The sequence below is a fragment of the Amphiprion ocellaris genome, chromosome 7 (assembly GCF_022539595.1).
Source record: "Amphiprion ocellaris isolate individual 3 ecotype Okinawa chromosome 7, ASM2253959v1, whole genome shotgun sequence".
NCBI lineage: Eukaryota > Metazoa > Chordata > Actinopteri > Pomacentridae > Amphiprion > Amphiprion ocellaris.
Window position 1 is genome coordinate 19,732,266 of NC_072772.1, and position 144,179 is coordinate 19,876,444.

General features: G+C 41.9%; 1 protein-coding gene across 2 annotated transcripts; it reads right to left on the minus strand.

The window, feature by feature from the left end:
- Positions 1-47,694: 47,694 nt before the first annotated feature.
- epha4l (eph receptor A4, like) lies at positions 47,695-110,097 on the minus strand. Of its 2 annotated transcripts, none has more exons than XM_023282936.3 (18): positions 109,744-110,097; positions 107,928-107,995; positions 104,830-105,493; positions 83,411-83,566; positions 76,057-76,392; positions 69,764-69,888; positions 69,484-69,643; positions 67,146-67,257; positions 64,565-64,620; positions 63,963-64,076; positions 63,183-63,368; positions 59,623-59,684; positions 58,221-58,430; positions 57,931-58,080; positions 57,328-57,524; positions 54,429-54,587; positions 51,602-52,824; positions 47,695-49,322 (listed from the first exon to the last, which is right to left on the minus strand). In XM_023282936.3, the coding sequence occupies exons 1-17, from the start codon at positions 109,838-109,840 to the stop codon at positions 52,710-52,712; spliced, it is 2,967 nt and encodes a 988-aa protein (XP_023138704.2). In that variant the 5' UTR covers positions 109,841-110,097; the 3' UTR covers positions 47,695-49,322; positions 51,602-52,709. The 2 variants fall into 2 exon arrangements, with proteins under 2 accessions (XP_023138704.2, XP_023138703.2); XM_023282935.3 differs by having other exon boundaries at positions 64,565-64,623; positions 109,744-110,093.
- Positions 110,098-144,179: the final 34,082 nt, after the last annotated feature.

A 144,179-nucleotide genomic window follows, 5' to 3' on the forward strand; every position in this document is an offset into this window, starting at 1 on the left:
ACATCAAAGAATGTCTAGTGTCAATGTGCCCCGATGGCCTACATGCACCGCTCATTTCCTCTAATCTTTCAACATACATTGCAGCAGGAGTACACTGTGGGTTTTAGTGGGTTTTTTTGGTGGACTTCACTTGCAGTTGGAGGTCAAAAGAATAGAGCAGATAACAGACTATATCAGCTGCAACTCTCCTAGCAGGTTCTACAGAGCTGGCTCAGAGACAGAGACTCACTACTGGGCTCCACAGTGGCTTGGTGGTTAACACTTTGATCTTGCAGCTAGAAGATTCCCGGTTCGTGTCCCCGTCTTCTGGGGATCTTTCTGCATGCAGTTTGCATGTTCTCCCTGTGCATGCATGGGTTTTCTCCAGGTTCTCCGGCTTCCTCCCTCAGTCCAAAAACATGCCCAAGTAACTCTAAATTGTCCGTAGATGTGAATACGAGTGTGATTGTCTCTATATGTAGGCCTATGGTAGACTGGTGACCTGTCCAGGGTGTCCCCTGTCTTCACCCTAAGTCAACTGGGATAAATTACAGGCCCCTGTGACCCTAATGAGGATTAAGTGGTGTATCGATAATGGAAGGATGGATGAAGACTCACTACTTTCAAGAAATCTATGGAAGAATTTTGTAAGGTCAAAGATGGTGGTTAGATGACACATATCCCACCTTGCTCCCCAAAAACAGACTGCTTTGTAACAGCAGAACAGGGAAACATGCAACCAGCTGTGCTGTAGCACTGACTCAAGCACAGTGTTGTAAAACTGTGTGCATATTAGAAGGGTAATCTGTCGAGGAAAATGCTTTATGAAATTTTTGGGGGGCAAAGTCACTAAATATTTCCATAGTTTTTTTTAGCAGATTTGAGTACAGCTGATGTACACCCGACATCAAGTCCGTCAGATCTCATAAGACCTCATGTCAGTCAGGAGACCAGCACCTAAGTTGAGACCACAAAGCCCATCTCACATGGACCACTGCTGGTCCCCCCCAGCCTCAGCCCCCACCGGGGAGGTCTGTAGATGGGGATGGGGTTGAGGATAGACCCAAGCAGCTGTGGACGGCTGCATAGCAGCCACAAGAAGAGCAACACAAGATCTACGGGTTTATTGTCAAAGTATGACAGCCTGTTTATGAGCCCCACAGGGAGTATGTGATCAAACTTTGTGTTTTTGTTACATGTATTCATGACTGTAGCTAATGTACGTAAGCAAAACTATTGAGCATTCAATAGAATAGAATGTGTCATAGTGCTGTTTATCAAGTGTCTATCACTATCACTTGGTATATATTGCGGTCGTTTTATTACTCTGGCCTAGAATTGACTGGTGATTTTGTATAGATGCAGTTTAAATGTAACTCTAACCACTGAAATTGCAGTTATGGTTCCATCCCATTCAGTCAGAGAGGAGCCTGGTCCTGCTCAGGGTATCACTGAGATGGCTGCAAAGTGGTGATACTTGCCTAAAATGACTTTGGCTGGGTCTGTTTTGGACAGGCTGATGCAACATATTGATCATTTCTTTAAGCTAAAATAAATGTAGCAATGTGGCATTTGGTCACTACTGCAGTGGACCAAATGCCACGCTACGGTGGAAACATGGTTCCATGACTTTGAACATTAGCTTGAGCATTGTTACATTTGGTAATGCTACTCTCCTGTACTGCTGCTTCCCAGCCATTTCTTTTATGAATGTAATGTCATCATAACTGAGAGATGATGGCAAAAATGATCCAACTTATCATTCATCATCATTATTATCCTGGCACAATGTAGAGTGAAACATCAAAATGTTTTATTATTCTCTGAAAGTGTTCACACACCTTGCACTCACACGTGCAAACATCCCTCTGGGGAACATCAGACAGTAAAAGTTAAGAGTGCAAGACGTGAGCCATCACTGAACAACACTGACTCCCAAATATTATGTTCCTGTACAGTTAAACTGTATTCTAATTTACATTTTGAAAGAAACATATTTTGTACATTAAAGATAAGGCTGTGATGTCACAGGAAAGGCTTCCAATATGAAGGAACTATAAAGTTTATATGAGGAGGAAGGGGAAGGAAGAGAGGATGGAGGAAGAAGTTAACAACAGGACCTTCTCCAAGGACACTAAAATTCACCCTGGCTGAAAAGAAGCAACAGTAAAATGATAAAATAAATAGCAAATATCTTGATTTGAAACATATTTGTGATACGCCACAAACAATCTCTGGTAGAGAATTAGTTTCCTTCAAAATAAATATACACCACTTTATCCTCTGTAGGGTCATGGGGAGTCTATCCCAGCTGACTTAGGGTGAAGGCAGGGGACACCCTGGACAGATCACCAGTCTATCACAGGGATACACATAGAAACACACAACCAATCCCACTCACATTCACAACTACAAACAATTTAGAATCACCAATTAACCTCAGTATGTCTTTGGACTGTGGGAGGAAGCCGGAGTACCCAGAGAAAGACCACATATGCACAGGGAGAACATGCAAACTCCATGCAGAAAGATCCCAGACCCAGGCCGGGATACGAACAGCGTTGATCTTCTAGCTGTGAAGCAACGGTGCTAACCGCTGATCCACTGTGCAGTCCTTCCCTCAAAATGTCATTCAGAATTTAGTTAGTTATATCAGAACATAATTTTTTGGAGACAGCACTGCACTGAACTACGGTCACCTCCACCTCCAGTAACCCCCACTGCTTCCAGCTATCAGGCCCACGGGGAAGCACAAAACATTGGCCATGCTCGCTCAGGAAACTCCCAGCCTTCGCCTGTGGGCCTCCAACCTTACTTTTCACTCTGATCTCCATGCCAGGATGCAGTTGGATGGTTGTCAAGGTGGAGGAGGGCCAGCCTCCAACTCCCTGCTCCTCTCTCCTGTCCCAGGAACTTTCTGGATGGATATCATCACCCAAACAACTCCCTCCTTCCCATCCTCCTTTTCACTGCCTCCCTCAATGCACACTCATATTTTACTTCTCACATGTGGGAAACCCCTCCACCTCTCACTCGGAACCCACATCTGCATTGGACCTGCTCTCCCCCGTTAGAGATGTGGTGTTTGTGGTTTGCTTTGTCGAAATCAATATGTGCAAACTGGAGACTAGATTGGATCATTTTGACATTTGGATCTGTGTGTATTTATGTGTTTTTGTTTTTTCTCCTTTCGGATGGCCCCTCCAGAAGGTCACAGGGAGATGTGGTTTCATGTTTAGTTTGGATGCAGTCTGACTGTGATTTGCACGGCTTCTGCTGCATCTCACATTGTTGTAACGTAATGAGATGTGAGCCGCAAGGTCAGTTTGCAAGCGCACGAATGTTTGTCTATTTTACATTGTGCACGGGGCTCTTTCTGTGTATTTTTCTTTGGTCTGCCTGTATTTTTATGTTTATGAGCATGTTTGCATTGCTTTCTCACTTTGTCTCCCTGTGCCCGTGCGTTTGTTTGTGAGTTTGTGCACTAGTGTTTGTGTGTGGTTGGTTGAGGTTGATGAGAAACCCAGTGTTTGGCAGGAGAGTCATTGTGGCTACTTCTCTGTTTATACGAGTTTCAAGCTTGGTCTTTGTGCAAAGCACACTGTCCTCCGCTGGCCTTACAAACAGCTGCACACACACACACACACACACACACACACACACACACACACACGCTTCTGCAGCTTTCATTTTCACATCATTCACTATTGTAAGAATCTGCTGTAAAACCTGACTTAAAAGCCAGTCAGATCAGGGTGAAGGAATTAGAATTAATCAATCTTGTAAAACCGCTTATGCTTCACTTGGCAGTGGGCCTTAGTCAGCAAATGACTCACTGCATTGTTTTTTTGATTCCACATAAGCTGTACTGAAAGACTGGAAACTATTTAACACTGGCTACATAATAAATTGCAGTTAACGTCTATAACTAATTAAGTAATGGTCAAGTCTGAGTTCAAGTTGTCTTGAATCAGAGTGACTCACAAGTCAAGATTTTATAGGCCTTGTTAGACTTATAGACAGTGATTTGGTTTAAGATGGATGATAGACCCATGAGTTGGGGTTTCAAAAAGAGAAAAAGAAAGAGTGAAAGAGAAGCTTATAAATAATGCTCTTTCTTTTAAGATACTTGGAACCGGAGCACAGGACTCAGAAACCAGATGGAGAATAAAAGCTGAAACAGTTTATTGTACAGGGGAATAGTTACTGGTTTTTTTCCAGGTAGTTGCTCAGGTGAAGAGGAGTGCAGAGGGCAACCAGGCAGTCAGCTGGCTGGCATGAGGTTGGACCACGTGGAGGAGGCTGGCTTGATTGGAAATCCCAGGGAGAAGCTGGTCCAAAATGATTGGGTCTTGTTGAGCATAAACTGGTGCTGGGCGACTTGTGAAGGCAGAGTCTAAAAAGACAGGAAGTGAACCTGAAGCACAGAGAATTACTTAAGAGTTGATGAAACAGAATGAAAGCAAGCTTTAGAGAGGGAGGAGTTTGGTTTTTTTAATTATTTTATTTATTTGGATGGGAAAGTGCATATTAATGACCATACAATCTCATAATAGGTTCCACAAGGTTGCAGTAAATACGCCGGGTTTAGCACAAGGTTAATTTCCATCCGCTGACAGTGGCGTTAGTACCACTAGGTCTGACAAAAAGTGCAGCGCTGGGGCAGATGCACTGACTGGTGGATGATTCTCATGTGTGCAGGTGGTTCAGTCCTGCACTACACCAAGACAAACACACACACAGTCAAACAAAATGCTTTCAAAGTGTCCCTAAATCTCAGTCAACTAGTCATAAATTAGATGGGGTGGGATTCATCTGACCAGTGACCGAGAACAATGGAGGAGAAGCTTGAACCCTGTTGTCAAAGGTTCGTATTTTAACCAAACCAATGGTATTTTCTGAAACCTAGCCAAGTAGTTTTGGTGCCCAAATCTAACTAAACAGCAAGTGAAAACAAAACTGTAGTATAACACCTGTTTATCATCCCAGTGTAGACTTTTTGGCTTTTTGAAATGGGAGAAGTTTCCTACAACATCATACTATTACCTTACTGGGAGAAAATATGTTTCTTTTTCAAAACACAACTGAGAATGCTCTTTAGTTGTGTAGAAATCTAACTTTTGAGAGACAGCGTTGCTTTGAAGCCGTTAAATTCAGTCTAACCACTGATACATCGTGATGAGGCCAGTAGCTTGTATTCTTTATTTGATACCTTCATATCTATTCAATCAATCATATGGCAGGAGTTTCAGTTAATGTTTATATCAAATATCAGAATGAAGAAAAATCATCTGTGACTTGGATAATTGCAGGATTGTTGGTGACAGACAGGCTGGTTTTGAGAATGTATGAAATCGCCTGAGATTTTTGTCATAACGTTGTCTAAAGTTCAATCAGAAAGGTGTAAAAACCAATGTTGAAAGGTGAGTTAAAACAGCAAATGAACATATGTACATCTCACATCTTACCCGTGTATTCTTGCTTCCTTTTATGACCACACTTTACTATCTGCCAATGTCAACTTCCGTCAGGATAATGAACCATGTCACAAAGCTTCGCTAACCCTAACCCAGCATAAATGTGCAGCTGACCGATCTGCAGAAATAACATGATGAAAGCATGTCGACATGGAGCAGAATCTCAAAGAAATACTTCCAACATCTCTTTGGATCCATGCCACCACTGCTGTTTTGTGAGGAAAGGGAGCCCCGACTCTCTATAGCAGGATGCTCCTAATGAAGCGCTTGGTTAGTGCCTAAATGACTGTACCACTGTGCTCCACCCTACTCTTCAAAAAAATGCTTCTTAGTATTCTATAAAGACCATAAACATGTAGTTTTTGGGTACTATCTTTACCGCTGCTCACACCTGATGGTGGAATCGACACTGTCTTCACACCAAAGTTCTTTTGGAGAATCCACTTGCCGCCTGGCAGCCATCGTGGTAAGACCTCTGGATCAAGATGAAGCTTGTTTTGCCTGAAAATTTGAAGCTATACTTCTGCCATTAATTTGCACAGTTTCGCAATACTCCAAATGCTTCAGTAGAACAGGATTGGCTTGATGGTTCCTGGTCTTATTGGGGAAGGGGTGATACATGCGTCAGACAACTGGGTTGTCTTATCCTCCTACAGATTTTTATTTAGGATTATTTAAGTAGTGAGTTACTACCTTTTAATGTCTCTCATCAGACTCACTGTCAGCAGCAGAAGTCTACAACTACTTGATCAGCTTCCATTTTGATCCTTTAGACTTTAAAATGTCTTTGTGTTTATTCTGACCAGTATTAATGCAAATCAAGAACTCTATCTGGTGTTATTTTTGCCAACTAACGGTAAATTAAACATATTTTTTTTCTTATGCATTTGGCTGCATTTTTAAAGGTTTAATCATCACATTTAATCAGCATTATACCTTTTTATACTTATTCATGGATGAACAAACATCATTAGTAGGATGTGTATAAATTTAATCATTTGTAGATGGAACAGGCCTACAGAGGCATTCAACTTTAGGGTACCATGAGCCCCCTCTAAATTTTTATTCTCCCTGTGGGTGTTAAATTAGATTTAATAGAACAATTTAAAAACCTGAGTCCCATTTCTGTACCTTTTAATTGATAGCTCAGTCTGACAGGGACACACAGACGCTCTTTTCTGTTGAGGCTGTCCAGTTCTTTCCAGAGTTTCATGATAACACTGTGGGCAGCAAAAGTGGAAGTTGTGTAGATCTTTGCTAACTGTGATGCTAACTGCAGTGTTAAGATGAACAATCTCAACTTTTTCCAATCTCAGCTCATGCTATTAAAACATTATGGCTTTAAAATATATATATATATATATATATATATATATATATATATATATATATATATATATATATATAAATTACTAAAAGCTTTAAAGTTTAAGGAGACATTAGTGTCTAAGCCCCAAGTAATTAACATCAGTGTTTGCTTGTTGTCTTTGTGTTGTGAATAATGACTTTTTTGCCCAAAAAAACACACCAGTGCTGAAACAAATTCTACAAAACAGGAGATGGACATGGAGAGATTTTTGTGAAGACTTAAGAATTAGATTAGATGCTGAGAATGTGAAAATTCTTTACTTGCTTCAAACACAACAGTGTTGCCTGCCCTGGAGGAGCAAGGCTTTAACCTAACATTTTCTTGCTCAGTATTGCTATAAAATACAGTAGTGAACAGAAAATAAACGTTCATAAAATCTCATCTTATGCATATCTTGAAGTTTTATATCCAGATCAACAGTAAATGGAATAAATTGGAAAACAAATAAACAGAGTCATCTGTAGATCTCATCTGTGTCACAGCTAAACTTGCAAGATGAATGTAAACTTTGGATGAGACACTATGGGATTCTGAAACTGTGCTCAATGAAGAGAAAAATAATAATGTATGATGTGATGTTTTTGCATTGGGACTAAAGGAGAAAACACAGTATGTTTTTTTCCACATCTTTGCTGCCAGAGTTCTAACTAACACCAGGAAACTGGATCATATTATACTGGTCCTCATGTCACTACACTGGTTTCCTGTTAGTCATAAGATAGAGTTCAAAATCTTACTCCTGATCTACAAAGCACTGAATGGTCTTGGACCAAAATATATCCGGGACTTATTAGCTCCATATGAAGCATCCAGAATCCTCAGGTCACCAGGGACAGATTTACTGTGTGTTCTAAAAAACAGAATCAAAATAGTAAAGCAGTATTCAACTATTATGATCCTCACCTGTGGAATAAACTTCCTAAACACCTGAGGTCTGTTCAAACTGTCGGCTCTTTTAAATTGGGCCTGGACACCATATTATTTACTGCAGCTTTCACTTAGATGCTCAATCTGTTTTCTTGACTTTTAATGCACTTTTCCACTTTAAAATCATCTTCATAATCTTGATTTTTAATGCACTTTTATGTTTTATTTCTCAGATTTTTATGTTTGATTTTAATGTGTACCTTTAAATCGTGTTTATAATTAAGTTTCTGAATGTATTTCTTTTCCACTATAAAGCACCTAGAATTGCCTTTTGTATGAATTGTGCTATACAAATAAATTTGTCTTGCCTTGCCTTGATTGCTCATAAATTCCAGCAGCTTTAAAGAGCCTATTACAATAACATATCTAACTTGTAGAGGAGGTTGACCTTTTTGAGACCTAGTTAGTGTTTGCAAATGTTCCTTCCAGGCTGCTCTTGGCTGGAAAAGTTCCACCAATCATACAGGCGGAGAGGTGAAGCTCAGCGGTTGCTTGTAGACCCTCTGCATTGTGGTTGGTCTGTATCACGGCCATGAAACTATAATAGATTGTCCCCATAAGTCTGTGTTGACTGAACTTTTGCTCTTGAGGTTCCTTCCTGAGAAATCTGGCATGAACGCGGCTCTTATGCTGTGTCTGGAGAGTGTCTGGTAATGCCGAATTACATTTTCACTTGACGTTCAAATCTGCCTCCAACATAGTCAAACAGATTTTTTCTTTCCCTCAGTGAAGCAGATTTCTGTCTGTCTCGTTCCTACTCTTAATATTTACAAGCTGTGAAAGTGCCAGTAAACACCTTGTCTTGATTGCTACTTTATCCCAACAATCCATTACTGACTGCGATGTTTTACTTACTAAGCTGCCTGTCACCTGCTTGGATTCACACGACCAAACTGATTTCCTTTTACATGACATCAAATGCATCAATGGCCACTTAAGCGCTTGACTTTGTTTAGGCTATGTTGATGCATCCTGAGTGTATTTACATCTGGATTTCATGTCATGTTTGTCTTTCAGTCTGCATGCAGTCCAAAACCAAAATAAACTGTTTTTCCGTCCCTGAGCAGTAACTGTCTCGTTCCAGGCTGAAAGTGCTGAAAGGAACATGTTGTACATCTTCTTTTTTGGCAGCTTTCTGCCACTATTTGGCCATCTCAACTAATTTTGCAGATTACACAAATATATGCTAGTTTGGACTGCTGGCAGTGGACATTTGAAAGCACTGTTTGTGTAAAAAAAGAAATAAATAATAAATCTCTGTTGTTTTTGGGCCAAATATTTAGATGTGGCCCTCGCTCTTATTTTGTTAAAGTGTCAAATAACCACTATGTCATGCTTTCTTGATATTTTGTGGCTGCTAAATGAACCCTGCTGTTACTACCTGTTTTATCCATTATTTATGTCAAAATATCCCCATAGAAGAACTACTGAGAGCCCTTATAATTTACCCTGAAGGCTAAGAGAAGCCTGCTGATTAAAGCTGAGCCCTCTACAGTTTAGTGCTGATTGTTTTGTGCTACTTCACTTTAAAAGCACGCAGCTGTAGTACCTATTTCAAATTATCAGTGACACAAACTGCCAAAGGCACACATTGTGTCCCAAATGAATGCAGAACAAATGAACTGATATTGCAGGTTCATAAATATTCCAGCACCAGTGTTGGACAGAAACATTATATGTCCATCAGCAGAGGGAGGGATGTTCGCTGACAGTTAGCTGTCGACTACATTTTATACTGATGCAGTGGAAATAAACTGTTTTTTTTAGTTCTAGTTTTATTACCATTGATGTGTCTAAAAATTTTAAAGCACTGATGTAAATGCACACCAAGAGTAATCTCACTGCTGAAATGAATACCCTCCTAAGACCTGAGCTTTAGTCGTATCTAATGTCTGATTATTATATTTATGCTATATTTCTATTGTTGTCATTGTTGCTGTTATTATTATTATTATTATTATTATTATTATTATTATTATTATTATTATTATTATTATTATTATTATTATTATTATTATTGTTATTATTATTGTTATTATTATTATTAACTACGCTTTTTGGGGGAAGAAAATGACATCCATATACAGTATAAATCAAAAGTTTAGGGTCACTTAGAAATGTCCATATTTCTTAAAGAAAGGCATTTTTTTCAATGAAGATAGCATTAAATTAATCAACAAGTCTAGACTTTGCTAATGTGGTAAATGACTATTCTAGCTGGAAATGGCAGATTTGTATTTTTTTAAGTTAATTTTTTGTCCTTTTCCCAGCTTTATTGACAGTCAACAGTGAGAGAGAGACCGGGAAGTAGGGAAAAGAATCAGGGGAGGATCTGCAGCACAGGGCCATGAGCTGGATTCAAACCCATGACCACTGCGTCGGGCTGCAACTATAGCCACAGTTTATGGGTCACACGCAGAATGTGTTGAGCTGCAGAGACATCCCAGAAATGGTTGATTTTGTTCTAATGGTAAATTGTTTTAGCTAATGGTGTTGAAAGGCTAATTGATGATTAGAAAACCCTTGTGAAATTATTTTAGCACATGAATTTAAGTGTGAGTTTTCATGGAAAACATTAAATAGTTTGGGTGACCATAAAACTTTTGAACGGTAGTGTATGTGGACGCTAGGTCTTAGGAGGATACTGGAGTCTATCAACAGTTTTAACTATTTCAAAATGCAAGAAAGTAAGGGTCATTCATCACAGCTCTTATCATCGGTTGTCATTCTTGTTCTCAGGGTGTGAAATACTGCCGTTTTATCAAAACCACTGGTGTCTCAGAGATACTTCTGGTTACATCATGACAACCTACATCAGTGTACAACACCAATGTACAAGTGTTTTTACAGCTTTAAGGCTACTCATAAGTATGTTAGAGTGGTATGGTAGAGATGATTAAAGTCATGGGACTTTGATGATGTCCTGTGCTGGACCGACTGTTTTTCTTCAGTTAGCTTCATTTGATTTTGTGACATAACTTTAATTTTCCCTCATTGGTTGGCAGAGGTGCAATGAATAATGAAAGCAGTCAACAAACACTGATGACCAAATTAGTTGCCAAAGGATTTCATTGTCAGTCAGTTGGTGATGTCTGTACACGGGTTTGTCGTGCTGACTCAGAATGCATTACTGCATTGCATTAAGGCCTTACTGGAGTTAAGTGTGTCACTACCTGATGTGAGCCGCTGCCAGACATAAGGATGAAGTTCACTGCTGACCTCAGCACAGGAGGCAAACTGGATGAATCAAAAATATATTCGTGGCTGCCACCAGCTTACTGTTTACTTGCAGCCTGCTGGGCCTAAGCCAACACAAAAAGTTCATTAAACTGATGTTACAGTATGGTTGAAAACAGATATAGTGATTGGAAGGCTCACCAGCAACATCCAACATCTGCTGCTCGACCGAGTCAACATGAGCCCAGCTTCAGGTCAGCAGAGTGCAGCCTGAGAGAGAGTTGGGGAGCAGAGCGGCTGAAAGCCCTGCTCCCCATGGTGCTGAGGCAGGAGAGCACTGAGGTGGATGGAGGAAGAGGCTCTGAGAGAGCGGGTGGAGGAGGCGATGAGAGGGAGATCAGATAGATAGGGAGGGGCAACTTTGTGAATTCTGGATTTGAGAGGGAGCCAGTGGAGCTGCTGCAGGACGGGGGTGATGTGATAAAATGAGGGGGTTTTGGAGATGATTCGAGCAGCTGAGTTTTGGACCAGTTGAAGCTTATGGAGGGATTTGTGAGGGAGACCAAACAGAAGAGAAGTACAGTAGTCAATGCGGGAAGTTACGAGGCTGTAAAGCTAACATTAAATGAATCAGAAATCCAGTCTAGACATTGTTAATGTGGTAAATGACTATTCTAGCTGGAAATAGCTGATTTTTAATGGAATATCTACATAGGGGTACAGAGGAACATTTCCAGCAACCATCACTCCTGTGTTCTAATGCTACATTGTGTTAACTAATGGTGTTGAAAGGCTAATTGATGATCAGAAAACCCTTGTGCAGTTATGTTAGCATATGAATAAAAGTGTGAGTTTTCATGGAAAACATGAAATTGCCTGGGTGACCCCAAACTTTTGAATAGTAGTGTATATGTAGCCCTGTCATAGACTGGTGATGTGTCCAGGTGTCTCCTGCCTTCACCCTAAGTCAGCTGGGATAGACTCCAGCCCCCAGTGACCCTAATGAGGATTGAGTGGTATATAGATAATGGATGGATAATCCAAATAGTCAGTTCTTCAATTTAATGATTAATAGATTACTCAATTATGAGTGAGGTTGTTGCAGTCATACTGTCTGGTTCAGCTTAAGCACCAAAACTACTTGGTGAAGTTTTGAAGAAGATCCCAGTTTGGTTTAAAATCCACCTTTTATCAACATTAAGCACATGTTAGAAGCCAAACTTCTCATTTCTTGTAAAGGGTCGATGGTGACGGCACCAGTAGAAAGAATGTGGCCATGGTCTCATCTGTTTCTGACCTCCACAGATGTTTATAGTTCTTTCAGACAAACCTACACATTAAGTATGTTTAAATGTGACGTCAGTGGGAGCTGAAAAAGTGGAAGTATTCGACTAGATGGGAGTGAGGCTGGACTCAACATACATCTATGTAATACCATTAACTGCTGCACTGCGCTGCATTAGTCCTGGATGGAGTCGTTATTTATATTATTAGTTCAACCTGTGATTTTTCTGCTGTGATAAATGCCTGCTGCATTAATCTCATTTCAGACATACAGCCAGGACGCCAGTCTGACGAGGACTGTCACTTTGAATTTGACACAAGCCTGAATTGTATGCTGTCAGATTAATGGAAGACTGCAGCAGCAGGATGCAGCCTTCAGAGCTGCTGTAATAATTCTACTATATCTGAGTCTTCATCTCTTATACACAAAGAAAATAAACTCTGATTTATTAACTATGAAGCACAGTAATACTCTGACTCACAGTTGTACCCTATATTTTCTCTGTTCATTCATGCCAGCTGCACGAATTAATGAACAAATCCAGAAAAACACTTTACAGTCAGCATCAGAGGGAACAGGAGTTGGACCAGAGTCTCAGTTTAACAGTCAGTCAATCAGTCAGGGCTTCTGCACTGCTGGACTTTATAATGTAGTAAAGTTGAACAATAAAACAGATGCAATAGTATCAGACTCTCTGTGAGAAACAGGAACGAACATCCCTGGAGCTCACAATGGTCATTAATTAAAGAGGAACACATTGGGACATTACAAACCTAATTCAATTGGCTCATGAACACATTAAGACCTGTGACAACTAGTGAGTTGATGGATTGATTGGAAATAATAGCAACTATTTCAATGATAAAAGTAATCGTTTAAGTAGTTTGTTACATAAAAGTGGCAAAAATGCAGTTTGGTATTGTTTGAATATAACATTTTCCTGTTTTGTTTTGTTTTTCTTTTACATCATAATAAAAGGAATATTTTTGGCAAGGTTTGGACTGTTTGTTGACTCTGACTAGGATGGACATTCTCTGACTCAAAATGGAAGCAGTTGACCTTGAAAAATAATAAACAGATTTATTGACATTCACTTAAGATAAATGTTATCTACAGACCTAAACACAAAACTCAAATTTTTACCAAACAGCACTAAACAAGTCAGCATACGATATCAGTGTAGTAATGTCACAAATTCCAAAGCTGTCAGTTCATTCACTGTGTTTAAAGATGGGGAACCTGGTGCCACCCATCCACCAGACAGGAAACATGTTTATTTTGGCTGTAAGTTGGACATTTTAACATGGGGGTCTGTGTGGATGAACTCAATTTTGAAGCCAGCTTCAAGTGGACATTCATGGAACTGCAGCTTTCAGCCCCAGAGGTTTCCACTTGTGTCCCTTTGTTCACATCTGAACAGGTAAAGTCCAGTTAAATGAATAACTTTTCCATCTACCATGCCATCTTCAATGCAATAATACCATAATTTTTTCATGATCATGAAGCTGAATATACTATCTTGCAGGCTGCACAGTGGCTTGGTGGTTATCAAGATCCTCGCATGGAGTTTGAAATGAATTAATGAATATTTCAGACATGTGAAGTTTTGTATAGTTTTGTTATTTTAAGTCACTTTTTCTTTATGCTACAAATCGATTTGGTCAAGCTTAGAAATCACCATGGTTTGTGTTAAAATGCACCCATACAAATGCTAACCCAATGAAGATGCAGTTGGTTTAGGTTGCTTGGTGACAACTTCTACCATAAGAATAATCCCAGAAAGATGCAGGAATCTCATAATTTTCTAGCATTTTTTTAAAATAATACTTGGTAGATTTTGCATAACACTACAGTCCTGTTGTCTTTCAATATGTGGAGTGAAGTTATGGAACGGTTTGGAGGTGGGGCTCAAGCAATGTTCAAGCACGACTCAGTTTAAAAAGCAGTACAAAGATATGGTTTTCACGAGGTACAGGGAAGCGCTTTGAATATTTGTTTCTTGATATCATTCATTTTCTATTTTTTCGTAAATATATATATAAATAACTATGGGAGTGGGGTACTGAGTGACTGATGGTGGAGATGGAGAAGGAGTAGAAGGAAATAAGCTTATGCCTCATCCAACTCCTTTTCGGATATCTTGGGTTATTATTTTTTACTTTGTTTTATTTGTTCATTTAGTTGTGTTTTATTTTATGTTGCTGTTGTTTTGGATATTTTGGCTTTTTTTCTCACGTCTAAAATATTCATTCATTCATTTATTCAAAATAGCATTTAAAAGTCTGTCAACTCATTCATGCCTGAGTAGCTGCCACTAAATAGCATCATCAATTAAACAGCATTTTCTATAGATTCTGAATTAGCAATGTATTTTCACTTGTTTGCTATTGTGCAAAGCTGGTTCAATAACGTTGGGTTATTTTTTTTTTTTAAAACAGAGGAAATGGGATAATTGGCAGTTGCACAATGCCTCAAAAGACATTCAGTGCAGGCTCTGAGTATTTACGCATAATGAAGCAATTGGACAGGTAAAGGTAATGTCAATAAAAAACGCTTGTTATTACTTAGACAGACACATCCTGTGATTAGTATTTATGCCAGCAGCTGCCAGCCAGTCAATCTGGGAGGCAGCTCAGTGCAGTTGGTCCACCGGCTGTTGTTACGGCTGGATATTGACAGAATGTTGTCTCTGAATAAAAGCTTCAGTGGCAAAATAAAACTTTAAAATCCATCCATGATGTTGCCTGTGATGGGAATTTCTCCCGTGCGATCATCACCTTTTAAACTCACCACTCTTTCTGTGCGTCTGCTGAATACTTCCTTACAGAACATGAATGTGGAACTCTCAGTCTGATTCCTAATTCACGATGTTAACCCTTTCATCACAATTTACTCATCGTGGCCTCATTTTTCACTGGAATATAGAGTCCTGCATCTCTATGGAAACAGCACAACCATGGCTGGAAGTAGAGGGAACTCAAAAAGGCCTTCTGTGGAGTATAATAGAGTGATAATGCCATAAATCATATTTAAAAAATTTTTTTTTTAAATATATAAGTTGAAATTCTTTGAATATCTATATAACAGAAATGAAACAAAATTGAATTATTATGTGCAACATTTTTTTCCCCAAAGTGCCCACAGGTGTTACAAACGCTGGAAAAAAAACAGGGCCTCCATATGCTATAACTTTTAATTTTACAGCCTCTATAAAGTAAGAGCTCTTTACAATACTTGGCACATCAGAATCAGCTTTATTGCCAAGTATGTGTACACATACAAGGAATCTGACTCTAGAAAGATATTTCATCACGCTAAATATATCTTCCAACAGCATGCTGAAAGCCTACTCCTCTGTATACCTTTTTTGCTGGATTTATTCAACTGATCATGTATGTTTTATTTTCCTCGTAATCTCTCTGGTCATCTCGTCTCTGATCTATGTAAACACAGTCTGCAGTTCACAAAATTTTTTAGAATTTTTGTAACGTAAATGTCACAGCCGAGTCCATTGTGGCTTCTCAGTTGCTTTGAGGAGCACAAAAGTTCTGTTGCAAACTGTTTTTCTTTTTGTTGTTAAATTAACTGTTGAATGATGCAGTAATTTTGATGAAATAACAAAATCTTAAGGTTAGATTTAGATAGTGTCTCTGACAGAACCATACCTCACACCTGATGTTTGAGCATTGTCAGAAAACTATAAAAAAAAAATCTGATGTTTCTCTCTGTTTTTCAAAATCAGAACGACAATCTGAAATACTTTACTGATCCCCGACAGGAGGATCTGGTTCTGATGAATGGTGTAGTAGTATCTGACATGAGATATATGTTATTTATACAGTAGTTTTGGAATGCCTGTGTAAGTTCTGGAAATGTTTAGGTAGGAGAGGTCCCTGCGCTTGGAACGTAATGGAATTATTGCACCTTGTATGGAGAAGTGGGGACCGGTCACTGATAAAAATATGATAAGAGAAGATTCCAGACACAAACTTATATAAGTGAGTTTTGAACTGAGATTCAGACAGAGACTTATTTAGCTCAGAGTCAGATCATGGTGCCTGATCCATGCTGGTCTTCTTTGCAATGAACATATTTTTATGCAAACAAACCGGTGTCAACCTAAGTTTTTTCATCATCTGCACATCATCAATGTCTGAAAAACAACAGTGTCATTTTAGGGATTTTTTTTTTTTTTTTTTTTTTTTCAGAAAACATCTCTGAAACCTGCCGGCAGGTTTTGGGGTTCAGAGGGTTAACATGCGGGAACACCAGTGGCTTGACGATCCTCAACCACCTCAAATCCCCTCCTGAGTCCTTATTAAAACGAGCCGCTTCGCTTCATGAAGCACTCGTGCGCTCAGTCATGTTCTGATCCCTCTGCTTCAGAAGCTGCTTCCTGCTCTTTCTAAAAGTCACCTTCCTCCTGCTGCACACACACCTGTTTGTAATTGGCTCTGATCAGACGACTAATGTGTTGCACCTGTGACGCTGGGCCACGCTCAGCCCTCCGGCCAATCAGGAGCCGGAGCTGTAAACGTCAGCCTGTGAGAGACGCGGCTTGTAAAAGTCGATTAGACATGAAAGAGGAGCTGGGCCCGATGCCGGCCCTTCAGGGGAGGATTTTGGAGAAAGGCTCTCAGTGCAGAACAGCTTGGATTTATTCCAGCAGTGAAAAAGATACCTAAGATGGGACAGATAAGAGTTCTGTTAGATGGATGTAGCTGAAAACACGATGCTCAGCTGATATAATATTTCATATCAGAGAGGTCATGTTTGTCTCTCTCTCTCTCTGAAGGGAACTTACAGATCCTATACATTATTTCTCTGTCCTCTCCTTCTTTGTGTGTGTCACAGGGGATTAACAGGTCTGAAGGAATGACAGCGTTGTGACAAGACTCGTCTTAGTCACTCTGTGATCAGTGCAGCGAGAAATAGACATAATACAGATAGTTTATCATCACACTTCAACAGAGCTTCACCCACACAGACAGATTTCTAAAAAAAAGGGAATGCCCCCCTGGATGAAACCAAATGATCATGTAGATTTCTGGCTCATTCCTCCTCCTCCCCTCTTCTTTTCTCTTCATCACATTCCTCCTCCCTCATTCCCTAACTCCCCCTCAGGACAGGTTCAGGGTGAGGGCAGCGTACAGAGGGAGAGGATGAAGAGATGGAAGATGTGAAGTATGGAAGGAGGTGCTGCAGCAGCAGCAGCAGCAGCTGTCCACTAATGAGGTGCCTTGCTCCTGCTATAAACCACTACCGACAGATATAGCCAGAGGACGGCCGCGCTGTGTACCAGTGTGTGTGTTTGTTTGCATCTGTGTGTATGTGGGAGGGTGTGTGTACGCGTGAGTGTGTGTGAATGCATCAACCGACAATAAGAAAGGAAAGCAGAAAGTGTTTGCCAAAATTCTGATCCTCTGTTGCAGTTCAAAGTTTATTTTGACCTTGGAAACAGAACTCTGCGTCCACTAACTTTTCCAGAGCTTTTTACCAGGTTTCACATCTTTAACTGTGATTTTTTTTTTCACTGATTATACTGAATTACAAGAGCAGATTTAGACCAGAGTTTAAGGTTAGACTCATCTTTTATGTATTTTTCAACAGCCGGCTTTGAGGGCACATTCAGACAGTTAATAAAAGTTATCTATGCTGAGTTGAAATTATGAGGAATCCGTAAATATCATAGTTATGCAGACTGATTTACTCAGCAGATTGATTGTGATGCTATTTCATGATCTTTCATCACTTATTTTTGGAGTCAAAGATGAATAAATGAAATGTAACGCAATATTTGTTGAGGACTCTCTCCAGGTGTTTTAGACTTAGACTTTGACTGACTTTATTAATCCCCAAAGGAAAGTTAAGTTGTTACAGCAGCATGAATATTCAGTAAAGGGATAAACAATAAAAGAACACAGAAAATCAGGGTATAAAGTGAAGATAAAATTAAATATACACTACCGTTCAAAAGTTTGGGATCACCCAGACTATTTCATGTTTTCCATGAAAACTCACACTTTCATTCATGTGCTAACATAATTGTACAAGGGTTTTCTAATCATCACTTAGCCTTTCAACACCATTAGCTAACACAATGTAGCATTAGAACACAGGAGTGATGGTTGCTGGAAATGTTCCTCTGTACCTCTATGTAGATATTCCATTAAAAATCAGCTGTTTCCAGCTAGAATAGTCATTTACCACATTAACAATGTCTACACTGGATTTATGATTCATTTAATGTTATCTTCATTGAAAAACACTACTTTTCTTTCAAAAATATGGACATTTCTAAGTGATCCCAAACTTTTGAATGGTAGTTAATATATAAATAATAAAGAGCAAATCAACAGAATATACAAGAGTGACAGAATGTGCAAATGACATGAGAAGGAACAGATAGTGTTCAGTATGTAAAGTAGTTTACCTTTTTAACATGTCCATTTGGTGTTTTTATAAGCTAAAAGACACATCGTGAATGAAATAAGCGGTCATTGCCATGTCTGAGCATTTCCATCTTAAATCTGCAGTGTACACAGAATCAGACATCCAGGGTTTCATACATTATAAGCCTGAGGAATCAGGAGATGAAGGTGGGGATCTCTGCATCATTATTCTTCATCAGAATCAGTTTGCAGTTCCAACATGTTTGGTTAAATCTCTCTAGGATTCTCTCTCTCAATTCTAGGCTGGTGGCAAAGACAGTTCTACTCCCAGCACTAACTGGAGGTTAGACAACCGTCCAGCTTCAATTGACGGGTGCCATCTGCTTTTATAGAGACGTTCAGAGACCAGTCACTCAGCTCCACCTGCAGCTCGTCTGCTGATTACGATGCACCACACCTGCTGCCAGCTTCACCATGAACACACCTAGGAGAGAGAGAGAGCAGGAAGCACTACCACAGTCCACAGCCTTAACCTGTGGCTGTGACAGTTTGACAGCATGTTTGAGCAGAGTCATAGGTGAGCTGGTGTGCTCGAGCTGCAGCAAGCATCAGATGGTGAGGAATAATGCAGAGACTAAATAGAGCTCCAACAGTGTAGAGTTACATCTATGTAATTTTAATTTTGATGAAAAAAGATTTTAGGCAGTTTTAGGGAGAGGGAGTTGAAAGGCCAAAAACCAAGTCGTTAATCTGTGGTATATATGATAGATTGAGGCTCAGATTTTTACATTCACACCAAGACAGTTTAAAAAATTGGTCTATTTTTAGCTTCAGAATGTTACTAACGTATCAGTAGTTGTCTTAATTATGCTTACGGTTCTTCCTGTTTTCTCTGTAAAGCACTTTAGATTGCCTTTGTATGTGAAAGGTTCATTATAAATGAATCTGCCTGTGCTAATACTATCTCTCTAAAAAGTCAATTAGACAGCTGGAGTGGATTCAGAGTGCTGCTGCCAAAATCCTCATTACGACCACCGGAGTGGTTCAGTTCCCTCCAGCTCTCACCTTTGCTCTGGTATCGTGTCTGTGAAAGGTTTTGTTTTAAAAATGTTGCTGTTGGTTGATAAAACACAAGATTACATTATGTTTTACTTCTGACGTGTATCATGGTATTAGTTATGAACCTCTCAGACTGCTCGGGACAGACATTCTTACCGTCCCCAGACTCAAAACTAAACACCAAAAAGCAGGAATCAGCTTTTATTCATCACATATGTAGAATGGGGTCCAGTCCCACTCTGTTGTAAAACTTTATTCAAGCAGTATTCAGTTATACTGTCTTCAAAACCGTTAGTCTTTTAATGTAATCTTTTATGCTTCATCTTAATGACATAATATGGTTGGTTTGCCTTTCAAAGGGAATTTGGTCATTCTAAAATGTATTTAAATTTGTTTGGCAAACTAACTTCTGGCCTGATTACTACCTTTTTTCTGGTGCTTTCAACCTCACCTCATAGTCTCCACCAGACAATGGAGATTTATTTGTTGAAAAATGAATTTTAGACATATTTTATAGTCATTAAAGACAACCATTGTGGTTTTAGGGTGATTAGTGAATGCAGCAAAATATCAAAATCTATTTTCACATTACATTAGGAAAATGTGGTGAAATAATTGAGAAAAACAACAATTACATGACGTATGGCACAAAATAAAAGCAAACAAGATAAAGTCTAACTTAACAACCATAATGAGTAATTTATATGAAAGTTGTGTTTGAGTCTGACTTGTTATTCTGGTTGTGTGCAGGTCTGTATAAATGGCAAAACAATCATGCCAGTGCTAACTAATTGATACTTTTATGGGAACATGTTGTTTGAAGTGTATTTGCATAAAACATAGCAGAAAATCTTAAAACGTCCTGGATGGTTGGATTGCAGTAACGTTGGCTAAGAATCTGAGTGTAAATGGGGGAGGGGTATTGCTATCATTATCTGACTAACAGTGAGCAGATGCAGAGACAGAGCATCCAGGGCAGAGAGCAGAGGCACTGTTCTGAGTATTTGTAGTTCCATTTCTTATCATTTTCTGGCAAAACTGCAGGCTAATAGAACACAGCTTGGAACAAAACATTTGGACCACTTGAAGTGCTTTTGATGTGACTTGCCAGAAGCCTGAATGGCTTTCAGAGCAGACCCGTGATTTCAAGGATACGATAAGGTTTGTTCTCCTTGTGCGTTCAACATTTAAACAGCTTCATTTTCCCAGGAATGCTCCTGATCAGAGGAGCAGAAACAAAGAGGTCTCACTGGGGACATCAATACAGAAACACCAAATTTAATTTCAAGTCTTTGCCCAACTGATGCTTATGAAACAAGAAAGGGTCAGATTTTCCTGACTTCACCGCTATGAAGAAATCCTCATTTTGCTCCAAAGAGTAGAAATAATAACTAATAAGAAGCTCATCTGTGCCTGTGTAAATAAAGTGAAACACAGGAGCTGATTCTGCATATTTCTCCCTCAAAAAGTGGAGAAAAAGCCCCAGACGGGAGGTGATGGAAGGCAGGACGGGAGAGCGAGGCAGACGGAGTAGAGGGGTGTATCTCACAGCACTAGGTGCATTGGAAATTTACAGCGTGTGGTCCCTCGCTCTAAACGCAGATATTAAAATCATTACCGCTGTGTGTTAGCATAAGCTTTCCTCTGCTCGAGCCAAAGGGCTGTGTTTTATAGCTCTTTTATTTAGTAATCCACAGCGGTTTCTATGAGGCACAGTTTTCCCTCCCTGTCTCCTGCTCTGACTGTGTTCCCTTTATCAAAGAAGCCCATTGTGTGCTTAATATTGAGCCTATAATCCAGTTATCAATCCTGGCACCAGGGGAAAACCACGTACAGTTAAATTCTGAAGGTCGGCTCACAGACAAATAGATTTAGTGACAATAAAGATAAAGGTTGGAAGAAATAATTCCCGAGAAGGAACCAAAGTCGCAGGCATTTACTGTATGTACAGTGCAAAAACACACCCATATGTACACACGCATACCCAGACACCTTGTCCTCAGTTTAACAGCCTTGTAAAAAGTATAAATAAAATGTGATGAATTTAAAGCCCTTATTGATGTGTGAGACGGTGGTCATCTGATATAAGCAGCAGTGCAGACTCGGGGAGAGAGCGGCTCTGTGTATCTGGCATTCCACTGCAGGGTAAACACTAAGTCACAGCTATGTTTTATGTCAAGCCAGATAAATTCATTACGTCTTATCACACGCTGAGGTTTCGAGGTCAGTAGCGGCGCATAAACCCACACGTACTCAGTGTTTATTATTGTGCACTTACATATTATTACACTCCTACGTTTTCATAACGCGCATACGGGGCAAAGGCCCAGGCTGAAATTCAGTGTTTATTAAATGGGCAGCTAGGAAGGAGTACGCATGGAAAACTCATTGCTGACATTCCCGGCACATAAACAGAAGTGAAGAGGCATGGCAGAGAGAGAGACAGGAGAAAGCAAAGCAGGAGAAAAGTGGTAAAAACATTAGGATCTTTTAAACCAAATTACGGGGAAAAAATGAAAGCAAATTATGTCTTTCAATAAGTGGTATCTAGCCATGTGGATCTGCTTTTTGTCAGACTTTTAGATGTCTCCAAAAAGTCTGTCTGCACTCCACACCATAATACAATAAAGAAATAGCCACTATAAAAGATGTTGATTATACAGAGTAGCAGGGCCTGGCATTGTGCACTGGCCAAACACCCGGACCAACCCTGTCGTTTGAGTGGCCTCACTGAACTTGAGTGGCACTTAACAATTCTTCCAGTTTAAACAAAAACATTCAAAGACATCATTTGTCTTTCCTATAATAAAAAATAAAGGTTTGGTTTAATAGGGAAATATCATTTGAGCTATGATAACTACTTGGTTACGGTTGTGGAACAATTGTCGTAATGGTAAAAAAAAAAAAAAGTTTTTTTTTTTTAAATCACCTGCACTCTTCTGTCTTATTCCATCCATCCATCATCTATACACTGCTTAATTCTCATCAGAGTGGCCTGATCCCAGTTTTATATAATCTGTGAGCAGTTGTGTCTTGACTTTTTATCATCCCAGCTCCTGGAATGTTCAAGAACATGGATCAAGGTTCTGGTTTGTGCTGGACTTTTCCAGGTAACAGTATCCATGTCCGTTGTCTAAAAACCTGATCATAATCAGGATACTCATGCACACATAAAAACGCTCACTGACATGACATTTTGACCTTAGTGGGTCTTCGTCAAACCTGAGACCTGAAGAAGACCATTCTCTACTGCATCACTGAAAAGAAACAGGAAGTGACCAACAGTCTCCCATTGCAAGTCTGACATTTTGTTGACCAAAGCAAGTCCAACCACCTGTGTCTGCTGATTTTTTGGCTTTCTATCAATGTGCCACCGTTTCCTCTTTTGGTCGTCATCGACATGAGTCTTTTTCTGTTATTCATTGAAAGCAAACATATGCTGGATTGTGGCATTTGTTGAAATAGCTTTTTCTTTCATAAATTCTTCTGGTTTTGATGCATTTGAGAAAGAAACCCAACAGCAAAGACTAAATTGTTGAGTTTAATCATCTTACCTTGCCAGGCCAATGTGACTGCAAATCAATCTGCAACACTTGACAAATATGAATACAGAAAGAGGAAATATCTTAAGACGTGACATTTGAAAATAACTGCACCCAAATCCAGCTGGAATTCAAAGTTTTATACATCAAAAACAGAATGAACCTGAGCTAAAACTCAACAGTTATTTAAGACCTCTTGGGGTCATATCTTTGAAAACATGTTGCTGTGAAATTTTTCAAAATGAAATTCCAAAGAAATTTTAATCATCACTTATAAAATTCTATTTCTTGATTCCAACTGCCACACCAGAACTACACTGATCAGCCACAACTTTAAAACCACCTACTGGTACAGGACATTGATCATCTCACTACAAGACTATACGTCTTACACTATACGTACATCAAAGATGGTAATAACTTCACATCACACATTGGTTCATGAACTGCTGTTCTAAAGCCTGGAGTTTAAAATTTGGCTGTTAAAAGTCTTGGTTTCTTGAAACCAGACAAAACAAGCACAGGATGGATCTTACTGAGAACTGAAGGACACTATGCATGCTAAAACAGTAGTGATATGTCAGTCACACAGTAACCACAAACTAAAACATACCATGCTTTCTTTTATCCGTTTTACTCTAAATAAGCCTATAATTTAGAAATTGAACACCATGCTATATGCAAAAAAAACCTTAAAACCGCCGATTGTGACCATAAACTCCTTGAAAAAATCTTTACTGAGGTAACAAATCAATTGAGAAGCAGATTTATTTTCCATACAGTTGGATTTTATACTGTAACCAGAGGCTTCGCCGCTAGTTGGAAGGGATGCAGGTTTAAGGCACTTCCAGACACAGAGGTTATGTCCATCTTTTAGATACAGTATGTTGTTACGGTGCAACATTCCACTGTGAAACCTTAGATCCTGAAATTAATGTGAATGTTACTTTAACATGTATCACCCACCCAAACAATGGCAATGACACTCCTTTACAGCAGAAGCAGAAGGAACAGCTCATGGAGCACGACAACGAGCCCAAGACACCGACCCAACCTCTTAACTCTTTACAATCCAGTTCAGTTAAGCATCCACAAGTTGTGCCAGAACAAGACCAGTTGGTTTTAATGTTGTGACTAATCTGCATATCTTCACACATGGATTTCTAATAAAGATAAAATATATGATTTCTGGGCTGCACAGTGGTGTGGTGGTTGGCACTTTTGTCTTGCAGCTAGAAGATCCCTGGTTTGCGTCCCAGCCTTCCCAGGATCTTTCTGTATGGAGTTTCCATGTTCTCCCTGTTCATTCATGAGTTTTCTCCGGCTTTCTCTCACAGTCCAAAAACATGCTGAGGTTAATTGATGATTCGAAATGGTTCGTAGGTGTGAATGTGAGTGATTGTTTGTCTCTATATGTAGCCCTGTGTTAGACTGGTGACCTGTCCAGGCTGTCCACTGCTTTCACCCTAAGTCAGCTGGGATAGACTCCAGCCTCCCATGACCCTAATGAGGATTAAGTGTATAGATAATGGACAGATGGATGGATAAATAATTTCCAGAAAGTAGATTTTCTTTCCATCGTCCACAACGTATCTGTCTGCCACCTTTCACTTTGCTTCTGTTTTTTGCTACCCACAAATGTATGCTTCTGGTAAAGAGCAGTATCCAAGGCCATGGAAAAACCTTTCCTCTCTTACCATAACCATTAGCTTTATATAATTTACTTTACTGATCAAAGGAGTCTCCGTGCTTCCTTGACCCTTTGGCTTAATACAACCTTGTCTTTTCTGAGCTGAAACACTTTTGAGATTTGCTACATTGACGTAATGGATTCAGTCCTTGTAGTTTTAAGGCTGAAGAGAGGCATTGTGTATTCTGATGTACGGCATTATTTGTTTTGACTGGCTGTTGCATGTCATAATTACCCCTCAAATCCCACATTAAGACCTTCCCACAGTTGTTCAAACACGCACTTTATTGATTTAAACTCCTGTATAATTCCTCATTACCTTAAGTCTTGCTGCAGTTTTCCTTGTCTCGATTTCCCTTGCACACACCAACAACTTTCTTGGCCTAAAAATGCTCTTCTGTGGATAGAGGCTCCCTTGTGTACAGGATGGCTTTTCATCCGACTGTAGCAGATACCCTTGGCCCAGTTCATCTGCAGCTCATCACATGCTCGTCAATATGGCAGCCATGTAGGCCGTTTCACGTGTTGTTGAACATTAGTGGCTGCATCATTCACACAGCTGGTTGAAACAAGCCCCAAGCATCAGACTGTGAAGTCACGCTGTGGTAGCAGACTGAGAAATGCTTCTAACTCGTAAGCGTAGTCCACTGAAGGTGACGTCTTTGATGTATTCGTTTACTGCTAATTAGACATTATGTGTTTTGCTCTGCAGTGCATCAGTTACTGGAAGAGCTGAGTGTTATGGGGAGTAAAGCTGGCAGAGCTCTGAAGCTGGAATGGAAGAAAGAATAAAAAAAGGATTATTTGTGCTAGCGTGCATGATGGCATGATGTGTGTACGAGCTCCTCGATGCGTGTAGCTGTGTGTTTGGCGTGCTGCATTCTGCGGTTTGCAGCTCCGGTGACTGATGTCCCGTCCTTCCTGTCTGCCTGTGTGGATTGATGTGCCCGACTGCACTGCTCTCAAGGCCAGCTCTGCTCTCTCCTGCCTGACGCCTCCCTTAGCCCGGCTCAGCTCGCATTATCTCAATCTGACCCTCCCCAACCTTTGCGGACCCTCACCAGCCACCTCATTCAAACCTCGACCTCCTTGAGCCCAGCTGGGCCCGATTGTATTGCAGCTAGACTCAGCCCGGCAGCTCTACCGGTGGGGGAAGGAAGAGGGAGGCTGAACCTTGAGACCAGCAGATATACGAGCCCTAACCGCTTTTTCATTAAGCTGACTGTCATTATGAAAAAGCCCTTTCTTTTACCTTGTTTTCCTTCTCCGGCTTCTCTCTCCTCCTCCTCCTCCTCCTCCTCCTCCTCCTCCTCCTCCTCCGCCTCGTCTGTCTCCTCAATACTTTAACGTTCAAGGACATACCAGTAGTTTGAAGCTTTACTGTGGAGAGGCTGAAATGAAGGTTTGTTCTACTTTGTGTGTGTTTGTAGGGGGAAAAAAGGTGTACTCCAGGGGGTGGGGAGGTGGGGCAGGAGGGTCACGGAGCTCGAAGAGATAGATGATGAGAGAGGGATGGCTGTTGTGAGGTGATGACCTCAGTAGTGTGGAGATTTAGTGTATAAAAGCGACACGCTCTTCTGAGGAATGGAGTGGTGTGTATTTCAAGTGATTAGCACTCTTTCCACCACTGTGAAGGTAAACAGAATGTGTATTGTGTTGAAAAGCAGAGAACTCACTTCATACTTTGCTCTTTTCCCAATCTGCAAAAGCAGCCTTGATTCAGTTTTACTAAGTCTGTCATCCATGTTTCCATCTCCACGTTGATTTTTAGCTCCGAGTTCCGATTCAAAATCATGCACGTGTTGCATTCGCTTGATTTACTCAGCGATTTAATTGGACGTAATGACGGTTTGATGAAAACCACGCACAACACCAGCAGCAAGCACACACACATGCACGAACACCTCATTCCCTGGTCAGCTCCCTCTAAATTCACAACACATGTGAAGCAGACAATCCTCCTTGACATCTTTGACATAGCGCGGCTGTATAGCATTTTTATTTTTCTTCTGTCCCAAACAAAGCCCATAACTCAGCCACCTTTTTCCATCGTAAAGGCGGGGTGAAAGGAATGAAAGGCGAGTGGCTGTTTTACGGCGCAGAGTGGGATGTAAATCCTCCAGGCCGTCAAAGCAGGGGCGGCCGGGCTGCAGAACGCCCCCACGACTCTGGGGTACAACTCCAAACAAAAGATGGCTGCCTGCTTCAAGAACCATCAAGGACCCCCCGCAGGTACACCTTTTGTGAAAGGGCAGGTCACTCTTGCATGCGGTGCACCAGCATCTGCACTGCATGTGAATCTGTAGCAGCGAGTGGGAACAGAGCACAGAGAACATTATATCATCCTAATTCCTGCTTCAAGTACATCCTCTCTTCCTCTTCATTCCTGCATCTCCGCACTTCCCCTGCTAACTAGCCATGCTGGGTGACCATAAGTGCTGAGAGTGTGCTATGCTGACGAGCAGAGTGACTGTATTTATGGCTCTTTCATAGGTCCCGCATGAATTATACATGAGGTCTCATTGTGGCGCGCAGAGCAGCGCTGGATGTAAATCGATAGGTGTTCCACAAATGATATCTCCCCTAAGCAGCTCCCTCATCTCTCCCTCTTTCTTTCTGTGTCTCACTGTCATTTTACACCTCGTCCTGGGATAATAATGTTTACCAATCCAACATCACTCGTGCTTATAAAAACACATGTGAGCAAAACACAGGATTAGGGTGGCTTTGATGAATGTATTCATGTGTCGCTGGAACGGATAAACAGATGAATAAGTAAATTCTATTCATCGTCTTAAAGGAGAAGAAGGGAGCAAGCTGCTCTTTTTCTTTTCTTCTTCTATGAAAGCGTCTCTGAAAGGAGAGCAACTGATGTAATGGCTTGTAATAACAGCATGATCTCTGGATTACAACCAAGGCTAAAAGGTTTAATTTAGACACTAATTACTGTTATCACTCACATGATATCATTTCTAGAATTTTTTTTTTGTCTTTTTCTTGACAGGCCCCAACAGCTCCTGGCAGCTCCTGACATATTCCTTCTGATCCACAATCTTTGTTCACCTCACACACTTCTACACTTGCTTGCATCTTGTGTAACACTTGAAGCCATTTGTCCATTTCAAGGTAGCATCTGTCAAACTGTTCTGTTCGTCTTTGCTCACAGAAAAATTATGTATTCTCAGTGAAAAATTTGTGCAGCTGATGTGAAGGAGAGGACCACTGCTGTGGATTGTGGTCTGCCACTGCCTTTATACATTCTACCAAAATCATATTGTACATACTGTACATACTGTTTTAGAAATGCATTGAAAGGCACCCTGGTAGCTCAACAGGTTGAGCGGCGACCCGTAAACAGGGGCTATAATCCCCAACGCAGCAGTCATAGGTTTAAATCCAGCTCATGGCTCTTTGCTGCAGGTCCTTCCCCCATTCTTCTCCCCACTTTCCTGTCTCTCTCACTGCTGTCCTGTCAAGAAAAGGCCCAAAAAGTGTCTTTAAAAAGAGTAATGCATTGAAAATGTTACATTTTGTTGAAGATGAAGAGAAAATGTGGAATTATGCTACCAGTCCTGTTTTGATGCTATTCTTGGTTCCAGCCATGTCTCCCAGAAACTACATCCCTGTACTAATAAGATGTGTTTTTCAAATACATTTTCAAAGAAACATATTTTCTACCAGCAAAGTAACAGTACGACATAGTAGGAGAGGTTTCCGATTTCAAATAGCCACATAAGAGAAGTTTAACAGGTGGTGCTCAATAAGTCCAGCACAGGACTTTCACCCAAGAGACTGATCATCATTTCTTATGTGGGACCTTTATTTCGAGATTAAAGTATTGGTTTTTACCCGGTTTGGGAAAACATTATGATTTGGTAAAAACATTATTGTTTTCACAACATGTTTGATTTTCTGGGTTACCAGGATGGTACGTTCTGCCCCATCTAATATATAACTGGTTTGCTGAAAAGAGGAAACAGTTGGAAAGCAACCACAAACTAAGAACACAGAACACATGTATAGTATTTAATAATGCTATAATTGATCTAAGACTGCTTATAATCTGATATAAAGAGTGAATAAATCTGTTTCTGTAAATTCCTATGCAGATTGAATCCTGCATCCTGTAATATATTACAAATAAGCATATTCTGGAAGAAAATTTGTTTCTTTTAAAACTTAGTTGAGAATGCAAGGTAATTGTATAGGAGCATATTTTTTGGAGACAGGCCTGCTTGGTCATATGCTGTCATTGTTTTTAATGTATTCCTTATATTTTACATGCCACTTAGTAGTTTTTGTTTTGATTAAAATCTCCATTTCAGAAGAATGTACGCTACCGTTCAAAGGTTTGGGGTCACCCAGACAATTTCATGTTTTCCATGAAAACTCACCCTTTTATTCATGTGCTAACATAACTGCACAAGGGTTTTCTAATCATCAATTAGCCTTTCAACACCATTAGCTAACACAATGTAGCATTAGAACACAGGAGTGATGGTTGCTGGAAATGTTCCTCTGTACCCCTATGTAGATATTCCATTAAAAATCAGCTGTTTCCAGCTAGAATAGTCATTTACCACATTAACAATGTCTAGACTGGATTTCTGATTCATTTAATGTTATCTTCATTTTTTTTTTTAAATAGATTTTTTTTCAAAAATAAGCACATTTCTAAGTGACCTCAAACTTTTGAACGGTGGTGTAACTCTTGTAGATCGTGTAAATCTTCTTTGTATGGCATTCATGAAATAGTTCATACTACAATTTAAAAGTTATTTTCTGTCTTTCTTTCCTCCAGAATCTCTGATCTGTCGATCAATAAATCCTGAACTTTCACACAAAAATAAGCTTCAGCGACATGTGAATCCACTGTACTGGCTATGCTGGCCTTTGATGGACCAGAGAGCTGCAAATTCCAAAATAAAGGTCATTATGTTCATTTTAACAGTTTACATACTGCATGTGTGGAGAGGTTTATGGAGCGTGGCTTAGTTGCAGCAAACCACATAAATAAATCTTGTAAAATTAATGTTTCACCTGTTCACAGGCAGGTTGTGAAACTGGTGAGTGTACTGTAGTGTTATCAAGCGTATCAACCATGTCCACAGGAGGCATACAGGAAATTCACAGGAGGAGATATGTTGCTTGGATGCTTGACATTTTACTGTTTACACAGTTAGCAAGTTTGTCATTACACAAATGTACTTGTTCACATTCTGAAAAATAATAAGAGGATGTACAATGATTGAATTTTAAATGGATATTGTTGGATTCCCTAACTACATTGGCATTAAAGAAGTGTTTTGAATTTAGAAATTGAAATTACAAAACAGCTAGAAACTTAAACAACACTGTAGGCAACATTGACTCTGTGAATCTGTAAATGTCGAGGCTGAGTAAAATTATCAGTACATTTGAATTTGAAAGTAATCTTTCCTACTATGCTTTCTGCCTCACATGCTTTCTGGTCAATCATTCTATGAGCTCTGTAAATGGAAACTTCTTTCCCCCTTCACCCCCATTAGCCTCCTGTGCTTGTTTTTGAAATTGCAGCAGTGTTTATGAGTATTTGTTGCCAGCACACAAAGAGGCTCAGTAAGGGATCGCTGACACATCTGTTTCAGAGGTCAGAAAGGTCCTGACCTGCAAGCGAAGGGGCAGAGGAAGTGTGTATCCGTCAGTTTAGTGCCTCAAACCAAACCTCTGCCCACACAACCGCTGTTTACTCTTCCTGGGTTCGTTTTCCTCAGTAGGATCGAGTCAGACTTTATTTTTTACATGTTTTATTTTCCGTGTAGTGCCCGTGGTTTGCCTTCTTTATTTTGCTTTCTTTTGTTTAAGGCGGCTTTTTTATGCCTCTGCCTCTGTCGTGTATTTCTGGTCACACACACACACACACACACACACACACACACACACACACACACACACACACACACACACACACACACACACACACACACACACACTCCTTTTGAACCCCACTTTCAGCGTTCTCACAGAGGCGAGTTGTCTTAATCCACCTGGCTTTGGCTCTCAACTTCCCAAATGCCGACATGAGAGCTGGTCATAACTCATCACACACACACACTTCGTCGAGCACACAAACACACAGAGTCACACAGCAGCCAGTACTCCAGAGCCTTTCTTTGGTGAGCCATCGGCGCCGTATTACATTAAAGGTCAGTTACTGAGTTTCCATTTTAGCTTCGCCTTCTGCCGGTAGCTCGCTGTGAGCTAAATAAATTGGAGGATTGTCTGTCAGGCCGCCTATTTGATTTTCTTGGATGGCTGGGAAGGTTTGGCTCAGAGGTGACCACCTCTCCCATCCTGATTGCATTTTAATGCTTGGCAGCGGTGGAATGTAACTGAGTACATTTTCTGAAGTTAGCATTGCTCTTAGATAAATGTACTTTACTTTATGCTTCCACTTCACCACATTCCAGAAAGAAAAATAATGTACTTTTTAATGGACCACTTTAATTTGATAACTTTAGTTATGACTTACTTTACTAATGAAAGAATTTTGCAAACCAAGTGTAAAAAATACTTATAAAATATAATTACTCAGCTGTATACACAAGCAGAGCTGAAATGATTAATTAATACATTGATTAGCTGACTGATAAAAAAAATGTACTATTTTAGAATCATGTTTCTCTTTTTTTATACAAAATATTCTATATTTCATGAGCCTATGTATTCCAACATGAGAATTTGCTGCCTTTTCTTGTACTTTTCACTCCACAAAGGAACACGGCGGAGTCATGTGACGATCAGCGTGCGTTTGTCTGTTAATCTGTCTGTCTGTCTGTGTGCAACATTACTCAAAAACTGACTAACAGATTTGGATGAAGTTTTCAGGGAAGGTCAGAAATGATACAAGGACCAAGTGATTAGATTTTGGCAGTGATGCAGCTTATAGTCTGGATCCACGGATTTGTTAAAGATTTCTGTATCATTGCGAGATTGCAGCACGTCGTCACTGTAACTATGGCAACAAGTGAACGATACATCAGCTGCCTGCTGACGATTGCATGATTGTGATTCTACCACAAATCCACTGTTGCAGACTCACCGGGTCTTATCCATTGGAAATCAGACAGGGAACAATTGATTAAATTGTGAGGGTGTTTCCGCGTCCCATCAATTCCTGCCGCCCGCGACATATTTAGGTCACGTGATTCGGTATCTGTACATAATGTACACATGCATAACACACCTCTTTTGTTTGAGGGTACATTTATATTAAATGGCCACATTCTATGTTGCCGTGATTTCTACCACAGATTTTTTCAAGATTTCAGCCGTCGGAAATGATACAATGACTGAGCAGCCTTGGTGTATTACTGCGCTCTCTGACTGCTTTTCTTGTTTGAATAGTGTTCATTTACTGAGGCGAATTTTAAAGTTTTCACTGTTGCTTTAATAAAAACAAGCTTCAGAATGTTGTGGGTTTAGGTTTTAAGTAACTGTTGATGACATTTCACATCAAATAATTCCCAGATTGAGCCTTTTTTTTTTTTTTTTAAAAACTCATTAGCTGGGGCCCAATGCAAAATAGTTAAAATCTTCTGAACCTCAACCAACTACAACAGTACAATGCTTTTTACTGGCATTTACATTAATGCGTTAGCAATTCAGTTTAAGAAAATCTAGCAGAACAACAGTCCCAGTCATAATTTTCCTGCCTTGAATCATTTGAAAACTTTAGTTATATTTTCGTCATCATGCTAACATACTTGGGAAGCATTTTCAGTGAAGGGCTGGTATTTGTCATCCAGTATTTTAAGAATCTAAGTACGTCCTCTAACACTGTTGCCTGAAATGTGGAAAGTGTCATTTTGGACAGCAGCCCAGCTTTTAAAATGCAATCGTGTTGATATAAAACATGGATGTGAGGAATTGTGTGGGTCATTGATTGTATGTAAAGACAGATGAACCCTTCCTGTCACCCAAGGTTTCCTAAAGAGCAGTTTTAAAGCTGAGTGTGATGATTCTGGCTTCCGTTGGCTTGGCAGTGCATGACTCTTCCTAATACCTGGCTAATACAAAAAATAGTAAATAGGCAGGGCATTAGTGGAAATAAGGCAGGTCGAAAAACCCTCTCTTGGCCATGAACTGTCTAGTTAAAGCACCCAACTGTCAATGAAAGTAGCCATACCATTAATTATGCTATTTAAGCAATGATACAATTTTAAAAGGTGAGTTATATTAAAATTCAAACCTTGTAAATTTGTCATGAATGGGAAAATAAGCCATGAAGCTCAAAACAGTGGTTTGTACCAGGCTGTAAAAATTTTTATTCCTGTAGTAAAATTGGTGCATTTTAACATGGCGGTTGATGGAGATTGACTTCTTTTTGGAACCAGCCTCAAGAGGGCATTTGAAGAACTGCATTTTCTGTTTTTTCAGCACTGCAGGTTGCCACTGGATGTGGGTTTATGTTTGTGTTCTGGATTAGTCCCATATTTCAAAGCTAACTCCTGGTTACACATGAGCCGGTCTAAACAGCAACAGAATATTCTTTGCATAATGTTACCACAAACACTGACAGCTTCATTGTTGAGGTACAGTATTAGTTCTTAAACCATCTGGCTGTTGTGCCCCTCAAGCAAAACTGCAGAGAAAGAAGTCAGAGGTCTATTTTTATGTGAACTGAATTCCACACAGTGAGCACACCATCTTCTTCTCTTTCTCCCTCTACTCACTGTTGTCCCCAATGGATACGTTAATCTCCTCTGTTTCAGGGACTGAGTTACCCCTGCAGACACTTTATTTAGACTAGTGAGAGAGAAAGAGAGAATAAGCAGAGGCGGTGGTGAGAGAAGAGGGGATTGCTGGGGAGGAAAGAGCACAAGGCACTGGAAAAAAGCAAAAGATTCATCATACAGATGAATGTATGTAGTTTCCGGCTTAAAAAATGTTCAAATGTCAACTTTTTAACAGCTAAAGAAAAACATGTCTGATTTAGTTGAGTGTATCCGACGTGGATACAAAGCTGGAGGGTCATAGACTGTTGTTGACCCACAGAGGAGCTGCATAATCCTTCAAATAAAATGAAAACTGAAAATCAACAGAGCCTCGGTTACAAGGTTTTTGCAGGACAACAGAACCATGAACACATCTGATCAGGCATCAACAGGTTCACTCAGCTGTAGATCCATTCATTTATGCAGCTATTCATAAAAGCGAGCAGCAGGCTGCTGCACCTGCTGAACATAACTCTGATCATGAGTTTGAAAGTCATTATTGTAGCCATGTTTATACTAAACTCACCACTTAGTCCAGTCCTACAATTACTCTAGACCTGTGCATGAATACACTGCCCTTTGTGATAAAATGGAATAGAAAAAGATTAACTAGTGACAGAAATAAAGATTACTCACAGCAGACTGTTGGCAAATCCCTTAGGAACAGTTGTTCTTTAACTTACACAAACATGGACAATAATAGTTTTAATGCAACGTTCTGCTGGGAAACCGTGAGTCTTGACATTCATGTGAATGTTTGACATGCACAACCCACCTAAACATTGCAGGTCAAGCAACCACCCCATGGCAACAGCAGTCCTTGATGCCAGTTTCCACCCTCAGCAGGACAATGCACCCCGACATGCTGCAAAAACTGCTCAAGAGTGGCCCGGGGAACACGACAGAGCTAAAGTGTGCACCTGGGTCCCACACTCCCCAGATCCAAATCTTATTGAGCATCTGTGGGATGTTCCAGGATCAGCCTGATCTAGGTAGGTCCCACCCTGCAACCCACAGGACCCACAGACTTCACTGCCACCATCCTGGTGCTACAGGACATCCCCAGAGGTCCTGTGTCCATGCCCCACTGGGTCAGAGGAGTTTTAGCAGCATAAAGGAGACCAACACAATATTAGGCAGGTGCTCATAATGTTCTACCTGATCGGTGTATGTTAAGCAGCAAATGAACAGTTGGTTCTTGAAGTTGATGTGTTGGAAGCAGCAAAACAAGCAAATGTAAGAATCTGAGTGACTCTGATGAGGGCAAATTGTGATGATTAGACAACTGGATCAGAGCATCTCCAAAACAGGTCTTGTTGGTTGCAGTGGTTAGCACCTCCTAAAAGTGGTTTCAGGAAGGAGCTGGAGATAAGGACAAGGTTGACTGATGCCCAAGTCTACCCACAGAAGGCCTACTCTAGCAGAAATGACTGAAAACATAAGGCTGACTACAAACAGTGCATTGCATCATGTTGAGTCAGCCAGCTGAGCCGTCTACTGCCAAAAATGCCTCCAATGAGATTGTGAGCATCAGAACTAACCATGAAGCAATGGAAGAAGGTGGCCTGACTGGATGAATCCCGTTGTCTTGTACATTATGCGGACAGCTGGGCGTGTTGTTTACCTGGTGAAGAAATAGCATGAGGATGCAATATGGGAAGAAGGCAAGCTGGCCGAGGCAGTGTGATACTCTGGGAAATATTCCGCTGGGAAACCTTGGGTCCTGCCATGGCTGTGGATGTTACTTTGACACATATCACCTACAACATTAATGCACATCCCTTCATGGGAATGATATTCCCTGATGGCAAGTGACCCTTTTCAGCAAGATACTGCTCTCTTCCACATTGCAAACAATATTCAAGAATAATTTGAGAACCATGACACAGTTCAAAGTCTTGACTTGACCTCCAGATTTCCGTGCAATTGAGTATCTATGGAATGTGCTGGAATATCAAGTCCAGTCTACAGACGAGCCACCTCATTTGTTCCAGGAGTTAAAGGATCTGCTGCCAGTGTTTTACTGCCTGATAGCACAGGATGTGGTCAGAGCTGTTTTGGCGGCACGAGGAGCACCAACACAATATCAGACAGGTGGTATTAAGTTGTGACAGATCAGTACATCTCATAAACTTAAAAAAACAGATATGTGTGCACTCACCTTAAAGTGTGACTGGCTGTATCACACCTAAGTATGGAAATAAATAGTACAAAAATGTGAAGAGAAGTCTGGGGAAAATTTCCATCTTGGCAAAAACCTTCTGCTGAAGTTAACAGTTCAAAGTTTCTGTTACAAGAAACCAAGTGGTGCCAGCAGAAAATCCCATCTCAAGTGAACGCGGCATAAATCCTGGTGTAAATAGGGAAAGTTTTCCCTGGCTCTGCTATGATTAGTCCCGCTCATATTTCACTATTCTGCCCTGACAACGGTACCAAAAGGAATCACTTACAACTGCTCAGGAAGGTGTAAATTTTAAGGGATATCCTACCTCTGTGTTGTGACCAACTTGTGCAGTGCGGCCCGGTTTTTGCTAACAAAGCTGCATTTGAACTTACAAATAGCTGACGCAACAGTCTGCAGTCTGCTGTTAAGTGTATGTGTTTTTGTACGTCTGGTGGAGGTTAGACAGCAGCTGAGTGTAAGTCAGTGTAAAGGTCCTTCAGTCTGGAGAGATGAAGTATCTGACTTCAATTAATTAGCCTCTACTTAACCGTATGAATATATCTATACTTTTTCTTCTTTCCTTCCCCCCTGGTACTCCTCAGGTCTTTCTCCACTCTTTGAAATCTAAACCTTGCCACCACATTTCGCTGCAGAGCTGCAGTTGACTCCTCTGTTCTCTTAGTAATATCACCAATCCTCCTGAGACAGAGCGCGCCTGTTGGACGAGAACGAAATTTAAGTTATTGGACCTGTGCTATTTGTTAAGAAAGGTTTCTTGACCCAGTTTAATTGCCAATTAATGAGAGGAAAACTTTGGTTTCCATGGTAATAGTCTAGCCATAAGGTCCCTAGATAGGTCCATTGACCTGCAGTAATGATGGTAAAGATACAGCAATTAGAGTTATTAATAGGTAGAGGATACAGAGCTGAGCTGAAAATAAAGGTTACCGTCCTGGTAACCAAAATTTAACTGTCCAGGGAATCGTAGATTACTGTCACTTGGAATGCTTTGTGTTCTTATATTTCCAGGTTGACTTGTCTTGTTGTCCAACCCCTGCCATCTTTGCTGTTAGCCCTTTATAGCTTCTTAATGGACTGTAAGAGTAGTGTCATGGGTTCAAAAAGCACTAGCAGGCCAACCGGTGAGCCTAAGCACGAACCACTTCATTCAATTAGCCCAGCTGTAATCTTATTATGACGAGGCCCTGTCTCCATCAGTACATGCTGTGCGGTCTCAGTGAATTGAAGTCAAATTTATAAGTAAAAAAATCCACACACTAAAGAGCTCATGTAATGTGCAGTCACTGTTGGGATTCAAGGGCAAACATGAAACTGAAAAGGTAACACTGTGCTAAGCCTTACACAAGCACTCCCTCGCTGGAAATACACAGACACTCCCCCAATGCACACACCTTAACTACTCAAAAGGCTTGCTATTTTAAACTTTTATACCCACAAGCACATTTTCTCACAAACATACACAAACACACTGTGCTTCATTCCTGCACATATATTTTTACAGAGTCTCCTGGGCTGATTATACATGCACACACACACACACACACACACACACACACAGAGAGAGAGAGAGAGAGAGAGAGACGCACACACGCTGCAGCCGACTGGCCAGTCAGCCTTAGTTGTTTTTGGACTCAGGAGTCTAGTTAGCAAAGGCTAGTATCAATCATTTAGCCGGTGGAGAGCAGCTCAGTCGATGGGGTCGTGTATGGGTGAAGAACTCAGACCGGCCCCAGAATCCCTCACTCCGAGGGGGGGCGGTGCAGGAGCCAGGACAGTGGGGGCTGGAGCTCAAAGATTGAATGATGTCTTAAATAGGATGTGAGGAGGCAAGCTGAGCGAGGCTGGATGAGAGAACTGTAAATAAATATGCAGGCAAATACCAGCGCACCAGCAGCCCGCCTTATTATACAGCCTTACTGAGTACTCCATTTTCACTGTCCAAAGAACACATGCTGAGCTTTGTTATTTCTGAAAAACATACTCCTGCTTCACATCACATTATATCACTCTGTGTGATCTCTATCTACTTCAGCTGTTTCTGTTGATTTCTAATCAGCAAGAAAAAAGAAAATACCATAGCAGCTCAGTCGGTCATTAATCCTCTCATTTCTTAGGATTATTTGAGATGACTGAGGGACTGCAGCCAATCTCAGCATGCATCAGGCAGCTTTGATAGGTCATACTGTACCTTCAGGCTATTTAGAGCCTGAAGTTAATCTAACTTGCTTGTTCTGGGACTGGGAAAACCCAGGGAGAATCCAAATGCCAGTAACATGAAGAGGTACCCACACTGGTGAGTGCTCCATTAAAAGATTTGTTGGTAATGATTCAACAAAGACAACTTCCTCCCTCAGGTAAAACTTTTTGCTTGAGGCGCTGTAGCTGAACCTGAGCATCAGTTCACATGAGATCAATCGAACTGATTTAACATGCACCCTAATTAATATGTGGAAAGACTAATCTAGTTTAAGCTTAATTAGTACATAGCACATGCTGTACACAAAGGAGGTTCATAATGGCTGAGAGAACCTGCCTTTAGCCCTTTTCAGACATGGGATATGTGACACTGTTGCTTCATCAGTCTGTTAAAGTCATGTCATTCTGTCATTTAGACATAGGCTACTTTCACATTCATCTTCCTCATGGCTTCATCCAGACAGCAGTGACTCAGCTCAGGCCTCACCCTGAGAACAACCACTATGTAACGTACAATTTAACTGCAGCTTATAAACTGTGTGTCTAAGTGGGACAACTAACCTGTTTGAAATGAAAAAAATATAGTCACACTGTGAATTGCCGTTAGGTCCTGATCAATCCTATTATTAAATAATGAACTTACTAGGACTGCTGTTCTATTGCTCCATGTGCCTGAATGCAGATGTATGGATTCTACTGCTGCAGGTATCTAACAAACTCAGAATAAATACTCAAATAAACAGCTGGAAGCAACAAACTAAACTTCAGCTCCTGTTAACACTCTGTCAAAAAGAAAGAAAGGCCAGGACTGCACTCATTATTGATGCGTATCTGAGATGTTAATCTGTTTTTATTGCACTAAAGTTTTATTTTTGTATGGACATTTCAGTTTGTAATAGATGTGAAATTGCAGAATGAAGTGAATGAGAAGAATGTTCTGTTATTTTGGCAGCAAACGGTGTCTTTTAAGCTCTCTGTGATGTTCTTGGCCCAATATTAGTGTTGAATGTTGAAAAAGCCCTCCCTAAATCACTTCTCACAACTCTAAGTACATGGTGTGTGCATGTCTATCTGTTTATGCGACAGCAAATATTTTAGACTTGTGCTGTGTTGAAAGTTACACAAAAATGTCACCAGGTCTGACCTTTAAGATTACCATTGCAGCTATTACAGAATAGTTACAAGTGACAATGTTTAGATGCCATCAAATAATGAACAACAGTATCAATTGTATCATTTCATTACATAACATTATGTACTGATAAAGAATCGTGTGACCTAAATATGTAGCAGGCGGCAGGAATTGATGGGACTCAGAAACACCCCCACAATTTAATCAATTGTTCCTTGTATCATTCCCGATGGATGGAAGTCACGACAAGTCCGCAACGGTCAATTTGTAGTAGGATCACAATCATGTGATCGTCAGCAGGCAGCTGGTAGTGTTCACTTGTTGTCATAGTTACAGTGACGCCGTGCCGCTATCTCACAATGATACAGAAATCTTTAACAAATCCGTGGATCCAGACTATAAGCTGCATCACTACCAAAATCTAATCAGTTGGTCCTTGTGTCATTTCTGACCTTCCCTGAAAATTTAATCCAAATCTGTTAGTCCATTCTTGAGGAATGTTGCTAACAGACAGACAAATGTACCCGATCCTAACTGTATAACTCCGCCGTTCCTTGGCGGAGTAATAAGAGTTCATGTCTGGAAGGACTTTTTCAGTCCTCTGTATCGATTACACTCCAAAAGAGATCCTACATGATCCATTTTGCAGCTTCCCAGGCAGGCCATGAGGAGGCTGTAAAGGATAAGAAGGTCCATGTAACGATGGAGAACCAGTCATGTCCTGTTGCTCCTACTGAAACAGTAATAAACTACATATTACCAGTTGCATTTTTTATCATTTGTATTAAAAGTCCATACGGTGTAGGGATGGAGGGTCCTTTGGTAGTGAGGATTCTTATTGTAGGCCAGATTGTTCATTACATTGTCCATTGCTAATTACATTCATTCATTTCACCTATATTATGCACTCATCTGTTGATACTATTGCCACTATTGTCGGCTATTTTCTGACGGTATTTCATACCAAATTACTCTCTAATATATACACAAGTGTCTGTATACTATACTATTCAAAGTGCTACATATATTCAATGTATTTTAGTGGTCAAGGACAATCCTGCAAATTACTATTCAGTATTTTCTCCTGATTTGCACCACAAATGTGTCGTAGATTACTGGGCAACTGTTCACTGTGCAGTCAATTTATATCCAGCTTTTTTTCATTTATTTGATTTTCATTTTGGCTGCACTGTGGCTTGGTGGTTAGCGCTTTCACCTTGCAGCTAGAAGATCCTCAGTACGTGTTCCGGCCTTCTTGGGATCTTTCTGCATGGAGTTTGCATGTTCTCTCTGTGCATGCGTGGGTTTTCTCCAGGTTCTCCAGCTTCCTCCCACAGTCCAAAAACATGCTGAGGTTAATTATTAACTCTAAATTGTCCATAGCTGTGAATATGAGTGTGATTGTTTGTCTGTCTATGTAGTCCTGTGATAGACTGGTCACCCTAAGTCAGCTGGGATAGACTCCAGCCCCCCATGACTCTAATGACGATTATGCGGTGTATAGATGATGGATGGATTTTCATTTTCACTTGGCCATGTTTCATGCTCTATGTTAAAATACTAACAAGTGTGCGTTGTTTTATGACTCAATAAAACCATAGCAAACCATACTCGTGTTGTTTTAGTACTACTGAAGAAGTTGTATTGTCATTTTAATGTGAAATCCCAAATTATATTACCTTAAATCACACCAACACACGTATGCCACCAACAAAAACCAGCCAGACATGAAAGAAATCTCACATACAGATGAGCTGAGCTGTTACATACTGTATTTCTCTACTTATCTTATCACATATTGTTGTACCATAATCCCTCTGGTATGGTTACTATTTTAATTCCATTCTTCAGCCTGATGAAAACCAAGGATTAAAGAATCTGCTGTGTGTACATGTAAATGTCCACATGTTTTTGTGCTTATGTGTGTGTACTTGCTTGATGTGCTGTCGCCCACATGTGAGCAGTGATAGGAATCTTATTGCTGTCAACGGTCCAAAGGCCAAAGCTGAGCTGAACAGAGAAAATCCCAGAGCCCGACTCTGAGCAGCATTACTGAGCTCTCTGCCTCTTTCAATCTAGACTCCTTTTTCTCAGCATGGGGATCAAACCAGCAGATGATGGATGACTGTTGTGTCACAAGGTGCCTTTTCTTTCTTTCTTCCACTCTATCATTCTCCTTTTTTACTTTTTTTCCAACTTTTAAAATAAAATAAGGTTAAAAAACAGGTTTGGAGGCAAATTGCAGAGTTGGAATTGAATCACCTGGCCGTCTCCCAATTTCTCCTTTCATCAACAAGTTTCTTTTCGCTTCTCTTTTCCAATTTTCTCCCTGTGTCTTTCTATATATACATACCTGTCTGTCCATCTCAGTCTATCAGGGACAGTTATCAAGGGGATTTTGAACATTGCTTTCACTGTGATAACCAGGTTTCTGCTTGAGCTGATAGCCTGCTGGAGCTTCATCAGCCTGTCACCCAGATCCAGGGGGGAGGAGAGAGAGGAGGGCAGGGGCTGATTTGATTAACCTTCATTTTACTGGCAGCAATGGAAGCCAAATCCTCACCACCCACTGGCTTTCCTCCTTAACCTTCCAGTTTGCATGCTGAGAAGTTCAAGACAAGAAACCTGGTGGCGAGAGAAAGTGTTTTGCTTTTGAGATTAGCATGTTTGCGTGTGCAGATTTGGTTGAGTTGTGCATGTGTGTGTTCAGTAAGGTCAAAGGTCGGCCTATCAGGTGGGGCCAGCAGTGTGGCCAGTGGATGTGGATAAGAAGCGATTGAGTGGTCAAGTCAATGACCTCCCTTTGCCTTAATTTGGGAACAGGCCACCCTCCAAGACTCTTTGGCCTGAAGGTGAGATTAGTCTGGTGAGGCTGATAAAGCTCCACGTTCTCCCAACAGACCAACAATCAGTCAGGATTATGCTCATGGAGAGAGATGGTTTCCACACAAAGCAGGTGGGGAGAGATGCTTTGTTGAGCAAAAACATACCAATTTACGTTTGCTGTCACAGTCAAACAATAGATTTTCTCTGCCCAGAAAAGCAGGTGCAGTTGTCAATGAGTGGTCGCATTTTCAACCAGGACATAGTTTGGCTTTGCTGCAAATGTGTCTTCCAGTTTTGCCCTTCTAACCTTCAGACAGATGTTCAGAATGACATATTTGAAATCAGCCATGCGTTATGAGGTGCTGAATAGTGAGTTCATAAACAGGGGAAACCTCTCCGCCTCTTCATCCAGATCTCCCCTGAACTCCTTTTATCATCCCTCCATGTCCCACAGCACTAAAGTCCCACAATCAGTCACCGCCATTACAGAAAAATGAGGCCTACTTCCGTACTAACATTTTTGCTATTTAACCCTCCTTTATAGGCACCAAAAAATATTGTTTCCTTGTCTGAAAAAAAATCCCAAAATTCAGGAAAAACAATTCCCCAAATTTTTGAAAATTTGCAAAACCTTCACGAAGAAAATTACAATAATTCCTTAAAAGTTTCCTTTAAAAATTTTATATTTAAAAAAAAAATTTGGCAAGAAAATTCTTGTAAATATTTTCAAAAAAATGAGTAAAATTTTCTAAAAAAAATTCTAAAAATATCTAAAGTGATTATGTATATATCAGTAAAACTTCTAATGTTGTCTTTAAGAACATTCACCAAAAAATCTTTGGTGAATGTTCTTAAGAAACATTTTTTTAACATTTCTTTTTTTGCACCAAAAAATGTTCAAAAATTTCTCAAAAATGTTGAAAATGTGGACGGAAGTTTCACTGTAAAATATTTTTTTCCCACATTTTCAAACTTTAAAACGGGTCAATTTGACCCGCAGGACAACACGAAGGTTAAAACACAATTTTAAGGACAAACATTCTTCGTCCCATCAACAATTTTACCTCAGTTTCAGAAATAATTGGTTGGTGTGAAGGTGAAGCAGGAGGTTGGTTGCTAAGTTGTAGAAAATACTATGGAGGAAGAACAGCAATGGTGAAAAGCTACACTAGAGATTTTCTAGAGACAACAAAGGCAGGAGCGTCTGTAGCTGAATTCATCATCTACATTGCATTAACCGCTGGTAGTTAAGGCTGATGTCTGTTTTCTTCACAAGACAGAAACATGATGAATCGGGGAACAAATGTAGTGACAATAACACCCAATCAGTGATCGAACACTCATGTCATAGCTTCTAAAAGTCTTACTTTTTTGCCTGTTGTGACTAAAATGAAATCCAAACTAAGACAAGGCCAGCAGGAATTCCAAAAGTCTCCATTTTAGATGTCCTTAAACTCCAAAATAGTGTGGATGGAAGGTGTAAATGCAGCAGAAGTTATGCTTTTTAAAATAAAACATATTAGTGTCCATGTAGCCTAAGAGTCTATAGCCATTTTAGGGTGTCTCTGAGGCTCAGCCAAGACTCAGTGGTGTTTTGAGCTATTTGATCATGAACCAAAATACTGTGTAAATTCAAATTTGGACCCAAAGATGACAGTAGATGAAAGGTCGTGAGCTGCACAAAGTTTCTTTAAATTCAGCTTAAGGTGCTGTAGATTTTTCTATCACTTTTTACTGCAGTCAGTCTAATAGTTGAAGATATTTCAATATCACGTCAGTGTTTAGTGGCACCAGACGGATAAGTGTGTGGATCACCAAGCCAGCAGAATTCTTCTTGTGGAAGACATGAATGTCTGGACCAGACTGCATGGAAATCCATCCTATTGTTGTCAGAAAAAGCAAGAGGTGAACCAAAGTCATTAGATTTCATCGTCTTGGTACCATGAATGTCTGCACAAAATTCCACAGTAATCCATATAAGAATTGTTGAGATATTTTGGTCTGGATCAAAGTGGTGGACTGAATGATCATCCATCAGACTGGGGTTGCTCTCAGAGGAGCTGTGTTACTGGTGTGGCTAAAAATGTAGAAAAATTGTGAAAATTCAGGACATATAGGCACCAAAACATTCTCGGGTTGAATTGTTTGTTTCTATTTTTTCTATCTTCAAGTTTCTATTCTAAAAGAAAGCAGAATTCTCCTTTGCTTTCTGCATTTAATATTATTATATAGACATCTGGTAGATATATATTTATATTGTTTTCAAGCATGCTTGAATAAATGCTCTCAGATCTGTTGTGAATTACTTTTGAAGTTCTTTGTCCTGTAGCTGTCACCTATCAGTCTTCACTCACTTTTACCTTCTCCTTTATCTCCCTTTGCTCCCTCTCTTTGTTCCACCAACTCCGAGCTCTGTTTTCCTGTGTTTGTTTTGCTCTCTGATTCTCATTCGCCTCCTGCTCATTTCCATTACTCACAGGAGAAAAAAAAAAAGCTGCCTTTAGGCAGGGTTGCAACCAAGGGTGCTTCTCCTGTAAGTGCTTTTTCATGTCGTCGGGTGCTTGTCTGCCATAGTTTCTGTCTGCTGAACCAAAGCTGCGTTTGACGGCTACACAGACAGCATTTGACTGTGAACTGAGAGATTTCAAATGCAGCTAAATTAAGACACACTCTGTCACGCTGCCAGAATTTGCCCATTTTCTTCCAACATTGGCATTTTTTTGGCCCTGCTGCTCCGTATGTGTTGTCCATCAAAAGCCCTAACAAGTAATACCTCGCAGACCAGACACAAGGTCAACTCTGTGCTGGTAGCCTCTCGATCAATATGCTCAGACGTCTGAGAGGCTCTGCCAGCTATTTTCCCACTGAAGCTTTCAGCTCTTGTTTTCTTGCCCCAGCTTTTCGCTGTTTTTTTCCCCCCGTCAGACATTTCCTCGTACGTCATAACACCACTCAGTTTTCCTCCTAAATTGTCCTTGACCTAAACAAAAAATGCCAACCGATCACTTGGAAAGTTAGCAGACGAAAAGTCTGAATTGGCTGAAGCAGCTGGGGATTAATGCTGAAGTGTTTGGATTATGGATTATAATATTGTTTGGATTTAGGGATGCACTTGAGAATGACAACACAAAGGACGAAGTAATAATGCCGGTGTGAAGGGTTGCGCCCCATTGTGAGTGGCTTAGAGAACAGGCCAGGAGGGGTTTTATCTTTCGAATCAGGAAATTGAATTATGAAACAAAGTGACCCAATGAAAGGGGCTGCAGTGACAGTATGGAGCTGCGGGGGTTAAGCCTGTTTGAAGGGCTGGCACTTCACCTAAAGGTTTCTTAATTAGATTGGTTGACAAAAGCATTGGGCTTGTGTGTGTGTGTGTGTGTGTGTGTGTGTGCGTGTGTGTGTGTGTGTGTGTGTGTGTGTGTGTGTGTGTGTGTGTGTGTGTGTGTGTGTGTGTCTGTGTGTGTGAGTGAAAGAGGGTCTGAAGTGGTTGTGACTCGGTCATCATTTTACCTCCTTTGTGATACTGCATATGCAAGAAGATTCACTGGAGTGAGGCTTGATTGAGACATAACAGCTGAGACAAGGTTCAAGATGGTCCTCTTCATTTTTATGAATAATGTGTATAAATAACTCATATTGCAGGCAAAAATGTCCACATTGCATCACTCTGGGTTATACTGAATGTCAGTGTTTCAGATTTATGCATTCTACAGTATCTGCACAGAGCAGTTAAGGTTAGAAAAAGATTGTGGTTGGATGCTTTACGTCTTGTTACACAAAGGGCAACACTGCTTTCGCCACTGACCATGAATTTTGGCACTGGAAGTAAAACTTGAGCCTCACAGTTGTCCAATATAGATGCAGGTCATAGAACACCAGGCTTATATAAGCCACATTACCACTATTTATTTGGAATTTCAATTTCAAAGATCCAAACATTGGATGGTGTTTTTTTTTTCTCCACCATCTGTGTTGTATTTCTACCCATAAAAGGGATCACAGGCTGGAGTACCTGGAAGAAAAGTTTTCTTGGGCTGTCTCCCTGAGAAACACAAGCAAAAAGAAAAGCTTTACTGACAGAGGTGTTGGATTGTGCTGATTTTGTTAAGTGGACGGCAGCATTCCAGTCAAATCATGGCCACTACCTGAACTTTCAACATGACTTAGCTTACTTTGGTTGGCCAAGTCTAGTAGACGGCCAGTTTTTCCTGCACTCCCAAACTCTCCCTGTCTGGGTTTCTCCATCTCACTTTGTCCTCTTCTGTCCTACTTTTAATTTTCAGTTAAAACTGCATCTGTCATATTTCTTTTGCCGATGTGTTTTGTTTTTCAGCATCACACCTTCTTGATTTTCACTCTGCTGTTCCACCACTTTGCTCCAGACCGAAATATCTCATCAAGACTGAGTGGATTGCTGTAAAATTTAGTGAAGGCATTCGTGGTCCCCAGAAGATGAATCCTAATGATTCTGGTGATCCCGAGTTCTGTTTTAGCATCACCACGAAGTTTACAGTTGTGTTTCAGAGTTAAATATCTTGAAGTGTTGCTTTTAAATTTGCTGCAGATTTTCAAGCTCTCTTCGGGATAAATTAAAATGATTAACTAAAAGATCTTGACATCCCCATGGATGGATTGGCATAAAAATATATATGTATAAAGGTTTTATATTTCCCAGACAAGCGCATTTGTCAAGCTAGTGTCCAAAGTCAAGAATGATGACCCCACATACTTTATACAAGCACTTTTTGTCTTTTTTAAAGTTGTTTTTTGAATTCAAATACTATGGCAAGTCATCAAAAATAACTAAAAAACAAATGTTCTCAGCTTGGGGGGAATTTATCAATCTCAGCTCCACTAATCTTCTGTGTTCCCCTTAAAGCTTGCCAACAATCTGTAAAGGAGGCATACTTTCCCTTTGAGGCCGATAACCATCTCCCAGTGCAAACTGCAGAGCTTTAATGCATGCATGCCTCGTGCTGGTGATGTCTCAGGAAATGTGTACAACACCATTTGGCTCAACGTTTACACGAGCTCCGTTTCTAAAACTGTCCTTTCTTTCCCCTCCCACCCCTCGCCTCCAGCTCCCCGGGCCTTATCAAAGACTCAGGACAATCAGCGGTTTATCGCTGCTGGAAATGAGTGCAGGAAGCAGATGTTGTTCTGATTAAACACACACATTCACACACCGCGCCAAGTGAGTGGCGCTCGCCGCTGCCTCAAGGCCTGAGAGGAGCTGACGGCCAAGAGTTTCAGTCCAGAGTCATGATATCTGCTAAACATGTGCTCGCAGAGGGGACAAACTGCCAAAAGTCAGGCCTTTTTTTATCATTTTGTGGGTGTGTGTGTAAGTTATTTGAGCGACAGTGAAAAATAGAAAGCGCAGATGAGGCCAAGAAAGTGCTTCATGTGCTAGATTGGCCAGTTCCTTCTGTTACATAACCCGTCCATTAGATACCATCATATAATGTGGTAATCAATGTGTGATAGTTAGGTAATCGGCCCTCCTCTACAGACGTAATGACAGCAGTAACAGATGAAAATGCTGATTGCCTTTATAGCAGTGTGTGTGTGTGTGCGTGTGTGTGAGTGTGCGTGTGTGCGTGTGTGCGTGTGTGCGTGTGTGTGTGTGTGTGTGTGTGTGTGTGTGTGTGTGTGTGTGTGTGTGTGTGTGTGTGTGTGAAAGAGAGGCACAGACATCATCATATAGTTCCTACTTTAATAAGAATGCACTTTGGCACCCCTTTATTTTCTTCACTTTAGGCTATTATTTTACAAACTAGATATAAAAGGACATAAATAAATGACATAAGTTACATGTACCTAGAGCTCCTCGACCAAAAAAAACCAATGCAAAATAAAAAAAGAATCATGATCATGTCCAACAAAAAAAAAAAAATACAAAAAAAGATTGAGAGAATGTTAGATCTACATGGCTAGATCATATGGCATCGGAAGGCATACAATGACAAACATTAACTCTTGCGTTTTGTTAATATTTTTTCATTTTTGTCTTTTCAAATCATCCGACATTTAAGTAAAGGAAAAAAGTATTTTACAGTACATTCTGGTTTCCTTCTCCTTCCCATCATGTCTTGCATATTTCCAAACAGGTCCTTTTCGATAGATAAACCCCAAAAAACCATTGCCAAAAAAGGAAAGAGCAGTAGAGCTGTATTAAGGACGGAGGTGGTTTTGTATTATATGAAGCGTCGCTTACGAGTTCAAAAACATTCACATAAGTATAGTTTTAAAAGATAAAGGAACAAAAGGAATATAGTCCATTGGGTAAAACCTGTAGCTGTATGATGTGCTCTGGAAAAAAAATAATAAAATAACCCAGTTTTCCCTTCTTAAACACCTTTTTTCCTCACTTTTCTGTGTACAAGGATGTCATTTCAAACTGCGTCCACCTCCGAATAGAGAAAGATGGTTCCGATATTTCCTCCTTGACTTGTCATGAGCTCGGAGAGTCCAAACTCCAGTCTGCTTGATGTGTTCGTATGCACAGGAGGCTTTTAGTCACACTTAGCTGCGTCTCTGTGTGTCCATTCGCAAGCCGCTGTTACTGCCAAAGCAGAGATGGGTTGCATTCCAGAAAGCTGTTTAATAAATGCTGTTGCTGAGTAGAGTTTGCACAACGTGACCAACACACCTTACACTGTTTTTTTTAGACGACACAAAAAGCCCAAAACTGAAAAAAAAAAAGGAAAATAAAGTCCAGGGTTTTTCTTTTTTTATATCAAAAACTATACAACTCTGTTATCTCCTCCTCCTCCACAGTGGCATGAAAACAGACACAATGACTGATAGTACTTCAAAGACATTGTCACTCATAGAGCTACACACTTGCACACACACACACACACACACACACACACACACACACACACACACACACACACACACACACATCATTGCATTCGCACGCTCAAATCAAATCCTTGTTATTTTACATGCAAACAGAACAATAAAAAAAAAAACTCACAAAATAAAATGAAACTTTCCAAAAAAAAAAAAAGTACATTATCCGCTGGAGCAGGGCTTCTCGATTATATTACATTCTTCTTATTGTCTCTTTTTTATGCTGTTGAATCATTCATAGTAATTCCAGCACATCGCTGGACGGCCACAAGCAACGGGTGGCTAGTCTGTCAAGTCGACGTGTCGTGACGATGGACGTCCCGGACGCTTGGCGGGACGGATTTGTCATCTCGGTGACCCCAAAAGGAGAGGAGGGGTGAGCAGGAGGAGGAAGACAAAGAGGAAGAGCGGGAAGAATTCTGGTCATGGCGAGCGTGGCCGGGATCCTGTTTATGATGGACGGCGGCAGCTGCGGAGAAAGAAAAGGGGGGAGAGGCTGCATCAGTCATGGTGGTTATGAATATAAACAATTTCTGCTTGGCATCCACTTCTGACCAACAATGCGCCTCTCCCAACTCCAGCTCCATGGAACATTCGACTCATCTGCTAAACACAATCCAGCGCCAAATCCAGAGTATCCAGACACTGTGAACGGCCGGCCTACAGGGGGAAAATATGGATTTCGTGGCGGCAGTGTATTAACTTTTGTGTGCCACATGCTGTTGTGTGTACATATTATATGAAACATGCCCTTGACTTATTGGCGCACATCAAAAGCACACCAATAGATATTTAATGAGCATGTGTATTAGATGAATGCTCCGTGTAAGGCCACGAGTGTTACACCAGGATTTATCTGCCAACGGAAATAAATCCTTTGTTAAGTCGTCAGCATTCCTCAGGCAGGAATAATGATAAATTACAGCCCAGTAACTATCAATATTTATCATAGGTTCTGTTTCATGTACTTTTTTTTTCTTTTAAATGAGATAAATGATTTAAATCTAACAATTAGGGCTATAGTATCCAGATCAACTGGCTGGCTGGTTGATGTGCTCTCATCAGACCAAAGTCTCATCAATCAGACTGTTGCCAGTGTTATTTTTATGATGTAAGTCATCTGTAATTACTCCGTTATTTTTGGCAGTAGCAGGAAAAGAGTACCTGTAAGCACCCTCCGTGTTTCCACAACTTTAAACTTGTCCAGCCTACTGGAGACTGCTTGGTCTAAATTCATCATTCCTCAGTGTGGCTACATTTTGTTCAAACAGATGGCCAAAAGGTCATGTGTAAACTCTACAAACAGCAGTTTGTATAACACAGTTCAACAACCAACATGGCATATCAACAAAAAACAGGAGATTCATTTCTCTGCATTATATTCCTCAGTAGTTAATATACTGAGATTACAAGGTGATACACTTCTACTATCAGAAATCATATGAATATGGGCTGGTACACGCTGATCTGTTGTTATAATTTTAGTATAAAACAACCAGGTAAGAATGATTTATTATGCTGAAAATACTCATTTCAGGTGGAACGCACTCAATGCACTGTGGCCCATTTAGATCATCTATGGATAACATGCAGATCTTTTCCTTCCCACAAGAAGTAGACCACAGTTATTAACATTTAGCCTATGCACACTGATATAAAGAGTATGGTCAAATTATTAGACACATCATTCAGTATAATGACATACAAATTACCCATAGTGCTAAAATGATTAGTTGATTAATCAGCAAGAAAGTCGAACAATGAACTTCTTGTCATAAATTACAAAAAAAATGCTATATTTTGAGGGAGCAGTGTTAACACCTATCACCTTAGGCTCTGGGATGTTATTACAGGATTTTTTCACAGTTTTATATACAAGAATTTTGGAAATAAAAGGCAGATGAATCGTGATGGGAATATTCATCAGCTGCAGACCTATAAACAACGCTAAGTAGAGTCTCCAAAATGACCATAAATTTGAATCAACTCCTCTAAGGCAGTTTTGACTAAATGGTTCAATCCTCACAGAGGTACAGTTTTCTATCAGACTGTGTTAGTTTTAGCTAATTTTGCACTACACAATTAACTGGCAAATGAGTGTGTCAAATAAATCAATACTGTTGCATTAATTAGACTACTTATGTAAGTAGAGATCAGTCTTGGACTTGCTGAATGAGCTAAATCTGTATTTTACTGTCTTGTTGGCAAGTGTTAATTTACATGCATAGATTATGGTCGTCAACCAACAGAATAAGGCCAAGGGTTAACCAAAAAGAGACCCTCAGTGTAGAAGCCAATAAACCAAATAAATAAAGACCCTCGGTTAAGTCCATGCTGGCTCTGAAGTTACACCTAAGAGCACCTTCTCTTCGTTCCTCCCTGAGCTCTGCCGGGCTGTTCGGCTGAGTGGGAGTCAGCCGCTGATTAATTCCTCTCATTAATATGCCAGAGGCATCAGGCCCGCAGACTGATCACAGACCAGTGACTATTGATCTGCTCTGGCTGCCTTAGGTGGCGCCAACCTGCTTGTTAATTAACACAGTTTCTAGAGCCGGTGGGGCCTGTGATGGGGTGTCGGGGGGGTCTAATGACTCTTATAGGCGCTCTGTGGCTAGACATACTTGATATTAGAAGCACACTGTGATAATGAAGGGAGGTTTAATCCAATTTCTTTACTTGCTTTGTTTAATAGAGCTGTTTCTGTGCTGAGACTTGAAAACGGAATGAAAAAAGACTATTGATCCTCACCTTGATGACGGGTTGAGTAATCCTCCATGTATTTTCTGGTTTATTTTCCTGGCGAAGATGATGCTGATGATTGTGATTCCCTCTGCATCCATATTGCCTTTTTGTCCGGGTAAATCTCGCCAATAAATTCCTTCATCTTCGTCCCGTCTGTGAAGCCAAATGAACTGGTCCAAACAGGTGTCCATCAAAAGAGGTGAGGAAGAGCTGGTTGGTCCTGCAGTAGTGTGAGGGGTGGGAGCTTTGATTCAGATGGGGAGATGAATGGAAGAATCCAAATTGTGTGTTTATCAAAGGTGTAGGAGGGCATTTTTTTGGGGGGGGGAAGACAGGGGAGTGGGAAAGCTCCTCTGGAAGATCAAAGACATTCTCAGCAATGTCCTGAGGACAAGAAAATACAGTGTTCTGGGAGAAAAACAAGGCCAGAACAGAGCACACAACACAAAAAGCTCCTTAAAATAAGCCCTCCCTGCACCGCCATCTCCCCAACCCTCAACCTCTCAGAGATTCACTGTTTATATCTGACGGTTAGGATCCTCCATTTTGCCTGGGAGATATCAAACAGATCCAGCTGAGAGAGAGAACAATGGTGGCCGGGGCAGCCTGTGAGTCCCACAGAAATAATTCATGTACAATAAACACAGTCACAGGAAATCAAAAAAATCTGCTCCTCAGATTATTCCAGAAAGAAAGTTCCAGAAACAACACTCTGCCCAAAAGGAGGAAGAAAGGTACGATTCCCCTCTCGCTCACTTTTCCTTCCAGACCATTAAAGGCACTCCAGATTGGCCTCTCGGAAGCACTTTTCCAGCCGTCCCTCCATCTATCCATAAATGCTGCAGACAGAAGCGTCCCATTCTCCAAAACAACAAAAAGGGCAAGGTAAAGGTCTGATTTTTGAAAAAAGTGCCATTTTCGCCACTTTTTTTCTTCTTCATCAACGTCTTCTTTTCTTTTTAGATCCAATTTAAAGTGCATGGATGAGGTAAACTATTTCTTCATAGTTTGTTTGTCTCTTTTTTTAATATTTATCTTTTTTGTTATTTATTTATTTTTTCATGAGAAACAAAAGTCGCTTTGTTTCCTTTTCCTTTTTCTTTGTTTTAATCTCTCAAACGGGAACCATTCTGCCTTGCATCTGTTGCATTTGGGACAGCATTCCCTGGACGCTGGTCAGGATCTTGTTCTGGTGTGCTGCCGAGGAGATGCCTATGCTTGCCATGTCCCTGAAAAGGATGGAGAAAAAGAGGCCTTTTAGGACCGAAGACAACAATAACAAACACATGAAGGCCTGATCCACATGATGAATTTTACAGCCTTTCAGTGGAAACTGGCCTGACAGTTTAACTGCCGTTTAAGGAATTCCACTTGCCAATGCAGCAATTCTGATCCTGTAATTTTAACTGGACTAAATGAAAATATTACAGAAAAGTGACAAGGACTGGGACACGTTTTTTTGTTTTTTGTTTGTTTTTTTTTGTTTTTTTTTTTGCAGATGTTACAAATTAGTTTCATTATGAAGACAGCAGATGTCCAGTTTGTATTTGTCCTATTTTACATTTCTGTTTGTGTATGAAAAAAGAACATTTGTTGTCGTTTTTCTGTGACATGCCATGAGTTGTTACCTTTGGGAATTGTTACCTTTGCACAGAGCAGTTTAGTTATTTTCCCATGAACAGTTCTTTTTGTTGCTAAGCGGAGCTAACTGGCTGCTGGATGAAGCTTTATATTTATTGTATACAAAAGTAATATCAATCTTCCTATTCAGCTCTCGTTAATCAATTAAATTAAGCTTTTTGGTTTTGTTTCAAGAAAAGATTGTATTTTTTTCACATTAGTATTGAGAAATGTAATTCAATTCAATTTTATCTTTATGTATGGTTTTTATCTTTTTGTATGTTTTTTTTAATCTATTTTGTTGTATTTGTTTTTCCTGTAAAGCAACCTTGGGTCTCAAGAAAGGTGCTTACAAATAGACTGTATTATTATTATTATTATTATTATTATTATTATTATTATTATTATTATTATTATTATTATTATTATTAATAATAATAATAATAATAATAATAATAATAATAATAATAATAATAATAATAATTCATTTTTTGTGACATTTTCTTAGAAAGTTGTAATAATAAATTCCATAATCAAATTCCACCAAAAAAATACATATGGAGATAATATTTGTAACACAAGTATTATCTCTGGGCATATTCATATTGTGTTTGAACTTAAAAAGTCAAAATTAACGAGATAATTAGCATATTTATGTGTAATGCTGGCATTTCTATAGCTGTTAAGTGACACCAGTGCTAGGAAGGTTAGCCTAGTTGAAACGTGTCGTGAGCTGAGCTAACTAGTTACACTACAACCAAAGAAAAGTAGCAAATATAACCTACACCAACACAGCAAAAGTAGTTAACTACATGGGAAGCTGTTTTATGTGTTTTTTACTCTTCATTTTCTGCCTTTTGGACAGTGAAAAACACATAGCTTGCAAGTACATAGCTGTTGACAAGTTGCTACCTAATGTTAGCAAACTGCAGAATTCCGCTATAAATGTACGTCCATGAACAGGAGTGGTGTGTAGTCTTTAGTTTTATTTCATACCCAAAATGTTTTGGGGAAATGTATCTTGTGTGGAAGCCCCCTACAACACTACTTTATCAATAAATGAGGTCTGCTGCTGAAAATATTCAGAAAAGAGTGAGAAATGTGGGTAAAATGGTAACTCATATACTCTTCAACAGTGACTGACAAAGTTTTTTCACTTGTTTTTTGCTGTCACATTATTTATTCTCGTCTCCCTTTATATTCTCCCACTCACTCTTGCGTCATGTGGACCACAGCCTCTGGAGTGGTGTAGCCGGCAGCAGTGAAGTTGTCGCTGTATCTCTCCATGCCGATGGCCTGCAGCCAGTCCTCCACCGTGCCTACAGCCGAGGACGCCTCGGGGCTCCCAGGCTCCAGCAGGGTGGTGTTGGGTCTGTAGTAGGCGGAGGGGAGAAAATAGAGAATTAATTTCATGAATTGAAACTTTTTGTGTCCTACATATGGGTCATTCCAGAATAGGAGGACATTTTACATCCCACCCATCAAATTTCAAATAATCCATGTACAAAATACTGAAACTAAAAAGACCAAATTTTTAAAAATTAAAAAAAAAAAACTAGGAGAAAAGAATGTTTGAAATATTTTTTAAAATACCTAATAAATCTGGAGTTCCTCCTAAAATGACATTTTCTCTTGCCCCACCCAGATGATGACCAAATTCAATCTCAAAACAGTTAAAATGAAATTTAAACCTCCTTTTATTCGGTGTTATTTTTTCATTTATGTAACTGTGGGAAAAGAAAATTCAATCAACATATTTTCACTAATTATGATGCATGTAATGTGTGTCCCACAACATCCCTGTTAGCATAACCTTTTCATCTGGTAGAAGAAGAAGGAAACAGTGAATCACATGAAATGCTGGAATTAACATCATCAAACAGTTTTCCTAAAGGATGGGCAGAACAAAGCTATGTCCTCTCTTCTATTTTTCATATTTTCATAACATTTTTAGCCTTGATTGAATGTCTCACTCTACCTCATGCAACCCTGTTATGCATATTATCAGGATAAGACAAATTCTTCTTACTAATTTCTTGACTTTTTCCATCAGTCAGTTTGTCCTCTTGGTCAGCAGTAACAGTTAGCTAAATATCTAGATTCTACTCCTGAGAAAAAGCTAACATTACAACTATATGTTGTCTCAGCTGTCAGTTTAGTTGTGTATTTACAGTCGGAGTCTGAAGCTGCTGCACCAACAATATAACATGTGCAACAGTCTGCACATCGATGAACATCACATTCTGTTTAAGCACTTTTGACTTTAAATGTAATGATCTGGAATGCCACTGATTCATGAAAACCGCAGCAGCGGCAGCATTACGGGAATTAGTTTCCTTCTTCCTGACTATCAGAAAGGCGTGACAATGACACTTTGTGCGATGACAGAGAGCTGTCCACAAGCCTTAAAAAGCGTCATGCTACATTTTTCTCAAGCTTTTCCCCCTTGATCAAATCAGCACATCTGCTTCCTTGATTGAACCAGCACATTGGTCAGATTCACCTCTGTTTTGCAGCTCCTACTATAAAGTGAGCCAAGGCAAACACAGTTCCTCTTTGCTGTGACCGACACAGCTAGTTAATCCTTATTTTACAGAAAACACACAACCCGACCACACTTGGGTGAGTTTTACAGCGCGGTGGAGTCACATTCAGATATTCATCAGCAGATTTACCTCCCTCTTTTTTCACTGCTTTTTTTTTTTCCTCCTTTCTGTTGCAGCAGTGCCGTCGGCCATGAAACATTTACAGGGGGGCCGGTGAGTCTGAGTCGGTGGCGGTTGTCGTCCCGCTCTGGTGACTCTCTCTCACAATCTCTCTTTATCGCACTCTCCTTTTTAAAAAGGATGTTGAGTAGAGCTGCGAGAGCGGGATGTCAGAGCCTTTATTAAGCCATCGCTACTTAGTACATGGAAAAGATTATGCACAGGAATCCCTTTTTGCACACACTCTACATTCTCCTTCACTTCTGTAACTGTAAAAGCTGCATTTATAGGATTCAGCTCTGCTAATTACTCCACAAGGACTCCCCCCTCAGTCTTGCTGTGTCCCATTAGGTGAGCATGTGTGTGTGTGTGTGTGTGTGTGTGTGTGTGTGTGTGTGTGTGTGATTGTGGAACCCGCTCGTGTGTGCTCACACACTTGTTAAACTCAAACAGACTCCCGCCGGCCCACGTCGAGTCTGTAAACACACATAGGTCATTCTTAAGACGTTCAGCCGCTCGAGAGTAATGGTGTCGGAGATGTAGGGTCATGTTTGTTTTTAACTCGGCGTTACATCGTAATTCTCCCCTCGCCTGTTAGAGCAGCTACATTCCTGCGTGTACAGCACCATTAAAGCTAGTTTGCAGAGAAATCCATTACGGAGGGTATTTGTGCTGAAAAAGCCACACGTTGCCGGTAGATAGTGTTTAATGGTGAATGTAAACACCGGAGAGAGAATAAGAGACGCGTGCATGTGTTTGTGTTTGTGTGACCGGTTGGATAGTACCAACAGATTGCATTCTGCTGTTCTTTGTGTGAAGCATTCAATGTAAGGTAATGTGCTTGCAGCTTCTCTATGTGAACTTAATGAGAAAATTTTAGCTTCAACTAAATTGGGGACCATACTAGTAATTTCTGAATTGTTATTTTTAGCTTAGTATGCAATGAAGTCAAGCTAAAATGCAAAGATTAAGTGGTATCAACTTGCATAATAATCAGTTATTTTCAAAAAATCCTTAGATTTCTTGACTTTATCTGGAATGGTATTTTCCAGCTATGCTTATCTACTAGCATTATCTTCCTACAATCCCTTGTTCCCAGTTGCTAAAAAGATCTGTTTCTTTATTTTATCCAATGTTTAGAGGCATAATGTGGTAAAGTGATGATTATTATTATATTATTATTATTATGGAATTAGAGATTTTACACAATTCTGAGAAGCCAGTAATATGTTTTTCTAGTTTCTTCGCTGTTTTGCTCTGGTATAGTGGAGGTTCCACATTGCCACTATTAAATGTGGGCTCACTACTCCTCATTTCTTCTCTTTTCCTCTTGAATTCCACATCTGAACTAAAAATCACTGTAACATCACATCTATTTATCATCTGCCTGCGGTCCTGCCCTCTCACCTGACAGTGGTTTCTCCCCCGGTCCTCTTCAGGGTGTTGGGGTTGCGGATCAGCTTGTCCAGCATGTTGACAATCTGTCCAAACTTTGGCCGGTCGGCCCTCTCTCTCTGCCAGCAGTCCAGCATGAGCTGATGAAGCGCCACGGGGCAGTCCATGGGCGGCGGCAGCCGATAGCCCTCATCAATAGCCTTGATCACCTATAAAGTAGATTAGTGCTGCTATAAGCCACTTTGTTCCTGAGTTTGAGCTGAACTGTAATAAAACTGTAGGCGGTTTGATAGTGTTTTTTCCTCTAATTTTAAACACATAACTTAATTTTTAATTACCTTACTTAAGGCACTCATGCAAGACATTTGGTTAAGAATAAATTAAATTCTTATCATTAGTAGTGGAATTGAAAATGTGAATTCAGTGTGTAATGAGGAAAGGGAATATACTGCTGGTGTTTTACCACCTCTGCAGGATTTGATTATGTAACCACGTTAAAATGATCGAGCATTTTTTTTAAACTCTTTGACAGAACCCTGCTCTAATATCGCACACTAATTACAGCTGTGTATTATTAATGACTGTCTGTGTATAATTACATTTCTTTAGACTTACGTCTTGATTGCTCATGTCCCAGTATGGTCGCTCGCCGTATGACATCACCTCCCACATGACGATGCCGTAGCTCCACACGTCGCTGGCCGAGGTGAACTTCCTATAAGCGATGGCCTCTGGGGCCGTCCAGCGGATGGGGATCTTCCCTCCCTGTAATTGAAAGTTAGGCTGATTTATGAAAGCTGACAAGTAAGGTGACAGGCAAACAGACCACTTACTCAGTCGACCACACGTTCACCAGCATACACACACACACACACACACACACACACACACACACACACACTCACCCTGGTGGTGTACGCAGCCTCAGGGTCGTCCTCCAACACTCGGGACATGCCGAAGTCGGACACCTTGCACACCAGGTTGCTGTTGACCAGGATGTTGCGAGCCGCCAGGTCACGGTGAACGTAGCTCATGTCTGACAGATACTTCATGCCTGATGCGATGCCGCGCAAGATGCCGACCAGCTGGATGACTGTAAAACGACCATCATTCTTCTGCAGAAAAGAAAGTAAAGGCTTAAATATTCTTTATCCAAGTGTTACTGTCATCTGAAACATTTAGAAATGTGTTTAACATGTAACTATTTTGACTTGGTCACAGTATTTATATAATGACTTTTCTGTTAAACCTCCCAGTTCTGTTTTGTTAGACATGTATCAGTAAACACTGTCTCACATTCAGTAAATACACTACCATTCAAAAGTTTGGGGTCACTTAGAAATGTCCTTATTTTTGAAAGAAAAGCAGTTTTTCAATGAAGATGACATTAAATGAATCAGAAATCCAGTCTAGACATTTTAATGTGGTAAATTACTATTGATTTTTAATGGAATATCTACATAGGGGTACAGAGGAATATTTCCAGCAACCATCACTCCTGTGTTCTAATGCTACATTGTGTTAGCTAATGGTGTTGAAAGGCTAATTGATGATTAGAAAACCCTTGTGCAGTTATGTTAGCACATGAATAAAAGTGTGAGTTTTCATGGAAAACATGGAATTGTCTGAGTGACCCCAAACTTTTGAACGGTAGTGTAGTTAGGAGCTTACTGTGAGACATTTGACTCCGCACCACCATCTGTTATAGATGCTGTGCTACATGTGCTGCACAAAGTGCTAAGAGTATTAACTGTTACCTTGTTAACTGTCTATATACCTTTGCAAAGCCTTCACGGCCATGTTTACAACTGATGATCAAAACTTATACATTACACACAGCATACATAGTCTATCATTATAGGATTGAAACTTTGTTCCAGCATGTTGATGTAGCATTAATGGAGGAATGATACTTTGCAGAGTCTTGCGTTGTGCAACAGGTTGTTTTTGTGTACCAACAATGATGCTAAGATAGCACAACTAGTCAAATACTGTGCATTCCTTTTTAATTTTCGCATTTTCCCTCGAACGCTGCACATATTTACTGGATTAGGTTGCTAAGCATCATTAAAACCTCAAGTGTAGTGAACCTGAGAAACACAAAGGTGAAACCTGCACCAACCTCCTTGTCAGAAAAAACAGCGAGTCGATCAAGGAGAGGATAAAGATTAGGGCGAGTGTTTGTGAACCAACGCTTGTAATTTGGGCGGATGACATTACAGAGATAAGATGGGATCAGCATGCTGCAGCCGTGTCGCACACAAACACACTTGCACACATTTGCGCAGACAGAAACGCATGACTGACCCTCAGAAATGCATCCAGCGATCCGTTTTCCATGTACTCTGTGATAATCATCACTGGCTTACCTAGAGAGAGAAAGAGAGAAGGGGGGGGGATGAAAGGCAGATGATTATGGAGGTAAACGATGCACATCACAGCTCGACACAGCGGGGGCTTCTCCAGGGAATCTGCGTATGACAGTGTGTATGTGTGTGAGTATGGTAGGCCATCCATCTCTGTCCCGTAGTGATTTAATTAGCTCAGTGTTACGGTTGCCCTGACGTCCCCCTTCTTTCCTTGCACATTCAGAGGCGTCTCCACTGAAACAAAACACCACTACACACACACACCATCTTGTGTTTATGCAAATATGAACCGACGTTGGACGCATTATCCAAAGTCTTGTCACAGTCACCCACCCAGAATCCCTCTGACTCGCTATTTATGTCGCTCACTGTCCCTTTGCCCTCTTTCTCCTTTGCCAACTTTCGACGCATCTGTCACTCTCCTGCTCGCTCCTCTCTTTCTTTCTTTTCCCCTCCCTCCCTCATACTATCTCTCGCTCTCTTTTCCCTCCGATCCCTGCCACTCCTCCGTGGCCTTTCTCACCCCGTCCCTCTCCGTCTCTCTTGGGGGAGCGTCTGTGTCTTTATCTGAGCCAGGGCAGGCGGAGGGGAGGGTGGACATTCCCTGGTGGGTCTCTGTCTGTCTTTGTCTCTGAGGATGAGAGGGGATCGGAGGCATGAGGAGAGGACTAGAAAAAAGAGAGGGGTAAAAAAAAAAAAATGAAGGAAGGGAAAGGCGGCAGGCTTGTTTTTGTCCCAAAACGGCAGCAAGCTGGTGCCTAACCAGCCATGGCAACAACACATGCCGAAAAGTGCTGTCACAAATTCCTCCTAGGACAGCGTTGTTCTTTGTGTTCCATTTCAAGTGGCACAGTTAAGGTGGACTTAAAAGCTTATTGCTTTGAAGAGAAGTGCTGACTTAAAGCTGCTGCCTTGAGGGGAGGTTGTGTGAAATCTCTCGTGCGCTCCAGCAGAATGCCTAAAGCTGCCGAGAGCCAGCCGAGCGGTTGGCAGCTGAGGTCCTGAAGGTGAAGTTCCTCCACTCCACAGCAGGCCTTTCGCCATGCCAAGAGGCCGTCAGTCACCGCCTTACCCGCCGCGTGATTGGCACTCCATTAATTACAGGGCGCTCCAGCGATGCCCCAAAAAGAGGAAGTGGAGCTAAAGTTGGGGGAGCGCGGGGGCCTTCTTTGTCAGCCATCTTTGTTCCCTTTGTTGCGTGCCTCTGCCCCAGGGCCACAGCTGATTGACAGCTCAGCAATCAAGTGTGAGGAGCGTCTGACCTGCGACCTAAAACTCTCGCCTTCCCAGCCCCGCCCTCTTCCTTCTAGCCCATTTGCATGCTAATTCCTTGTTTACTGAATACGCCCTGCCGCCTTTGGCAATGAACTCTGGGCAAGGGCCCCACCAGTGGGCCGATTATCACCTGCCAACAAAACAGGGGAGATGGGGACAAACGCAACAGGGGCACAATATTGGGGGAACGTTGGGCAAATGTTCTCTGGAGGCCCCGGCGTTTGCAGCAAACAAAGATCTGGCGTTTAAAAGCGGATCTTTTTTAAATTAGCGTGCTCTCACTTTATGTAAATCAGCCATTAAACATATCACGTCTGATTTCAAGCTCTAATGGAGGCTAGATTTTAATTACACACTAGCATGATAGAAACATTAAGTTCATACAGGCTTGTGGATGGCGGACTACAGCCAGCACTCTTCAGTGTGAGATTTTTTCACATTTATGTATTTTAGTGGCTATTTGGAGTTCCTCCATAATTAATAAGCCTTAATTGGCTCTGTTGGACATGCCAGCAAACTGAGGCCAGATTGAGAATTCCTTCTAACTTGATTGTAATGGAGAGTGGAGTGCAATTCAAATAATGGATTTTTAATAGATTCCACTGACACACTCAAGTGTGAAGGACTAATTTGCCCAAACCTTGTGTCAAGCTCTCAGAGTAAGAGTGGAAGGAGGTGGAGTGGGAGTTATCGGATGTCCTTCTTGCTTTGGCTCACCATCCTTTCATGTCGGCTCCTATCACTGCTGCGTAGCTCGTCTGCGTCTCCTTCATCTCTCTCTCCTCTCCCTGTCTCGCTCCGTCTCTTTCTTCTCCAGCCTCCGGTTCAGTAGTTTCACTACCCTCAGCTTTCTGTCTGTGTTCTTCTGTCTTTCCTCTAATCCATCAGCTCCTAACCGCCTTCCTGTCTCTTCCTCTCCGTGTCTCCATTTGCACCTTCCCTGGCTGCCGCTTGCCTCTGGTTTCCCTTCCTTCCTCCTGTCCATCTGTCCACCTCTCCTCTGTCTTTCCCACTCCGTCTCCGCGAGGTCTGAGAGGTCATTCCCCATGGTGAGAGGTGTGATAGGTGATAAGCAATTCTGCCTGTGCTGCTGTTCACTTTCAGCTCCGGCTGGGCTAAGAGTGTGTGTGTGTGTGTGTGTGTGTGTGTGTGTGTGTGTGTGTGTGTGTGTGTGTGTGTGTGTGTGTGTGTGTGTGTGTGTGTGTGTGCATGTGCGTGTGCGTGTGTGAAGGCAGCGTGTGCAACAGTAAGAGAGACGGTGTTATCTAGTGCAGATAGGGCCAGGCTGTTGTGTCACGACACATTAAAGCACTTCATCCATCTAACCTGAGTGGAGGCCGGCCATCAGCTATGGTAACACTCCCGCACACATGCATGCAATCAAAGGTATGTCTGCATGTGCTGACAAGACATTCGCACGTGCGCACGCACACACACACACACAGACACACACACACACATCTAACCTAACAAATAACATCGGGGGTAGGTGTAAAAGTGGGAGAGAAACACAAAGACAGCAGAGAGAGTGCCAAGGGCAGAGGGAGGGAGATCTGGCCGGTGTTTTGTGGCCACGCAGCAGCAGATAGAGGAGGGATAGGGTATCACTCCCTAACCCCAAACACATTTACAGCTGACACTATGATTAATGAGTCTGGTGGCGTGCTACAGGGCCTGTTCCTGGACCCATTAGACCCCCTCCCCAACTGCCCAGCTACCTCTAGCGCCACTTCCCCCGCCCCATCGATGCTGGACCCCTTCCATCTGGACTAAACCCAGCTGGGGATACCCCGGATGGGACGTCCGGTCAACACATGGGCACAAATACAAGCACGATCTATATGTGCAAAATCAATTATCCAAGAACCTACGCAACAAAAGTGAGCATTAAAACACACACCAGCACACAAATGCACACCTTGGGGTAGCAAAGATTGGTTTGTCCCGACGCTCACCTTTCTCCAAAGTCACCCATAACCGCAGATGTAGTTTGTAGTGATTTATTGTTAGGTTTTTTTTAAGGGAGGCAGCAGAAATGAATGCCCTTTCTGTGCTATTATAATGTGATAGTAATTGTGTGTGTAAATGGGTTTGTGTGTGTATGTGAGCTGAGCATTAGTGCAACATTCTGTAGCAATTTCACTCCCCAGAACAGTTTATTCCACTTATGTGAGACAACTTTCTGCACAGAAAAAATATAACAAAATGTCCTACTTGACGTACATTTGGTGACCACTCCCTCCAGGTGAATGATGTTGGGGTGGTCGAACTGGCCCATGATGCTGGCCTCGGACAGGAAATCCCTCCTCTGCTTGTCGGTGTAGCCGGCCTTCAGCGTCTTGATGGCCACGCAGATCTCCCTCTTGCCCGGCATCTTCAGGCGGCCGCTGCAGACCTCGCCGAACTCCCCTGGAAACACACCGTTGCAATGAAAACGCACTATAAATCAAATCAAACAGTGTGTGTGCCAGTGTGTGTGTGTGTGTGTGTGTGTGTGTGTGTGTGTGTGTGTGCGTGTGTGTGTGGTTTATACAGGTTCCACTTTAAACATTGATCAGGGTCTCTAATCCCTTACTCCCTCCTCCCCTTCGCCCACTGGAGCAGAGAGAAAGAGGGAAATGGATATTGATTCTTTCTCTTTATTATTTTGTCATTGGATGACTTTTCTCTGGCCACAGGAATAGCAGGGACAACATATTTATCCTTGCCTGATTTTTTTTTTAACTTGTCGACCTCTCTAGAGGCATACCAAATGTTATTGTCCGGGAAAACAATAGGTTTTATTCTCAAGCAGTGCACATGAGAGGATATATAGGCACATGCAAGCATGAATCAAAGAGAAAACTATGCTAGAAGCAGAGCATTTGCATGAAAATAAATATCTATTATTCCATTAGGTAGATGCTTTTATCCTAAGTACGTTACCATATACAAGTCACATTTATCAAAGTTATTTAAAATGGCTGGATTTTGGATAAAAAACAAAACTATTTATCTCCTCACCAATGCCAATAACTTTCTCAATCTTGATACAGGAGGCGTCGATCTCTTTGGCGAACTCACGGACGGCTTGGTTGGGATCCTCGTAGGTAAAGGGGTCGACGTAGATCCTCACTCCTGAGGAAAGATGTTTGTAATGAAAGGAAGGAAGGAACCAAAAAAAAGAGAAAGAAGGGAGTGAAGAAAATGAAGGTTAATTCATTCCGGCAACTACTCTCCATCTGTTCTTTATTTCAGCGGTGCTGCAGGCTACACCGCCTTCCTCTGTGGATCCTCTCCTCCTCCTCCTCCTCCTCCTTTCTTCTCTCCATAGCTCACTTCACTGTCTGACTCCGTCGCTTTTCATGTCACTGTGGCTGACTCCGATGAAGACGGAGCTCATTAACTTGAAATTTTTGGGGCACGCAAATAACAGCGCTGATGACTTGATAATGAGGTGTTTGGAGCATGTTAGGATGCAAGTACATTAACTTCAGAATAGTTTGTTTTTACCCCCATTTTTTGGGCTTCATTTGCGGTTTAGAGCGCATGCACATGAACACACCTGACAGCACTAATGTTTTTCAATTACAGAGTGTGTAGGTGGAGTGTTAATTATGAGTTACCTTGATGTAAGTGCTTCTCCTCATCCGAGTCCTGCTTGGCCTTGCTGTATTTACTCCTTCTGGAGGCAAAAAAAACAGGACGGTCAGTCACTGTAGATCAAATGTCAGGCAGCCAGGGGTCAGACAACGAAGCAAATCATCTTAAATAGAAACAAGAATATGTGATGATGATAATATTCACAAATTCCTAATTAAGACTAAAACTAAAGGACAAACTACACTGTGGAGGAAAGATGCATATCAAAACAGCTGTCCCTATTATTTTATTTACACAACGCCAATGTGTCGCCCTGTGTAACTTCAAACTACTATCCTTTTGCCAGCCTCCCCGACCCTGACAAAAAGCATTTTCCACTCATTCCATATTTGTACATCCCACCTCCCGTAGTAGTGCTACTTTTCTGCTGTGTTGTGTCTCGTTTGTCAAACGGGAGAATTACAGAGAGCTCAAGATAAAGACATTGTATTTTATTGCATTGTATTTTATTACATTTTGTGGCATCTTTTTCTTGATATTTGCTCCTAGTTATGAAGAAGCTATTAAAAGCCCTGAAACAATAGTTAAATCTTGTGGGAACTTCACATATTTGTTTTGTTGACTGCAAGTTACAAGAGAAGAAGGACCTCACACTAATGTCTGCAGTAGACGTCAGGCTAAAGTCAGCTCAGTTTAGCACAAAGACTAGAAATGGGGTTCACAACAAGCATAGCTCTGTTCAGAGGTTAGGAAAATCTCCTACCAGAAATTCAAAAGCTTTCTATTTAGCATGTAAATGCAAAATAGAAATTAAAAAATGTGTCTTTCAGTGGTTTCCCCAAATTTCCAAACAACTGCTTTAGGCTAAAATACAGAGTAACACTGAACTGTGCCTGTGTCACCATGGAAGTTCCCTACTTTGTGCAACCAGATGCTAAAAAGCACAAGAAAAATTCAAAGATTTTATTTGTACAAGATACCAATTTACTCAGATTTCATATAACAGACAGTTTACTACATTTCAGAGAAAAAAAATAGCACCAACTACAGTTTCTTAACGGTGACAGTAGCTTGTGACGTAGATTAAGATTTTCCACACAAAGTATAGGATTTTTTCTATAAAATATGTTATTTATGGATTAAACTTTACATATACATATCAGTTTCACCTTTAGCTTTACCATCAGTGCATCAGGAACAACAACCAAGCTCCAAAGTTATAATATATTACCTCACAAGTACTTTTACTGATGCTTTGCAGATATTAGTTTTAATAGGTACATTTTATTCCAAAGTCAAGTAAGATTTTCTTTCAGCGCTGAAGGTTCCTGAAGGGCACCGAGCCTATAACAACAACACGGAGTCGACAAGCCAGGCGGGTATAAAAGCTATAAATCAATCCAAGAGAAAGTGCTCTTAAATCCCTCCGAGTCCCTGAGGCGGCCTGACACCTGTGCTCATATTGATGTGTTAGGTCAGTGGTGGAAATGACCAGATGTGGGAGACATTGTCCTCCTCTATGGTTGTATAATGATGGTAAACGGCTACATGATTACAGTCCCTCCCCACAATCACAGGATGGCTGCAGCAGCACAATGACAGTGGCCGTCACATGCATATAAAAAAGGCTGAGACAACCACCTGCTTGGCTGGAGAGAGAGAGAGAGAGAGAGAGAGGCAATCACATGGCAAAGAGAGGACACACACACACAGACACAGACACACACACACATACACACACAAACACACACAAACACAATCAACAGCCCCCTTCACTCCCCATCATCCTCAACACACACATGGAAACAGTGACTTGGTTTCCATATAAACAGGCACATATACACACACAAGGCATTAACACTCCCCTTCCTCCCACTGCCACCACACATACTAAACTTCTTTTTCTCGTGACTTGTGCACAATTGCACCGACAACACACAAACACACACACGCACACACACACAGGGGGAGTGTGGTTAACACCCTGAGGTGAGGCAGCCCCATCTGCATGTAATCCCATCTGTGTGACGGTGCTTTGTCCTGCTCGCTGGTTAACACCCTGAGATTGGGTCACTGCAAATCCACCTGATGCCTCTCTGTCTCACTCCCTCTGTATTCTATCTCCTACTTTTCATTGCTCGCTTATCTCATTGTCCACCCTCCTGTCGCTCTCCCTCACTCGCTCTCGTTTTTTCACCATCTCTCTCTCTCATTTTCTTCACGGCGGTCAGCAAGCCACAGCGGGGAAAATATCTAGCGGCCGGGATTACAGCCACTAGCTGGGAGATGGAGGGAGACGGATGAGGGGAGGATGGATGCAGAGGACAGGGGAGCGAAGGGTCGCTGATTGCATCTCTTCAGCTGTCGGAGCTGTCAATCACGTCTCCGGTGTGGCGAGGCATCACTCATTCGACGTGAGCAAGTTGCACTGGCTGTCTGACTCAGTGTGTGAGTGTGTGTGTGTTTGTGTGTGTTTTTGGAGAGACTTCCATCCCCTGACAGCTACTTTGCCGGCACTAAGCAAGACATCCCTCATCTGGGAGGCAAGAGGGAGAGACAGAAAGCAGAAGGGACAGAGAGGAAGAGGGACGGGATGGATCTCACCTTCGGCTGATGACGAAAGCGCTGATGAGGATGATGAGAAGGACCACGCTGCCCACCACTGACACCAGCAACACCGTGGAGTTGGCCCCATCGCCGATAATGGGTGCAGGGACTGTGAAATAAAAGGAAAGGGGAAAAAAAAGAAGAAGACAAAGAGCAAAGTCAATATCATTATGCTCGATGGAGTCGCCGCACATGAAAGAGCCGGTGTACATTGTGTGTGTGTGAAAGCAACTGATCTCCCTCCCACTTCCTCCACATGTGTCTGTCCACGCACCGTGTTTGTTCCCTCTCCCTCCATTTTACAATTCTGCCCATAAAGTCTTCTGTTTCGCATGCATCACTGAGGGACAATGGCGAGCCATTAGGACGGATGCTTGACCATGTCATTATCATGCGCTGCTGTGTCTATCTGCATTACAAAGGGGACACCTGGGCTTACAGTGTCTCCCTGTGACCCTGTGCATCAAACTAACTGTTAATGTTACGTGGAATAATATTTACTAGGCAAGATCTGAATGTCAAGAAAAGGTAGAGGAATAAGGTTAAGTTTGGATGATCACATATTAGTGTAGTGAAGCCATATTTTAGTCAAATAATGTCAGGTTGAATGTATTGATATAAATCAGGGGTGTCAAACACAAGGCCCGCGGGCCAAAACCGGCCCGCCAGAGGGTCCAACCTGGCCCACAGGATGACTTTGCACAATGTAGAAATTACAGAGGTGAAAATGAATACTTCCTGTGAAAATATCTAAAGACATTGTGCAATATAATGTGAGTCAGCAGCTTCAGTTCGAATGAGTTTGCTTTGGCTGATGTATTGTTGATGCACTGCCACAACTTTTATGCATTTTTTATGTATACATTTTCTATATTTACAAGGCAGGGGGATAACCTAACCTTCTTCCCTAATAGTTCCCACTTTAGTTGGTGTGGTGCGGTGCGTCAGTATTACTACATAGATGTGGAAATGGTTGGGAATTTAAAATAATTTCTTATCTTGACAAGTTACAAAATCTATATTGTTTAGTTCCAGATACCCGCGACTAAATGTCTTGTACCTTTGTAGACACTGTGATCTTTACATTGTAATGTGTAAATGATAAACTGAGTCTTAATATTGTTGAAATTAATGAGAGTTTATTAAATGTCAACATTGTCAGAATGTACTTTTTTTGCACTAAAACAAAGGCAAAAATTTGGAGTTGTTGTTATTTATCGGTTATTATGCTATGATTATACTGTTCCAGTCCACTTCAGATCAAATTGATCTAAATGTGGCCCCTGAACTGATATGAGTTTGACACCCTTGATATAAATGATAAATTTACCTTAAATGAATCCATACATATGTGATTTCCTCTGGCCTATTTAGATTTATTTAGATAAATAAATCTCCCAAAACAGGGCAAGAAAGAAAAGGAAAGGCACCAGAGGAGTGACCTGATGGATGTTGTGTGAAAACTAGACAGAGAAACTAGAAGGATGACCAAACTACATAAACCACACTGTAAATATATATGAAGAATATGATCTTGGCTCTTCACCTGAATTCAGTTTCCTTCACATTTAGTTTCCCCGCTTCATTTCCCACAAGCAGCTTTAGGGTCATGTTTTTCCACTCCGTCTGACAGTAATTAGATATATTTTCTAACAGCTTGTCCCAAGACTGAAGTGTTTTTTTTTTTGTGGCCGGTCATTTCCATCAAATGGAAATCTTTGTAAAACTGTGGGATCTCGACTTGAATGTAAAATGTGGGTCTGAACAAGTTTTGGCTGCACGGCATGACATTGTACTGACTGACCCCCTGGCAGGTCAGCGGGGTTTGAGAGGCTAATTTGAAATTGTGATCAGAGTCCACCCACGTAGTCGCTGTTACTGCTGTTATCATTCTAGTGCTTTAGAGTCTGGTGGAAACAGTGACTGCTGATTTTTTTTTGGCTTTACATTGATCAAATTTAACAATACTGATGAGAAGCAAAAAGTATCTATCAGCAGCTTCCAACTAAAAATGTCAAAAACGGTATCATTCTTCAAAAACCCATATAGTTTGAACCTTGGCTGGCACATCTACTGAGACTCATACTCACACTTGAATAATGGAACTTACTCCAGTTGCCAGTAAGGTGCTGGAGCACAACATCATTTATCTTTTACAGTCGACAGCTATTTTGATTAATGACTCTACAGTGAAAGAGACAAAATCGTAAAAGATTCTATCATGGCGGAGTTTTTCAGAAACAGGAGAGAAAGATCTGGCATCAAGCCTCTCTAGCTCTGCCGTGCGCTGATATCATCGGCTCGAGCTCAGCGGAGGCGCTGTTTTTGAACTCACCAGAGTTGGTCATGAACTCAAACGGGCCGCTGAAATCCCCGTAGCCGGCCGCCGTACGAGCTCGCACATGGAACACGTAGGAGGTGAGCGGGGTGAGGCCCTTGATGTCGGTATTCCTAGAAGAGGTTTTTATGATTCGATAGCTTCTTTCATTCTGGTCCTGAGGAAGACGGAAAGACAATAGCGTTGACTCAGTGCCTTACAGAACAGATCTATCTTCTAAAAGCTCTGGTGTCCTTGACTACATTTCATGAACAGACTCTCCTGTGGCACCCCTCACCTTCTCATAGTACTTGACCTCATACTCCAGGATGACCCCGTTGGCTCTGTCTGGTGGCTGCCAGGCCAGGGAGATGGTGTGTCTTGTGATATCCTTGGCCTGAATGGAAGTCACTGGGGAGGGAGCTGGTGAGATGATCAAAGGAAGAGAAAAAAGAAGACAGAAAATATTTAGCCTGCTGCTTTCTCCCAGTGTTTTCAGCTTTGGAGACATTGAGTCTGTTTTGTGCTGCTCTCCTAAATCCCCCAATCTTTGCTCCCGCTGAGAAAGTCAAACAGCGGGCCAGGCCACAAGGCAATCACTTCCATTTGTCTTTGAACTTGGCTCCCATTCAAAATTGAAGGCGTTTACAGAACTATATGGTCACACAGCTGAATTGCCACAGCTGGAGAGCAGGGCAATACTCTATTCCTGATCTAATGCTTGGCATGCATAAAACTGATCTAAGATTACCTCAGTTGACACAAGCCTCTCAGGCACTTTTCTTAACTTCATTTTGTGTAGATTCACAGGTCACCCTGGGCACATACATTGCTACAAAGTGTATGAATGAAATTAAATGAGCTCTACACCTTTCGTTTCTTTTTTCTCGTCAAGAGAACAAATCAATTGGTTTTCATTAAAGCCGCTGTGTGCGATCTTATCTCCGAGCCCTTTCTGCTGCAGCTGATAATGAGGCCATATTTCAAGCAGCCGCGTTATCTGCGTTGAGACGCCTTTAACATGTGAAGGTTAAAGCACAGATAATGGCTTACACCCGTCCCCTCCCTCCAGTGCGTCGCCTCTGCACAAATCAAACCCCTATCTTCAGGGAGTGTGACAACACTAAAATTAGGTCATACACACTCTCGACGTTACAAAGAGAAATAGATAGGCACAGGGTAGATAGTGTTGTAAACAGAGAAACACTTCTGTATGGATTGAGTTTTGAGCAGACAACGTGATATGGCAGGTAGAGCCACAGACCAGTGAACAAAAAGGCACACAAGTGAGCAGAGACAAAAAGATATGGGACACAAAGACATACACATCTCCAGCGCTTTGGTGTTCTAGCATTAGCAAAATTCCTGTAGGAGTTTAAAACCCCTTCTACATTCACACAAGTACCCTCAACAGCCCAACAACCCCACTCATCTACTCTCCCTGGAGAGAGAACAAAGCAACACACAAAAACACATTTCCACTGATGCCAGGTAGCATTTCTTTACAGCATCTGCTCTTACGAGTTCACAAGGAATGATTCTTTGACCTCTGCTCCTCGGTGATTACTGTAACCTTACTCGTTCCAGGCCATCTGCCTTTTAAAAAATTACAGTGGGATGATTAATGAGGGGTTCGCGGTCCACCGATTATGATTGGATTATCTATGACATTATATACATTCTCATCACTTTGAGCGGGGGCTCCAGGGAGCCTAGCCTTCGAGCTAATGCTAACAAAACCCTGCTTTTAGCTGCGGATTGAGTTCAAACGGGCCTGGAATTCAAGCACCAGCAATGGATTGAGTTTCAGTGTGGTGAAGAAGCGGCAGGATGAGGAGGGGGGCAGAGGGTCTGTGACCGGCGGGGGTTGAGATTGAGACGGAGAGGGATGGGATTGCAGACATCTCTTAGTAAATAGATTAACCCAAGGTTGTGTCATCCTGTTGGCCTAATGTGTTGCGTCTCCGTTAAACAATTAGATGGCGGCCATTTGTATCCCTCCGATCAATCATACCCGGCAGCGAGAGCCAATTTGAAGGCCCTCCTGGGGCTGACCGAGGACGCTCCGACTCCGAAAGAAAAACCCCTGAAGGGTCACAGGCCTTCTTTCCCCAAAGGTAATCCGCACATCCATCTTTTCCTCCAAAGATGACAGATATGGCGGTTTAATCGTGTTCCGCTGCTCTTGTTGCGTTTTTATTTTTCCCTCGACTAATGTGAGGATAAAGATGAGTGATTTTCTGAGCGGTCGCGTCTCAGGTTTTGTTACATGACACAGCAGCCCAGAAGAAGTGATCCATCAAGGCTGAGTCTTAGGACTTGTTAAAAATAAATTAGTCAGATGAATGCCTAAAAAGCAAACTGACACAGAGACAAATTTGAAATATTGTCAAACCATGTGTGTACAAATTACACACAGCTGATGCAAGACTAAATTTGAGACGTCTGTCCTGAATAGGGAAACGTTTCACCTGAGGCTGCGATTGGGGCAGACCCTGCTAGACTTGCTGGCACCTCTGTAGATGAATTTAAATATGTGGGGCAGGTCTGTAATTTCTTACTGCCTCCTGAACGCGTGGGCTAAACACGCTGGTGGAATAATAAGTGTTAGGCGCAATGAATATTCAGATCTCATTTCAGAATTGCGCTCTCCAAAAAAAACCTCTTTCATAGCCCGCTACACTAGTACACACACACATACAGTAAACACACAACGGACCTCATTACACAAACAGAAAGACAGAAATTCACATAGAAAAACACACCTCGTCCCATTATCTCACACAGACAGCAAAAAACCCAATCATGCCATCCATGCATACATTATAATGAGTAAAAACCTGGCAGAGACACTGGGTTTGGCTTGATTTGTACATCACCTTCCCAGAAGAATAGTGCAGCAGATTTTTAATTTTTTTTGCAGACAGTTGTGAGGTTTTGTGTCTGCGTGCTTGTTCAGTGAGCGAGTTTGTCTTAGCGAGCATGTTCATCACAAAGTATTTGTGCAGCGAGGAGCATCTGTGGTCGGCGCGAGCATTTGCGCGAATATGCGGTCGATTACAGTTTTGACATTAAAAGAGACAGAGGCCGGGGTGCACATGTGGCTGCCAGATTGGAGCCTGGTTGCCAGATTTGAGTCACTCAATTTTGCTGCCGCCAAGGAAAAATAGTCAAGGAGGGAGCCGTTTTTCAGGGTGTCGGGAAAATGGCTCCTGCTTACAAGATTCTCCCCCCGCCCATCCCACCTAACCCCTCCGCCGCTTCCACCTCCTCAAAACACATTTCCACATGCACGTCTGTCCGGTTTGCCAAAGAGATGGAAACTCACACGCATGTGCTCTGACAGACGTGCCCACACACACACAGTCTCTCATGCACTAATTCACTTTTAGTCACCTAAGCCTGCCAAGTATTTTGTATCGAGACATAAACACCTCACTCTCCGACTCTCGTTCCCATTTTCTCACACATACACACACACAAAAGTGCTTGATCCCATAAAGGGGGAGAAAACATCCATTTACAGCCAGGGGTCAGTTCAAAGCTTGGACATCTCCCCCCCACCCTCGCCCCTCCCGTTCCCCATGCAGTCCGGGTGAAAGGGTTACACCCCGGCTGATTTACGACAGTGGAATTGTTCGTGGCGACACATGGAATCTGACCTCCTCATGCACACACAAGTGCATGCCTGGTCACAGCACACACAATCAACAACCCTCATGTCTTCATTTTTATCTGCTGCCCATCATTTTTCTCCGCTGCACCGTCTTCCTTTTAACTCTCACGCAAAAACGCGTAAGCGCTCCTTTCCTTTCCAACCTGCCTACCTCACTTCTTCCCTTCTCGTCGAAATTTGAACTTTTATGGGAAGGCGGCGGGGGTGTCTTTTCTACAGCACTTATAAATCCTAATAAATCTATCATAATAAATGTGTAATCCACGGTGTCTGGATGAGGGGAGGCGATACAGAGAGAGGGACAGCCACAGATGACTGGCTGGATTACCAGCGGCTGAAACCAGAGCCTCCAAAGCCCCTACCGAGCATTAGCAGGAAGAAATCCAATCAGTCTGGAGCTATTCTCTTGAACACGCACACACACATGAGCACAAATTAGAACTGACACACACATGGAGTCACACAGATGACATTGTTCGAGGGGCGAACGCGGATCATCTCCATCTATGAGCATTCTGCGTCGCACATTTTCTTACTTTCAGCCGCACATGCAGTCCCTCCCACATCCACACTAATAGAGCTTCCAGCTGCAGCTTCATATAACTAATCCGGGGGAACAGTTGTGAAACATGCACCGGTGACGAGCCAAAGGCAACATCATCTATATCTTACAACTTCAAGTCAGCAGATTAGCCTCGAGCAACCTCAGGGGGACACGTGTGTGTGTGTGTGTGTGTGTGTGTGTGTGTGTGTGTGTGTGTGTGTGTGTGTGTGTGTGTGTGTGTGTGTGTGGCGATGTCTTTGTATGAATCCATGTCTGAAAGTGTGCACCTCGGAGTCTCTGTGCAACAGTGCATCTATGACCGTACAGACATGCTATTACGAGCCCTCGGTGTGGACTCCAGGGTGTGCTCCATTACAGCTCCCACACATGCCTGTCTGGCAGGACTCGCAGCTCTCCCACAGGCAGCACACCCATTCATCTCTATCTTCCTGACCCCGGCTGATAAATCAAGCCACTGTGTCCTTAAATTGCCAGTCCAAGTCCTATTCAAGATATTCGCTTTTCCCATGGATGGAAATTAGTGATAAAAAATGGCACAAAAAGGCACTTAGCTTGCCACCCAAGAGCAGAGCAGTAAAGAAGACCAAGGTAATGATCGGCTATAAGCGGAGGAGAGAAGGGAGGGATGAAGAGAAAGGACCAGGGTCATAAAATCCATTTGCACAACAACCAGTTACAAAGCGGCTAAATGACAAAACAACGGGAGGCTTTGAACGCACCCCAGGGCTAGAGGGCCCTTCTCCAGCTCTTAAGGAGAGACTGAATTCACGGGTGTATTCTACAAGAATAATTACATGCACATACACAGACACACACACGGTCTAACAGCATTTGCAATGAAGCCTCCACAGATCAATACAACTCATCTAATTCATTAGCTTGGGAGCTAAATATAGCACGGTGGCCCTATCTGCAGCCTAGGCTTCTCATGCCTAATTATGCAAAACTCCAGTGAAATATTGCAGAAAATCATTTCCCCCTGCTGAGAATCCATCACCCTGCTCAGTAATCACCCAGCCTTCACCCAAATTATTCACAACTTTAATAAACATGTTTTGACACGCAGATTGCCCCCAAAAAAGTACTCCAGGCATTCAGTGTAACGAACCTGTGCTCTGCATCAAACATACGCCAGCACACACTTTCTACCAACACTTGAGACACAAATCTAACTTGGACTTTATGATCTGCAGTAAAGTGGAAGTAAACCACTGGAGATCCCTCAGAAATCAGTTAAGTAAGCAAACGTGAGGAGGTTTTATAAAATAGGAAAATGAGTGATTAAAATGCTGTTTCCAAGGTTAGGAATGACATTCAATAAACGGAAATGTCTATTAAAATAGCCATAAGTTACTATAGTGATGATGTTTCCCAGTGGGAACTATTGTAGTATGTTGTGCATTAAAAATATGTTGATGGGTCCTAATAAATTACATGAATGAACACCAGAACTGCAGTTATAAATATTGTTTTTATGTGGCCTGGTATAAAAAAAAACAAGTACTGCTATTTAGCTGATTCTTCATAAGCTTCTTTATGCGGTACCAGAACTCTGGTTTAATCTTTTGACCCTAAAGCAGTTTTTGTCCGTTTTTTGCTCCTGTCACATTTTTAGTCATTATGGACACATTTTTTTTACTGTCGTATAAAGTCCTGAACCTCTATGGAAACAGCACAACCACGGCTAGAAGAAATGTCTTCTGTGCAGCAAAACCAAGTTGTACTTCAAAAAATCAAACCAAGAAAAAGTTGCATTTCTTTCATTATGTGTTTTACAAAAAGTGGAAAACCCTGGAATGAATGTGTGTCCACATGGGCTACCTGTACTGGAAAAAATGGTGACTCTACATACTGTATATATTTTACAGCATAGACTTTTAATTACTTTCCATACTTTCCTCCTATCGTCTCTGCATAAACACAGCTTTTAGTTCAGCTCAGTGTATTCGAAAAGCCCTTGAATTTTTCTCTTGTGACTGCTAGAAAAATAGCAGGCCTTTCACACCAGCCAGAAGGTGTTGCTGCTAGCAGGTTTAAAGATGTCATTTGAAATATGTCTTTGAATCTATTTTAATGGTCAACAGGTTGGAAAAATATATTGATATGTCAATATATTGGACCTATCATTTATTCCTGAGCTATTCAATGCCAATATTGGCAATTTTTAACCTATATTGTTGGAGTGCTTGGACTATCTATTGGATTCTCACAAAAAAATATTATTATTGGACGTTAAGAGCCCACGTTAGTCACATTATCTCTGTGGGTAATAGCTTCTTTTAATAGAACCACTGAAACTAAACACACAGTCTCTCACCCATACACTCATCATCAACTCTGGTCGTCTTACCGGCCTGGTTGGTGGTGACGGTCACGGACACGGCCTGCTCCGGCCCCGGGCTCTGAGGCGACACCCCGTTCACTGCCCACACCTCGAAGGTGTAGTTGGTGTGGGCTTGCAGCTCGTTGATGGACACCCTGGTTCCCTTCAGGCTCAGCTGCTGCGGGCTGAAGTGGATGCCGTTTCCGCAGGGCTGACAGCGCCGTCCGTCGGGCCCGCAGCGTTTACACACCACATTGTATGTCAAGTCTTGGCGCCCTCCAGAGCTCCGGGGTGGGCTCCACTCTAGGTTTACGGACGTCTCGTTCACATTGGAGATGAGGTGGACCGGCGCAGATGGAGGGCCTGCGGAGGAGGCGGAAAGAGGAAGGAGTTGATGCCGTTAGCAGCGGCGGTCAGAATAAACAGCAACGTGCCAAATGCAAAGCAGGTACAGAGTTACATTAATATTTACTTGTGGTTACTGATGAAAAATGGAGCAGAGAGGGAGACGGTAAAACTGTCTTCACATCAGTTTTCATCAGCTATACTAGTATCTCTTGGCGTATGCTTCAAAAAACTGAGTCTGGAGTGATTGTGGTAATTGATTCTTCCCATACATGTGCATATAACAAAGATGTGAGCGTGTAATTGACAGGGCTATCCCTTTATTGAGAGCTGAGGCTTCTTGAATTCCATTTTAATGTCCTGTCCATTACAGTGTGGGAGGATCCGATTTCACCTCAGTTAATTCAGAATGTTAACTGAAATCCAATAGGCCAGCAGAGATCTTTCAGATTCATATGTCGAATCAGCTGGAAGGTGGCGGAGCGCCTGAACCCGCTGCTAACAGCACGGCTTTATGGCACCCACTCAGTAACTTTAGACAAAGTTTGCTTTGGACCCTGTTATTTAGTTCCTGCTCTGATGTAAAACCTCCACTATGGGCTTTTTATAAGAGAAAGCAGCTCCAGAGACAAGTGACACAAAGTCCCCAGCGCATCAATCCCAATTTACATGTCAGCCCCGTTGTAATTAATGTGTTTTTTTGCGTTGCTTTCAAACATAAGCGGCGGTAATTGACTTAACTCTCCGTTTCTCTCTCTCCCTCTCTGTTTTCCCCGTCTCACTCGCTCTCTCCCTCTGACTAATGAAGCGCACACGAGCGGACTGGGGGGATCGATGCGGGGTGAAATATGAAAGCCAGTCAGTCCACAGACGAATCATTTCACAACGGAAATTAATTATCAGTGTTATTTTTGGAGGAGCAGAGTGGCAATGAGTGATTTCACAGAGACGCAGAGAGCAGCAGCAGAGGGGACAGTGTGTAGGAGTGTGTGCACATAGGCGCCCGGGGAGGAAGGAAGGAGTGCGCGTCTGTGCACGAGCGTTGCCGTTTTAATGGAGACGAGGAAGCACAGTTTTACCCGTAACGCGCGTCGTCTTCGAGGGACGCTGTGGACCGGACTTGCACGGCAGCATTAGTCTGGCAGATAGCGGCGAATGAGCAAACACTGAGGGGGAAGCAGAGGCTGAGAGGAAGGAGATGGAGAAGGACAGAAGGAGAAGACAAACACCGTCTGTTCATCCAGAAAGCCACTGATTAGTATGGAAGGAGCAGGTCTGGGTGGATGGATGGAGGGATGGAGGGGACAGAGATGGAGGGTGAGGAGAGGTGTCTGCTGAACTGCACAGGACACAGGCTTTTAGATGAAAGGATACAGAGTAGACTGTGTTAATATTACCAACTGCACCCTTTGATGAAAATCTATTAATAAATTCCCATTAAAAATGATGATAAAGGAGTCGGTCGCCCCCCTTTTCCCCTTGCTTTTTCTTCTCCTCACCCACTTCTCCTCTCTTGCTCTTTTACCTCATTCCCCACCGTCTGGTTCTCAGACAATGGGAACGAGTTACAGATGAGGTTTCTAAATTAAGGTGCCAACACAAACCGTCACTATAATAGTGTCTTTCTCTGTGTGCTGGCTCTGACTAACCTTTACTCCCTTTGCACTAATACTTAATAGCACACTGTCTGAGATGCGAGGCTGTTATCTGGACCTCAGGTGTCATAAACATAGCAGAGCAAAGGTGATAGATAGCCTGTGGTAAAGGAAGTTTAGGGACCTAAAGCAGTTGCAGTTTTACTTTTATGTAATTTTTTGGTTGTTTTCCTTTTACAAACACCTCACAATTTGCTTTCATATGCATTACCCCAATCATGGGTAAAATGTACTTTGCGTCATGTATATTCTAATAATGACACAAATCACAACAAAAGGAAAAAAAATTTAGTTTTTTTTTTTTATTTTACAACAACTTAAACAAACCTGGAATTAACATGAACAGCATTTTTAAAGGCCCACGTGTTATCAATACTGGACAAAATTGTGACGAGATATTTTAGTTCTAACTTTCTTTTTCAATATTTATCTCCTCTCTGCTTTGTGTAAACACATCCTGCAGTTCAACTGAAAAGACAGAATTTTTGTTATATCACTGTTGGTTACTGCTGAATGAGAATGCTTTCTGTATGTAGGATAAATAGCATAATTTTAGCCATTTTTTTAAAGATACCAAGCTAGCCAAATCCACCGGTGGGTTTTGAGGTTCAGAAAGTTAATAAATGGGCTTTAGACAGAACCAGGCTAACTGCTCCTTCTGCTTTCAGTCTGTATGCTATGCTAAGCTAACTGGATCCTCTTCTTTATTTAGGACACAGACATTAAAGTGGTACCAATCTTCTCTTCTCACTCTGCCAAGAAACCATATAAGCATACTTCTAAACAAGTCCTGTACGACTGTCAGGAAAACAGATTTCGGTAAGAGTGTGTGCACTGGCAGGTGTGTGTGTAATCACCTCGCAAAGATTATTTTGTTTGTTTGTTGCTATGACAAACAAGGCAACAGCACTATATAACTTTATAGCTGCCTTAAACACATTCCACCACGTCCTGCGTTACACACACACACACACACACACACACACACACACACACACACACGCACAAACTACCTTGGCTGTACCTGTCACTCTCCCAGAATGCACCACTGGGAGCAAGGGAGCGTGGGAGAGCCGTCGGCTATGACTGACACCCGGTAATTAATCCTGGATGGCAGGGAGAGACGGGAGCACAACGCTCGTGCAACCTTCCTACAACATTAGCTCAACACAGCCTTAAAATTCCCTTCTCTTACGGGAGAAACCCAGAGGGAGACGTAGAAAATTTCTCTTCAAAAAAAAAGTCTCCCTCCTCTCCTTCTCTGTTCGTTTCCGGCCTTGCAATTTGCTCAGAGCTTTATTTCTTGCTTTCCTGTCCCTCCTTTGCTTCCATTTCTCCCTTTAATCTGTCTTTCTCATTTTTCCTCCACTCCCAATCTCCATCCCTCCCTCCCTCTCCTTCTTTCACCCCTCTCTCTCTTTCTGTCTCTTTCTATCAGTAATTGTTAGCCGAGTGTTGCGCAGGACCAGTTAGAGAACCGGCTAAATTGGCCAGAGCATCGACCTTGCTGTTACCATCCGGCTGGGATTCATTCAATGCCCCCCTCGAGCCCTCGCTGCGCTGCGTTCATTCCTCACTCCGTCCCTCCCTTTTCCTCCACAAAACCACCACTAAGAAAACTGGGAAAAAATCTGAGAAACACATCAAGGGCCAGCAGAAACCCCAAACTGGAGAACACCCCCTCCATATAACCTGAACATAGCGGAGCAACCAGCTCCCATGGGTGTCTGTCCCTGGTCCTCATTACTGCCCAGTGGTGTGTATTTATGCTCACACACTGTTATCCATGAGTAATGCCTATTTTTTCCCTGTATATTAATATTATAGGCTACACTGTATGAATTGGTTGAGCTGTGTCCTGTGTTAAGTGATGTTTCCTACCTGTTGAATCCATCATGCTAGTGAATATTAGCATTTAAAATATGTGAAGCGAAAATAATAAAACTTTTTGGTGCAGCTGCCTCTGGATCTGAAAAAGAATTCTTGCCCTAATTTTAGGAAAAATAAAGACAAATGAAACACACGACAGAAACCGCCTTACAAAGTATAAAACAGTCACAGGAAAATAAAATAGGTTGTAAAAATAACTGAAGTAAGCAAAACAAGGACACTGAAAATATACCCCAAAAAAAGGAAGAAATAAAGAAAGAAGAAAATCTTCAAAATTCTGTTTTTAAAAAGTGTTATAACTCATTTATCCTGCCAGCTTCCTCAGGCCGGTTGATCCAAAGAGTGGGAGGAAAAGGAACAGACTGGCTCTCATTTCTAATCTGGAAATCAAATATAGCTCACATTAACGCTCGATCAAAAGTACGATCGCCGCAAACTAGCGAAGATGCAAGACAGACGCTGACAGTTAGAATACAGCAGGAGACCCGGAGCTGCACACAAACAGTCGCACAGCGATGGAATTACACAACATCCAGTTTTAATCATCATCGTGCATCGCTGGACCGCGAGCTAAGAGAGGGGGAAAGCGTTTTCAATTACCCATACACACACACACACACACACACACACACACACACACACACACACACACACACACACACACACACACACACACACACACACACACACACACACACACACAGGCATGCTCCCCAATTACCAGAGATGCTGGCTCTTTCCCAGCCTGACCTTCAGCACGGCAAACTGGGAAATGAATTTAAGAGCTTTTTTTTTCCTCATCTGCTGCGTTCGTAACTCTGAGTGGGTTCTGAGAGAAAGAGAGAGGGAGAATGAAAACAAAATGTGGATGAGGAAGGATGTGTGAGTGACAGTCGTAATTACAGAGCTCTAACGTGTGGGTGAGAAGCAAAAGAGGGGAAAAAATGCACGGGGAAGGAAAACAGGAGTCGACAGACGGGGTGAGAGTTCAAAGATCAAATGTTGACCAGCTGACAAGGAGGGGCAGAGGTCGGTGAGAGTCGGCCTAATGTTCAGTTACTAACCATGGACTCAGGAATGTAGCGGAGACGGCAGCGCAGGGTCCTATAAAATCAGCCAAGTAATGAGCTTCGACAGCTGTTGCTTGCAGCAGCCATCGTGAAACGCCGCGCTCACTAATAAGACAATGGGGATGACCTCCCAGCTCGTCCATAAATAGGCTAGTAAATGCAGGGATGTAGACAAACAGGTCGAGGACAAGAGGAAGGACTAGTAGACTTGTTTTTATTTTCATTTTTCTTAAATTTAGGAATTTTACTTAAATATCACAGTTCAACAAGTATTAAAAGCAGGTGACAATTATATTACAGAATAACCAATATAAAATTGCAGGTAATTTTTACCCTGCAAGTGAGGTCTCTAAAATGTAATTTGCAGCACAGTAGTAGGGATTCATAATCAACAGCTCGCTTGCGTTTTTTTTCTACTTGTTTTCCTCTTTAATTTCTATTACAGGAAGATGAAAACCCACATGTAGCTTGTTTGGTGAAAACAATACTACATACTGAGAGGTATCCTTTAAAAATAGAAAACCCGAAACAGCTTTTGAATATGTTGAGATGTAACATCCAACATTTTTCAAATGTATTAGAAATCAGGTTGTTTGTCATAGTCAGTGTTTAAATATTGAATTGGATGCCACTATTTAATGGTTAAGAATAATTATTCATATTGATATACACTGCTGTTCAAAAGTTTGGGGTCACTTAGAAATGTCCTTATTTTTGAAAGAAAAGCAGTTTTTTTCAATGAAGATAAGATTAAATGGATCAGAAATCCAGTGTAAAAGTGTGAGTTTTCATGGAAAACATGAAATTGTCTGGGTGACCCCAAACTTTTGAACATTAGTGTACTATTTTTGTATTGATTATTCTACTAGTGATTTTCTCAACTGATCACTTAATCTTTTGAGTGGCAATTATTTGTGGAAATCAAAGTAACATCAAAGTCTGGACGAACAGCCTAAACCCAAAGACATCCATTAATTTTAATGTGAGCAAAGTCACAAAGCTGGAAGGGTTTTTCTTGTAAATTGACTTTTGGCACTGAAAAGAAATCTGGCATTTGTACAAAACCCTGGCTATAAATCTACGTATGTGACCTGAAGATCAATCTTTTTCCAGAATCACAGACTACAGCTTTAATCTAGTAAATGCGACAGTTCTAAATTGTTACAGTTCCATCACATCCTCAGGCATTTTCACATAAACTAAACACCCATTTTGTTGCTTTCTATTTCTGACTTGTATTCGTTTATTTGACACAAGTCCAGTGACTACATAAAAACTTTTCTACCGTGTTTGCTGATCCAAGTAAACTCTTTGCGTGTTTGGCGACAGTTGGAAATCACTGCAAAACTCAGCAGGAATCGCTGCTTAGCACCAAAGATGTAGCCAAAATGGAACAATTTTAGAGCTTTCAAATATTCCACAAAAGAGCATTGTTTCTGATCTTGCACACATACTGCGCTACAGGGGAATAATTAGTTCGTTGGAAGGCAGGGGGGCAGTTCATCTAGTCGCCTGATTCAATGAACTGTTTTGCTGAGTGATGAATCCAAAGGAACTTGACAGAACGGCGAGCCAACTATGAGCTAACCGACTAAACAGATGTTTTGGTTGTTAAAATTGCTTTATGACACATCCTCACTCATACACAAACGTCTGTCACATGTAAGCATGAATCTTGTTATTTTGCTGGGAAATGACAGTGTAGAGATTTGTGCATTAGGTGGCTTTTTTCTGTTCGCTCCCTGTTTGTGTATCTTTCTACCAGAATGAACTCCCAGTTCCATGAGTCAGAGAGGGACTGAGGTCTCAGAAAGGGAAAAGGTATCATTAGGCAGAAGGATTGTTAGCAATATTTGTTATCACAGACGTGGTGAGTCAGGGGGCAGGATTGAAAGAGCCAGAATCACCGGGGGATGACTCACACCCGGATGGAGGAAAGTGAAGACACACACTGAACACCTTCCTTCAGCTTGATGCATGGCTGTATTTAGTAACTTCTCCTTTCTCCTTGGCACCTTCACCCCGTTTCTCTGTCGCATCTTATTCATTCTCTGCGCACATCTCCAGCATCCCACCTGCGCTTGCTTTCCCACCTTTTCTGTCACCTCCCCCAAACATTTTATCTGTCTTTCCCATTGTTCTCGCCAACCTCTGCTGTTTTGCAGTCTCTCTGTGGAAGATTGAATCTGGGATGCAGCGGTTTATACCCTCATTAGTTCTATGTCACCATGACTGATCACTAAGTACCACCTGGAATCAAAAGGTACCCATTAAACCAGCAGCCGCCTGCTTTATGTTCATGCAGGAGGACTGTCTGTGTGTGTGACGGGGTAATTCAGGCTGACACTGCATGAGAGAGACAGATACAATCAATGCCCATGTTTAGACGGAGGTGGTCCATCCAAATATGGGTGTACTTACGGGTGCAGGGCATGGATGCCGGGTCCGTTTCAGAGCGGAAGTATCCCTTGTCGCAGGCGCAGGAGGTGGAGCCCTCCCTGACGGAGTAACTGTGGAGTGGACACTTGGAACAGGAGCCATCGGTGGCCAGAGCCCGGTAGGAACCAATCTTACAGGCTGAAAGAAACACAGTAGACGGTGGGCTGGTTAGACGTGATGTGTGTCCACATGCAACATCATCTGGGTATTGCTTTAACATGAAATACAAGAACAGTATTGTTCCTCTCCAGTCACTAATTAAATCTGCAAAACTCATCTCTGGGTATCATTGTTACATATTAAGAAGTTTTTCCATGAAAAAAATCCTATTATGCCTTAAAAGGCTTTAGATGCAACTCTACTGTCTTTCGCCACTCACTGCAGTTCAAGTAAACCAGCTCATTTACAACTCTGCTCAAACACAGTAAATCTACGCTATGAAATGGTAAGTTGTAATACTGGAGTAATTCAGCCATACATGTTCTGTATGTAACTGGAAACTGATTCTGAAGAAATAGACTGACACAGAAAGCCCCGTTCGGACAGTTGTCAGGTTTGGTTTCTTTGTTCCGTTTGCAACATGATATGGACATGTCAACAGGGTAAAACAACCAAATAAGAACTTTTACCAGTTTATACTTAATACTATGGTTCTAGAGATCAGGATTTTTTCCTGCAAAAAGAAATTTTTGGCATCCCAAAAGAGATTTGAAAGGAAAACTACCAATGCCAAAATGATACAAATTCAGAATTAGAAAAAGAACTGTTTTGCTCATTGTTGTTTCATTTACTCAAGCATAAGAGACATTTTTGTTTCTCAAATGGTTAGAAAATGGTTAGAAAAAACAGGAAATGCATAGATTTCTTTCAAATAATTGAAGATAGATTCACTGCCTTTACTATAAAACTATAAGGGAAGTAATCACATTAATCCTCTAGGAAGCATAGAGGTCTTTCTAAAAACTGTCTGGGAACCCATCCAATAGTTGTTGAGATATTTCAGTCAGGACCAAAGTAGTTGACTGGCTAACCAACGGACGAGCAAACATAACTGAAGTACATGAAGCACAAATGAAGTTGTTTTAAGTGTCTAAGGTTTTGGTTATAAGACATGTTGCCATAACACTGCACTTGACATCCTTTTTGTTTCCAGTGGAAGAAAAGAAGAGAATGCTGTGATCTTGACCATTTCCCCCCAATTAGCAACAAGATAACAATGTGTTGCCGAGAGGCTATTACTTCTCTCGCCAATCCCTCCTCCTCCCCTTGTCTTCATCTTCCATCTTCAGTGCTTTCTCACTTTCACCTTTCTCACGAATCTGCGTTCTATTATCAAAAACAACAGAACAGGAGTATAGGGTGCTATTTCCTCTGACAAAAAGAGAAGATCAGATAACTACCTCTTGTCTTTTCTCACAAATTTAAGCTATGCTCTGCTGGCAAGACTTGGAGCTGCAATGAAACCAGAGCCGTTGGCATTTCAGACCATTTAACAAACAAATGCCACCACACTTGGCACACCAGGAGCTCTGTCACTCTCACTCGGCTGTTTTCACTCTGCTACACCGAACACACACACACACACACACACACACACACACCGACACACACACACACACACACAGAAACACAAACCTCGGTCTGAAATGGTAACCTAAGTGACACTCTTCCTACTTTTGGCGACAGTGCTTGCTTTTCTTTTGACTGACAGTTTGATTGGAGGGCTCGTCTTTCAAGGAGTTTCTCCTTCGTCTATCCATTTCTATAATGGCTGGGGAAGCCTAGTGGGGTTATATTTCACCCCCTGAGCGCTGAACCAGAAGACGAGGACAAAAGAACAATTCTCTGAGAGGTGCAGCGCAGACAGTCGCAACACCGATTGGACCAAATAGCCTGTCAGTCAGCAAGGCTGCCGTGTGCTCAGCAGTGAGCGGCGAAGGGTTCAGAGGCCGGAGGGCTGGTTCGGGTTGTGTTAGAGGGGCTGTGTGTGTCTGTCTGTCGAGCTGAGATGTAAAAACACCCACTGAAGACAGATAGGTAAATTCATACCCAATATAAGTTAGATAATTACACACTTACAGTCTGCAGGAGTAAAATAATCTTCCATGCACACACACACACACACATGCATATAAAGGCCGTCTTCAAAAGCACACACACAACCCAGATCTCAAGTACATTTGAAAGGCATTAGGATCTCAATGCCACACTCATAAATACATCTGGGGATCCTACATAGAGTCGCGTAAACAAACTCCCACATCTGCTCACCACACTAGAAATCAAATCAGTGCCTATCCATGTACACCGCAGCAAGGAGGAAGTCCGTCCCCCAACAAAAACACACATTCCATCAACCGACAGACATGCACACGCATACAAACAGCAGAGGAAATCCACAAACCTCCTAAAATACTAGGAAAACCCTCTTTTGGGGTACCTAATAAAGTCAGGTTCTTTGCCCCGCAGCCCAGCAGCTGGATTAGTGTGGCGTGGCGTTAACCGAGCCGTGGCTAGCTGCTACCTGCTGAGCCATTCTTTGCCCATTCCCACTCACTCAGTCAGGGCTAAATCCCTGTCGCTTCACTCGCTAATGCTAAGCTAAGGGCCTCATTGATTGTAGCCTGCAGGGGTGCGTGAAGCCTCCATCTCTTTTCTTCACAGTTGCAAAAAAAAGGGAGGAGAGATTAGTTGGGAGGCGCTTTGTGTTATCTCTCTATCTCTGAAGCAATCTTTCAACGACCGGTCTCATCACTGGAAGCAGGAGGACACTGGGAGTGGCGGGCATTGTTTAAGAAGTTGTGACCGCTTCAGGTGACAAAACAGTTGCTTTCAGGGTTTGTGCATGTGCGCTGACCAGGAAAGTGTGTGGAATTGAGAGTGGGGTCAACCAGCTGTCTGAGATGATGCCCTCATGCTAAAAGCTGTAGGGAGAGTTAATTGAGTCCCATGCTTCACAGCCTTTAGGCCTGAGCCTCTTTAAAGTCTAAAGACACAGTCTAAGAGCAGGCTACCTCAAACTGTGCACGCTTGATGAGTTTTGCGCCTGTCAATTATTAAGCTGTCCCAGGCTAACCCCTCAGTCCTCCCAGGCTGTCCCAAAATTCTTCGCACAACTCCAAATCCCTGTTTGCTATAGACGTGCTCTGGCATCTTCATCTGCAGTTTGAAACTGCATTTCAGAACTTGTGTTTGAAAATATGATGTCAACATAGGAGGGCTTGTTTATACCAGCGACTGCCCTGCAGAAAGGAATGACTGAGGGAAAAGAGAGGTCGATATCCAAGTAAAGCTGGGGAATTTGCTTCCTATTAGGAGTGTGAGGGAAGAGACCACAATAGTGGGTGGTCCAAGAGACCGTGGCTTCACAGAGGAATCTCCCCTGAGACTCGTTGGATTTATCACTGTCCGGGCCAGCCGTGGCAAACCCACTCATAGACGCAAATACAGACACACATGAGCACATGTGTATTTAGTTTTTATGGGATCTGAGCTGAGCAGCTTTCATCATATCCTCTCATACAGCTCTCAAAAGTCTAACCCAATTTTTCCACACCATCTTTTTTTTACTGTCTCCGTTTTCTCCCCCGTTGCTCTCTAACTCTCCTTTATTATTTTTACTGACTCTCTCTCTGCCCTCTATCTCCCTCTCCCACTCTCCTAGGCTTTCTCTCGGCAGGCCTTCTTTCAGACAGAGAGGGGTTTGTCAGGTGCCAAATCCCTGAGCTGAGAGATCAAAGGCAGACAAAGAGACTGGTGACTTACTGTTCTATTCTGGAAAGGCAAAAAAAATGGAATCCCTCATGGACTGGGACATCGCATTCTTCCCCTTTTCTCCCCCAGCAGCTCTTTCACTCATTCAATCCTCCTCTCTGGCTTTAGTCTTTTTTCCCTTTTGTCAGTCTTTCCCCTGCCCGATCCCTTTCCCTGTTGTCTGAGCTAAAGCACGTTTAGAGTAAAAGGGGCAATGAGGGTGGAGGAAGAGGGTTGAGGGAGTTAATGAGTAGTTTTGTCCATGTGGTGGGGATTCTGCTGGCTGAATCGGTTGCGCTGCGTGAGGGGAGGGGAAAATGGGAACTTCTCTTCAAGACGCAACCATCAATGCAGCCATATGTAGAAAATAGGAGTGTACAAAAGCTAATGATACAATGATAGCTACCCACACGCGAGCCAACTAAAACTCGGCTAAGTTTTCCTTTGACTGGCAACAACCCACACACCAGGCTTTGAACAGCCGTCGACGCTCCCTAGATCGCCACCAAATAAAACCACATCTACCCACACACCCACCTACTCCAGCCCACCTTGAGTGACCCGCATGCAAAGCCTGATAGGCAAGCTATTCTGCAGCCTACACAACAAAGTATCCAATCCACTGAGGACTGAAAGCATGAGAGCAAACTTGGCACTACAATAGCCATCCAAAAACCCCGGGAATGTAACACCCAGCGCACGGCACACAATAAACTAGGCCTGCCCAGGCAGAACAATTCCCTCTCTTGTAATCAAAAAAAGAGAATTAAGTTCAATCTACTGCATTTTCCCTCCTTTCAAGGCCACGCTTTATCTTCTTTGGGTGATGAAAACTCGGTCGCTGTTTTTTAGACATAACAGACAGTGAGCGCTCTTCAGAATAGCAGTCTGAGGCATCCTCACAAAGCTGCTCTTTCAAAAAACGGAGCGATCAGCTTTCAGGACTTGAGGGCAAGGAGAGTCTCTCCTTCTCCTGCGCCTTGAGGAGCCAACGATCTCTATTCAATCTGCCTTTCTGCCGTATCGCTCTGCCTTTGTGTCTCTTTTTTTCTCCCCGTGGAAAGCAGTTTGTTGCGCAGGTGAGACTCCTACTAGAAAGGATTACTTCCAACAGTGCTTTGTTTACCCCACAGCTGCAGCCACAAGCTGGATTTACTGCCTATTCCCATTCAGACATGAATATAGATAATAAAAGAGCATCCATATCCATACACCTGAGCCTCTGGCATATTAGCAGGAATAACTAGCTGCTGGCCGTTAGCATCTGTCACTGGAACAGCAGGAGAGTGGAGCAGGTTAACTCATTAATTCTGTCACTGGGGGTTATTAATTACCTCCGGCCCTGACGGCGACGCACAGCCACACGGCCGGCGAAACACATCAGTGTGATGGATGAGGGACACACGGCCACCGAAACTGATCACCAAGATTGATGACATACACTCGACACACATCTTGACCTTGACCTGGCAGGGGAAAAGGTCCTGTACTAGATGTAGCATCCTTTAAAATGCAAAAGCAAGAAAGTCGGGTAGTGACATCTGGCTTGACACCCTTGCTAGTGTTAATGAAGGCTTCAGACAAAAGCCATCGAGGCTAACAATGTTAATAACACACAAGCCAACCTTGCTGACAATCACCGCAGCTTTGCTAATGGTGGCCAGTGCCAGGGGGTGCAGTAGTTGCCAGCAGTTTGTCTGTCAAATGCCGGGTGATTTATAACTGTATTTTCAGCCGCACCGATCCATCACCCAGGAGCCACCCAAGACGCTGCCCTAATTAAAATGTCTGTACCTAACACATTGGAGCACCAGCCAAGGACCAGATGAGCAAAGTGCGTTGTTAAAATGAATATCACAACAAAAGTAAGAGCCTTAGAACAATAAAGGTTATACTCGGTGACATTCTGAGGCCATCAAAATACAACAAACCGTTCCTTCATGCTGATTTATTCTCCTTTTATCCAAATGAAACACCAGACTGCTACCAAAAATGTGTTAATTTGCAGGATTTCACAAGTCATAAATGGACTTTGCTAACGCTGTACAAGACCTTTCACAGGTTTATTTAGCATACGAGCATGGTAACTGTCTAACCATTTCCTGGTTCAATATAGAGCCATTTTTGTTAAGAATGCACTTAAGTGCCACCTATATTGTTACTGCTTGGATTGCATAACTGAAAAATTGAAATATTGTTCTGAAGGCTTCCTGCAGACCAAGGTCTGTGCGCTCTTATTGACACGTAGGCTCAACTTCCTCCATAACTCCTCTAGCCCGGCCTTAAGAAGGAATATTAGCACAATGGCTATATCTCAAAAATCTAAAGTATTCCACCCAGCCACTTCAGAATGTACACGACCACTCCTTTAAAAGCGAGACACGACCTCCTGGAGGTGATTGTAAGAAAAAGAATGAGACAAAAAAAGCAAGAAAAGAGGATGAATACTGATGAAACAAAGAGGAGAAACAGGACTTGAAAATGAACAGAGTAGAGCAGAGGGATGGACAGAACAGAGAGGTGCAGGCAAACAGATCCATCTTTGTTTGGTGAAACACTGTTTGACTTGGCTACGCTGGGTGGGAGCCACTCAGATTCCACTTTTGCACCCATGCCAGGTCTGCCAAGGGTGGCACCACCCAAAGCTGGGCGTTGTGCCAACTGACTGAGGACCTTTTGTGACCTAAGATTCACACAGCAGGTGGGTAATGGACTATAATTCAAGGCAAACAAGGCAGAGATATATACAAATAGAGGCTTACAAACCTCTGCACACCTGCACACTCTCAGGTAGGAACACAAAGCCCTTCAAAGGCCCTCCAGACTACACAGATGCATTTTGCAATATCGTGCATGCATGGAAATACCCACAAACAGACAACCATCAAACAGGCGTTGTGTGAGCGCTGTAAGCACGGGGACAGCAGCGCAGCAGGGACGATGGGAGGTAAACACACTCGTATTGTCTTGGTCCAACTTCCTCAAAGTCTACAGGGGCTCGAGTCTAATGCTGGACGTGTGTGTCTGCTTGTGTGTGTATTTAGCATGCTTTCCTGACATTGTTTACAATGAAAAGAGCTGCATTTCAATTGAGTTATCCAAAGGTGAAAAAAACTGGTAGATGTGTGGGAGGTGGGGGAGTATGCTAATGTTGTTGTGTGAGGGGACACTCACATGGGCACACACCACTAAACAATCGGGAGTTAAACTATTCTACTTGCGGCAAGTCAAGGAGAATGGGGCAGGAAAAGGGAGGATGTGTGAGAACACACACAAACACACACTAAGAATAGGTGAAAAGGAAGAGGAAGCGATAGGGAAGTAGTCTCAATGGGGCCTCATAGCAAATTCTGTAAACAAGTGTAAACCACATGTAGCTCTGTAGGACAAATACATAACTAATCACTGCAAAGCCCAGCAATGCAACACACTCAATGCACAGCTTTGTTGACTTATTATGTGTTAATTGTGCATTTAGTCATTCTTGCACATTATACGGACAGGTGACGAATGAAAGGAAGAGCCTGAACCCTTGAACCCTACAATAATAGGATCCGGTGGCTCTGTTATGCTGTGGGGGGCATTTTGCTGGCATGGATTGGGTCCACTTGGCCTCTTTGACAGAATAGTCACTACAAATCAATGCAGATTTGTTCGAAGTGACCACCTTTGTCCAGTGAAGAAATATTATTCCCTGATAAAGGTGATCTCTTCCAGGATGACAATACATCCAACCATAGGGCACAAGGGGCCATTGAATGGTTTGATGAGAAAGAAAATGATGGCAATCATATGTTATGGACTTCACAGTCACCAGATATCAATCCAGATTGGTGATTTGTTAGACAGCGCTCTCCACCACCTTCATCAAAAGGCATACTGAGGGGATATATTTTGGAAGAATGGTGTTTATCCCTCCAGTAGAGTTCAGGAGACTTGAAGAATCGATGCAAAAGAGCACTGAGGCACTGAAGCTATTATATCACCTGTTCAATACAAAGTGAATCAAGTATCTATGACAGATGGTTTTAAAAAAGCATGATCCAGTCATATATTAATAATTACATCAGTGAAAAAATATGTAAATAATATAGATACAAGATTCCAGACAAACTTTTTTATTTTGGTTGAAGTAGAGCATTTCATTTCTTCATGTCTTCAATTTAGGTGCACTGCTCCTTTTGCCACCGAATAATACATTTGGTGCACGATTTCCCTTTGTGTCAGTTCCTGTACACACTTGTAATTTCTTAACACATCATGTAAATGGCATTAAACAGTCCCCACTCGGATTCTGCAGAGCACACAACTTAGACAGGTATGTTACCAAAAATTTGCTAGTTTGAAAAAAATGTAATAAGATGCTCTAATGTCCAATTATCTAAGTCGAGTGGTTTCATCCACCTGCACAGGTCAACTAGACATACACAGACCTGCCAAATGTCAGAACGGAGAAACCTCTGCAAATGATTAGCTGACCAAAATAGTTGTATACCAGAGCCTCAATATCACCACAAAGACCAATATTAAGCCAAATAAGTATTAAGCTACATGCAGGAGTGGACAATGTGATCTAACTAACTTAAAATGTATTTTAGACTACCTTAACCTAATGAATTGCATTTGAGGTTGATTTTATTGCAAACTGAGATATGCATACATTTAAAGTGATCGATAACGATATCATCATTTGATAACTTTGGTTCACTGCACAGTACTAAATAACCCTAAATAACCCATAGATCCACCCACACTGACTTGTTTTCCACAGGTGTGTAACCTCAAGTGGCTACGTTGCAACTGGAAAATTGTTAGAAAATGATGTCATTACCACAGAACAATAGTGCAAATAGCTTGAAGCAAAAATAAATCTTTTTCCTCCATAATAGGTAGCTTGATATCCAGATAAATACGAAATCGCAACGTTTCAACCATCGCCCGTGGCTGGGAATTTTCAAACGACAAACAGCCCAAAATTAAAAACTGTTGCCGTTTTAAGGGAAACAGATGGTTTATTTCATCTTTCACTATTGTGGAAGAACAAAGAGGTCTTACCAGCTACCCCTGATGAACATCTAGCATGTGGCCTTTTGGATGATCAAAAATGATGCCATAATGATAAATTCACCACAAAAAATGCTTACTTTAAGCTGAAAAGTGACTTTAGGTGACTCTACTACACTCCTGCAGCAAGTCAGATTACAAACACCCCACATACACATGACATACAGTACAATGTCAACTGAAAGCGCACACACATCTGTCAACACTTAAGCGTGTTGAAACACACATCCAAAACTTTAATTACTTAGTTGTCTGCGGTCTCGGGGGCAAGTTTAACATCAACCTTGAAGGCTTCTCAGAGGCAGCTTTCCTCGAGTTGTGAGGAGGGGTTGGCAAGGGTCGACTTACGGGTGAAAAGGAAGGTATTTTTAGGTTGTTTGTTTAGGTAATCTACTTGTAGCTCCCAGACGACAGCCTGTCTGGGGCCTCAAAACACCTTCTATTGTGCATGTGTGTGCACGTGAGGGTGTGTGTCCCTGAGAATGCTGCGCTGCCATTGTGTCTCTGCATCGGGGGCGCGTTTGCATGCAGTCATATGCGCTGTGAGTGTGCATGTGTGAGAGTGTGCGCACCGAGCGTACATAAAAGTTTCTTGGGTCACTAGCTCTTCAACAGCTCGTGTCAGCCCAATGACGGTCTGCTGGTCTCCAGTGTGGCTGTCACTGCTTTGACCTCTGACCTCTCCTGGTGTCACTCAGGCCTCACTCCGTCCGGACCACTTTCTCACCGCTCTCTCTCTCTCTATGTCAAAACAGGATTGAGGTCATTGCTATCGTGGAAGTGATACCCCCCAACTTGAAACTGTGTCAACTCCTGTGCATATGGAATGGCTTGGCATGATGTGTGTGTGCATTCCTAAGCTAGCAGTGTATATGTGTGCGTTCACAAACTTTGCTGCTGGGTGCAGGCGTTGCCCTCCCTAACCCCAGGCTAGTTGAACCTGGCCTTGGGGGTTGGGGTGTAACAGGAGCCTGGGGTTAATGGCTGCTGCTTAGACAGGGTTACTCTGCTAATGTGTTTTAGCCGTTAGCTTTGATGTGAGGACAGACACACAGGCACAGCAATGACGGCGAGAGAAAAACAAAGGGATGGAAGGTTAAAATACACAGCCAGCTTTGAAGTAAGTGTGTGGTCACTGCGGGAAGAGGGCCAGAGTCAAGATTGCGTCTTGTGTTTTGCATTTCTTGGATTCTTCATCTTTATCCATTTCAAGTATGTCTACAGCTCCTCCTGCGTTTTCTCTTATCTCCCCTTATCTGTACGATTTCTTTCACCACTTCAGGTGATGATTCATATTTGGCAGCTTTGTTTGTAAGTCAAGCAGCACCAGAGCCTCGCAGAGCTGCCAAAAATTTCTTCATACTTTGTTCATTCTCTTGCCTAACCAATATCGCATCTCAACGCACTAAATCCAAAAGATTATCACAGTAAGTCATGATCCTTTAGCTCAGTAAGAGCCAGTTTTCTTTGCCAAAGAGTTCTGCAGTCTCAACTTCTATCTCAGTGAACTGCTCAGAGGGCCAGTTCAGCCATACTCCCTGTAGTCCCAGTGAAAACAATTCAAAGTCAGGTGAAACAGCTCCACAATACGCAGAGGTGAGATTGACTGTAATATCAACCACAGCTGCCGGAGGTCGTGACACAACCACACCAGGCTTGTTCAAAGAGCCATCACCGTCTGTACCCATAACCCCCCACCTCACCTTTCACATCTCCAGCCGTTTATCAGTGACACTCACAGCAATCAATTCATCTTTCGCTCTCCCAACACACACTTCGTTCATCTCACACATGCACCTGGATATATCTGTGTTCTCTCGTTCGATTTCAAGCACTTTCTTTTCTCTCAGTGTCAATCCTGTATGTTTTTTTCTGTTTTTTCTCTTCCTCTTTCTTCTTCCACCTCACATACCTCCATGGTGCGAGCCTTCAAGCGATCACATCTTTTTTTTCTTCCCCTTCCAGCAGTATTTGCCTACTTGCTGCGATCAGGAAGGATCAAAGTTTGTAATCCCAGAGACGTGCACTCGCACGGACACACCTCTGCCTCTGGCTGGAGATCTGCAGCTTCGGATCCTCCGACGCTGCAAGACGTCCACATCCCCAAATTACATTTCAGCTCTCCCGCAGAGAGGTTACACCTCACAGGCAACGCCATAGTGTGTTTGATCCACATGTAAGTTTGCATTTCGGTGTGCACGCGCATTGCAGCAAGAGGTCTGCAACCTGATCTCAAAGCCCCTGAGGTTCTACCATTGTTGCTACACAGAAGAAGCCAGTCAGTAACACATTTGTTTCATGGTTGCTATTGGGAACAAAACATTGTGTCACAGTTGCAGAATTCAAAATTGACCTAGAAACGAAAAGTGAACATATTTTAACAGCTGAACATATTTTCAAGTATTTCCAAAGAAAACACTTGAGTTATAGCTCACTGTATTAGATAGATACAGTAGAGAAAGACAGGAAATGTGGGGAATGGCATGCTTTAAAGGTCCAAGATTAGCAGGAATCGAACCAAGGACTCACTGCTTGAAGGCAATTGCACTCGTGATATGTGCCCTAACCGAGCTGCCACCTTGAAGCTACGGTAATTGCTATGTCACTACTGACAAAGTGGCTAGTCTCTGATAAAGGGCATAAATACAGTGTTACTGTTGGAGCATATTCTGGTGCCAAGGATGTGCCAGCTTGGCAAACTGCCTTTATTAATTCTGGGCAGCGATGGCTTGGTGGTTGAGTCTCTGGGTTACTGATCAGAAGCCCCAGTGTTGGAACTTGAGCGGGGTCCTAAACCATATATTTCCCAGGGGCACTTTATCATGGCTCACTCTGTGTTGGGATATGCGAAAAAGAGAAAAGAAGCAAAAGAATTCCACTGTGCTGTAAGATATTTGTGACAAATCAAGGATTCTTCTTCTATAGAGTTGATCTAGCCCTGCACAATTCAACCTGGATGTAGGTTGATGTTTTCAACCTAAATGCACCTTTAAATGCCAATTCATGTTTTGTGCATCTGCAAGGGTATCCATCGCCTAAATTTTGTCATCCACTTACATACAAAAGGGTCCATGTGGATCCCTCCGAAATTTGTGGCTACAGGGAGATTGTGCACATACCAGGAAACAAATGGTGCACAAAACAAATGCTTCTTAAGAGGACAGACAGTGAGAAGAGATTTTCAGTCATTCTTAACTTTAGAAGTCATCATTGGAGGTTCTTTGGTTTGTTCATGCTTTCCATTGACAGTGCCCTAACAAAGTGGGGAGTTCTAAATTCTCCAGAAATCCTGTGATATGTTCACCCACTTGACACACCTCAGAAATAATCCCACTGACATGGTGCTACAGCCAATCTGTAAGTAGTCACATCCAGCCTTTCAAAAACATCCATGTGACCAACATGTATGTATTGAAGTATGAATAGAACTGCTCTGTTAAAATCAACATCGTCATGCAGAAACCATGAATTGACTTTAAGCCATAGCTGATGTCTCTCCTCGTGCCTTTATGTACACAACTATCAACTTTTATCTCTTTATCAACAAACTACTTTCATCCCAATGCACCAATTCATCTTCTGAGATGTTGATTTAGCCAGGACACTTGTAAGTCCATTTCACCCTTTGAAGTGCTCCAAACTCATCTAGCAATGTCTATATGGAACATGGCTTTAGGTCCACAATCCTGGATGCCCGCTTCACACTTCTTACTTATCACAACTGTAACTCGTGGACATGTTGTCTCTAAAACCGCTTCCTTGTAACAACCTGCATGTTTTCCTAGATTCAAATCACACATTGTAAGTGTGTGTGTGTGTGTTTTTACAGGGAGAATGAACCAGTGTGCCATTTCCTCCGCCACCGTGATTAGAAAAGAGGGATCTCAGCTCATTAAAATGGGCACTGCGGCCAGTCTCAGGGCCCATCAGATTACACAGCAGCCCTTTATTGCAAGGCTTTTTGTCATAACCCCTAACTGATTGCTACGGAGCAGCCTTTGATTTGGCCACTGAACTCTGTGCCCTGGGAGAATAAGGATGACGACGAAGGAGAAGAAAAGACCACCTACTATTGGTCCGGTAGGATGGAGGGAGCTTAAGATAGAAATCAGTGGGGAGAAAGAGAGAGGGAGAGATAAAACATTTTCAAGGTGTTTGCAATCAGCCTCCCATTGTCAGACAGTGAGGGAGAGCTGGCCGTCCATCTGAGGAGCTGCTGAGCTGCTTTGTCTCCGGGCTCAGATCGCGCAACGAGATTGGAACGTTAATAGAAGTTCATGATACAGCATGCGATATGCCTGCCGAGACAGATGCACAGAATAAATATAGGACAGATAATAGTTCAGACACACATACCTCGTGTCTCTCTACACACACATATACACACACACATTTACACACACACACAGTCCTCGCAATCAGTAACATATTTGCCCCAGATCAAAGGGATTTCCGTGCAATGGTGAACCGACGGATGAAGTGCAGAAAAAGCACGGCTGCCAGACTGGAACTAAATCTCTTTCCACTTCACTTCCCCCTGTGTTTTTTGTCTCTTTTCTCTCTCCCTACCTCCCTCCCTGCTTCCTCATCTCCATCTCCTCCGTTCTTCTTGGCGAGAGAGGTCTGTTCTGCCTCTCTGTCGGCACAAAGAAGGTGGCAGAGGCCCTCTTTCTCTTTCATAACCTCTCTCTCTCTCTCTCCAAAACAGTCCACCCATGCCCACTTGATCGCTGTCCACTCCTCCCTCTCCTACCCGTCTTTCTCTGCCTATACATCCGTCCATCTCCCCTAACAAACGCTGCCTCCTCTGTCCGTCCGCCTGCCAGCCGAGGGAGAAAACGGCGGTACGGAGGAAAAGAAATTTAAAGTGAGTGAAGGAGAAAGCGAGGGGGCAAGAGAGCAAGAGCGAGAGTGTGCAGGAGTGCAGGAGAAAATGGAGGGAGAAGAAGGGAAACGGCAGGGACGGATAGAAGGAGAGGGGGGTGAAAGGACTGCAGGGTTGTGTTGGTAGAGAGCTGGGGTATTGATTCAGGGCCTTTTGACATGCTAATTTGCTTGCTGACTGCTTTAATCGCTCCCTCTTCCCATCGCGGGCTTCAAAGAGGATGCTTTTCAAAAAGATGAGGGCAGAGAAGACGAGAGGAGAGGAGAGGAGAGGAGAGGAGAGGAGAGGAGAGGAGAGGAGAGGAGAGGAGAGGAGAGGAGAGGAGAGGAGAGGAGAGGAGAGGAGAGGAGAGGAGAGGAGAGGAGGAGAGAAGACGAGAGGAGAGGAGAGGAGAGGAGAGGAGAGGAGAGGAGGAGAGGAGAGGAGAGGGAAATGTTATCATCCTTCTAAACCCCTCTTTTTGACGATTCCATGGCACATGTTGCTGATGCTAGCTGCACTGTAAAAACAGACTGCACTGTACCCTTGCTGTTCAAATAAAACCCTGCACCTGTAATTTATACAATTTAGAATTTGAAAGATGAACTGAATGCTGAGTTTTCTTTTAAAAGCTGGAAAAACACTTCAAAAACCAAGCAGATTATCTGAAAAATGCATCGTGTCAAAGTTAAAACCAGTTTCCATTAACAGTTGACATACTGGAGATACATGGTTTACATTTGTGCAAGATATGCAGCGATTGATAACAGCCTGCAAATGTTGGGCACTCAGACAACTATTACATTTGGACACTGAACACAAAATTTATTTATTTATTTCCTCCAAAATGTTCCTGGAACTGTCACACTGTTTGCCACAGTTAGTTTTATTTATTTTTTTCCAGCTTTGTAGCTCATTTATTTCCATGGTATATTGCTTTGTTACCATCTAAAAGTAAAAGTCAAATTCATTTAGCAACACTTGGCACAATTTTCTCATTTTTCCTGTGTGACTAAGCTGCATAATCAAGAAACCAAATAAAGCGCAGACTGCAGCTGATTTTATGGTCTTTTCTTTGAAAAACAACTTTTATTCTGCTAATGCTTTAATTAAGAAAAGGATCGTTTTACCAATGTAAATTAACCTGTTTGGGGAATTTAAATGGCACCTGTTGCTATTTACAGACAGGTGACAAAATAAAGGAAAATGCTGAACCCATGAACCCTACAGTGAGGAGATCCGGCAGCTCTGTTAAGCCTTGATTATACTCTCCCTTGTGGCTGTGCAGCTGTGGACACTACTGACACATAGCTCTTGCAATTATACTTCTTTCTGGATTGCCTGGAGGACTTCATTCCATATATATATATATATATATATATATATATATATATATATATATATATATATATATATATATATATATACTGTAAGTCACAATCTACATGTTCCAGACGTGGACACTACTGCCCTAGTAGCATAGTAGAACAGAAACTTTGGCCTTCAGGTTGACAGAGGGGTTTGCATGGACTCTCATTATGTTTTCCCTTTCTGTAGAGTTGCAAAGTCTTGGAGAATCAATGCCAAGGAGGACTGAAGGTGTTCTGGTGGTATGTGGTGACCCATTCTCTTATGAAGGTGCTTTATGTTAGTTTTTCTTTAATTTGATAGCCATCTGCGACTCTATTCAGAAAAATTACCTTGAGGTCATTCCACTGACAGTTTCACATACTATTTAGTCTAATACCCTGCGTTAAAATCTTATTTCCCATTAAACAGTTTAAATTGAAATCATTATTTCAAATACAGTTTGACAGCTTTTTTCTGCAACAAGTGTCAGCTCCATGAAACACGGCACACCAGGAAATTCTGACTTGATTTTCACAGGAAAAAATGAGGGTTCAAAACTCCACATGAGATAAATGACTTAAAGATGGATGTTCGTGGCAGCGTAGTCGCACAGGCTGCGGTGTAGCTGGCGCTGTGGGAGCACTACGACTATCAGCCCGGGTCACGCTCGATCACCGGTGGCTTCCTGCCCTCAACAGGGCACCGTGAGGGGAAACAGAGAGAGGTGATGAGTGTTGAGAACTGCAAAAGGAACAAACACAGAGGCAGGACGGCAGCCCGAGCAGGAAAAACATTTCATCACCTCAGCTAATGACGACTGAATTACCACCACCAGCTCCCCTCCTCCGCCCCTCCAGTTCGAGAGAAGATTTGCGTGTGTTGAGAGGACTTTTTTTTTCATCCTTTGCGGAGCCAAACAAGAACGGAATATTAAAAAATTTAAGCTTTAAGCAATTATTTCAGCAGGAGGGGGAGGGCGGCAGAGGATTGCTCGTGAGACATTTTGTCCTCTCTTTCTGTATCTGTTGTTCTTTCCTGCTCTCCGTTGGTAATAGATTCTCCGTCTCTATTCAGCAGCACAAAATGAGCCTCTCCGGTGGCAGGCAGAGTGATGAGTACATTCACCTCCATTCTGCTGCGCTCTGCTCAGCCTGGCTCGGACAGTGTGTCTGCTAAAGCATACTAAAGAGTGAGTGTGTGTGTAGCATCTGCTGTACATATATATGTATGTGTGTGTGTATGTGTGTGTGTGTGTGTGTATTCTAAGGCTGTTACTTAATGTGTAATTTTCTACGTGCGTGTGCTTAGATATTTGAGTTTTCTTGCATAAGCAGTTTGAACGTGCACGAATGTCTGCATGTGTATGAGGCAGTACGTGCACGTCGCTTCCTAAAACGTCCTTCTCCGCGTGCGCCCGGGTGTTCGTTACAGGGGTGTTGTGTGCACGCTCACGTGTGTCACTGGTGCGTGTGCGTTTGTTGGGGGGAGTGACGGGTGATGATGTTTAGTGTGCAGCTCCTCGCCGCCTTCCTCTCAACACTGAGGGTAATCTCATTATTCAGCCCACTTCCTGCTGCTGCCACCAGAGACAGGCTGACAAACACTAACCACCTCGATGGCCAGCGCAGAGAGGAGCAGAAAGAAAAAAAAACGGAGAGGAGGAGAGGAAAAAAAAGAGTGTGAATGGGTGAAAATTGCTAACAGAAACTAAGCAGTAAAAATGGAAGGGATATAAAAAGAGAAAGACGTATGAAAAGAGAAAAACATGCATAAAGAGCCACTGAAGCAACAGGAAATTTTGAAGAGAGAGAAAAAACGAGCGAGCGAGCAACGGAGAAGGCCTAAAAGGAGATGCAAATACTTAATTTGTGTATATGCAGAAGAGGAGGAGGAGGAAGACGAAAACAGGAGGGGGGTAGGAGAAGGAAAACCAGGGACTGTGTGTGTGTGTATTTAAAGCCATCGGGGACCGGAGGGCTAAATAGAATTACGTGGTGAATTTAGAATGATGCTCCCAAGTGCATATTTAACACTGTCAACAGAGGGGGGGGAGAGAATGAGAGACCTAGATACACAGACACAATGAGAGGAGCACAGGAGAGAAACTTCATCCCTAAAACCTCCTAATCCAACACCACTGAGAGTTTCCAGCACAGCAAAGACTGCTGGGAATAGAGCAGGAGGGGAGCGAGGGACCCTCAGGTGAGAAAAAGCACTGATCGCACACTGACGTCACAGTCGGGCCTGCAGGAATCACACACACACACACACACACAAACAAGTTTTAAGGAAATACACAAGGTAATCATGAAAACTAAGGTTGAGATAATGGAATCCTAATGTGAAATTCAGATGTTTTTCCTCTCAGGGTTGTTGTAATGTAACATTTACATAAAGCACAGTTTGTTTTTGTGCATAAGCATTAACCAAAGTCGATACAAAATTAATTTCAATTATAGAAATGAACAGAAACACTGAAGGAAAAGTATTTAAAAGCTTCTAAAGAAATGCTTGCTCCCATTAAGATCTGTACGTGTACGTGTGTGTGTGTGTGTGTGTGTGTGTGTGTGTGTGTGTGTGTGTGTGTGTGTACTTTTATTACTCATGTTAAGGCGGCATAAATCTGTTTACAGTCACACTGTGGGAACCCGCCTCTCTTTTGGAAACAAAAAAGCAAGTCTCATAACATAAATCATTAAATTTTAGTATGAAAACCTAGTATAGTGGTTTGGGTTATGGGAAGTTCCTGTTAAATCAATGTCAGCCAATTTAATGTCCCCTTCAACTGTCAATGTTAAATCAATCACTGTGTGATTAGTCAGTTTAAGTCAATTTTTCAGAAAAATCTCTGATTTTAGTTTCTTAAATGTAAATATTGTCTAGTTTACTTCCAGCTTTATGACAGTAAACGGAATATATGTGGGTTGTGGACAAAACAAAACATTTGAGGACATCATCTTGTGCTTTTGGAAACACTGACATTTTTCACTATTTTATGACACTTTACACCAAAAAAAAAAGTGAAGAGAAAATAATCAACAGATTAAACAACAATGGAAATTATCATCCACCTTAAATGGGTCGTCTGAGGGTTCAGACTTGGTTTTAGGTTTGAGGCTAGAATCTGGTTTCGGTTAGAGGTTGGTTTAGGCATTTACTTGTGACAGTTGAGGTTATGATACACGGCTTGGAAATGCATTATGTCAGCAGGAGGCTCACAGTGAAGTACAAACATGTTTGCATGTGTGACTGGAGTGGGGGGGGGGGGGGGGGCTGGTTCACAGCTCAAGCATGAGCTAGCAGTCTGCAGTGTCAAAAGCATCTGTCGCCTTCACACCTCAATCAGCTAAATCCTCAACAAACACACACACCAACAAATACCACTTTAACGGAAATACACACACACACAACTTGAAATGTGCTGATTTTCTTGAGAAGGGACATCATCACTCTGTGGAGGCAAAAGTGCTGCCGGAGCACTCTGACGGTCACTCGCTCAGTGACAAAAAAGCAGTTAAGGTAATTATCATTTCCCCATAATGGTGTATATGATTCTCACTAATCTCTCCCTCCCACCACCTCATCAACACTCCTGCACCTCCAACAGTAGCTAACTCCTCACCAGATGAGGAGCGAGAGGATGCCCTGACCCCCACCTTGCCCACAGAGCAGGGGGGAAGTAGTTAACAGGGAAAGGGATCCCAAATGCAAACAGACAGAGCCCCCTCTCGCTTTAGATCAGGGGGGCCCCTTGGCCCTCAGTGCCCCGGTTGTCCCTCTTGCCTTGGCCCTGAGACTACACCCTGGTCACCTTTGGTCTGCATCGGGCACAGATGCACATACACACTCCCCCGCCGCAGCTGTCAAAACTCTGACGTCTTAATCAATCCTGGATCCGCGACCCTGTCAGACGCAGCAGAAAGATGGATGCAGAAGGGGACGACCCCTGACCCCTGCCAGGGGTGGAGAATACAGATCCTACGTACCCCGCCGTCTCCCCCTCTACCTCTCCCCCCTCCCAAACATCACCACCCCATACAATGATGGAGGAGAGCTCATTCATCCAGGGCTGGGAACCAGGGGCCAAGGTGCCCTTGTAACCCTGCACGTACACGAGACAAGAACAGACACACAGGCATGCTAACACACACACTCACACAACCGGGCTTCATAGAAAAACTTTAAAAGAAAGGGCTTCAACTTTATCAAGCCATCTAGTGAGAGCATGGGTGGATACACTCGTATGCTTGTTGAAACTTTCTCAAAAAATGTCAAAAAAATAGCAACACGTATTTAACCACAACTCTCCCTTGATCCACCCTTCCCCCAAAACAAGCTTCTGTTTAAGGCTCTCGGTCAACATGGACATAGAAGGGTCCCATAGAGCCTGTCACATTGGGGAATATTAACCAGCTCATCAGTGCACTTGAAGACCGACAGTGGCCAACACCTTTTAACCCTGCAGTCACTGCAGCTGACCCACAATGACGCCACAGTGTGAACCCAATACATGTTGTCCAGCCTCCAACTGCAAGTGAAATGTAAAAAGAAAAAAAAATTACAAAGAGTGTAACTGAAGCTAAAAGTGAATGGAGTGGCTCTGCTGGCACTGCAAACTTAAACAAACCCGAGCAGATGCAGTGATACGTGAGCTAAATGGATATATTGGCTTGAGAAGCAATAGTTGCAGTGCCAGGGTGGCAAACACACAGAGACTGCATTAGTCATATAAAATCAAGGCTTCCAAATCCTTTTCTGCCTTCTGTGGAGGGTTACAGTTATTTATCTCAGCAGGAATTAAAGGGGAGAGATAAGGAGTTGACGTTGTGATATACAATATGAGATCAGGGTTCTCATTCTGGTTTGAATCGTGAGAGGTTATTGTAGTAAACTGTGTAGTAGAAAGACAGACATTTACTTAAAGTCTGTAACTAAGTAAGTTGTGGTTTCTGTCCCTCAACCCTCCATTTCTGTCAGATTTTTGAAAGCTGACCACAAAGACAGAACGTGGCCGGTTCCATCTGAAGCTAGCAACAGAGGACATGGCAGTATTCTTATATGTCGTATGATGGGCCGTTGTTTTTTTTTTTTTATTGGCAAATCCACACTGCAGAACAAACACAAACCCATCTGTGACTACTTGAACCCCTTTTCCTTCCCCACCCCCAAGCAGCCAGTGGTACCCTTAAATCACCAGCCCTGTTTGTCATGCAATTAGTCCTCCAAGATAAAGGCTTCCTCGTAAATTAGGAGAGGTGTAGTGGTCCGTCCCCCTGTTAATCACCCGTGCCCAGCCTCTGACCCCTCGCTGCTGCGGCCCACTGCTTTTTGTGTGTGACGGTGGTGTGTGGCGGGTGGAATTTACCAATAAACTATCATGGCAGAATTGGCATCTGCTCATCTGGCCAGCTTACAATTGTGCCTGGGCTTTGCAGAAGGCTGAATGTGATCCACAAAACAGCTGCTGAATGCTGCTAGAAGCTAATAACAATACAGTGTTGTATACATAACTTACACTCTATTGGGTGCAATGAAACAAGCAAGTTAAATTAGAGTAGAAACTGTAAAAAATGCCATTTAACAACAGCAAACGCTATAAACCTCTAAAGTAAGAAATTCAGGAGCATCTATTGGCAAGTGTTTACTGGGTGTTTTGAATTCACCAACATGCTAAAGGCTCTCCGTGCTCCTGATTTGAAAAAACTGTGGAAGGAGGCGCTCTGCAGTGACCTTAAAACCTCATCAAACAGCCTCCTATAGGATCACGGCAAACTGAGAAGAGAATAATCGTCCACATAGGGCCATTCCCCACTACCAAATAGCACTATTTCAACCCCATCTCACAGCTGTGTATTTTTACTCCTCTCATACCTGCTTGGAATTATAAACTCTTTCTCTCCCCTTCTTCCCGTTTAAAGCTGTCTATCTCTTTTCCCTGCTCTGGGCTCCATTGGGAGCAAGAGACAGAGCAGGTGGGGGGTGAAAGACACAGCAGTAGTGCAAACCAGTTGGAGCTCTACCCTCCTCTCCTGGTGTCACCAGTTCTCCAGGGATGCATCCCATTGCACAACACCTCCCAGTGGGCCTGCTAATTACTCCATTTACAGTCATCATTGCCTCTATCACCCAAGCAGACACTGGAAAGAAGACTGTGGAGAGTGGGAGAGCGAGGAGATAAAAACATCCAACAGAGTGCAAGGTGGGTGAATTGAGGAAGGGAGGAGAGGGAAGGACAAAGAGAACAAAACAAGGATGATAAAGACAAAGAAACAGGCAGGAAGGGGAGAAATGAAACAGGCAGGATATCGTAAGGGTAGGCAGAATTGGAGGAGAGAGAAGGGACTAAAAACACAGAAACAAATGTCTGTACCTTGACATTCTGCATTTCGCTCCTCATATCCAGGGTTGCACAGGCAGTTCCCAATGGGCACCAGCCACTCTCCGTCAGCCCCGCAGTACATCTTGGGAACCTCCTTCTCCTCTGAATTATCCACGCATGAGCCACGAACTTCCACAAGCGAGGAAGTATCGGCCCCAGTGATGGTGTCTGGAAACTGGGCCAAGTTACGCACCGCTAAGGGACATTTCTTGTAGAAGACCCTGACGGAAACAAGTGCAATGCATGCTCCAACATCCTGGAAGGCCAAATAGAAACCCTTGCGGGTCAAGGCTCCCACATCCCGGACTTCAGTGTTCAGCTTCATGATACGATCTCCGATGTCCACCTGAGTGAAGCTCTCGTCTGCAGCGATGGTGTCTATCTTGCCGAACTGGTTCTCACGGATGTAGCGCTCTTTGTCATTGTTGGACTCATAGTAGTAAAGATTGAAGGTTTCCTTGCAGGTTCCCATGACGCCCGGGAGGCTGTTGCAGTCTCGGAGGGTGAACTTGATCTCGATGTAGACACGCTGGGCACCTCCACGGGGGATCCAGTCGGTGCGGAGCCAGTTGTTCTGATTGGGCTCCATGACATTACACACCTGGTACGTCCGAATGGGGATGTTCTTTTCATCCATAATACTCACTTCCTCCCACTGGGGAAAGGAAACATTAAAAATGTTACAAGCATACCCTTAAACTTTATTAAACTTGCAGTCTGCTTACTGGATTGCTCATGTCCCAAACCATAACTAAAGAAACTGTAAGAAAAAGCTATTAAAGCATTACAGCCGCATTGTTAAAGGTTAACAACATCTGAGAGTTATCAGAAGTAAATGGCCTCCTAATTAAAATGGCATATGCAGGTATTACACATGACTGGGAGCTGGTTTATGCCAAGAATGAGTGATGCGGCGCAAAAGAGCATTTTGTTAGTTTAGTCAATATCTGGGTCTCAGCAGAGCAATTAATTGAAAGCTAAAGTTAATGCATATTTTATGAATGACACCTAATAGACTTGTTAGGTCCTAATATGAAATCATAAAGATATTAATATTCATCACTTCTCCTCCACTATGAGAGAGGAAAAGTGTAATTAGTTCTGTGCCTTGCGGATGCCTACAGTTCAATTACTTGGGGAGTGGTATACAAAATCCTCTTCACAAACACGGACAAGGACGAGCCGCAAGGTTCAGGGCATTAGCGTGGGTGAAAAAGAGCAAATGCAAACACAGGACAAAGCAGATACAAAGAGTCTCGGGTAAAATGCTAATGATCTAATGCGTGCCTGCTTTCCATCTGCATACATGACCTGGACTGGGCGACAGAGGCACACATGTCCACTGATGTTAGCATGAACTCATAGCAGAGAGGGAGACAAGGAGCACGGATTACGTTATCCAGCACGGCCTGGCTTATTTTTGCCGAGCGGGAATGTTTGTTTTACTTATGATAAAGTTCCCCTCTCGACAGAGCACCGCTGAGCAAATACGAGCATGTCTTGAGAGGCTCAAAGCGGCGTGTTCCCTTAAGTTTTGCACCGTGTGTTTTAAATAGAGACTTTGACTGAGCTCGGCTGTAAACAAGAGCAGACAGGACTTTGGCTGACGTAGCTTCAACCATTTAGAAAACTGTGCGAGGAAAAAAAAACATAATGGGACAATGGAAGATGTGGGTTATTCTGCCAGATTTGACTTGATGCCTTATCATAAACAATCTGGATTAAAGCCTTATTTCCCCCAAGTAGAGTGGGATAATGCTAAACATAGCTGTGGCTGTATGATTTGAGAAAATGTCTATCATTCCCTGCTGTTCCATTCCACTTCGCTCTCTTCCTTTAGCCCCCCTTTTGTTGTGGAAATCAAGCTGCGCTGAGATAAGGCTGCACCTTTCCCCGATAGCAGGAAAGAGGGAGAATAAGGCCAATTGGTCATAATGAGAGGGTGAATGCAGGCCTGCCGGGGCTGCCAGGACCCTGTCAATCACTTGTTTGTGATAAAATGGCTGAGGGGAGAACCTGACTGCAGCACAGACCAAGCTCTTTTCGGAAAAGGTTTGCAAGCAGCACCAGCAACAGCTGCACAAGGTGAAATTCTGTCCCCCTGGGTTCATTCTCATTAGCTGACATGATTGTTGCTAATTTGTATTAATTTTCATAAAACATTGAAAGGCTCACTTGTGCTCATCATCACATTTGTGCAAGTAGAACAAATGAAGGAGCGATTGCTGAGTGACAATTATTAATTCAGGCGTTCCATAGGATCACATTTAGACTTGGCTGAGGCTCGACATGTGCCTGAGCCTTTCCCTATATCTGATGCCTGTGGCCACTGTGAGACCCACTGCAGCCCATATTCTTTCTCTTATCAGAACTACTGTAGATACCCCAATTAGGCTGAGAGATCACGCATTTGGTTGACCCTATTCCCTGTTGCTTTATAGCTGGTCGTCCTGCAGCAAGAGCTGAAACCCGCTGCACTTTCCCCCTTATTCATCCATTCCAAAGGACCCTCTCTCAGCTGCCAAGTTCCTCTCTCTCCCGCTCCCTCTCTCTGTGCGGCTCAATGGTGGAAAGGGATATAAAGTTTCTCCACAAAGACCGATTCAATTCACCGTCTATTCAGGAAACCTGACGCCCGCTGCAGTATCGGCCCCTGCATCTGACCATTACAGAGCGGTTAGAGAGAAGGGGAGTGGGGAGAAAGAGGAGCAGGGGTTGGGGGTGAGGGGGTGCCTATACACTGATGGTTCTCAAAGTGGATTCCGGGACCCCATGGGGTCCTGGAGGGTGTTCCAGGGGGGCTCTATTTACAACAAAACTGCAGTTTCTAATTCATCCATATTTTAGTGTACTGTAGAAGAAATTATTTCACCCTGAGCTAACATCCGTCCGGTACAGACACATGCACAATAAATGAACAAAGATATTCCCAAACAGGGCTCACCAGGACAAAATCTTATCAAAGAGGGCTGTGTATCTGTTTGGCGGTTCCCTCCACAGCTCCTGCCAATAATGGATATTATCTCTCTATTTTTGCTCCATAGGGGACCATGCGTCCTAACAAGGGGACACTTCTTTGCAGAACTTACCCCTCCTTCTGTCGGGTTGGCGACCCATCCCAGCTCCCCCTGTACAGATCTGGAGTCCAATAACGTGACTGGAAAACAAGAATGAGAGAAGTGAGCATGCAGTCTGAGACCGTCCACACAGCATCCGCATTGGCATATATAATCCAATTAGGCCCTAACACTCTGAGGGAGAAAAAATGGCTTCCTATTTTTTTTAATGAATAGAAAGAGCTGTTAAAGCGATTTATCAAGTAGGGAAATATCCTTATGATGAATATCAGTGCAGGGAGAGAATGAAAACTACAGGGCACACAGACTTAAACGGTATATTCGTAAATGTTTTGTCCTGCGTAATCCCCCGCTGCGTATTGCAGACGTCGTTTTGATTGATTTTCGTTAAGAAAACGATTTTTTAGAGATGACAAAAGGCGTTTCCAGCAGTGTCTTTCAAATAATGATTTTTCCATTTGCTGACCATCGGCTTTAAGCGGGTTTGATTGGAGCTCTGTGCTTAAACTTGGACGTTGAAGAACAAAAGCATTTAAGATACCCCCGATACAGAGACAATGATACACATTTTCTCTAGAGAAAAAGTAAAACATTCTGCATGTGAGGCATGAATTTAAAATATTTTTGACTAATTTAGACGTAAACTGCACAGAGCACTTGAATATTTTAGGACTGTTTTGAATTCGGTGCGCGTAAAATCCTTAGTCAACTGCTCAGTATAGGTTTAGGATTATATAAATAAATAAGCCAGATATTTAACGCCATAGAAAAAATTATCAGAAACAATGCAGACTCGATTTGAAGACTGAAATATTTGAGATTTGCAAACTGAGCCCGTGGCATCGCTGTGGACTTGTTTCAAACAGCTTTGCTCCGCCGAGCAGGACAGACAGAAAAAGCACAGCTCTGCAGGACACAGACATGCATCTAATCAGGCTGTTTTAAATGAAACTAAATATTGAGTTAACTATTGTTTGCAATAGAAAGTGAGATATTATCTGTACTGGGCCTAACATTTCGAATCTGGATCGCCTTCATTGCGCCCCGGGACTCCGTGCAGGCAACCCCAGTCCCGAAACCCTCCGAGCTCTATTTAGTAAAGGACAGACCAGGCTCATTTCAAACATCTTGCTCTTTATTATTGGGTGCTTTTCTGTCTCCTAAACATTTATAGAACAGAGAATAGTCGAAATCTTTTATTAACTGATTGCAAATGTTCTCTAAATTCGGTGTATTTCTGGTGCGCAAAGCAGCACATTTCAACTTTTAGAATTGGTTTTGAATTAGAATTCCTCCACAACACAATGTGACAGCAGGAGCGATCACTGCGAACAATTCTGAAATTGATGGATTAAGAGCTGCTCGGTCAGTCGGATGTGTGTCGGATTTGCGTATCTCCCACTGACTTGTAAATTCACTTTTTGTCTCTTCGACTCATGTCCGTTTATGTGAATGCTTCGCAACATTAAACTGCTTTCTGGGCAAAGATCGGCTCGACCTTCGCTCCCCGAAAGAAACCAGAACGCATCGGGGGCTACAAGTATTCCCAGTCTTTCGGCAGCTGGCACGATCCAAGCCTGAGCCGAGACCACGACAGCCGATGCGCATTTGGAGAGCCACTTCTCATTCCACTGTCGTTCGCGTAAAACCCTGCAAAAGTCGCTGCGTAAAGGTGACCGTCGGTGTTTTCCTTCATTAAACTCATCGTGGCTCTGCGCACTCGCGACTAGGGGCCACGGAACGAGGCTCCGAGGCGCAAACACGCACAGGCACGGAGCGGGGATGAAGTCACAAGTCCGCGGCAGTTCTTTTCTCCCAACAGCCTTACCTTCATTTGGGGGGTATATCCGTGCCGACGAGACAAATGTAGAAATCCCAGAAATAAGAAAGGTAGCCGTGAACAAAATCCCTGCCATGAGTGCCATTTGTGTCGTTCCGTTTTTCTCTCCTCTTTTTCTTTCGTTGCTCTTCTCCCAGGTCCTGCTCTCTCTCTCTCTCTCTCTCTCACTCGCTCCCTCTCTCTCCCTCTCTCTCTCTCCCAGTGGAATATGGGTTTGAAGCGGACAGGGGGAGAGAAACGCACCGAGCGCTCGGCTCCAGAGCCAGGAGGCGGGTCTACTCTGTGCGCTCTGACGCGGACCCCGTCAATCCATATAGGAAACGGAATGGACAAAGAGAGGGGGCAAATAATCATTAACTGCCCCCCTTCACACCCCCAAAACAGTCCACTGTCTCGTTTACCATCGGACACCGTAGTCACACGCACGATGAGGTGGTGATTACTTGAGGTGGCATTTCTCCAAGTCGTTTCCCATGCAGGTACAAAGGCGACGTGAAACCCTCCATGTGTCTGCGAGTATCATACTGACATTACAAAAATAAAGTGTTGCAGGCATTATCTCCTTTTTGTCACCCATGAAAACGAGCTGAAAGTGTGTTTGTGCGCGCACAGCTTGCATTCCACACACGCGGCGCGCAGAGTTTGCAGAGAAACACCAGCGCCTGCGTTAACCTGAAATGAACGATACAAGCTGCCACCTAAACTATACGGTGCACGAGTGAAATGCAATGCGTCACTTTGTGTCCTCTGTGTTCCTCAGCAGAACCCTGGTGCTGATTCTGCATGTAGTGTGGCTCCAGCCAAGCGCAGCGCTGTCCGAGGTGAGCCGCATCAGACCAAGGTCGCCACCTAGCGGAGATCCAGTCGCCTGTTCTGCCTCCAAAATTGGATTAAAGAACAAGCATGAGCATGACCTCCCCAACATTACACGGTATTGCACTTTGTGAAATTGACAATGCCCGTTTTGGAATCGGTGGCGAGCTTGTATTGGATTATTGTCACTTGCTATTATTCTAATATTATCAAGGGTTTATGGGTATTTATGATGAAACGTGCGCACAGGTCCATCCATCAGTGCAGGCTGCAGAGCACAGGCCTGCTGCTGCTGCTGCTGCTGTTGTTGCAAAGGGGGAGTGATGCGCAGGAATTGATGTTACTTCTGCAGTTTTTCTTCAGATAAAGGCTGCATTGTTCGTGTTTGAGAAAAGGCAGCTGTGTCTCTTTCATGTCCTCCTACACAGGTCTTCTATTGCTCCCCTGAGATGTGACCATTGCTGTGGCTGGCAGGCAAACTTTCAATGATCTGCAGAGGAGGTTGTCACTGTGGGCAGGTTAGGGTGTTCTGCACCACCACACACTGCTGCTACTGACCACAGACGGGCTTTTTACAACCACAACCTGCACCTTCTGAATATTGTGTCTCCTTCAGAGTGGAATATGGCCTTTTACAGATTAGATACTCAGTGATTCAGCTGGAAAACACGCACCCTGCCTCAGTGTCCTTGGGCAAGTCACTCCGACCATATCGGCTGCGGATTCTTTCTTAGGCTGCAAAGTCAAAACAAAATTTCATCACACAGATCAGAATAGTATCTCGGTATCGTAATGTGAAATCTGGTATCTTTACAATTTAAATGAAGCGGCGTGTGTTTTGGATTTTGGCAGCTTCATTTGGATTCAAATCCCTGTTTGTGATGGCAAGCCGATGAGGGCTAAAGCTATAAGAAATTTCTTCGCACCCAGCAGGTGTCTGGATGCATTTTTGCTTGTGTCTTTACGGCATCATACTTATATGAATGTGTGCTTGTGTTGAAAAGTTGTCTTTAGCCTCTAGCATCCACCTTTGGCAGATCCCAGGCGCTCCAGTTCCCATGCCTTTTTGTAGCTGCCACACCAACCTCAAGCTTCCAAGACTTGGCTACGATATATTTATTTCTGCCCATACAAGGAAACATCTAGGAGTTTTCTCACACGGGTGATCTCATCGCGCATAGACCTGCCTTTGTCTCAAATGCTTCCGCAGACATAGAGTGGCTTTGTTCCCCCCCTCCTCACAGATACCACTCAAAAAAGCAGAGGAGAATGTTTTTTTATGTCTATGACTGGTCTGAGAGGGGAGCTCCGGAGTCCTGATCTTGGATAGCAGAGAATGAGGAGATGGGGAGGTGTGTGGGTTCATGTTGATCTCCTGGGATGTGTCTTTATGGGGTTCTCCTGTGAAAGCATCTTTTCCAGCGTAACGAAGCTGACAAAGCATCTGGTGTTCTATCAAAACTGGCCAGGCTACCCCCAAACATCAATTGCTCTAAAAATTACATCCACAGATGAAAGCCACTTTCCCCTTGTTTCCCCTGATGACAAGCCTGGCAGTGTTAAAGAGCCAGAGGGGGGAACCTGGAGGGCGCTTTTGATCTTTCTTTTTTTGACCAATAGCAGCAAAGTTTTAACCGATGATGACCGACCACGGTGGTGGTGGTCAGGACGGGGTGCCAGTGGGTGGGCGGTGTTTCTTGTCTCCCTTTATTTGAGTCGCAGCGTTTTTGATTGATTACACTCCCATCGTTTCCTTTATATTCCCGTCAAATCATTTTTTTTTGTTTTGTTTTGTTAGAGGGGGGAAAGCGGTGGAGGAACCCCCTTCTCCCCCCTTTCCCCTCCCTCTACCAGCCCACTCGGCTTTCTCCAGATGGCATCTGCTGCCCACACATCTGCATTGTGTGCCAATCACGCACACCGACTCCAAAATCCTTCGCTTGACAATACAAACGGACACACACACATAAGCTCACTCACTTGCTCACTTGTGTTACGGAAAGATTTCCTGATATGTCAGGTCATTATCGGATTTGTTAAATATTAGAGATCAGTCCATTATGTTGGAAGAAAATTGGAACTTTTTCACTCAGGATGTACAACTGAAAAGGAAAAAAAAAGTTAAAATCTGACAAAATATACAAAATATGTTATCCTGCAACAACAAACTACTGCTTGTACTTTGTTTGCTGCTGTTCATTACGTTGCACCTGATTTTAGACCATCTCTACAATATTGTATAACATTTAGGACTGCCATATCTGCAGGAAATACAGAGGCAGTGGCCTTACAAATATCTACTAGTATTAAATTAGATATGTTTTCCTACCAAATAAAAGGACAATCCTTGTAGCATCTTACAAGAAATGGTTGAAGTTTAATAACAAATATGAATGTCACTGGCTTAGGTGTGCTTAAATCAAATGGGAATTGCTGCAGTTTAATTTTAGGGAAAGTTAACTTTTACTTTCCAAGTATTTGCTTTCTGTCCCCCTGGGTTCATACTTTCTAAAATGTAAAACGTGTTAGCCTTTAATCATAACCAAAGAAATGGTGGTTGACTTGCAGCAGAAATTTTTGAAGAAACGTGGATAACATGACAACGTGTGCAATAATAAAGGAGTAGTAAACCTCATTTCCACAATTTCTACAAAGGAACAAAGTGTCATTTCAGCTTGATTGAATCCCCAAAGTAAACTGTCATTGCCACAGCAGAAAGGTAAATTAGTTTCTTACAAAATTGCACTTTAACTATAACTCAAATGCACTTTTTACATTGTGATCAGATTGTTATATTATTGAGAGAGAGAGTGTGACATTAGTGGGACATTAATCGCCCCTTTTTTTTTCCAAACAGTGACTCTTTATATCTTTAAATGTCAAACAATGACCCACAATGACAAAAGAATTGAGTAAAATATGAACATTATATATAAAAACTGCTGGTACAGTGTCGGATGCTGTATAGTCTCAATGGTAACATACTATTACATTAGTGTGTGTGTCTCAGGATACTTCATCTATAAGTGGGGTTTTACTGTTGTAATGTCTAATGTCACAATGATTCCTACATCACAGACATTTTATGGCTGAAGTACTTAATTTAGCAGAGAAATGCAGGTATCTCCCAGGTAGTGTGATGGCCCTGAGAGTAAATGCACCAGTTTTAATTTAGTTTCTGAGAAATCATGTTTTAATTCTAATACCAAAGAACCTGTGCCTGGTCACTGTTGCTACAGGGAAGAAGAAGCTAAATAGAAGCACAAATGGGAAAAGTAAGAAATTCAAAACACCTCATCAGTGCCGTTGTTCAGAAAACATGGTGTCATAGTTGCTGAATTCTATCAAAACTGACCCAGAATTTAAAAGTGAGCTAATTTAAGCCACTGAAGCTTCAGCTCTGATCTGCTGTTAGTGAAATGGAAGTTTCCTTCTAAACTGCTCATTGAGAATCAGGTATTAGACTACCGTTCAAAAGTTTGGGGTCACCCAGACAATTTCATGTTTTCCATGAAAACTCACACTTTTATTCATGTGCTATCATAACTGCACAAGGATTTTCAAATCATCAATGAGCCTTTCAACACCATTAGCTAACACAATGTAGCATTAGAACACAGGAGTGATGGTTGCTGGAAATGTTCCTCTGTACCCCTATGGAGATATTCCATTAAAAATCAGCTGTTTCCAGCTAGAATAGTCATTTACTACATTAACAATGTCTAGACTGGATTTCTGATTCATTTAATGTTATATTCATTGAAAAAAATGTTTTTCTCTCAAAAATAAGGATGTTTCTACCTCAGACTTTTGAATGGTAGTGTATGTAGGACGTTTTTGCGTGTAGTGCACCCTCCAATCATGACAGCCAAGAAAGTGTTGTTTTATAAAGCTGGCAACTTATCCCAGACATCATTCAAAAGAAGAATTGTATTGGATTTCTTTGGATAACCACACAAGCTAAAGTGTTTTGCAAAAATGGCTGGAAATTGGTTTGCTTTCCCTTCACACTAAGACTAGACATTAACAGTAATACTTCACTTCTACCTTTGTGTACCGTCTAGTCTCATGTTTTTCTCATGTACATTTCTAAGTGACCCCAAACTTTTGAACGGTAGTGTATCTACTAAAAATAAACACAAATTATTGCTGCCAGCTTTCAGAAACTTAACAGATGAATCCAACACATAGCAACAAGTTATCTCAATCTTAGGTAAATATTACTTATTACATATTTATTGATTCCCCTCCCCCCTGTCATCTTCTGCCACCCCCCTAACTACAGTTGGGGCCATTGTTCCATCTAAGGTCCCTCCTGCTGGCCTCTGACCTCAGGCTACTGGCCCTGCCCACCACCTTCGGATCCCCAGCTTCATGCGGTGTTCCTCGGCCCGCAGTCAGGAAGACAGTCCCTGGAGGTCAGAGGGAGTGGGAGTCAGAGGAGAAGAGAGGAGAAAAGGGAACCATAGATCAAAGTAGCAGCAGGAGAGCAGCTCTGAACCAGAATGTCAGAGATGAGATCAAATCCACTGGACTGGAAATATTGCTCACACAAACACAAGGATATACACTTTATGACCTCAATAAACACACTTGTTTTGTGTTAATCCATCATGACGGGGCTTGTTTTTACTTTGCCTGTGATCATCCAAATCTCCTAAGGCAGTAGCATAAATCTCCCGTTAATTTCTGCCAACTCATTTTAAGTGTATGTGATAATGTTAATTAGCAATGATCCGTTTCAAAGCTGTAGTCTATAATAAGGGTTACCTTCAGAGCTCTGCATACTTTACTGAAGTCTTGTCTTCAGTGCAAACATTATTGTAAGCATTTTCAGCACCAGCATTTCTTTTTTGGGGGGAGCTTCCTCTATTGTTTCACAGTTTCAACTCTCATAATGGCCGTCAGCTGTTTGCTCTGTATCTCCTCGGTACAGCCTTTGGAAATGGTGGTGAAACATTATGTTGACGTGCATCGTGTCTGTGTTTATCTTCCAAACTGCTGCTTGACCACGTTCTTCCTCTATTTACATTTAAATGAGAGGCATTTGGAAGATGCTGTTATCCAAAATGATTTGCAAACCTGCTCAGCATTCACAACTAAAGCAACACCTTCAGTGTAACTGAAGGTAAAAGCTGGGAGCCAATCAGATGGACTGCTCTCCTTGTGTTCCCTTCTCCATTTTTCTCTTGCAGCACTGCCAGTCTGAAGGCCATTTCTAAAAGAGCAGGCGACTGACAGTTGGCTGAGTCTGGCTCCCTTTAGTTACTGTACATAATGATGGAATAGTGAGTCTTGCAGAAAGAACAGGCCCTGTTTCCTGTCAGTCTTTATCAGCTGTAGTGTCAAATCCTAAAACCCTATCAAAGTTTTACAATTTTTTATATGATTAATCATTAAAACCACAATTCTGTAAACAGGTCTTAAATATAGACTATGATGGCTACATAAATCATACCATGATAAAAGAGTGAAGTTAAAGCAACAAGTCTTAAGCCAAGTCAGCATTCAAGTAGAATCCAAATCTGAAAAGTGAAGCCTGCAAAGTGCTAAACCTGTATTATGATAATGATGATAGATGTTTTATTAATCCCAAGGGAAATTCAAGTATTCAGCAGCTTACATACAACAACAAGAGAAGCACTCAGAGTGTGCAGTACTTGGGCCAAGGCTGCTCAGTTGTTGTATCATTTCTAATGGCTGAAATCTTGACAAAATTCGTGGCAGAAATAACGGCAAGATAGAATGTGGCCATATATATATATATATATATATATATATATATATATATATATATATATATATATATATATATATATAGATAGATAGATAGATAGATAGATAGATAGATAGATAGATAGATAGATAGATAGATAGATATAGATATATATAGATGCACCAACAAACAAAATGACCTTGCGCTGAGCACAGGCATGTGTTGTGCATGTGCATGTTATGTATGGATACAGAATCATGTGACCTAAATGCGTAGTGGGCAGTGGGAATTGATGGGACTCGGAAACACCCCCACAATTAAATTAATTGTTCCTTGTGTCATTTCCGATGGATAAGTCCCGATAAGTCCACAGTGGTGGATTTGTAGTAGGATCACAATCATGTGATCATCAGCAGGTAGCTGACGTAGTGTTCACTTGTTGTCATAGTTACAGTGATGCTATCTCGTAATGATACAGAAATTTTTAGCAAATCCGTGGATCCAGACTATAATATAAATAAATAAATTTTAAACTTTAACACTAAAAAACTACTAATTTTAATTTCTATAGAATTGCTCACTGTGAATGTGTTACACGTTTCAAGGCACAGTGATTTCAAGAAGTTTATGAGAAAATGATACTATTTCTCATTTGGTTTGTCACCTCAGTAAACACTTTCCTATTGTGTTTATGATTTCGATAGCTAGTTTCAAGACTATTTTAACAGAGTATGATGTTCATTTAGTATATTATGGTCCTGCTTAGAGTAATATAGGTGATAAATCAAGGTCTGTTTTTGACCTTTTTGTTGGTTTTATTAGACAGGTTAGTAGAGAGGCAGAAAGGGAAGTAGGGAGAAGAGCTGGAATCGAACCCAGGCCACTGCGTCAGGGACTACAGCCCCTCTTTATGGGTCACCTGCTTAGCCAGATGAGCTGTCTGGCTGCCCAAATCAGGGTAAGCTTTCTTTGTCCTCCAGTTCCCAGTCAGTTCCATCCCTCACCTGTTACACCTGGTTTCAGGAGACCAACATGAAGACAGCCAAACTCAACACCATGAATGATATCTTAGATGTAGTGGGCTGTAATGAATGTGGCATTATAGGTGAATAAACACAAACAGTGTTTTGAATGAATCCCTGTACTTACTTACGCTGTGCAAATGAAGCCACATTCAAAGCATCCATTCTGAAGAGAAGTTGCAGTGTAGGCAGAGGCCAAGCTCGTCTAAGAGACTGATCTATAAAAATGTATCTAAGCAAGCTTTCATTTCCTGCTGGCATTGTGGATCCGGCACAAGCTGTCCAAGTTTAACAGGCTGGCTTTGTAATGTTTCCCTGCAAATGCATCACAAATAAAGAAACCGTCAGAAGAGTAAATGATGAATTTTTATGCTGCCTTTTCATCTTTCATCTTCTAGTTTAAAGTTAGCCAGGCGGACAAAATAACTGAATTCACTGTGCTGCTCAAAGGCTACTCGCAGCAAACTGTTGAGGTGGAATGTTTTCTAGTGTGTCATTTAATGCATGAGGTGAGGTAAATTAATCAACACACCTTAAATGTCAGTACAACTTCGACCATTCCCTTTGGTTTTATTGCATCTTGATGTACAGTGTCCTTTAATGATGACTGAATCTTCAAGCACTTAAAAAACCATCAATAAATTTCAACTGGATTTTGCAAACTGTGAATTTTTAATTTCCTCACTTGGAAAGAAAATAGTGGCAGGGCTTATCACACCTCTGCAGGTGCAACTTTATACTTGTATATAATATTAATATTCTAAAATGTGGGCTTAACTTTTACAAGACAGGAGGGACATGAATAAGTAACCAGAGAGTTTGGTTAGGTTTGGCAGGATGGAGCCTTTATTATTTTTCAAAACTATCAACCTAGAACTATACTACTAAGAGCATAAGTGCTAGTTTAGTACTAGTACTAACTGCTATAGGTAGTCAGCTAGTTAAGAGGCCACATTTGTGCTAATTGTGTCAGATAAACAGAACCCATTTGTGGCTCTTTTAAGTTCTTTAAAAGGGTACTTTGGAGTTGGGTTAGAAGAAAAAGAAAAACCCAGGGAAGTTTTGACATCCCTCAGGGAGAAGTTCCCTCAGAGAACCAAAATACTTCTACAATGATCCACACGACAATCCTTAAATTTAAAAAATATAAAGTTAAAAAAACAAAGTAAAACAAAACGAAACCCTACAATCAGTATTGCATGTCATTTATCTGCACTGTAAGTGTAAAAACATGGTGCAAGTCTGAATTTGTTGGGACAATCTACCTCTCCTGTTGTATCTCAAGGCACAGATGAACATGTAGATATTTCTAGCAAAGAGTAAACAATGGAAATAAACAATAGTGAAAATGTGCATTCTGAAGGTAAACAAACTTTTGTTTGGACCTGGCAAACTTGTTTTTACAGTCATCACCTCCTGTATCTTTATGTACACCACCATGACTGACATGGTTACAGACATTGTATGGGGGACAGTTTGATTGCAGATAATCTCCTGCTTGCATAAACAGTAAAGTGACAAAGTGGCAACAGACTGAGCTTGTGTATTTCAACAGGTTTTATCGCCATTACTGGAGCTCCAACTCTTTAGCAGGTGGAGAAATGCCCGCCTTGACAGTAGAGTGATTGTTAGAGAGCCAAACTGAATAGTAAGTTTGGCAAAAATGCAAACATTTTAAATGTACAGACACATTTCTGCCAGTGTCACCGCTGACTACAAAGATCACCACCGCTCACAAAGGAATCATTCCTCTGCACTGCCACTCTAACTCTGAAACCCCTCCACAAGCCATCCACGGTGCAGCATCCATCCCCCTGAATGCCCCACGCCATGCCGCTGTCTGTTCTCTGACCTATTTGGGCCCCTGCCACCCAGCTCTTTACCCCCTGACGGCACCATGTCAATCAATAAGTATCACGGCAGGTCCAGCAGTCGGGCCCAGCAGGCGCGAGCTCTCTCTGCGGTTGTGGAAATGCAACCGAGCGGCAAGAGATCCTTTGTGTCGTTTCAGATTTACCTGAGGGTTTTCAAAGCGGCCCGTTGTTGTATCTGCCCTGTTGTTTACCACCCTTCATGTTCCAGTCCTGAGTTGTTGTTGTGGGAAATGCCACTGGTTTGAGACTTAGCAGCGGGAGGTATGTGTTCACACAGAGCGTTTCTCTAATGCCACGCTGTAATATAACTTCTCTGATCAAGACCTATCGAGGTTATATGCCTTCCTCTGGAAAGCCTGATAGAAATAAATTGAAATTGGAACAGAAATACACATTTTATGTCAAGCTTTATTTCTGAAGCCGTGACTAAGGTGTGTGATTTACAAGTTGCTGTGTGTTGTTTTATGAGGCGTAAAGGTAGCGAAGTCATATCAAAGTCACAAATTACTCTTTGTAACCCCATGGAAACCCGCTTATCCTACTGTTTTGTTGTATAGGCATCATTTTTGGCTGTTAGGGGGCTGGGTAATGATCCAGCAAACACTCATCTGGCTGCCAGATTAAGCCGCTGCCGTTAGATACATTTAGATGTCTGTAGCGGAGCAGTCGCTCAGTGCTTAAAGCATCAACACAAGCCACAAATCAGCTCCAATTTTCGGCAGCTTTAGAATTTTTATGTGAGAGATTACATGCAAAATACGTTTGGCAGCAGCAAAAGGGAATAAGCACTCCAGGGGAGATGATTTAAGGTGTCTCTAAGTTATTTTATGACACAGTCTCAGGCTCTTGGGAGCATCATGCTTGAGGAAGGAGGTGCAGCAATGATGGTGAGTTTATTTAAGTGGAAGATATACAGGCTCGCATGCCTCCATAAGGGATATTACCTACTGTTACTGCACATATATTAATATTTACATGGATTTTTGGTGCTTAAATATGCACATTGCATTAATAAAAGTCTTGTACAGACCTTCTTCCAGTCTGAGATATTGTTGTAATTGTGCCGTTTACAACTCAGAGCACAGATGTAGACACGAGCGTCACAGTAACGCATAAACTGACATTTGGCTGAACTATGGAAGTTGACGGTGTGATTTGGTGATGGAGTTTGTGTTCCAACTGATGTCATCTAACTTAGTGAGAATCAGGAGAAGGCACAGAAGGCAGTGGGAGTTTATAAGCACACAATGAGCATTTGGCCCTTCAGCTGTTACTCTCAGACAAACTGGTACAAATGAAAGGTGCTATGTGAAGAACCGCGGTGCCTCAACGTAATTATCGTAAACAAATCAATTCCTGGTCAGTTAGCAGCCTTTACTGCATGCCAGTGGTATTACTGATGTTCAAAGAAGTGGTTTACTAAATTAAGGCCACATTTTCCAGCGGTTCCCAGTCGCAGAGATTGTTGTTGGCCAAAAAAAAAGGCTTTCAATCCTTTTGTGGTGACAGAACAGTCCCTTCTTCCTGTTTGCAGCCATAAAGCAATCACATTTTACTGTCAAATTCAACTCAGTGTTGCAAGAAGTAACAGGCAAACCTGGCAATAGGCCAGTAAATGAATGTGGAGATTTATTCATGTTAAATGGTGACACATCCTGCACTGTCTTTAATTGACTGAATTCATAAATATGCATATTCATTACAGAGATTGGTGCAATTGATGTACACACAAAAAAGAAATCAATTAATTAGGAAGAAGGACTTGTGAAAAGCAGAAAGTCTCACCTCATCCACCATCTGAGACGATCAGGAAAACAACAGAAATAAGTTCAACAGTATATGGTCGGATTTTTTAAAGTTGTTTTGTGATAATATGCTTGAAAATTGTCAGAGTTTCTGTCTCCTACTTCAGAAAATTCTAATTGCAACTAATTGTAACATTTATCTGAATAATTGTCCTGGTTGTTAGTATGTGTACCTGGCAGTCATGTTTGTGTTTCAGCTTTGTCTTTGAGCAAACCTTCAAATGACAAAAAAAAAAGAAAAATGTAAATAAGGATTCAATTCCACTTTGGCTTGCTTTGTTAGCACAGGAATGCAGATATGAAATATACAGAAATCACTCTCCATCTGTGCGATGGCAAATATTTGTAATTTACTGTGGTTAGAGAACACTAATTAACTGGCTGTTACTGTAGGAGAGGTATATCCTCCTGTCTTGGCTGACGGTAAACATTTAACAGACATTACATTTCACACCATGTCTGTGTTTTAACGCAACAAAATCCAGCATAAGCCAAGAAGCATCACACTTTACTAGCTGGGGCATCTTCCAAGTCTTGAGAAAGGACAATTCAGATGAAGGACAGCGTCTCACACGCATTTTTATTATCAATCCCAGAGAATGGCACACTGTGGGAAGGGACAGACTTCCATCTTAGTAGCAGCTAAGGTGCTGAGGATCAGTCAGCCCTTTCTGTAACTGATGATTATCTTAAAATATATTGGGTGTGTTTCTCATTCAGTATTTACTCCACGCACGTTCACATATAAACCTTCCTCATCTTTTCTGAGAAAAAATAAAAAACGTTGGTGCTGCGGGCCTGTAAACAATATTTAGACACTGTATCTGATAAAGAGCTAACAGGATGAGGCTTTAGATTCTACCACCTCTGGCTCTCAGTCTTAGACCAATCATACCTTCTCAATGCAAAAATTTTTACACCCACATTATGCTCATGTACAGGGACATAATTATATTTATGGGGTCTACTAGAATATATTTACATACTTCATTTGTTCAAACACACATTATTTTTTTCTCCTTCTGTACATTGCTGCAGCACTTCTTCTCACCCTCTGTCTCAGGCTTTTGAACAGTAGTGTACATGAACTAATGTGTGCTGATAGTCAGTTGGACAGTTTGATCAACTACTATTAGTTCATATTACCTCCGCCAAGGAAGCCGGTGGACTAATGTGACGATCAGCGTACATTTGTCTGTCTGTTAATCTGTGCGGAACATTACTCAAAAACGGAATAACGGATTTGGATGAAATTTTCAGGAAAGGTCAGAAATGACACAAGGACCATCTCATTAGATTATGGCAGTGATGCAGCTTATAGTCTGGATCCATGGATCTGGTAAAGATTTCTGTATCATTGCGAAATAGTGTCACAGTGTCACTGTAACTATGACAACAAGTGAATGCTACGTCAGGTGCCTGCTGATGATCACATGATGTGATCCAACTACAAATCAGACTTATCGAGACTTATCAGTTGGAAATCATACGACGACTGAGCAGTCTTGGCGGAGGACTGCACTCTCTGAGTGCTTTTCTTGTTAGTCTTTTATTTATTGGTGCATTCCTGGGTATTATGCATCACTTGATTGTGCACATGTGGTGGTTTTCTTTGTCACTGTGGTGGGTTTGTCTGAATGAAGCCGTGAGGAACATCATGTAAAAGTGATCTATGTGTGAATAATAGAATGCTGTGACTGATGAACCCAGCAATGCTATATAATTAATGTCTGAAAAGGGTTTGAATGGTTGTTCACTCCTGATTCTTGTACTCTTCAGAGTTTCCAAAACAAATGCAACTGAGCATCATTACTCTCCCTGACATCCCCCGATGCTGGATATCTGTAAAAATTACAACGCAGTAGCCTATCTAATCTAGTACAGAGATGGAGAGATGCTGAGGTGAAATATTTTGTTCAGACCATCTATTCTTTTCCTCTCCTTCTCTTTCTTCCTCCCCCTCCTCCTCCTCGGGGTGGGCTGCATTTGCACCATGGGTGTTGATGGAGGAGGTGGGTGAGGTAGGGTTGAGCATGGTAATCACCTAAAGGTGGGCTGGTTGCTATGGCGTCCCGCCGCTGCACAGTGACAGCAGCGAGAGCTTATTGAGTTGCACAGAGGAGGGGAGAGCTGTCGAGCTGTCGAGAGCAGTGAGGAATACGCACACCTATTTACACACACAACACAGTGCGACTCACTATACCTGTGGAGACCTTCTATTAGCTGCATTAATACTCTGACATGACTTTTAAACCTGAACCAAACCCAGAATTAACAGTAACAGAAACCATTATTAGCATAATGTATCTTTTCTGAAAAACGTCTGTTAGTGTTCAAATGGTTCTCACAAGGATTGACGTGCAAGAACACACACATCCTGGGGAAGCAGACACACACTGAGTGCACAGTCCATGCTCAAAAACACATCGCAAGACAAGAAACAGACTCATTCAAAATACACAAATTCACAGAGGAACAGAGCAGTCCAGAGCAACTGACATCTGCCCACATATTTGCTTGAAATGAATACATTCAAACACACAGATGAGGAGAGAGACAACGAACAAGCAAGGGAGGCAGTGGGATCCAGTTGCACCAACCGTCTAAAACACACAGCAGCACACTCGCAGCATGGGACAATATGTGCTGATAACAAACTGCGCCAGCCCAACACCAAATATCAAGCCAAGGAGCTGTGGGCTACAGAGGCGGCCTGCTGTCTCCCACTGGACCCAAACTAACACAAACAGTCATCTAGACATGTGCTGCAAATAAGAGGAGAAGAAGAACAGGAAGAGGTTTATTCTGTCAGACTCACACACAAACACACACAAATCCCCTAACAAATGCACCGCTCATACTTTGATTCTTATTCAGATTATCCCTTCTTACACACACAGTCAGAGTTAAGCACACATACAGGTGGCACCTCAGCGCCAAAATAGCAATTACCCATCCTGTGCTGTGAGATAGGAGCCGCTGGCCCCCGGAGCTGCCTGTTATTACTTATGTAAATATCAGCATGGCAGTGTCTCTATCCAATTTGAAAAAGAATGACAGTATGTATGTGTGTGTGTATATGTGTGTGTGTGTGTGTGTGTGTGTTGAGGAGGTTTATCTGCATGGTGATGAAGGTATGAGTAGAGTGTGTGTTTAGGCATTTGTGTGTGCAGTCGTGACGGCAGAAGATTGCAAGTGTTTTCAGTCTAGTGGAACGAGGGAAAGAGATCCATACATTTGGAATAGCAATGTCTTTGTTATTGGAAAAAAATACATCCCGAGGAGCTGCTTTTCACAGTGTATTGTTACATATGAAGAGAAAGTGAAGAGAGATTTTATTTCACAATAAATGTGAAAAAAATAACATCCTACACAGACGATGACTTCAATTTCCTATCAGACCTTCATTTTACCAAATACGTACAGACAAAGACATTTGGAATACCCTGTACATAAACAGAGGAGGCTGGATTTATAGATTAATATCAATGTTCCACATAACATATTGGAATGAAATTGATTATAGGACTTGAAGTTAAAAATCATAGTAACAGTAATAGACAAGAAAAGCACTCAGAGAGCGCCAAGGCTGCTCAGTCATTGTATCATTTCCGACGGATGAAATCTGTAAGAAAAAATGACCTTGCGCTGAGCACAGGTGTGTTATGTATGTGTACATTATGTACAGATAACGAATTGCATGAACTAAATATTTAGCAGGCGGCGGGAATTGATGGGACACCCTAACAATTTAATCAATTGTTCCTTGTATCATTTCCAACGGATAAGTCCTGATAAGTCCCCAGAGGTGAATTTGTAGTAGGATCACTATCATGGGATCTTCAGCAGCCAGTTGACGTAGTGTTCACTTGTCATAGTTACAGTGACGCCGTCCGGCTATCTCACAATAATACAGATATCTTTAACAAATCCATGGATCCAGACTATAAGCCACATCACTGCCAAAATCTGATCACTTGGTCCTTGTGTCGTGTCTGACCTGCCCTGAAAATTTCATCCAAATCCGTTAGTCCGTTGTTGAGTAACGTTGCTAACAGACAGACAAACGTACACCGATCATCATATAACTCCTTGTTGGAGTAAAAACATGTCACTTTAAAGCCAGATAACAATGATACAATAACACTGCTGAAAAGTTTTTCATAGGAGACCAAACAGTTTATTATCTGATACATAATTTCAAAAATACATTCCCTTCTGTCCTTTTCTTTACTGCTCTATCTTTGGCTCCTGTTAGAGTATTCTGAGAAAAATACAAAGTTCTCCTCAGTTCAGCTAAGAAAAAAACACCCATGTGTAATTCTCTATAAACCAAGCTGTCAGATTCATAATCCATACGCACTCATTTGCAATCTGCTTCTTTACTCACAGAACAAGGAAAAGGAGCATTTTACAAAGTCGTTTGCAAATCCGTGCACATGCTTAATAAATCTGTGGGCGTGGAGCACGAATCTGAAAGCTTGGTTTATAAACCCAGAGTGCAGATTTACACATGGTTCCCGTTTCCTCAGCTGACCCTTGAATTTCTTCTACACATACTACAGGCTGTCCATGTCTTCACTTTGTATTAGGAGGCACAATGTCAGAACATTCATTGCACAAATTTATTCTCAGCATAGATTAAATTAGATTTTATCTTGAATTGAAAAAAATATTCATCTGTTTGTAGGAGACAAACCTTAATAGTTTGACATATCCTATAAGGCGAATACTTCGTATTTACTGTGCACTATTGCAAAGAACGGAAGAAATAAACAAGAAAATGCTAATGGAAGGTTACTTGGTTGTTCACAGGCCAGGCTTCATTGTTGCTACAGAGCTCTCCAGCTGGAAGGAACCAAACAGCTGGTAGAGAAAGAGAAGTCTATGTGTGCCAGTCACTTTTAGATACAGATATTAGCGTACAGAAATGTTTTAAACTTTCTACTAGCAGACTGTTTTCTACTGCAGGCACCTTGCAGGGCATTTTAGGCCAGCCTGGATCTTTGCGTTTGTTCCAACCTCAAGAACTGCTCCTTTACAACCTATTCCAGAATCATTTTTGGGCTTTGACACTGATGAGGAGGAATCTCAATACCCTCATCACAGTGTTCTTTGTAACATTCACCACAGAGACTAGTATAGCAAACCTTTCCTTCTTCCATTTCTTACATTACCGCTCAAAAGTTTTGGGTCATCCAGACATGTTTCACATGAAAACTCACACCTTCATTCATGTGCTAACATAACTGCACTAAGGTTTTCTAATCATCAATTAGCCTTTCAACACCATTAGCTAACACAATGTAGCATTAGAACACAGGAGTGATGGTTGCTGGAAATGTTCCTCTGTACCCCTATGGAGATATTCCATTAAAAATCAGCTGTTTCCAGCTAGAATAGTCATTTACCACATTAGCAATGTCTAGACTGGATTTATGATTTATTTAATGTTATCTTCATTGAAAAAAATGCTTTTCTCTCAAAAATATGGACATCTCTAAGTGACCCCAAACTTTGGAATGGTAGAGTATGTGTCAGATAACTGAAGTTATGTCCCGTAGCTATTTGTCATTGTTTTGGCTCACTATAAATTAACAATGGGGAAACATAAAAGCTAGAAGAGCTGATAGCGAAGATGTTCCTGTAAACCTTTGTGCTATCTCACACCTACCCCAAGTTCCTGCAGTGCAAAGCCACCTATTAATGCTAATTACAATACCTGCTGCAGCAATATGTATACCCATCAAATCTGAAGAACTTGAGGGTTTAAGAGCCTCCTGAAGGTGAATGGGCACAATGTACCAGAACATATGCAGAGGAACTTGCAGTAATTTTGCAGCTCTGACTAGTGTCTTAAGGCCTGCTTCTTCTTAGGCTGCAGATACCCCCTTTTTGTCCCACTGCAACATTTTACTTTCAGGTGCACAACAAACAGTTGAACCACAGTTAAAACAGCTGAATTAAAAACAGAACGTGGACATGACAGATGCTGTATAATGACCGAATAAATGAACCATCCACCTTACAAACAACATAGTGCCCCATCGTGTTATTTGGTAGCAACAAATGACAAAAGGTAGCAACAGTCTGATTTGCAGCACCGTCCACACTTATTGTCAAATGATAACAAGTAAACAGCAGCTGGTTAATCAGTGACAGGCTCCTGTTTGTCTCAGGTTAAGCAGGTGGGTGATAAAGAGATAGCACTCAGCTCCTTTCACCTCAGCCATGACCCAGCGACCTTTCTCAAATGACCACATTCACAGTGACTGACATCACTGAGTGAGCCACAATGACACTTAATATACCCGTTAGTGAAAAACAAAATATCCCCTCGCTCACTATGACCAAAAGAGATGTATTTCATTACAGTTAAAATGTGCATAAAGGTCTTTGTAACATTGCTTGAGCAATGGTAACCTATAGCAATTTAACTAAGGTTATGGGAGTCACAACTCAGGTCATCCTCCCAGATGAACTTTGATGCAGAAACCAAATTAATTGTTTATTATATGTTAAACAGATAAATCCATGTGCACCTTGCACATTATGCACCCCATTTCAAATTTAATGTGATTTTAAGCAGAATAACTGGTGGTTAAGTCAATTTCTAACTATAATAAATACAAAACATTTTACTCATTAAGTTTGTTTTATAATGACATTTAAAAGACTTTTTTCCCCTTGTTGTTGTTGTCCACAGTAGAGTTTCTGCATCTGAATATGATAATCTGAGGTCTCATCTGTCCTCTGGCTGCTAGTCCTTGCTGTCAGCGGAGCTTCCCCTTCTGGTTATAGAGCATGATTTGCTGCTGACTGATTGATTGATCCATTGTTGGTAAAATGAAGTATTGATTCTCTGCACTCACTTCTATCATTTAATTTTTAATCTTCATCCAAGTGAAGTCCAAAGTCACTGGCAATCAGAGTGGAGATGCCTTTCTGTCAAGTCCAGAGTCAGCAGAATCATTACCATTAACATCTGGCATCTCTGTCAGCACGTTTCAGGGCAACATCCCAACAAGCCAAATGTGGGACAGTGTAGCTAAAAGCTCGCACATCGAGGCAACGAGTTTAAGATGGTAAAATATATGAGCCATCATCTGGAAAAATATAGTCCTCACACGAGTACTGATGCTCGCAAGAGCCTTTAATAAATGACTCCCTCATGGTGATGCTTAAAGCATAAACACTCTTCTTCAGACAAACATACAGAGATGCTGATTACAAATACTATGTAACAAAATGACTTCAGCATATTTATAAGAATGATGTCTGCATTCATACATAGAAAAATATCGTACAAAAACTGATGAAAAGACCTACTAAATACATGCAAAGCTTATTGATACATGTCGTATGTTAATCACCTTGTCAATCAAAAAAGGAGCTAAAACAAGAACTGAATCCAAATAACATGGACATCACATGACTACAGCAATCATTTAGAGGCACCTCCACTGCTAAAATAAGCAATAATGAATAAGTAATAAAGACAATTTATTAGAATATACACCCAACACTTTAGAATGGAACATCAGTCTGAAAAGTAATTTAACAGGCAGTTATGAATAGTTTCCGAAACTGTGTTGCAGCTGCATTTCCTTCGCTTTGGGGTAGCTTCCATCACATTCCACTGAAATCTGCAGAGCTTGTGACTTTGTGGTGACTTGCATCCCCCCCCCCCCCCCCCCCCCCCCCCCCCCCCCGTTGGGCATAATGTAAGCAGCACAGACGGTGACAGGTTAACCTGCCGCTGACCCACGTATGCACAGTTAGATTGACATCCTACACACCACCATGATGACAGCCATCTCTGCTTTCTTCACCGCCAGTGGAAAAGAAGGAAAGTTTTTAGAAAGTGTCTGTCCTGTAATGTTGACCTAAGGAAACTAGAACCAATCCAGATGTACATTTTCTTAATATGTGATCCGAGGTACAAGAGATGAAAATGCTTCGCTGATCACCACAGCCACATGCCGTTTGGCAGCTAACACATGAAACTAGACGGTACACAAAGGTAGAAATGAAGTATTACTGTTATTGTCTAGTCTCAGTGTGAAGGGAAAGCAAGCCATTTTCCAGAAATTTTTGCAAAACACTTTAGCTTGTGTGGTTATCCAAAGAAATCAATACAGTTCTTCTCTGTTCAAAAGTTTGGGGTCACTTAGAAATGTCCTTTTTTTCAATGAAGATAACATTAAATGAATCAGAAATATAGTTTAGACATTGTTTATGTGGTAAATGACTATTTTAGCTTGAAACGGCAGATTTTTTTAGTGGAATCACTCCTGTGTTCTAATGCTACATTGTGTTAACTAATGGTGTTGAAAGGCTAATTGATGATTAGAAAACCCTTGTGCAGTTATGTTAGCACATGAATAAAAGTGTGAGTTCTCATGCGAAACATGAAATTGTCTGGGTGACACTAAACTTTTGAACAGTAGTGTACATACGTTTTGTGTGTGCTAATCTGTCAGTGTGACTGCATTCATTCAGATTTGGCCTGCATTGAAAGTGATGCAGAAATGTTACTCATCGTGACTTTTTTCGTAAAATTGATCAGCGTCTTTATTCAAACATGCAACTAAAACAATAAATTGCAGTCTGATTAACAGAAACCATGGTGTATCTGAAAAAAAACTCTATTTTTAGCATCCCTATGTGTTGCCTGCTGCATGATCCAGCAAGGTGCAACAGTAAGTAAGCCCTGCATTAATCCACTTCAACAACACTGAATCCACTTACAGCTAAAAGCAGGTGGGCTTCCATCCATCCCACCACTATATGTACGGATATACCTTTGGAGTGGAGTCCCCTGTGTCCCCCTCGCAACCTAACCTCCGCAATAAAACTCCCTGTCCTCCTCTCCAGTTCCTCCTCAAAGGTTGCAGGTAAATGGGGTAATCTCCTGGCCCATCGCCCCCTCTCTCTGGATGGATGAAACTCAAGCCCCCCCACACCCCTCTCCATCATAGCATTTAGACCCCCACCCTGCTGCTCCCAACAAGGCCCACCTATTTCTCTCTCTCTCTCTCCTCCTCTGCCCTTCCCTCTCTCTGTCTCTCTCCCTCTCCTCCTATCTAATCACAGTCCATTAGCCGCCCCATTAAAATTCTTTTGTCCAATTTGGGAGGAATGCTACCCTCGTGGAAAAACAGAATGAAGCCACAATAGGGCCTTTTCAAATCGCGCTCGACTTTTATTACTGAGAGTCGCTGAGGAGTGCCACCCACCTCCAAGCACCACTATGTCTTCCACTCTGTGTGTGTGTGTGTGTGTGTGTGTGTGTGTGTGTGTGTGCCTAATGCAGTACAATGCAACAACCCTGGGTTAGGGTTAGAGGGAGAGAACAGAGTGAGGGTTACCTACATTGAGCATGTATTTTTCCACTGATACAACAAATCTTACATCTATGAAAAGACAAAATGTGCTGCAAATTCCATCAGTAACTAATTTAGAGTTTACTGTACAGAGAATTCTATATAGAAGAGAATGATGTGTTTGAAAAACATCTGCATAATATTTCACACGTGGGATGCATGAGGATAATTGGCAGTTGTTTAATGGCCATGGCTTGTTTGCTAATTTTGTGTAATAATGGACTCCACTGAATGATGGACAAATTATTTCAGACCTCAGAATGAAAAGGTCAAGGGTCGCCTGTGCTGTATGAAATGTGTTTATATCAAACTGTGTCAGGTATCATGAAACCTCTCCAGGAACGTTTCTTCCATTTTTATTGCAGCAGTTTTCTAGGTTTGATTCTTGGGTCGTTGTAGTTTCTGCTCCCCAGTGAACTTTCTACTGAGGAAGTACTTCTTTAGCCTTTTCACAATGCAGAAATACATTTTTTTGAAGAAAAAAAAGCGGTGTAATATGTAAACTCAGTGACAAGTCATGCTTTTCTTTGCAGTGTTCTATACCCATCTTGGGGATACTTTCCTGGAGGTTCATCACTAGTTGGCTTTCCATTACAGGAGCTGGGTGCAGGTGTGAGGTGGCACCAACTCTTCTCCATAGCCCCATAATAACCTTTACAGCCTTTCTGTTTCCAGTGAGGTGTAGGACCCAGCTGCTTTAAGGTAAACTCCAAGTGTGCCAAAACAACAATGCAACAGTAGACCCAACTCCAGCACTAAGAGCACGTACCAAACAGAACAGTGGAGGGTTTGTTATATTGGGCTTTATGGTGAATTTTACGTTTGAAGATGTCGATGTTATAGAGAAGAAGACGACTACTTGACGAGGACATTGAGAGGACAGAAAAATCGCCTTTCCAAGGTTAACCAGGCAACATCAAGACCTGTACTTTGCTTTTTAATAGCTGCTCAGAAGCAGCTATGCTGGAGTAGGTATTATTTTCTCCCCAAAAAACAGCCCTGAAAAGGGTTCAACCAGGCAAGTTCCTGCAGTCAGAACCCTAAAACGGCATGTACCTTAACAAATGATCATATAAAAATAAAAGACTGGAATATGCTGCCATTTTTACTGATTTGCTATATATCTGACATGTCTGTCTATTACCTATTAAAATACAGCAGAAATATAAGGGATCTGAAGCTTGCTTACTGGTCAAACACGGGGCTGCAACTACAACCTTTTAACAGACTAGATCAAAGACAAGACCTGATAGACTTGCCAAGCAAGAGCAAAATGAAGAAAGAAAGAGCTGTCTAATCAAAGAAGAAGAGACAGAACTAAAACAGACATTTATTTGCTCTAATGTGGTTTCAATGCAGCTGGGTGCCTCACTCACAGGGGCACCTTCCCTTTGCATTTCCACTCACCCTCTCCACCTTTGCTGTTTTCTTTTTCATCATGAAAAGGCTCAACATCAGTGTACGCCTTGTTTAAAGCAGATTCCTCTCTGTATTTGTTGACAGAGAACCAACATCAAAAAGCACGTTGCATGTTGGTCTTCATGACACCCTCTAACAAGAAGCTGTTTGAATTGCCGTGTCTGATTTCATGCTCGGTTATGCCATCAAACACTGCACTGAATTGATGTTATGGTTTAGTGAGCGTCTTGTCTCACTGCTATAACTGTTTCTACACCGTGACATCTTACAGGGCGTCTTTGTGCCTGTGCTTGTAAGCATGTGGTCGTGTTCGCATCATGTGAATAGCACGGATGCCCGCGTGCGTTTGTGAATGTGTCGTCTGTGTGGAGCTGGCTGCCTAGCTGGCCGACTGGAGACTGCAGGGACTGAGATTAACCCAGCAGAACGTGGGAACCCCTTAAAAGTGGATGAGTGTGGGATGCAAAAAGTACACACTGACGCTTGACTGGCACACACACACACACACACACACACACACGCAGACACTCAGGCTTATCTGTCAGCATTCTGGGACACAGGCTGCAGACGACAGGCAGGTATGACAGGCCAAGACGTGCTGATAAGAGATAGGACTGGCCGTTTGACAGATGGGAGATGTGTGTGTATGTGTGTGTTTTTCACAGACTGAGTGGCTAAAAGAAGAATCCTACCGCTCTGCACTGGGCACGTAGCGGTGAGAATGAAGAGGGGGAAACACAGAATATATCTAAATGTGGCTGCATTCACTGATAGCTGTTTGAATGTGTGTGCATGTCTGCATTTTGCCGTGTGTTGCTCGGGGGGGGGGGCTTCCATTACGCCTTCCACACAGTAATTACTAAAATGAGGCCAGCACTCATACAGGGGGCTTTCCATCGGGGTGCATGTGATTGTGTCTGTGAATGGAGTGTTGTCTATCACTAGAGCTCAGTGCTTTAGGTGTTTTGCTGGTTGTCCATTAACAACACTTACAAACAGATTATAATAAGTACATATTAAGTGGGATGGGAAAAAGCTTGGATGTCATTGCATGTGTGTGAGTAGGTGCAATACAGCAGCTTCAATAGGCCCGCATGAATGCAAGTATGTGGGAAAGGTGAAAAAATCAGGGGAAAGAGAAGCCGACATTGAGTAAAGTCTCGGCGTTCATGTGTGTGTGTCCTATATACTGTAAGCCTAGATGTAATCCAGAGCAGGAAGCAGTGCAGGGCGTTACAGTAGGTGTTAAAGCTCCACTGCTTCCCTGAAACACTGCCGCTGACTGTTTCACTCAGTGCTTGCTAATATGGAGCCCCTATTGGGTTTCAGCGCCTCGGCCCTCAGAGCACCTCCAACCATCATCGCCGCTGCAGAAACCAACCAACCGTACAGTCAAGGTCGCTCTGCACTGAGAAACGGCAAATAAATGAGTCAGTTCGTTTATAAAAATGCACGATTGTGTTCAGCAATGCAGAAATAGCTAAATGATAGGGCAATGTTTCTGCAGAGTGGCAGAACCGTCAAAGAAGTAATCTTATTAAAAGCATGTTACGACACAGGCACTTGAGGTTTTAGCACATATGCTAGTTCTAATATAAAACTTGTCACTTCACTGGCTTGAATTATTACAGCATAAAAGGCCTCCCAGCAGATGTTTGGAGCCTGCATCAGAGATCAGAGTTTGAGCTCCATATGGTTATGTTTTCCAATGACATTTATCCCAGTTTTGTCCACTTGGGAAATTGCATGACATGTTATTTCCCCGACTCTGAGCCCAGTATTGCTGAATCAGTCTAAAAGAAGACAACATTATACATCACAACATGTCAGGAACTTCCTGTAAGACACGGCGGCATCATAAGAGATGCTCGTTCACTTCCTCCACCGACGACCATGACACGAAAACCCAGCTGTCTCTTCAAAGAACAAGACACGTCAACGCTACCTCCCTGGCAGCCCTGTCTGACACAGTCTGGCCCATCGGGCAACTACCTGTCAACAAGATCTCAGAGCTTTATCACCCTCTCCTCCTGTTCCCAGACCACCCATCCCCACTTCATTTGCAGATAACGACGGCAGGCCAATGTTTTCTTACAGCGGCGAGGAGGTGAGAGTGAGGCTGTTGGTCCATTCTGCTCATTTTTACTCTCTTTGACAATCATAGACCTGCAGTGTTACCTATTTCCAGAGGAGGGTAAAATAGCCAAAAATTGTACTCAAGTAAGAGGAACGTTACTTCAAAATAATATCACTCAAGTAGAAGTAAAAAGTAGTCATCCAAAAAATTACTCAAGTAAGAATAAAAAATGTTTGGTGAAAAAACTACTCAAGTACTGAGTAACTGTTTGATTGTAATGTCTGATTTATTTTTTTAGAAATGATGTGATCAGTCTGACAAAAATGTAAAATAATGTGCAAATTCTGGTATTTCCAAATAATAAAATAAAAAATCGCAAAAATAAAAAACATCTTTACAAAATGACAAGTTAAGGCACAAGAAACACAAACTTCCAAATCTCTTTTTTTCACAGCATAAAGGTTTTGAAACAAATACCTGTAGTAAGGTAACGTTTTTATGTTTGAACAGTGCAAACTACTTCCAGTGACAAAATATACTGTATTTCACTTCCCTCCAAATAGCACAGGCTCAGTAGATAGAAAATAACAATACAACTCGGGCTGGACCAGAATATTTGAATATTCGGTCATCGGACTACCAGCGTCACGCTTCACTTCGGCCGTGTTAGTTAAGTATGGCAGAGTAAAACTACTCTCAGAAGGACTTTTTTTCATCTTAAGGAAGGAGACCCTGGAATATATCGTCACAACTGGAAAAATTAACAGGAAGAGAGGACGAGGCAGACAGAGAATGAAAATGATAGATGGACTTACATCATGGCTACACATGGAATGGGCAACAGTCACAATTCAGAAAGCAAAAGATCGGAGGAGCTGGAGAGAAATGATCGCCTACGCTGAAGGGCATGGAACTTAATTGATTGACTCAAGTCAATGTAACGGAGTAAATGTAACTCGTTGCTACCCACCTCTGCCTATTTCATTGTCTTCCTGAGCAGTTGAGTGAAATCAGGCTATTAAGCTGACCTGAGAGCAGCTCATCCTTCTCAACTTTGTTCAACCACTTACTGATACATCTGACATTACTGGCTCTTTAGTCAAACTGGTAGAATGGCATCTGGAGTAAATTCACTGAATTTCCGTCCAATTTTTTACAGATTTCTTCTTGTTGTTGTTGATCCGCTGAAATTTTAGGGGCACAATCGCAACATAAAGTTTGCATTTAACCTACTAAATATCATAGTATTTACTAATTAGCATCTGTGATTCACAGCCATTGTGCCCTAATGTCTTTGGTGAACCATTGCCCTTTCCTCTAGGGCCACTATGAGGTTGACATTAGTGGTTTTGAGCAGCAGTTATATAATACATACAACACATTCACCTTCTCCTCAGGCTTAAATTAACTATCTATGGAAATCAGTTAATGTTTCATCCACCACTCACATCAAGTCAACATTTCACTTGCGGTCTAATACATGCAGAACTAATGACATTCCCAACAGCTTCATCCTCAGCTTTGTATTTGGAGTTAATTTGCATGTGTTCACATGCAAACAGGCTGAACTGAGATAAATATCAGCATGTTACTATAGTGAAGTGAGTATTTTATGATCCTGGCATTGGTATTTAGCTGACCCACTTGCAAGATACAACTACTTTTATACATTTTCATGCCAACTTCTGCTGCATTTATGAATAATGATCACACTACTTCAGTGTTTTAGGACCCTTAAATGCAGATTTTTGGAAATACTGCTCACCTTGTTTTAGTTTGAAAATTCAACAGTGTTTTAGTCAAGACAGGCGAAACAGAGACTTTTGGAACTAATGATGTATACACCCATGTTTACTCTCTGATTGCTTTTAATCCCTATATGTCATTAGCTTATTCATCACATTCCAGCTGGAGAACCGTTTTCTTGGAGAACAGTTCTAGAAAAGTAGCACAATACCGACAAATACAAGTCTATGGGTGTTCATGTGTACGTCCACAGGAGAGTATAATCATGGTTTCAGACCAACAGCTGCACTGCAAGAAAAATATGCAGCCCTCACATCATTTGAATGAAGCGTGTTTGTCGCCATTGTAGGACTGCTTTCACAGAGGGCACTGGCAAAACAATGCAGGGTCACTGCATGCTTGTTTGTCTGCTCTCATTTGTTTGTCTTTTTGTCTGTGTTTGTCAGATTGTGTCCCTTCCTTCTGGTTTTAACTATATAGCTTGTAATGTATTGGGATTTTAAGTTGTACCACTTGATTTTGTCTCATCAGTTGTCTGCATAGTGCATGTTTCACTTTGCATGCTGCTTGCATTGCTCCTTTAAGCTTTTATCCTGTTTTTGTATGCTTTGTTCCATGTTAATTGTACATAAACCGTTAAGAAACTATAAACAAAAAGTTTTAACCAGGCTCAGCTTTTGCTTCATTGCCATGAGACTTCATCACCAAGGACAGTCTACATTCATTAGTGAACTACAATCAACTGCACACTCCTGGTGGATGACTTTCCATGCTTTGTGGTGTTAAATTAAAAACACATCTGAGAGACAGCGTCACCTTGGATACAATAAAGCCTGTTTGATCGTATGCACACTACCAGTCAAAAGTTTGGACACACTTTCTCATTTAATGGTTTTTCTTTATTTTCATGACTATTTCCATTGTAGATTCTCACTGGAGGCATCAAAACTATGGATGAACACAGACTGAATTATGTAGGAAACAAAAAATGTGAATTAAGTCAAAACATGCTTTATATTTTAGATTCTTCAAAATGGCCACCCATTTCTTTGATTACTGCTTTGCACACTATTGGCATTCTCTGGATGAGCTTCAGGAACCTGACATCTGCACAACACAAAGGTAGAAATTCCATAAATGAACCTCGACAAAGCACACCTGTGAAGTGAAAACCATTTCAGGTGACAACCTCATTAAGCTCATCCAGAGAATGCCAAGAGTGAGTAAAGCAGCAATCAAAGCAAAGGGTGGCTACTTTGAAGAATCTAAAATAAAAAACATGTTTTGACTTATTTGGCAGTTTTTTTGTTTACTACATAATTCCATATGTGTTCATTCATAGTTTTGATGCCTCCAGTGAGAATCTACAAAGTAAATAGTAATGAAAATAAAGAAAAAACATTAAATGAGAAGGTGTGTCCAAACTTTTGACTGGTAGTGTACATGGAAGCATTGATATAAAATTCTCAACCTGCACTGAAACAGACAAACAGAACTCGAAGTATAGCTGAGTTGATGCTGGGTCAGACTTGCAGGTAGCCGTTGGAGGAGTGTTTATTGGAGGTGGATGGAGACGGAGGTGGGTTTAGACAGAAGCTCCTGAAGATCAGTGAGGACTAACGGCTTGGTAACGACTCAAGTATTGGAGCTGGTGTGAAAGCAGAGGTAGGGGGGCGCTGAGCTGTGTGGGATCCTGCTGACGTGAGACTGTCTCTGGGGTGAAGTTGTCCTGCTGTGAACCTGATCCCACCTACTATGGGATGGTCCACCACACACAATAGTAATGACAGAATCAGCACTTCTGTGTTTTATACTAGTTAGAATTTCACCAAATGAGTGCTACATCCAACCAAACTGAGTTAAGAGACGTGTTTGTTCAATTTTCACAGACAATGTAATGTTCTCTTCCCTGCCACAGTGACCCAGTTTCCCCAGAGGGACCATTAAAGTTTTATCTCATCTTAACATTTGGAACAGTTGCTTTAAAAGTATAATATATAGCTCATTAATTTTCAAAGAAAATACACAAGATTACGCTATCATTTCTGTAGAGAATAACGTATGAAAGCAGTTTTTCTTCTCAGTTATGTGCAGCCAGCTGACTATTAGACGAGATGTAGGCTGCTCATTTATGTTTCTGTTTCCACTATGAAAATATCAAGCAGCATGACATCATAGCCGTTGGTCTTTACTTTGGAATTAGTTAAGACATATGGGGGAAATACAAAAACACAGCTTGATTTTTAATAGCCACTTATGCACTGCAGTAAAAATATCAATCTAGATAAAATGGAAATCCCTCAGATAACCTCAATCCGACAGTTTGTTGAATGTGTTATGTTCAGTCTTTCTCTTCCTGTTCTTATTGCCTTTGTATTTACTCAAGTGTTTGTCGGGTCAGAGCTGAGCATTTGAAAACAGTGTCCTCACTTTGGTGTCGATACAACACATGCAGCTGTGAGATGGCAGGATGAGGTGGAACACACAAAGAGGCACATGGTTTCCTATAAATCTCCATCCCTTCCTATCTTTATTTGACTATGTAGCTGCAGTCAGGAGCACATGCAAATATAGGAGACATGCATGAAACATGAGATTCCTTTGTTTGGTCTGTGCAATGACACACTGCTTTAAATATGCAGAAATCTGTTGCACTGAAAAAAAGGAAAACAAGAATACCGCTGATTTTGTTTCTGCACTTGGTCCAGATTTAAACATCCTCATAATTTAAAGAACCCTATTAGAATGCTTATAAGGCTTGCTGGACTTCTTTATTTTTACAGTAAATTTCTAGATTTATGTACAAGTAATGCCTTTATATTGATGAACAAGTAAGAGATGCCACAGTCTTCCCAGTAGCTCTAACATGAATTTTGGTTGGAATGCCTTTTTCCTTCATTACAGTATTAAAGCACCAGGAAATGGTTCTTCAGGATTGTTTTTGAACTGCTATAAAAACAGTAAGGAAATATGAGTTTCATAGTTGATTTTTTACATTAGAACCAGCAGCTGACCAAACAGTCTCACCTCAAGGTTCATTTAAGCCCCTCTCAGACATGCACTCCTTTCTATTAATCTGATGGCAAATGACCGTGTCTGCTTCATGTCTGAGTGAACACTCTGGTAACTTTTCCATAAAAGCTGCAACAGCAGTCTTATAGGTCAGACGTAGTAACTATTCTGGATCACTTTAACATGGCACAAGTCTGAACTGCATGCAGCTACATTATCAGATAGACGTACTTTGAATTGTGTGCAGCGATTTTGGGAAAGACTTTTTCCACATTCCAACACAAATACTGATCTAAAACATCACAGAGGGCACATAAGACACAGTTTTCTGCCAAAATCTCAAAATGCCATTCTCTTTCCCTTTGTTCTACAATTTCACATCTATTACAAACTACAAAGACAAAACAGGTCAGATTAATGAGACTCATCATGAATGTAATCCATTGACAAAACATTAACAGGAGTTGATGTTTCATTTGTTGAACCACAGTGAGAGCCATTATCCCCAAATGGAGAAAACATGGAACAAAAAAAAAAGAAACAATCTCTTTTCTTGGGTTGTAAGAGCTTTTACATGCTGGGGTGGTAAACAGTGGTGAACCTTCCCAGGAGTGGACCCACGACCAAAATTACCCCAAGAGCACAGTGACGACTCACCCAGGAGGTCACAAAGGAACCCAGGACAACATCTAAAGAACTGCAGGCCTCCCTTGCCTCAGTTAAGGTCAGTGTTCATGACTCAACAATAAGGAAGAGATGGGGCAAAAATGGTAGAGTTCCAAGGCGAAAACCACTGCTGACCAAAAAGAACATAAAGGCTCGTCTTACTTTTGCAAACAAACATCTGAATGAGCCCCAAGACTTTTGGGAGAATATTCTATGGACTGATGAGATGAAAGTTGAACATTTTGGAAGGTGTGTCATCCTTAGGTTGGATCATAAGCTCCAATGCAGCTGCTGGAACATTTTAATTTACTGTAAAGTAGTATTTAGATTACCATCACGTTTGGACAGAATTTCGGTGTTTAGAGATTCGTGAATTAACTTGGATGTGAAATTTTTACAATTTGATAAGCTCACTGTTCATTTAGATGTAGTTTGTTTAGTAGTACATTATTATGCATCATGCATCACTTGATGTACTGCACAATCTTGCGTTGCATCTTGTATATCACAGATATCGCTTGCAGACCACAGCGTGCTCCATCACTGTGGTGAGTATGTTTGAATGAAGCTGTGAGGAGTATTACTGTCAAAATGATCTATCTCTGAACGACTAAATGTTGTCACCGTAACAGATAAATGGTAGGTATTCCATGTCTAAAGAAAAGGGTTTGAGTGTTGTTGTAGAGCTTTCAGTTATATCATACTATCTTCATCAACAAATGGTCAAGATGTCTTTAAAGTTCCAAACAAAAAGAAAATTTGAGCACTCAAATTTCCATAACTCCATCTGCTTTTGAAGCTCATGTGATTGAAAGCTCCAGACCATCATGTTAAATGGACCCTGAAGTGAGATTGTTTTGTCAACTGACTCGAAAAGGGTTTTACATTTTTTCCACAATGACCTGTTACACAAATCTTTTAAATAAATAAACGCGCTAAAAGGAGCTGGAACTGGGATTATTTGCTCAATGTAGTATCTAGAAAGTTTAATTTCCCTACATTCATCACTGACGTGTTGAAATTTTCAGCCAAGCACTGGAAGCATTTACAAGGCGCAGGGCTCCAGCACATCGAGCTACACGTGAAGCATGAACCAGGGCCTTAGGCTGCGGATTTTCAAATCAGGCTTTGTTATTGCAAGAGGCCGGGAAGGAGAGCAGATGCTTCGCTCATTCAATCATGCATGTCACGACCCGGACTGAGCTCAACCTCTGTATTGCCACCACTGTGTAGTGTGTGCACTGTTTGGCTGTGCGTGCGTGCGTGCGTGCATGCGTGTGTGTGTATGCGCGTGTGTGTGTGTTGCAGAAAAGATACATCTGGTATCAGGTGCTAATTTAAGCCAGGTGGTGGAAGACCCCATCACTGTTGTCATGAATGTGACAACAAACTGCCAGCAACCTCACACCCCACACTGACCTCACAATGAGGAGGAAATGTGTGTTGATCTTTTCTTCTGCGTGTGTGTGTGTGATTCAGAGGAGAAGGTTTGTTTTATTTCTCCACCTGAACCGCTGTTTGTGAAAGAGACAGAAACCAAAGTCGAAAAAGAATGAAAGATATTAACATTGGTTAGCCTTGTGTTTGTGTGTATGTGGGCTTGTGTGTATATCTTTGTGTGTCCTTGATTTCTCTATCCACAGAAGCCCACCCGTAACTTGGCACATCGGGGCGATCGGGGTCCTGGTGGAGTGTCAGCGGGTGTCAGAGGGCTGTTTACCTACCATGACGGATGGGAGTGGGGTCACCAGAGAGGCAAGCATTTCATCTCACACCACCTTTGACCAGTGCAACACACACACACACACACACACGCACACACACACACACACACACACACACACGCACACACACACACACAGAGTCTACTTCTGGGTATCTATACCATCTCTTTCTGCTCAGCTTTTATTCATACTGCATCTCAACTTAACTCATTCATTCACTCATTTTCTTTCACATTTATCATTTTTTATCTTTTCTCACTTTACTTAACTCATTCTTGAATAATCTTCTTACAGAGAAGTAACCCTTATTTTTCTCATCTTAAAGTCACCAGCTAGGGGTGGAATCAGAAGGAGCCCCATCTAAATTAGTGCGTACAACATGGTTAAAATACATTCACTAGACAAGAAAAGACAACATAAACTAATTTAGCGCTTTGTTTTATTGTGTATAACTAAATTTGAAGTAATATTAGGATGATTTAAAAACACTAAGAAACGCATTTACTCAATTAAAATACATGATAATGATAATTTATTCCACATGATGTTTATTTTCTCTACTGACAGGGTACCACACATCATACATTTAAAAAAGTATTACATGCTAAATTTGGACATCTTTTTTTTTTTTTTTGCTTTTTTTTTGTTTGTTTTGACATAAGATTATGGTTTTCAGATACACCCACATATTGGCTGAGAATTTTTCATTTTTTTAGTCCATGTTTAAGCTTATTCTTTCATTTTTAAACTGCGTATATGAATGCTAATCAAGCTAACTGTTCATTTAACTTCTCATTTTTAGTATTTGTTTTTTGATTTCTCTGCCTTGTCTCCTTATGTCTTGCTTAATTGTCTGTGTTGCATGTTTTGACTGTCAAAGCACCTTGTGAACGAATATTCCTTGCCGTGGCTGCTTTACAGACCGAAGAGAAAACCCTCACACAGCTGTTTTTTCAGATTCCAGTATATAAACATTATACTACAACTGGTTACTTTCAAGAAGTGATTTATTATAAACACCTCCTGTGCAATATTCATTTTATTTAGGTCATACTGAACATAACATCAGACACACATACTAAATGTCTAATATTATTGTTAACTTTGTTTTTTATGATTATAGTGTCACCATTCAGGGAATACGTTCACTAGGCTGAATATTATCATCATGACCTTCACCAGTGTGTTAGGAAACCATCTATTGCCTCTTTCAGACATGCACTCCTTTCTATTCATCTGAGAGCATCAGAATCTGACATGTCTGAATGAGCCCCCTGGTTACTAAAAGCTGTAATCTTACTAGGTCAATTTACATATCACTTTTAATATTGCTAAGTCTGAAATACAAGCAGTTACGTTAATGATTAGGCACACAAAAGTTACAACGTACTGATGGAGGATCTCAAAAATACATACCAAGTGTACCATTGCTGTTTTGGTCACTGTGGTGTGTCTGAATTCTATGTCTGAGAGACAAAAGGTTGTCACTTTAAGTGACTGATGAAGCCAGCAGTGCTTTGTATTCCACAGCAACACAGAATGTGGCCATTTAATATAGATGTACCCACAAACAAAATGACCTTGCTCTGAGCACAGGCGTGTGTTATGCATGTGTACGTTATGTACTGATACCGAATCGCGTGACCTAAGTATGTAGCGAGCAGCAGGAATTGATGGGACTCGGAAACACCCCCACAATGTAATCAGTTGTTCCTTGTATCATTTCCGATATGTCCACAGGTGGATTTGTAGTAGGATCACAATCATGTGATCATCAGCAGGCAGCCGACACAGCATTCCCTTGTTGTCATAGTTACAGTGACGCCTTGCCGCTATCTCGCAGTGGGAATTCTTAACAAATCCGTGGGTCCAGACTATAAGCCGCATCACTGCCAAAATCTGATCAGATGGTCCTTGTGTTATTTCTGACCTTCCCTGAAAATCTCATGCAAATCCGTCATTCCGTTTTTGAGTAATGTTGTGCACAGTCTCCGCCGTGTTCCATGGCAGAATAACAATGCTGATGAGAGCCAAAAGAGTCAACCAAACTATTAAAGTTGTGAGGCAAACAAAAACAACTCACTGAAAGACGCTAGAAATTCCAGTAGAGCTGTGCACAACAGATGACTTGGTGTATAATTATGTGCAGATATGTCAACGTTTTTGTACAAACAAAGTAAAATGTTAATTTAAAACATATTGCTTGGAGTTGCTTTAAGTTTAATACAAGTAAAACAAATAAGTTATGATTTAAGATGTAGGTTTCACACTGAAAAAGATTAGATATACTGAATATCTTTGCAAATACTCTGCACATAGAGCAAACTAAGGCTTTAAAAAAAGTTTTCTGACAACAGGAAAAGATCGAAAACACTAGGTGGATTTGCTTTCCACCACATCTCTAACCACTGTGCAGCTGAAGGTTAACACACATGCCGTCTCACTAATTTAGGGCAGTCCTCCCTTGTTCACCATCCCAGCTGGGTCCAGGGGAGTTAATGCTGCGAGGTGAAAGGCTCTTTGGGCATCTGGCCTTTGAGACAATAGAGTAATTAAAGGGGGTCTCAGAGGAGGAAGGACCCTAAACCTTGTCAGCTGCAGACACACATTTACAAACAGTCGCCCACCACAGAACCAGCTTTTGGTTCTGGTGGCTGGTAAGTTTGCACAGACAAAGAATTCCACTAAGCCACATTAGACGTACAAGAAAAGAAACATCTGACAGATTTAAAAGATTTAAATTTCTGTTTGAAGATACTATAAAAATGTAATATATAGGAACATTTTTTGGCAGAAACATGGAAAGTATGTTTTCGGCCAGGAAGACAAAGAAAAGCAGAATGTGAGAGAGAACTCTTTTATAACCTCAGGCTCAGAGCCATTAAAGGAACATTTTGTAGCTAATTAGGTAGATGTCTCCACGGGTAGTCTATATAATACATTAAACCTATAACCACTTCAGTGACCACTTAAACACTGGAGGAGAAGTTCCCAAGCCTAATTATTTGAGAAGAAACAGATTAAAACCAACACTATACACTGCATGTCTCTGGCTTTCTTTCAGGAATCAATAAGCACATTTACTGCTGACATCTTACTGTATTGTGTCCAGTTTAAATGCAACTGGCCCCATATTTTCTGACTTTAGACCCAACAGAGGTAAA

Bases quoted from the DNA above. Each gene is read 5' to 3' on its own strand.
- epha4l (XM_023282935.3), bottom strand. From the start codon at position 109,840: ATGGCACTCATGGCAGGGATTTTGTTCACGGCTACCTTTCTTATTTCT. The intron at 107,996-109,743 runs GTAAGGCTGTTG...CTTGTTTTCCAG, and splicing joins GATATACCCCCCAAATGAAG to TCACGTTATTGGACTCCAGA. The intron at 64,077-64,564 runs GTAACTCATAAT...ATCTTTCCTCAG, and splicing joins GGAGAAGCACTTACATCAAG to GAGTGAGGATCTACGTCGAC.